This window comes from Cajanus cajan, chromosome 4 (genome assembly GCF_000230855.2).
Source record: "Cajanus cajan strain Asha chromosome 4, NIPB_CcT2T_4, whole genome shotgun sequence".
NCBI lineage: Eukaryota > Viridiplantae > Streptophyta > Magnoliopsida > Fabales > Fabaceae > Cajanus > Cajanus cajan.
The window spans coordinates 55,609,208-55,738,431 of NC_138520.1; the positions used below are offsets into that span (position 1 = coordinate 55,609,208).

General features: G+C 34.1%; 5 protein-coding genes across 15 annotated transcripts; 2 read left to right on the forward strand and 3 right to left on the reverse strand.

Annotated features, from left to right (window-relative positions):
- Positions 1-29,038: 29,038 nt before the first annotated feature.
- LOC114916141 (callose synthase 3) lies at positions 29,039-32,368 on the reverse strand. Of its 2 annotated transcripts, XR_014433151.1 has the most exons (5): positions 31,847-32,367; positions 31,662-31,762; positions 31,277-31,401; positions 31,107-31,200; positions 29,041-30,956 (listed from the first exon to the last, which is right to left on the reverse strand). XR_014433151.1 is itself a non-coding variant. In XM_083072618.1 (4 exons), exons 1-4 carry the CDS (start codon positions 32,004-32,006, stop codon positions 31,185-31,187), a joined length of 402 nt encoding a protein of 133 aa, XP_082928744.1. In that variant the 5' UTR covers positions 32,007-32,368; the 3' UTR covers positions 29,039-31,184. The 2 variants fall into 2 exon arrangements, 1 of the variants encoding a protein (XP_082928744.1); XM_083072618.1 differs by having other exon boundaries at positions 29,039-31,200; positions 31,847-32,368.
- A 26,513-nt stretch (positions 32,369-58,881) lies between these two features.
- LOC109802034 (chromatin modification-related protein EAF1 B) lies at positions 58,882-74,918 on the forward strand. Of its 5 annotated transcripts, XM_083072621.1 has the most exons (25): positions 58,883-59,356; positions 59,893-59,982; positions 60,080-60,128; positions 61,338-61,526; positions 61,631-61,685; positions 61,778-61,875; positions 62,020-63,412; positions 63,509-63,628; positions 63,780-64,046; positions 64,747-64,944; positions 65,821-65,901; positions 66,062-66,119; positions 66,218-66,726; positions 66,852-66,905; positions 67,163-67,220; positions 67,319-67,512; positions 67,616-67,669; positions 67,779-67,859; positions 68,757-68,894; positions 69,012-69,128; positions 69,952-70,052; positions 70,274-70,486; positions 70,585-70,969; positions 71,257-73,055; positions 74,513-74,918. In XM_083072621.1, exons 4-24 carry the CDS (start codon positions 61,384-61,386, stop codon positions 72,970-72,972), a joined length of 6,033 nt encoding a protein of 2,010 aa, XP_082928747.1. In that variant the 5' UTR covers positions 58,883-59,356; positions 59,893-59,982; positions 60,080-60,128; positions 61,338-61,383; the 3' UTR covers positions 72,973-73,055; positions 74,513-74,918. The 5 variants fall into 5 exon arrangements, with proteins under 5 accessions (XP_082928749.1, XP_082928747.1, XP_082928746.1 ...); XM_083072623.1 differs by lacking the exon at positions 59,893-59,982 and having other exon boundaries at positions 58,882-59,356; positions 71,314-73,055; XM_083072620.1 differs by lacking the exon at positions 59,893-59,982 and having other exon boundaries at positions 60,080-60,144.
- Positions 74,919-85,244: 10,326 nt separating this feature from the next.
- On the reverse strand, positions 85,245-87,719 carry LOC145957377 (uncharacterized). The gene has a single exon (XM_083073622.1). It carries the CDS (start codon positions 87,717-87,719, stop codon positions 85,245-85,247), a length of 2,475 nt encoding a protein of 824 aa, XP_082929748.1.
- Positions 87,720-87,977: 258 nt separating this feature from the next.
- On the reverse strand, positions 87,978-90,017 carry LOC145957378 (uncharacterized). Its single transcript, XM_083073623.1, has 2 exons — positions 89,487-90,017; positions 87,978-89,342 (listed from the first exon to the last, which is right to left on the reverse strand). Exons 1-2 carry the CDS (start codon positions 90,015-90,017, stop codon positions 87,978-87,980), a joined length of 1,896 nt encoding a protein of 631 aa, XP_082929749.1.
- Positions 90,018-91,734: 1,717 nt separating this feature from the next.
- On the forward strand, positions 91,735-99,890 carry LOC109802030 (Sec14p-like phosphatidylinositol transfer family protein). Of its 6 annotated transcripts, none has more exons than XM_020363223.3 (16): positions 91,735-92,156; positions 92,806-92,941; positions 93,061-93,361; positions 93,905-94,004; positions 94,242-94,508; positions 94,599-94,676; positions 95,300-95,401; positions 95,498-95,547; positions 95,647-95,746; positions 95,846-95,908; positions 96,046-96,138; positions 97,600-97,684; positions 98,204-98,586; positions 98,665-98,739; positions 99,314-99,494; positions 99,587-99,890. In XM_020363223.3, exons 2-15 carry the CDS (start codon positions 92,935-92,937, stop codon positions 99,365-99,367), a joined length of 1,758 nt encoding a protein of 585 aa, XP_020218812.1. In that variant the 5' UTR covers positions 91,735-92,156; positions 92,806-92,934; the 3' UTR covers positions 99,368-99,494; positions 99,587-99,890. The 6 variants fall into 6 exon arrangements, with proteins under 6 accessions (XP_020218812.1, XP_020218811.1, XP_020218810.1 ...); XM_020363222.3 differs by having other exon boundaries at positions 92,889-92,941; positions 95,846-95,935; XM_020363221.3 differs by having other exon boundaries at positions 91,736-92,156; positions 95,846-95,935.
- The last annotated feature ends 29,334 nt before the right edge of the window (positions 99,891-129,224 follow it).

A 129,224-nucleotide genomic window follows, 5' to 3' on the forward strand; every position in this document is an offset into this window, starting at 1 on the left:
AAATTAGGAGTAAAATGAGTCCAATATGTAAATTTTAGCCTAGGACCACCTTTGGCTAAATTGCTAGGAGCACTCTCTAGCTTACTAAGGACACTCTCTATTTTGCTATTGCCACTCCTACTAGAAAACTAAAAAGGAATGTATTTCTAGGTTAGGTTAAATGGAGTCAAAGTGTCCAAGTAACCTACCCTAGAATCCATGTACAAAAGCTACTAGAAAAGAAAACAAAGTGCCTTACAAATACAAAGGCAAAAATGCACCTATACAAGTATCTACTATATACAATGTACAAGAAATCAAACTATACAATGTATTTACAATAGAGACTATGAGACTAACAAGAGGAATCATACTCAATACTCATATTGAGCATAGGTCTAAGAAGCACCTCCTCTCTAGAAGCCTCCTCTAGCCTCCTAACCATGGACCTAGTTAAAGGCCCAATGATCTTCAAGTGTGAGCATCCTTGGATCACCCTTCACCCTTCTTGGTCTTACCTCTTCCAAAGGGATCCTTGGGGATTAGATTTCCATCAACTTGTCATATTTTCTTTTCATTTCCAAACATGGTTATAAAAGCAACATTCTCATCCATAAAAGATTTTTGAATCTCAACAAATATTATAGCTAATTGATGAAAAATTATGTGGAAGGTCACATGCACAAATGTTGAGAAAAAAAATATTTGTCTAACAAAATATTTTCTAAAGTTTAAGAAAAACCCTTGTGTTATTCTAATGTTTTGTAGTAGGGGTCCCACAACCCCAAAATAATCCAAATAGCCTATGTCCTTAAACTTAAGTTGTTTAAAGGAATATTCAATTTTTTCTGTAGCTTCTAACATTATTTGAGTTGAATTTCACCTCGTAGGAACATCAAGACACATTAGCTTATTAGACACAACTCTTGCTAATTAAATGCACTCCTTAAACTTGGCTAACCTTTGCGGTGAAGATCTCACAAACTTCATTGCATTATGAATGCTAGAAATGAAATCATTTAACTCTTTCAAATCTTCATTTACCCCAAGATTTAGAACGTGTGCACAACATCTCACATAAAAAAATTCTCCATCAAGAACTAACTCATCCAAGCTTTTAAATATATTTTTAAAGTATGTGACATCCACATCATTTAATGTTGCATTATCAAGTGTGGTTGTACTTAATTTTCTTAAATGTCATTCCCTCAACGACTCTTCAATTTGTCTACCTATAATCTCTCTTTTATGAGTTGGCACTACAGAGAAACTAATGATTCATTTCTAATAGTTCTAATCATTATCTATAAAATGAGATGTGAGGGTCGAATAATTTAGATTTTGAATTGAGGTCCAACAATCAGTAGTTAACGCAACCCTGCTACTATTTGATTTAAAGAATGCCTTCAACTTTTTATTCTTATCTAGATAAAGGTGGAAACAATCTTGTGCTACAATATGTCTTGAAATAACACTAAATTGTGGTTGCAACTATCTACATTAATTTTTAAACCATTCTCCTTCAACTACTTTGAATGGTTGTTCATCTAAGATTACAAAGGTAGATAAGGCCTTTCTACAAGCTTTTACATTGAACCTATGACTAGCTGACCCAAAATTAGAATTTTCCCCACTCCTACTAGGTCCAAAAGTAAGCACCGCTTGAGTGGGATCATTGGTAAGAGACCTAATGTATTTTGGACAATAATTATTTATATGGTTAAGGCTATTTGGTAGGCTATTTTACCAATCCTCTTTAGGATTTGGTAAAAACCAATGAACAAAGGAGTAAGCTTGTGGAACTTCTATGCTCTACCAACATTGGTTTAAGGGGTTACTTTTAGGAATACACGATCTCCTTCTTTAAACTCAAGATCTTTCCTTCTCTTATTATGGTAACTCTTGTACCTACTTTGGATTGCCTTCATCATATCTTGGATTAATCTCACTTTACTCTTGTTTATTGGACTACTTACAATCCTAACATAGAGCTCTCCCTAAGCTTTACCCAACACAAGGGCGTCTTACAACTTCTACTATAAAGAGATTCATAAAATGTCATCTCAATGCTAAAATGGTAGTTATTGTTATATTTGAACTCTATCAAAGGTAGGAAACTATCCAAACTACCCTTATGTTCTAAGACACGTGCTCTAAGTAATTCCTCTAAGAATTGAATTGGTAGTCTGAACTTAACCAAGCTTTCTCCTTAAAGCCTTGTGTAAACTCTCCCAAAACCTAGAGGTGAATCTAATGTCTCTATCAAAACTATACCAGATAAAAGCCCATGCAACTTCACTATCTCACTTATGTACAACTTGGTAAGTCTCTCAAGGGGATACCTAATGTTGATTGGTATCAAAAGAGTATACTTAGTTAGTATATTCATTATCACCCAAATATAATCTAGGTTCTTTGCAATTATAGATAACCCAACCATAAAGTCTATGAATATATTATATCACTTCAACACAAGTATATTTAAGGGTTGCAACTTTCCTAAAAACTTTTGGTGTTTTACTTTAGACTTTTGGCAAACTAAACATACTCCTCTACCTCCCTCTTCATCTTAGGTCACCAAAGCATTCTCTTAAGGTCTTGATACATCTTAGTGGCTACTAGGTGGATACTAAGGTTACTCTTATGTCTTTTTCTATGATTATCTTCTTAAGTTCATGGACACTAGTAACTTGCAATGTATGGTATTTCTCTTAAATTGTGGATTATGTACTTTTTTTTTATGATATCCAAAGGTCACCAAAGCATTCTCTTAAGGTCTTGATACATCTTAATGGCTCCTAGGTGGATACTAAGGTTACTCTTATGTCTTTTTCTAAGATTATCTTATTAAGTTCATGGACAATAGTAATTTGCAATGTATGGTATTTCTCTTAAATTGTGGATTGTGTACTTTATTATTTTTTTTATGATGTCCAAAGGTGGAGAAAAGATTAATCTATGAGGCTACTTATGAACTTTTTATGAGAAAGGGAATTGAAGATTTCGTGTATCAAATTAAGACAAATTTTGTATTGAACACTCTTTCCAATGAATAAATTTTATCTTTTTTGTGTGTGGTCTGTATCATATGTTTCTTTTATTGCAAAAACACATTCTTTAATTTTTTAAAGATAAAACATGATGTTTGATTTCTAAGGTACTAGATATTTCTTATTTCAACAACTCATGTTTGTTATCATTAAAAATCATTGTGCTTTTGTTCCCATTTCAATTTTCAAGGAAATATTGGGTTTTTTGGCCACAATAAATAAAAATAAAATAAAAATTATTGAAATAAATTAAAGACCTATTTACCAAAATAAATTATTTTGGACACGTAGAATAGAGAAAAATAAGAAAACATTAATGTATATGACATTTTACGCATGAGAGAGTGAGAATAGAAAAACATCATAGTCATTGAGTTTTTGTTCTAAGAGATTAAAAAAGCAAAAATGTCTAAATAAAAATAAAATAAGGAACACTATGATGAAAATGGCTAGAAAACGTCATGATATGTAACGTTTTTTGTGCATGCAAAGTTGTAATTGAACACGTCATAGTGCATGACATTTTTTGTGCAAGCATAGGTTTCTAGGTTTTTGACATTTTCGTGCACACTAAAAACGTCATTCTTTGTGACGTTTTGTAATGGGCATTAGGGCATGCTTTAGTCAGTCTTGTAATGTTTGTTGAGTCACTTTAGGGCATTAGGGAGTATCTATGCTATAGTCAGGATCGTGAGCATCTTGCATAGCATATTTTGCTTTAGTATAATGCTTTATTCACGAGGTAAGCATCTTGTAGAGCATGCTTGAGATCAAAAGCGTGAACATTTTGGTACGTTTTGTGAATGTGCATGCTTGAGTTCAGGAACGTGAGCATGTTGGTATGTTTTTTGAATGTAGTATTATGGCTCCCGTGAAGTTATTTATAGCACATTTTATATTTATAGGCGTATAGGCGTTTCATTTTTCGTTTCATTTTTCATATGTGTATCTCAATGCTATATTATTATTGCATTGCTTCATATCTCCATCTCATCTCTTAATATTTTTGTTATTATTTTCATGTATTGTAAAGCTACTTTCATTTTGAAGATGTCTTTCATTTGTTTACTCTATTATAATAATAGTAGAATTAACAATGATCAATGTTACATTTTTACAGGTGACACGAAAATAATTCGTGTAAATCATGGATTGGATTTTGAATCTTTAAAGAAAAAAATTCATGCCAAGTTGAAATTATATCATAACCAAATAGTTTCTTGCATCACATGTAGATATTTGCATTCCATGAATCCCATTTTTTATCTAGCTGGAGAAATTGCAGATGATGAAGATGTTGCGTGCATGCTTGATAGTTTTGAACGACAAGGTTATATGACTATGGTAGAATTATATATAGATATCGATATTGTTGACACGTTTTCTTTTTCTTTACAAGAATTACCTACAACAGAAGAAGTGCATCAACCCCCAGTTTTAATACATTTAAATGTAATAAGTAGTCAACATTAGTTTGAGTAAAGAATTTCTCCACCAAGAAATAATCCTGATTCAAACATTAATTTTGCAACAAACTTAAGTGACAATGATGATATCAATGTTGAACAAGATGATGAAATTGCAAATGACACCTCATCAAACGAAGGTAACATTGAAGTTGACCCTCCCAGAATGAATGAAGCAGGTAATTACAAATTGTTTTCTACCACCATTTTAATTTAGTAATATTTATTATTGATATTGTCCGTCTTGTCACTGTGTAAGTTTATCACAACCCCCATTTTGGAGTAATACTCCACATTATAGTTACATCGATTGGTCTCATCTAGATCAAGAGATATGGTACGGTGGGTTAGATGTTCCCAATTCTTGGCATGTTGGGGATGAGTTATATGTTGGACTATGTTTTCATACCAAAGCTGATGTCTAAATGATTGTTAAACACTACTCTATGAATGCTCACCAGACATTTTTTGTTGTTGAGTCTAGATTGAAGATTTTGTCTATACGATGCGTTAATAGTAATGAAGGTTGCCCTGGGAAACTAAGGGTTATGTCCATTAAGTACTGTGGCAGAAAATATGCACAAATGTTTTGATGATGCCAAAGTGATTATAAAACATTGAAGAAGAATCAAGGTTGAGCTAAAGCAAGTTGATGCAAGAACAAGATCTCAAGTGTTACATAGATAAGTCTTATCAACTTAGCTAAGAATGTAAAATAATTTTTTTTAGAATTGCAAGTATGCTTGGCCTTAAGAATAAGTTTTCAAAAATCTCAAATTAATCTCTTTAAATTTAAACAAGTTTTAAATCTTTTGAAAGTAAGTAAAAATGTTTTCAAAAGACTTAACAAAAGCTTTAAAGAATAGTTCAAATCATTTCTTAAAAGAGATTTGTGAAAGAAATTATTGAAAAGAAGTTTTCTACATAAAAGTTTTTGAAACAATAAAAAAAAATATGTTCTGGTAATCCATTACCAGACCTTGTAATCCATTACCAGAACAGGAAACTTCAAAGGTCAAATTCTGAATACAAAATGTGTTATGGTAATCGATTACCAGAACTTGTAATCGATTACCAGATGATAAAATTTCAAAATTTGAATTTAAATTATACAACGTTTCAAACATTTTTAACTTAAATCGTTGTACTTGATTACCAAGTATTGTAATCGATTACCAGAGCCTATTTTCTAAAAAATTATAAAAAGTTACAACTCTTCATGAAAAGACATAACCTAAGAAACAATTGTCTATAAATACCTATAATTTTTCAGAGAAAGGTGACGAACTCTATTGTGAAAATCATTTACAAAATCTACTTGGCCTGAGTTATTTGCAAAATTTCTAAAGATTTCTTTAAGATCATAAAAGTGTAATATCCACTCTTCAAGAGAGTCATTCTGTAAAACTCAATAGATCATTAGATCTGTAAAGGAGAAAGGGTTTTTCTCCTTGTTGGTGTTTCAATACTAGAAAGATTGTATTCTAAGTCGGTTATTTTGCCATATCTACATCGGTTTTAAAACCGACTTAGATAAGGCCGACGTAGATGAATGAACATATCTAAGTCGGTTACGTAAAAACCGACTTAGATGTATTTATATATCTAAGTCGGTTTTAAAAACTGACTTAGATGTATTTATACATTTAAGTCGATTTTCAAAAAACTGTCTTAGATGTGCACATACATCTAAGTCGGTTTTTATCAAAATTGACTTAGATGTATATATGCACATCTAAGACGGTTTTTATTCATAATCGACTTAGATGTTCATATATACATCTAAGTCAGTTTTTACGTAGAACCGTTGTAGATTATATTTTTTTTAAACAGGTTAATTTTTAAAATAAAACTGATTCAATTATAAATAACCTGCAAAAACTGATTCAATTATTCAATGTAAGAGAAACCAACAGAGACCAATTTGGGATCGTTATCATTATAGAAATGACTCAATTACATCATTATATAATATATATAATACTAAAGAAACAATATACTTGGAAACCAAGAGAGACTAATATTTTTTGACACTGATCATATTTGTTGTGGAAATTTTTTCAAAACATATTTCGTTAAATTTTATTTTAATATTTATATAAGAAATAAGATTAGCTAATTTTATTATCGTGTGAGTAGTTTTTTAAAATTATATTTTTTATTTTATTTTTATTTTTTTTAAGTTGATCTAATTGAAAATGAGACTTGGTGATCTAATTAAAGTTTATCAGTTGGTGATCTAAGCTCTGAACCAATTCTTTTCTTCTTTGGAAATTGTACCTGCATATAAATTTTGTATGATATTTTTAATTTTTTTATAATAGAAACTAATTTCACTCATAATAATGTAAAGGTTGTTAATTTTAAGAATTTTTATCGATAATTAATAGATTGTTTCTATATCATGAGTTATAACAAAAATTATAAATGAATCTTTTTCAACCTTTAAAATGCAACATAATCCGTATAGTTTAACTCTGGCTACTTCCATAAAATTCATTACATTTTAATTGCAAAAAATCTTAAATATAAATATCAATCAATACCAACAGTGTAGATAGGGAGAATAAAATATAGATTCATCGGACACAATGACACCATAATTACCTTAGAGAAGCAAGATAAATGAAACTTGCAAAATTTAAGACTTAAAAATTACGGCAATATATACTAACCACATAACCATCATCAAGTCTAAAAAGGTAACTGCTTCCAATTCCCATTTTCTCATATTTCCGTTCACGTATATCAGATATCTGCGAGAGCAAAATCGTATCAGTTAATTGATCTAATATAAAAATGATTGTACTCAAAATACACCCTGGCATGGTAGTGACCAATTAAGATTCAAGATCAATTGTTTAAAATAATGCAAAATATATTTTTAAATAATAAAACTCCAAAATTAGAAATAAATTATTTCCTCGTCTTCAATGCACAATAGTTTTTATGTTTCTCCAAGCTCTTGTCTCTCTAATTTTTCAAAACCTAACTAGAAAAATCAAGCTATTATTTTGTTTTCTTTCCTTTATAGCAGGAATGCTTATCCTCTTTTAGATGGTGTGAAACTAGTTACAAGGTATTACGTAAAAGGTGATTTCCAACCACAACCTTAAAATCAAGCTACCCAACTTTATTTTAATGTTCTGGAGTATATTTTGCACTCTACAACAAAATGTTAATCATATTATAGTGCACTGCATTTAAAGCAATAAGAGAATCTCGTCTGGAGATATAATATCATTCTTAAATCAAAAAGTAAGTTACTGAGCCCATGATTAGCTTCACAAGCACATTGGACAATTTGGAGTTAAAACTTAAAAAGTAGTTCAAATGATACTATTTAAGATATGGTGGCAATTGTTCCTATTTAAACATTCTTTTCTATATAACCAAATTCACAAGGAATCTAATTGAGGCAACAATCATTCATTGGTTTAAGTTAAGAATTTTTAAAGTTTTTGTATTAACTTATTCTAAGTGTAAAATAGTTTAAAATTAATTAAAACCAAACAAGAACTAGATGCCTACTTTTTTTAACATAATGATTATAGATACAGATGCCTACTTTTTGTTGTTATTGGACATATTAAATGCAAAGACCCCATTTGTTTCTCCTTATGATCTTCTGTACTTATAAATAAGAATATATATGTACGTGTGCTCATTCAAGAACTAAGTTAAAAAATTACTGTATCAATTCTTCATTGTAGTTTGATTTCATTAAAGAAACAACTTTTATAGGATTAGTTTCATAGCTATTCTGAGTCAAAATGGATCCTTGTTATCCCTTATCTCTTGTTATCCCTTATCTAAAAATTGATCTTGCTTTGTTAACTAAGATCTTAGATATAAGTTTGTACACAATGTTGCATAAACTGGTCGATTGGAAATCACGTAAGCCAAACTGATAGTCTCTTGTTGGGATCAACACTAAGAGAGTACTAACAAGTAACAACTCTCACATCAAAGTTTCTAGTAGCAAACACGTCTCCTACAAATTTCCATACATTATTCCCAGCTTATTCCAAAATATCATAAAGAAAAAAGGGTTGGAACTCGTCAAGGCCCAGAGCAGAATATGACTTCATGTCCACAAGTGTTTGAAAACCCTCTTCTTTCGAAACAAGCTTAACTAATTTACCTTGGTTTTGTGAGCTAACACACATTCAAGTTCCAGTCTGAAAAAGTTGTACTTATTATTTCTTTTGAACAAAATACATCCTTGAAGAAATTAAGAGCTTCCACTCTTAGCTTTTCTGCATCAATCCCCTGAAGGAAGCCAAAGCTTATGAATCTTATTTCATTTTCATTTGATGATCGTTTGATCATGGAAGAAGGTTGTATTTTGGTTCCCCTACTGAGCCCATTTCTCCCTAAATTTTTCGAACCAGAGATATTCTTCCAAGAATAAAATCAACTCTTTCAATAAGTCTTCTAAAAGTGCACATAAGCAAGTTGAGTCAATCCTTTTGATCAATCGTTGAATCCCTTTAAGAAGAGACTCAAGGTCCTCCTTCTTTTTGAAAATATTCCCAAACACCTCCTTATTAAACGTGATAGAATCATTGCTGATAGTGCCTTCAACACATCACCCTCCTTGTGTCATGCCTACAAAACAACCTGGGCATAATCTCCATATGTGTACACCGGAATCATAATTATTTCTCCTTTTATCTAGGCATAAAATGATGACATCTTATCAAGAAGGGATTACGATCAGTGTGCCTTCTAATCAAGGTTTCCATAAATGCCTCATGAAAAGTTAGTCGCTAATCATTGTCCCAAACACCTCTACCAAGCCTCTTAAAGGTTAACATAAAAAAAATATCATCTGCCACATGAAAGAACCATTAAATGCTTCCAAGTCCATTACAGGGAAGTATTTAAACAATCTACAAAACTGGAAGCATGGAGATATAAGAACACTCCACCTCGTTGCTCTGACAACAAGAAAATGTCATTAAAATGTTCCACCAACATCCAAGAACTGTTAACACATCTTTGAAAATCCTCCAAGTAACACCACCAGACTCTCCGAATAGAAAGATTAGGATTAGCATTAACCGCCAAACATAACCACTCATTCCTCCCATGGACTAAAGACCTTCATACTCCACCTTGAACCAGTTGCGTAACTAGAAATGTCCCACCATTGGCTGATTCAAATTAATCTCAACACACATGTGCAATTCTCTTGCAAGACGCGTCAATAAGAAAATCGTGATTTCTAATCATCAATTTATGCAACATTGAGTTTTTACAATTATCCTTTGTCAAACAGGAAAAATTAAAAGTAAAATATGGTTATTGGCATACTTCTTGGCTACTGCAGCTATTCTTGTACCAGCTCCACTAATAGAGTTCAGATACTACACTATACCATTCTATTTTCTGGTGCTTCATTGTAACAATAGGGATGATCATAGTTGGATTCTCACAGGCACACTATATATTGGTGTCAATATGTTTACAATGATGGTGTTTCTAATTTGAATCTCAACACAAGGAAAGGGAGTTCCGAGGTGTTGGAGGATTCAATTCTTGTAAGGTTTACAAGAGTAGTGGAAATCTCAAGTGGGAGACTTGAGGACTGGATGTAGGCAGGATTGGCCGAACCAGTATAAAATCAAGTTTGCAATTCTTCTTTCCCTACACTTTTAATTTCTTATTATTAATTGTAATTGTGTAGTTTGCATCATCATTCATTCTATACTTATAAATTTATCTAAGGAATTAAATTTGATAAGAAAGTAATAGGAAAAGTTTTTTATTAGAGGAAATTTAGAAAACTTAATTCACCCCCTCCCCTCTTAAGTTAATTGAGGCTAAGTGACTAACAAGTGGTATCAAGAGCAGGTTTCTTGTAAAAGGCTTAAAAGCTTCAAGAATTGAAATGGCCTCATCAAATTTTTTATTTCCCGAAGGAAACTCTATTAATAGACCTCTTATATTCAATGGTGAAGGATATCATTATTGGAAATCTAGGATGAAAATTTTTATAGAAGCCATAGACTTAAACATATGGGATGCTATTGAAAATGGTCCTTTCATTCCTATTATTGTAGAAGGTCATGAAATAAAATATTTACCCAAAGATAAATGGAGTGATGATGATAGAAGAAAAGTTCAATACAATTTGAAAGCCAAAAATATAATTACTTCTGCTTTAGGAATTAATGAATATTTTAGAATTTCAAATTGTAAAACTGTTAAAGAAATGTGGGATACACTTGAAGTAACACATGAAGGCACTAATGATGTGAAAAGATCTAGGATAAACACTCTCACTCATGAATATGAATTATTTAGAATGAATCAAAATGAAAGCATACAAGACATGCAAAAGAGATTTACACATATAATTAATCATCTTGCATCTCTAGGAAAAGTGTTTCCTAATGAAGATCTTATTAACAAATTTTTGAGATGTTTCAGTAGGGAATGGCAACCGAAAGTGACTGCAATTGCTGAATCAAAAGATCTAACAACCATGTCTCTTGCATCTCTATTTGGAAAACTTCAAGAGCATGAAATGGAATTGATGAGACTAAGTCAAAATGAAAATAGTGATAAAAAGAAGAAAAGTATAGCACTTAAAGCATCTTCATCCTCTCATGAAGAAAATGAAAAAGATGACAACATTGAGGAAGATGATGATGATGATGAGGATTTCAATCTCTTTGTAAAAAGATTCCAGAAATTCCTAAAGAATAGAGGAAATAGAAGAAAATTCAATTTCAACATAAAGAAGAAAGTAGAAGAATCTTCTTCAACCCCAAGATGCTATGAATGTAATCAACCGGGACATTTGAGATTAGAATGTCCGATCCTTAAAAGAAAAATGGAAAAATCCAACAAGAAAAGCTTCAAAGAAATGAAAGGGAAGAAACCTTATATCACTTGGGAAGAAAATGACATGGATTCTACAAGTGACTCTGAAAATGAAGTTGTGAATTTGGGACTTATGACCAAAGATTACGAAAGCGAAGAAGATGTAACATCTTCTAACAATGATATCTCAATTTCATTTGATGAACTTCAAGATTCATTCAATGATTTATATAAAGAATCCTTTAAACTTGCCAAATTAGTATCATCTTATAAGAAAACAATTTCAAACTTGGAAAAAGAGATTTCAAAATTAAATGATGAATTAGATAATCTTAAAACCGAAATTAAGATAATAAATTCTAAAGATGAAAATCAAAAGACTAAAAATAAGTTAGAAACAAATAAAATAAATCATCCATGTTCAACATGCAATAGATTTAAAGAGGAAATTAGTAGCCTAAGAAGCACTCTTGCAAAATTTACTAGTGGAACAAATAATTTAGATATAATATTAGGAAAACAAAAATGTGTATTTGATAAGGAAGGATTAGGATATAATCCTCAAAAACAACAAAAGAAATACAAAAATTTCTTCATACCCTCACAAGTTACTAGTTTTCCATTCACTACATGTTTTCATTGTGGTAAGAAAGGTCATAATTCATCAACATGTTATATTAGAAAGAATTTTAGCAATTTCAAGAATATGGTTTGGATTCCTAAAGGTTCTTCTGTTATTACTAACATTAAGGACCCAAAGAAAACTTGGGTACCAAAATCAATTTATTCTTTGTCTTGAAGGATTCCAAAAACCAAACTTGGTACATTGATAATGAATGTTCCAAGCACATGATAGGAGATACTTTAAAATTCATTGACATTACTCCTAAGAAAAGTAGACATGTAACCTATGGAGACAACAACAAAGAAAAATACTTGACATTGAAAAAATAGGTACAAATTTCTCAACGTCCATAGAAAATGTCTTATTGATGTTCTTAAACATAGTTTATCAAGTGAGTCAATTATGTGATAAAAGTTTCTCTGTATCTTTTGATTCACAAAAATGTCTTATTGAACATAAAAATTATGAACATGTTAAAATAATAGGATTTAGAGTAAACAATATATACAAGATAAAAATTAGAGAAAAATGAGTTACTCAATGACTTGAGTGAAGATGATGAATCATGGTTATGAAATAAAAGAATTTCTCACATAAACATGGAACACTTAAATACATTAATCTCAAAAGATTTAGAAATAGGATTACCAAAAATTAAATTTGAGAAAAATAAACTTTGTGATGCATGACAATAGAGGAATCAATTCATGTTATATTTGATGAAACTAACCTTGTTTCTCCAAGAAAAAATATTATTTATGATATTGTAGAAAGCTTTGAAGACACTCATATTCATGAACAAACTCAAAAGGACAAAGAAGATGAAGGAATGGAGGATTCTATAATTCAAGAGAATCAAACAAACATGATTCCTCAAAGAGAGTTGAGAATCTCAAGAAATCATCTTCTTGAAAATATCATTGGAGACATATCAAAAGAGGTAACTACTAGATACTCTCTCAAAGAAGCATGCAATAATTTGGTTTTGTTTCTAAAATAGAATTTAAAAATCATTGATGAAGCCTTAAATGATGAACCTTGGATAAATGCTATGCAAGAAGAGTTAAATAAATTTGAGAGAAATCAAGTATGGAAACTAGTCCCTAGACCATATAATCATCCAATTATTGGAACCAAATGGGTATTTAGAAATAAATTAAATGAACATGGTATAATTATAAGAAACAAAGCTAGACTAGTTGCTAAAGGATATAATCAAGAAGAAGGCATAGATTGTGAAGAAACATATGCACTTGTAGCAAGACTAGAAACCATTAAAATGTTAATAGCCTATGCATCTATAATGAATTTCAAACTATATTAAATGGATGTCAAAAGTGCATTTCTAAATGATGTTATTCAAGAAGAAGTATATGTTAAACAACCTTCTAGATTTAAAAAAACTCATAATTTCCAAACCATGTCTTGAAGTTGAAAAAGGTTGATACAACATTAATTTATCAAAAGAAAAATGAATGATATTCTTATAGTACAAATTTATGTTGATTTATTTTTAGAGCTACTAATGATCACTTGTGCAAAGAGTTTTCTAATGATATGCAAAGTAAATTTGAAATGTCCATGATGGGCGAGTTAATTTTTTCCTTGGACTACAAATAAGGCAAACCAAAATTGAATTTTTTTTAAAATCAAAAGCAAAAATAGTATGAATTTACACAAAAGGTTTGGAATGGAAAATTTTTGGCTTGCTCTTTACCTTTGGATTATTTTGTTATTCTATTCTTTTTGATGTTGTCAAAGGGGGAGAGAAAGGATAAGGATAAAAAAAAAGGAAAAAGACCACATTTATCTTAATACTCTACTTGGCTTTTTGATGTTGCCAAAGAGGGAGAGATAAGACCGCAAAGGAAAAGAAAATGTTTATTTTTTTTCTGACATTACTTTGGGCTAACTTTGACTAAAATATTTTGGCAAAAATATTCTTGATGCCCAACTTGACACTTATGTTTTAAAATATAAATATTGATCTCTACAATCTTTTTCAAAACATAAGTACAACTCCTTTTATAAAATAAAAGTAACATCAATCAATGCTTTACTAAGGGGGAGTTTAAGGGGGAGTGATCGGAATATACTATTTTATTTTCCTTCCCTTTACAGTAAATTGTCATCATCAAAAAGGGGGAGAATGTGGAAGAAAATATGCACAAATGTTTTGATGATGCCAAAGTGATTATAAAACATTGAAGAAGAATCAAGGTTGAGCTAAAACAAGTTGATGCAAGAACAAGATCTCAAATGTTACATAGATAAGTCTTATCAACTTAGCTAAGAATGTAAAAAAAAAATTTAGAATTACAAGTATGCTTGGCCTTGAGAATAAGTTTTCAAAAATCTCAAATTAATCTCTTTAAATTTAAACAAGTTTTAAATCTTTTGAAAGTAAGTAAAAATGTTTTCAAAAGACTTAACAAAAGCTTTAAAGAATAGTTCAAATCATTTCTTAAAAGAGATTTGTGAAAGAAAATATTGAAAAGAATTTTTCTACATAAAAGTTTTTGAAACAATAAAAAAATTATGTTCTGGTAATCCATTACCAGACCTTGTAATCCATTACCAGAACAGGAAACTTCAAAGGTCAAATTCTGAATACAAAATGTGTTATGGTAATCGATTACCAGAACTTGTAATCGATTACCAGATGATAAAATTTCAAAATTTGAATTTAAATTATACAACGTTTCAAACATTTTTAACTTAAACCGTTGTAATCGATTACCAAGTATTGCAATCGATTACCAAGTATTGCAATCGATTACCAGAGCCTATTTTCTAAAAAATTATAAAAAGTTACAACTCTTCATGAAAAGACATAACCTAAGAAAATAGTCTATAAATACCTATAATTTTTCAGAGAAAAGTGACGAACTCTATTGTGAAAATCATTTACAAAATCTACTTGGCCTAAGTTATTTGCAAAATTTCTAAAGAGTTCTTTAAGATCATAAAAGTGTAATATCCACTCTTCAAGAGAGTCATTCTGTAAAACTCAATAGATCATTGGATCTGTAAAGGAGAAAGGGTTTTTCTCCTTGTTGGTGTTTGAATCTCAACACAAGGAAAGGGAGTTCCGAGGTGTTGGAGGATTCAATTGTTGTAAGGTTTACAAGAGTAGTAGAAATCTCAAGTGGGAGACTTGAGGACTGGATGTAGGCAGGATTGGCCGAACCAGCATAAAATCAAGTTTGCAATTCTTTCCCAACACTTTTAATTTCTTATTATTAATTGTAATTGTGTAGTTTGCATCATAATTAATTCTATACTTATAAATTTATCTAAGGAATTAAATTTGATAAGAAAGTAATTGGAAAAAAAAATTATTAGAGGAAATTTAGAAAACTTAATTCACCCCCACCTCTTAAGTTAATTGAGGCTAAGTGACTAACAAGTACAATAACAAGTGAGTGATAAAGAAATGAGGTGGTCGACACACATGCATGAATGCAATGTTGTCTCAAGATCACAACAAATTAGACTCTGAATTCATTTATTTTTGCATATTAGGTAACTTTTTTTATACATACTCTTCAAATATTATAAAATAAAGGTAATTTTCGTAATAATTATTAAATGTATGCTTAATATTTCATTTTAGGAATGGTGAAGGAAGATGCTTTCGTGTCAATTTCGTTTGTTCAAGAAAGAATAAGTAGACAATTTAATTATAAGGCTTCGTATAGAAAGGTGTGGAAAGCCAAACAAAAAGTCATTTCAAGAGTTTTTGGTGATTGGGAAGATTCATACGACCTTTTGCCAAGGTGGTTGGATAGGTTAGAATATTGTCCTTGGTCTACTTATATGCTTGAGACAACAGATTGTGTCCAATAATGTCGTTGACGCACATTTTTACAAGTTTCATCGTGTGTTTTGGACATTCAAACCTATTTGTGATGCATTCAACTACACAAAGCCCATCATACAAATTGATGGAACATTTTTATATGGAAAATATCGTGGCACTCTACTAATCGTTACAACACAAGATGACAATGCTCGTGTTTTGCCAATTGCTTTTACTGTAGTTGATGGTGAAACATTTAGTGATTGGTCATGGTTCCTGTCAAACATTCATTGATACGTAACTACAAAGCAAGGCATTTGTTTAATATCATATCGACAACAAGCATCAAATCAGCTGTGGTAAATCAAAATAATGGTTGGCAACCACCTTATGGCTATCATGTCTATTATATTCGTCACATTGCAAGCAATTTCAACCATTGGTTTAAAAATGTCAAACTCAAAGAAGAGCTGATTCGCATAGGTATAATATTATTTCCTTCTTATCTTGTATGTTTTTCGTACTACATAATATATTAGTTTATTACATAATGTTGATGTTTGTGGTCAAATTTAGACAGATTACACAACTTGCAAACATAAGTTTGTTAGGAGGCTTGAACAATTTCGTGAGATAAGTTCAGAAATTCGTTGGTGGATTGATGGGATTTCGCTAGAAAAATGGAGTCTCGCTCATAATGACGAAGGTCGTAGATACAGTCACATGACTATAAACTTATCTGAGGCTAGGAACAAGATCTTAAAGGGTGCCCGTAACTTACCAATAACAACTCTTGTAAAGTGTACATATGTAAGGTTAGTTGAGTATTTGGTGCAAAGGTTAGGTCAAGCAAACGCAGAACTTGCAATTGGTCAACGATATTGTCGAAATTTAATAGATGTTATGCATAACAACCAATAAGAGGCAGCATCTCATTTTGTTCGAAGATATGAGTATGAAGCCACCAGATTTGAAGTGGAATAAGTTTTCAACCCAGTTACACAAAGAGGTGGTCATAATTGGATAGTAAATTTTATTGAACGAAAATGTGAGTGTAGTGCTTTCCAAACTTACAGATATCTATGTTCACATGTCATTGTCGCTTGTGCTTATGTTCGTGTAGATCCGTTAAACTATGTTGATGTTGCCTATTCAAATGCACATATCAAATAGGCATATTCTGGCTAATGGTACCCACTTGGAAGTGATAACAATATTCGTCCTAGCAACGAACCTTGCATTGTCCCTGACCAAAGTATGTTGCGTGCTAAAGACCGTCCAAAATCAACCCGTATAAGAAATGAAATGGATTAGACAGAGTTACAATAAAGACAACATTGTGGACATTGTAGAGTTGAAGGTCATAATAGAACAAATTGTTCACAACTAGCATCAAATTTCATTGATGAACTGAATCATTAATGTAATATTTAGTCATGTGTGTATCATTTAAGTATTTTACTAATGAGATTCATTACTAATTTTAAGAAGCATATGACCATGTCAGTAAAAATAATGTATTTATCCTTCGCAAATTATAGCTCATTACATAATTAAAAGTACTGAAAATAACAAAAATACAACAGATACAAATGAATCATCTCCTAGGCCTCCATCGTGAATTTGTCGAATCATGAAGTGATAAAATACATTGACCATCATGATGCCTAGCTCCCCTATTTGCGTTCTTTCATATAGGGTCCTCCTCTTCTACTTCTTCTGTAGTGTGTGTTGATTGCTCACCTGCAAAGCCTTGGTTTAGGTCAGACCGTAAACCACACTACCCAAAAGCAGGTTGTCCAAAAGAAGCACCTCCAAAAGTAGTCTTGCCTAAAGAAGTACCTTACATATGATCTCCACCATATCTAAATGGATAATAAGGTGCTGACAGAGTCATCATGTTCCCCATATAAGCATTTGGAGTGTATGTTGGTGGAGAAGGAACATATGTATCACATGAAGATGAGACATGAGCAGCAAAAGTAGGACTTTCTCTACTAGTATCACCTGAAGTGTACACATACTAACTATAACCCCCATATAATGTCATTGGATAAGTATAATAACTACATGTAGGGGAGTCATGTGATGTCACAGATATATCTATAGGCTCGTGATCTACACGCCTGCATTGTCGTCCAAGGCCATGACCCTCTCATCAGCCCACACCAATATCTTCCACAATAATTATTTCAGTTTTGCCTTGTGATGGTGGTGGAGCACCTGTAGAGGGATATTGTAGTTTGTGAAATTCACCATATACCTCTAAGCAGTTAGCAAGATTATCAGTCAATTCTTCCATTGAAAAATAACTTCTAGGTTGTGTTTTGGCCTTATGATACATTTCCTTCATAGTGTCCTCATAAATAAACATTTTGTTAATTTTACATGTTCAACTTAATATAAAGTACAAACATAAACAATCAGACCAATTAATTATAAAACAATTATTGTTATATATTGACTTACCACATAACCTTGTTTTACAGTAAAGCATCCAATCCAACGTCTGGTGTGTCTTTTATACCATACCATGTACTCTGAACTACTACTTAAACGTGTAGTAGTACAAGCCATTTGTGTCCAAACACGGTCTAACCTTGTTTCCCAATCGTGCACAAAGGCAACATGCTAAACTCGCCAATTAATATCATCTTTTCTATGTAAAGTTAAATCGTGCAAATTATCAGGCTGACGTGAAGGACGAGGAATGTATTGTATCATGCCAAACTGGTGCATCACACGATCAACATGGTGATACTCAATAATATGAAAGTCTAGCAATGGCACCACCGCCCTCCAAATATTTGTGTTTTCTACACAATATGGTGGTAGAGAATTAAAATATTGAAGGTATGGTTGTCAAACAAACTACACACAAAAAACACAAAAAGTCATAACTTAATACTAATTTGAAGATATGCACTTAAAATTTTTAATCAGCAAAAACTCTCAATGTACATATTTATCCCTCATTTTATCTAATGCATCGCGAATTTGAACAAGAGTTCTTTGTGTCACCTATAAGGCATTATTCCACCTAAAAATATGAAAATTTAACAAATTCATTAAAAATACTTATCTAATGTTAAATCTAATATCTAATAAGGCAATTTAATTTAAGATATTACATTGCACTTAAAGGAACTCCAAAAATATTTTGTTGTGTCGTTAGGGGTGCAAAATACGACATTCTATACCATGCCCATAACTGCAATAAAACGCATGCCCCACTAATTTTTTTATTGACATAATTAGTGGCAACGCACATCTCTTTATATAAACGAGCAAGCAAGGCTGATCCCCAACTAAGTTGGCCACATTAGTCTAAATCTATCAACATGACCAAATATCGCATCGGTATTAAAGTTGAAGACTTGTCAAATAAAAGCATACCCCAACCAACTGCAAAATATAAGCTCGGGCATAACGTTCCATTTGTTGCACGTTGTGCACATGCATGGAAACATCAAAAAAAATGTTGATTAACCCAACTCATCTTCAGCCTTTCACCTTTAATTGCAGTTGGTGGTGGTGTAATTCCAAACAAATCTTTAACAAGTGTGACTCATTTATATGTCGAACACCCAGTAATTGGATCTCTATATACCTTTAGACCAAACAAAACTGAAACATCTTCAAATGTAATTGTACACTCTCCAAATGTCATGCGAAAAGTGTGTGTTTCTAGTCTCCATCGCTCAACTAATATTGAAATTAACAGGTGGTCAATAGGAAATTATGAAATTTCAGCCACTCCCAGCATCCCTGCTCGTGCAAGACAGGGTCTAACTTCATTAGGAATTGACCCATTTCGATGGTCGTTTTTGGTAGCTCTTCTAATAGGAAGAACTCTATCAGCCTCACCAGTTTATATGTGTTCCGAGACGTGAATTGATTGCATAGTCGGCAAAGAATCATTAATGGGTCTCGGATTAACTATTTGACGAGACATTATAAAATTATACAAAATCAAGAAGTGCACACATAAAATTGAAATAATAAATATTTAAGCCCCTAAATAACGAATAATGAATTAAACCCTAAACAAAATAATCTTATACTACTATATCAAAATTATATAATTAAAACCATAGCAACAAAATTTTTTAAACTTCAATTTAATAAACAAAAACACTAATTTCATATAAATTAAATTTTATAACACTTAGCAAAATTATTTTCTACATAAAAATAAATTATTTCTCAATATAAACATCAAAAAATAAAAAGCATGCTACATCAAAAGTATTCACCATTATATTTCTAAACACTTAAAATATGTAAACTCCAACAAATTTTTATCATCAACAAATTTTCCACATATATAAATTTTAAACCTATACATGTACATAAAATTAACTAAGTATTATTATTTCAAAACTTTACGAAGAAAACATACCTTTTACAATAATCTCTTTCTCCTTCTCTACAACAAATCAAAAATTATTAACATCATAAATAAATTTTTTATTTAAATAATTCTAAAACCTAAAACTATACAAAAAAAAATTTACAAATATTACTATTAACGTCATTAACAAGGATGGACAGGCAACCTTATTTAATTTCGTCTAGCATGAACGAAACAATAAAACACTTAATAGTTAAACCTAACATTGTTGCTTCCAAATAAATTTTATTTTTTTGTAAAACAAAAAATACAAAAATAGACACAACGAATAAGTGTTGCAGAAGCAAGTTTATTTAAAAATTACCTTCGATCTTCTTCACTCACTTCTTCATTTTCTCCTTTAGATTTTCTTTCTTTTTCCACTTCCCTCCTTTCACTTCTCTTTTTTTCACCTTCACTCACGCACTCACTCACTGATTCACTCCCCAAATTTATAGACACTCACACTACATTGGGAAGATAAGAGACCTTCACGGGACCCTGTTAGGGAGCATGTCGGAGGAGACGTGACCATCACGGGCTTTGCTAGACGAGATTGGAGAATCACGGACCTGAACAAAGTAAAGCATCAACTACAGTGACGCATTTCGTGGCTTAAAAACATCAATATTCACGACGTTTTCATAGAAAGCTTAAGGTTTAAAAATGTCTACCTCTGACTGTTAGAAAAGAATGGCTCAATCCAAGAGGGGGGTGAATTGGATTCTATGATACTTTAAAAATTTTCAGAGTTCTTAGGATCTTTATTTCAATTCAAACTTTTCTATAATGAATTTTCAAAGAAGTTGCTTAGAAACTTGTTAATGAAAATGAGTCATATATGTTTTCTTGATTAATCTTTAATAAACTTCAAAGTCAAGAACAATCAATGTGCAACACTTTGACTCAGTTTAAAGCAATGTTGTCATACAAACATGTTAATCAAGATTATTCTCTTTTAACACACAACCAAGATATTACTCAAAGTAAAAGATAAGGGTAAGAGAAGATTCCACAAGCCTTTTATCCTGGTTCAACCACTCCACATGTGACCTACATCCAGTCCTCAATCATAACCTGATCAAGATTTGTTCCACTATCTTATTGAAGAAGGTTTACAAGCATACCACACATGCATATACTCCTACATTCAAGATAACAACTTTCTTGACCCCAAGAAAGCACCTTTTGTAGAAACTCACAACAAGAATTCCTTACCACTTGAGACACCTACTCAAGATTTACAATTATTCACAAAGAATTAAAGGAACGAATTCACCTGGAAGCTGAACAAATCAGATAGTGAATTCAGAAGAAAATCTTAATCTTTCTCTTTCAAGAATGTGATGATGATGATGATCTTTTCTCAAAGCATTTCAAAAACGTTTTACTTCTTGGTTTCACAAAGAAAACACTCCAAGAAGGTCACAAAGACTTCACAATAACGTTTTTCTCTTTTTGATTCTTAGTTCTATCTTGTTCTGAAGTTTCAAAATGTGAAAACTATTTATAACATTTTCAGAACCAGATAATCGATTATTTTAAAGGATAATCGATTATTTTGTTCTTCATGATTTCTAGAAATCAACCAAGAACAGATTAATCGATTATTTTGCAGGATAATCTAGAGCTGTCAAAATGGGTAACCTAGCCCGGCCCACCACGGGTTGAGCCTTTGGTGGGCCAACCCAACCCAGCTCATTTATTGGTGAGCTAAAAAAAGTTGAGCCCGGCCCAGCCCACCACGGGTTGGTGGGCTAAACGGGTTGGCTCACCTAATTTGAAAAAATGTAATCAAAGTTGATGCCATAATTCAATGAAATCAAATTCAATTTCTACATTTACAAACACATAAACACTGAACGAAACATAATTCAAAAAATAAAAATAAAAATAGATAATAAATAACTGAAGATAAGCTTTCATCAAGAGTTGGAGCTATCATGAATAAATAACGAATTGAAATAATAATTAGTATTCTAGGAATGTCAAAAACAGTCTACAACATGTTTGGCGTAGGAAAAAAAAGTAATAAAAACATAATCTGAGAGTTCGCAAACAAGCGTGGTGTAAATTGAAATTGAAAAGCGTGAGATGAGACAATAAGTGATGGAAAGCAAAAGAGCATAGCAGAAAAATGTACCGACAGAAGTACTGGAGCCTCCAACAAGAGAAAGAGCAAGCGCCTCCTAGGCTCTTGGCTAGCGGTGCGAACTGATGAGGGTGGGTGTGTGAGAATGAGAACTGTTTAGGGGGGAAAAGCAACTTAAGAAACCCTAACTTTATTTGGCCCAATAGCATAAAGTTTTTATTTTATTTTACGGGCTGGTGGGTCAGCCCGGCTCACCACGAGTTTAACCCGGGTGAGCCGGGTTTAAAATTGGCCCACACTGAAACTTTTAATTTTTTTTAGCCCAACCTGGCTCGAACCCGTGGTGGGCCGGGTTGGCTCACTAGGCTGAGCCCATTTTGATAGCTCTAGGATAATCGATTATTCCAGAGAGTAATTCCTGGGATAATCGATTATTTCACAAATAATCGATTATTACAGCAAGGCATCCTTTTTACCTGTTGTTGGAATAATCGATTATATTTAATGATAATCGATTATTTCGAGTTAGTTTTCAAAAAATCTATTTTATGTCTCAAAATAACTTTTCAAGTTTCTAACTCATCATCGTACTCACTCTTAGTCAGATTAGATAAAGATTAACCTATCCACAAAGCGCACACATGCAAAATAAGCTCAACAAAACAATACAACTTATGAGCTACTCCTATTACACATCATAATAGCCATATTTTCTTCTTGACTTTGTTTTTGACTTGTTAATGTCCTTGGTCAGCTTTAATTCTCAGAATCCATACTTTGTTATCATCAAAACCTTCATTCTCCAAGTTTGAGCTGATTCACCACTCCATGAATCTCAACAATCTCCCCCTTTTTGATGATGACAAACCATACAAGCCATTTTGTTTTGCAAACAAATATTTTCACATTTTAAATCCTACAAAACAAACTCAAAGACCTTTCTCCCCCTTTGGACATCATCAAAAACAAACCAATATATATTTGTCTAGATTACACATGTATGAACTTAAGCAACATAGGCATTGTTCCAATCAATTAATACCAAAATTTGTTACCAGGGAATTTTTCATATTCATCAAGTTATCTTTAATCACAATATCTCAACCATATGATTCAGCAGCAATCATCAACACATATGCAATACATTTCAATGTTCAAAACAGAATATAGCATTATCAAACATACCAGTAAACACCAACATATAGGCAACAACACTATCACATATCAATGTTCAAAAACAGAACATAGCACTATCAAACATCCAAGTCAAAATTATCAAATCATTCCAAACACAATATAACCACATTATAACTCATATTGCATCAGAATTTAAATTGTTCAACAAAATAAACCAACATAGTTGTTCAGAAATTAAACCAATTACAACCCAATTGAAAAACAGAAATTTAAACTAAACTCCTAAAATCAAAACAGAACACTAAAGCTCTAAAATAACTCCGAGTCTTCCGGCATCCCAAGCTAAGCCTTAATTCGGTTAATATCATGATCAAGGTTATCAAACTGATCATGAATACCCGAATAAATTGACTCGTGCCTCCTAGACATCTCCATTACCGCATCAAGCTTGTTAATCATAATTTGCTCAAATGGAGAGAATGCTTTAGGCTTCGATTCTTGTTCCCGTTCAGGTTTAACTTCTACTTGTGGTGGCTGGTCTTCATCATGAGATGGAACGCCATCTTCATCAGTTGCAGGTTCAAGAGTCGGAGGGACATCTCCCTTGAATACCCATTTGTCTTCCTGTTTTAGCATCCCCATATGATGCAAGGAAGATTTTTCAATCTTATTCGAGGCATGGAGAATTATCTTTTTCTCCCCTTTCAGATCCACACCTGCTTTTTCAAAAATTCTAGACAATAACAAAACATATGGTATTGGACCATCCTCCTTCCTCCTAGCCTTCCACATACAGTCATTCACCACAGACACCCAATCTATCTTAATCTTTTTCTTGATTACATGCATCAGCAAAATGTCATCCCTTGATATTTGAGCATGATTATGCAACCGGGGCTTAATCATCCAGGCTATAATAAAGGAAATTAATCTTGAATTTTTCTTCATACCTCCGGCCAGAAATTTTGTGTAGTTGGTGGTCTCTGGGTTCCTTTGACAGACTCTAAAAGTTGTTAGCTCCTCAAAATCTCCAAAGTTAAAGGGTTGGGGCTTTGTACTCCCATCTCTACTCAGCCGAGCAGCTTCCTTCAAAGTTGGACCATCAAGCTTTATGAGATTGCCCTTCACCATAGATTGCATTATCCCTTCATTGCTTGAGGCAAAGCATAAGAACAACCTTATAAGCTCGGGGTAATAGGGTCCTTCTAGCTCCAAGAACTTCCCAAGTACCTGGTGTTCCAAGAGAGGAGGAAAGCTAAACCCCTCATTCTTGAACCATTCCAGCTTCAAGGTCTTAGGAGGGATGATTCTTCTACCCGCATACCATTCAAAATAATACTCTTGGGTCTTCTCATCAACAAACCATTTGGAGATGAGTTGCTCTGAGGGTAGAGGACATTTGCTCCCCCTGACTTTTAGCTTCTTTGGCTTTTTGGAAGATGAAGCCATTGTTAGGTTAAAGATGGTTTCTTTGGTGGAGATGAAGAAGATGAAGAAAATGAGTGTGTTAGGGTTTGAGAGTTGAGAGAATGTGGGTGTTTCAAAAATAAGAGGGTTTGGAAGTTATAGAAGCCCTAACACCGGATTGGGGTAGAGGAGAGGTTTCATTTATGAAGAGTAGTGGGAAGTTGGAGGTTGGCGCGAATAAAACCATTCAAAAATCGTTTGGAAAACCGAGGGTCGCGCAAATAATCGATTATCTATACAAATAATCGATTATTTGTATTAGTAAAATCCTTTGAAAAACCCTTTCTGCACTAAATAATCGATTATTTTTTGAATAATCGATTATTCCAGAGGGTTATTTCCTCTAACTTGCCCAAATAATCGATTATTCCACAAACTCTTTGTATTCTTGCTTCCTAGATAATCGATTATTGCCCAAATAATCGATTATTCCAGAGACTTCTCGAATTCCTCTTCTCCTAGATAATCGATTATTACCCAATTAATCGATTATTATCTTAGGCTCACTTACAATAATCGATTAAATTTTACAATAATTGATTATTCCAGAGAAGTTTTGCTTCACTTATTTCTAACTTTTTAAACCATTCTTAATCTAATTCAACTCTTAAACATTTCTATTTTATGCATCATACATCAATGTTTTACACATACACCAACCAATTTTCAATCAAACAATCAATCCCAAGTACACATTCACAATCAATTCAAACAAGACTCATTGATTATTCCTATTTCAATTCTCAATTGATTAAATCTTTCTCTTAGTAGAGGTTTTGTAAATATGTCAGCTAATTGTTTGCTAGTTTCAACAAACTTTACAACACAATCATTTTTCTGAACATGATCTCTTAAAAAGTGGTGCCTTATCTCTATATGTTTTGTCCTAGAGTGCAAAATTGGATTTTTGGTTAAATTTATTGCACTTGTATTATCACATCTCAAAGGAATTTTATTCAACTCAGTTCCATAATCTCTTAGTTGTTGTTTCATCTAGAGAATTTGAGCATAACAACTCCCGGCAGCTATGTATTCAACCTTAGTTGTACTTAAAGCAACACAAGCTTGCTTTTTACTATGCCGTGAGACTAGTGCACTTCCAAGTAGGTGACAAGTACCACTTCTGCTTTTTCTATCAAGTCTACACCCAGCATAGTCTGAATCCGAGTAGCCTATCAGACTTAGTGAGACCTTTTGGATACCACAAACCTACATTAGTTGTTCCTTTAAGATATTTTAGAATTCTCTTTACCGATTTCATGTGAAATTCTTTTGGATTTGCCTGAAATCTTGCACACAAGCACACAATAAACATTATATCAGGCCTACTAGCTGTCAAATATAAAAGTGATCCAATGATACGTCTATATTTTGAGTTGTCAACAACTATCCCTTTCTCATCCAAGTCAAGGTTGCATGTGTTTGATATTGGTGTTGCAGCCTCCTTACACCCTTCCATACCAAACTTCTTCAATAGTTCATTGCAATACTTGCTTTGAGTTATAAAGATTCCATCGCTCATTTGTTTGATTTGCAATCCCAAGAAGAATGTAAGCTCTCCCATCATTAACATTTCAAATTCACCTTGCATGGTCTTAGCAAATTCTTTACATAGAGAGACATTAGTAGATCCAAAAACAATGTCATCCACATAGATTTGAACATACATTGTATCATTTTTAAACTTCTTCACAAACAATTGTCGCCACCCGCCGAAACGGACCTTGGCAATCGCGACGATGGTCATGACTCGTTTTAAGGTTTTGGAAAGTGGTGGATTGCTAGAACGACTTATTCTCAAACTGAGACCTTGTCGAGCTAACAATTTTATTAAATGATTCACCAATCCATGTTAATCCCAAGCGGGACCCTCCATGGATTAGTGGTTTTCGTAAAAAGAAGGGTTCTTGGAGTCGCCACCAATGTTTTACTCAAAACATTGGAAAAAGGGATAAGGCAATTGATTTTATAAATCAACTTTGGCCATTACAACCAGAGTTGGGTAAGGGAGTCGGTTACGTGCAGGGAAGGTGTTAGCACCCCCACAATGCCCCATTAGGGTTCCCTATGACGGATTATTTATTAAATAATAGCGTAAAATTACTAAATTACCCCTATTTATTGTAAACGATTACAAACGAGATATCTACATTATGAAAACTTTAAACATGTAATGCAGCAATCAGAAAGCAATAAAGGAAAGCGATAAAAGAAAGGATTTGGAAAGGAAACCTTTGAAGCGTGCTTTTATATATATCAATGAAATCTAGGAGGCTTTTTGGCGCTCCCTCTCTCTACAAGCTCGCTCGTTCCTTCCTCCAAAATAATTTTTTACTATCGACTAGTTCGAATCTCCAACCTAAATGCTCGGAATTACAGAACTTCGTCGGATCGACTCCCAGAGAGATTTCTAGGGCAGAACACTGCTCAGAAACCCCAGAATACTCAAGGAGGGAGTCAAAACTGTGTGTAAAAGTCCCCAATGACGTCCAAATGACGTCCTATTTATAGGGATGAGACGCAGTACGGCCCCTGGGATCAATACGGCCCGTATTGAGTTTTTGTACTTCTATACGGCCGTATTGAATTCAGTACGGCCGTATTGAAATACAGAAACTTCAATACGGCCGTATTGGTTTCAGTACGGCCGTATTGTAGTACAAAATGTGCAGTACGGCCGTACTGAACTCCAAGGAGGCCGTATTGAGCTCCAAACCTCCCACTTTCTTATTTTTGGCTACTCTAAGACCTCTAAACCTACAGATAGTCATCCTATGGTCTTCTGGGAGTCCTTCTGGCTGACTTTCCTTTGATCTTTGAGAGTCTTCGAGTCTTATTTCCGACCCGGACAATTTTAGGGGTCTACAGCTGCCCCCCCTTTACTTAGTCAAACGGCCTTTTGGTGTACCGTTTGATAAGTAAAGGAGTTGACCCAATTGTCCGGGGAATAAGCCATCCTTCCGACTTGTAGTGTCTTCAGGTGGGAAAATTATTGAGTAGCCTCTCCAGGTTGAGTTTGCCCTCTCCAGGGTGAGTATTAGTCGTCGCCTCTCCAGGCTCATGCATACCTCCGTGTTCTTGACAACCTCGGGGTAGCTGAGTACCACCTCTCCAGGCTATACCAACGTGTTCTTGACAACCTCGTGGTAGTTGCATACCTCCGTGTTCTTGACAACCTCGGGGTAGCCGAGTACCGCCTCTCCAGGCTATACCAACGTGTTCTTGACAACCTCGTGGTAGTTGCATACCTCCGTGTTCTTGACAACCTCGGGGTAGCCGAGTACCGCCTCTCCAGGCTATACCAACGTGTTCTTGACAACCTCATGGTAGTTGCATACCTCCGTGTTCTTGACAACCTCGGGGTAGCCGAGTACCGCCTCTCCAGGCTATACCAACGTGTTCTTGACAACCTCGTGGTAGTTGCATACCTCCGTGTTCTTGACAACTTCGGGGTAGCCGAGTACCGCCTCTCACTACAAAAAAATCAAGTTTTAGCGACCACCAAAATCGGTCGCTATTTAGGTAAATTCAGTCGCTATTTCATTCAGCGACCGAAATAGCGACCGAAAAAATCCGTCGCTAAAACCCTAGTCGCTATTTCAAATAGCGACCGAAATTTTTTCCGTCGCAATTTAGCGACCGAAAAATCAGTCGCTAGCCAATAAAAATCCGTCGCTAACATTTTGGTCTCCTAACTTTTGGAGACCAATTTTGCGACCGAATTTTTTGGTAGCAATTTTCGTTGCTAGTTTTTGTATTTATTTAATAAAAAACATTTTATAAATCAGTCGCTAAATCGGTCGCTAAAAAACTGAAATAGCTACGGATAAAATCGGTCGCTATTTCAGTCGCTAAAAAATTGAAATAGGTACGGATAAAATCGGTCGCTATTTCGGTCGCTAAAAATTTGAAATAGCTACCAATTATTTTGGTCACTATTTCGGTCGCTAATAACTTGAATTAGCTACAAATAATTTCAGTCGCTATTTCGGTCGCTAAAATATACCAGTATTTTTAAAAAAAAATTATTATAAATTTATACCTGTTAACGAATATGAAATTAACAATATATTTATTACACAATTTATAATAATAAACTAGAACATACTAAAAGACAAAATCTTATCGAAGAAAATTTATATTATAGTGAAAACTAAATAAAATATAAGTATGTCAATATAGTATGCTAAAAACACAATAATATCATAAAACGTTTAAACTTGAACAAAGTAATAGTCAAATACAATAAAATATCCTGAAACAAGTAAAATAAAGAAGCTTAATTAAGGGCCTTCTGCTATGTCATCAAGAGCATCATCAACAGAATGGTCAGGATCCTGAAATTCAAGTATGAAAAGTGAATATAAAAGATCCAATGAAGAATATAAAAGCACATTTCAAATATACATTAAAATTTAAAATAATTAACTGAATAAAATAAGAACTGAATATGCATAGGAACTGAATAAAATAAAAAAAATAATCATTTTTTCTTAAGATCATAAATTTTTCCACAATTGAAGATCCAATTAGCTGAAAAGAATAAGAACAATTAATGTTTTGTATCTTTCTAATCTAATCACATGGTGTGTTAGTGGGGATGGGGGCACTGAACCTGATAATCATGGCAGGTCAGCGAAGCACAACATATTGTTTAGATATTTTAACATTTGTTTTCATGAAATTAATGGGAATAGACATTGACTTTAATTAGAATTTAAAGATGATAATGTAATGCTAGCTGCTCTAAAACCACAGAACTAGCTATTTGATTTTGTTTTTGCATGGAAACTGTTTGAATATGGAATGGTGACTAAATATTGTTATTTGTTACCGTGATGTAAATTTTGACAGAGAAAATCAACAAATCAAATCATGTAGCTTTGCAAGCAATGCTGTAAAAGAGATACCAAAACATGAACCACCTTAAAAATAAATAATATATTTAGTAAAAAAACTCTAAAAAATATTTCTAAATTGATTCTTATTATGAGTAAAATAGGAGAGAAAATTTTACATATGTTATTACTAATACCTAACTATTTTTTTAATCATTACTTTAGCTCTAAATTTCTTATCCTATACATCTTTTTATTTAAAAAATAAACAGTTATTTAATATTCACTAGTGTAACACAAGTATTTCATATTAAAAAAAAATTATTCAATATTATTATTTGATATGAAGTTTTAAACATATTTATGTTTGAATCTGATAAATTATAAACAGTAAAATTCCTTCTCAAAATATGACATGTAACTCAACTTCGTAATTAAGACTTGGAGTGGATGTTACTACTTAAGTTGGAATCGTTGTGACGTGATTCAAGTGGTTGTCTCTCTCTAAATACCTATGGGATTCCCTTTCTCTAAATATATGAATCTTCTCACACCCCTTAACTCAATTAAACCCTCCAAAACACACATTTTTCCTTATCCAGCGGGCTGGTGCTCCCATGTTGTTCCAACCAAATCACCAATACTATAAACAACAACATTAAAACCTACAAATTAAAGCACAACGCATGAAACCTCAAAACATGGCATCTCCACGCGACACCTCCAAAACCATAAAGCTGGTGCGTTACAACAGCAGAGGGAACACCACCAAGCCCCTAAACGCACCCTCCAACCTCATCCTCTTCCTCTTCCTAGATTAACACTATCTTATCAACAAAAGAAATTACAAGGCAGATTAACACTACAACTTGAAAACATTAAGTATAACAAGCTTCTCTTCCCTCCAAAGCCCAAAGTATACAAAGTGCATTTCTACAAGTTCAAAGAAGCATTCAAATTTATGTATTAAACTGGGCACAACAGACTGAATCAGCCTTCCAAGATTAAACTGTAAACAAGTTCAATTCAATTACTCATATTTTTGTTTAAAAAAACTTAAAATATGTATTAAAATAGAAAATTAACCTCACAGTTTCTGAATAAGTATTTTCATTAAAAGTAAAAAGGTCAGAATTACAATGGGTGGAACTAAATATCATGCCTCGGGGAATCTCATTATCGCCTGGTTAGCACTATCAGGATCAAGAGGAAGAATTTTGTAAGGGACTAAGATCTCTGTTTTCTCAGCAACTTTATCTTGGGTCTCCAAAATCTATAACAATGGCAATGGCAAATCAATCATGTGTGTAATGTAAAAGCATGTAAAACCTGGCAAGTTGTACAAATGTGCATAAACAATAAAGGTTCACATAGCAGGGGAACCCAATTGGAGGATGACGTCTTAGGAGCCATTGAAAATAACCTCACGATCAACTTCCATAGATTGTGTCATGTTAACAGCCTTCAAAACCTCAAAAAGAACATTAGCTGTTTGATATGCCTAGGTAAATTGTGCCCTGAAAGAAGAGACAAACTATTAGTCACACAATAGCTGGACAACATATCAAAAAGAAAATTATCTGGAGAATCTACCGGTCAGCTTTATCAGCAGCATTTTGTAAAGCTTGGATGTACTTTTTGTAGTAATTCTGATAAAAACTCTGCATCTCACGAGCATCACTTTTCTTTACCCTTCCCTTCAGAGTTGGATCATTTTCCTAACGACCATGGAACAAATTGACCCAAAAAAATCAGAGACATAGCATAAAATAATTTAAATTAACACACAGGACAGTCAAATTTCAATAGACAGCAAAGAACACACAACACAACTGAAGTGTACCACATGCATTTTTCAAATCATCAATGTATAAACTCGGTTTCATCAAAAGACATCACAGTAAGCTATATATGAACCAGATCGAGTGAAAAATGTATACGGCAGAAGCATAAAGAAATGAAGTAAGAGAATGGTTACTCTTTCAAGACGTTGAAGAAGAGCGGTTTTGAATTGGCGAACACCACGACCACTTGAATTGGGATCCAACCTATGCGCTTTCTCAAAGGCGTAAAAACGGCCTACAAGATCAACAAACATTGTCATAAGAAATTCGGATAACAAAAAAGGAAAGAAAGAAATAGAAAGAGAAGAAAGAAACATACAGAGATAAGCAACCCTGGGATGAATCTCGATGAGAGACGAAGGCACGACCTCACTGTCAATGAAAGACTCTCCCAAATTCCCCGCAGTCTGTGTCCGCATGATCCGCCTGAGCTGCGGCGCCTCCGAAGATGGTCCCGCGCCTCCCCTCGAGGAAGACATTCCGACGAGACTCTTTCTCTCTCTATCAAACTACTCGAACAAAAGAAGAAGAATGAAGATGAGAAAAAAAAAAAGCAGATGCACAAAGGAGAAGGGGCTGCAACGCGGGTAAGCATATGGGTCTCTGTGCTATTGCAGTGATGGAGATTCTTCAATATTCGCGAACCTCTCTGCATACCCGAACAGAGAGTTGTCTCTTTGCTAACCTGAACGAAGAACACCCCTTGCGAACACGAACGGACAACAACAAAAATGTAAATGAAGAACAATAGTAGAAACCCTAAGCACGAATGAAGAAAAGAGAAAGAGAGGGATTACCAGAAGACGAAAAAGAGAAAGAGAGGGAGAACTAGGGTTTAAGTTTTTTCATGATTTGGGTCGAAAACCCATGGCCCCCTTTGTACCCAAGCACTTATTCATTGTCTATAATTATGCTATACTACCCTAATCACTTTTATAAGATTTAAATACCTATTTAGTAATTTCATAAATTTTATTTTTCAATTTCAACAATTAAAAATCATTTATACATATTTTTTCTCTTTTAATCTCTGTCACCTATTTATTATAGGAACTAAAAGATAAATTTTATAATGATATAAAAATTAAAAAGAATTGAAAAATAATATGATTAAGTGTTAAAATGAAATATTTTTCACTATAAGAATTAAAAATAAAATTCATATATTTCAACCTTTATTCATAGAAAACGCTCCCCTAAAACTTTCTTAATCCTTTTTATAAGACTTTTTCCAAATTATTTGTGGCATTAATTACTTTTATAAGAATAACCTTAAGTAGAAATACCTTAATTAATTAGGTAGAGACAAAAAACAATGCAATATCAATAATTTTAATGATAATAACGAAAAAAGAGGAATTATATAGATTTTTTACTACTTAATTTTTGTTAACATTTTAAATTTTGACATGTTTATTAAAAAAAAATTCAAAGACTAAAACTAAATAAAAAATTTAGTCTAAAAACATAAATTAAAAAAAAATTAAGAACATTTTTTTAGTATATATTAAAATTAATTAAATATTTGTATTTAAGAAATTATTACAGATTTTAAATATATATTTTAAAGTTTTTATTTTATTAAATTAATTGAAAATAAATTATATTTTATCACTTTTTAATAAATAATGAAATTAAATAAATTAAATCTTATAATGATTATTTTTTTAATGATACTAAATTAAATATTCTAATTATTTTACAATAAATTAAAATGAAAAAATAATAAAATATTTTAACTGATATTTCAAATAAAACACATTAAAATATTATAATCAAAACAAATCCAGTTTAAATTAAAAGATTATAAAAATCATAACTAAAATTATAATAAATATTCTGATATTAAATATTTATATAAAAAAATTGCTACAGATTTTAGATTTTATTTATTATATTTTATAATCAAAACATATCTAATATTAAATCAAAAGATTATAAAAATTATAATTCAAATCATAATATATAATTTGATATTAAATTTATTATATATTAAAATTAATTAAATATTTTTAGATTTTAGATTTTATTTACTATGTTTTATAATCAAAAGAAATCCGATATTAAATCAAAAGATAATAAAAATTATAACTAAAATCTTAATAAATTTTCTAATATTAAATTTAGTATATATTAAAATTAATTAAATATTTGTATTTAAGAAATTATTACAGATTTTAAATGTATATTTTAAAGTTTTTATTTTATTAGATTAATTAAAAATAAATTATATTTTATCACTTTTTAATAAAGTGAGTGAATGATAATAAATTAATTAAAATTTTAAAATATATTTTAATTAAAAATATTTTTATATCAATACAGTAACTAAAAGTATTATAATAAATAATGAAATTAAATAAATTAAATCTTATAATGGTTATTTTTTTAATGATACTAAATTAAATATTCTAATTATTTTACAATAAATTAAAATAAAAAAATAATAAAATATTTTAACTGATATTTCAAATAAAACATATTAAAATATTATAATCAAAACAAATCCAGTATTAAATCAAAAGAATATAATTAAATATTTTTTTAAAACTTAATTAAATATTTTTATCAAAGAAACTGATACAGATTTTAGATTTTATTTATTATATTTTATAATTAAAAGAAATCTAATATTAAATTATAAGATAATAAAAATTATAAGCTTATGTATTAAATATATATATATATAATTACTTTCAGTAATTTATCAATGAATCAAACTGACGTAGCGGTTTCGTAGTTGGCCCATGGTTACCCACAGGACCTAGGATCGAAACCTGGCTGTGTAATTTTAGTCTATTCATAAAATTTAATAAAAAAATTTAGCGACCGATTTTAATTCGGTCGCAAATTTAATCGGTCGCTAAAAATTTCAAAAGTTTAGTATTAGCGACCGAATTTTTGATAATTTTTTCAAAATTGGTCGCTAATTCCGTCGCAAACTACGTTCCCATGAAACAAAATTAAACAGCGACTGATTTAGCGACCGATTTTATTGCTACCGATAAAATCCGTCGCTAATTCCGTCGCAAAACAGCGACTGATCAAATTCGGTCGCTAAATTCGTCGCTAAATTATTCAGTCACTAATTCGGTCGCAAAATAGCGACCGATAAATTTCGGTCGCTATTTTGTATTTTTCTTGTAGTGTCTCCAGGCTATACCAGCGTGTTCTTGACGACACTGGCAGTTGCATACCTCCGTGTTCTTGACAACCTCGGGGTAGCGTGAGTTTGCCCTCTCCAGGGATTTGTGATGATTTTGTCTCCACAATCCACGATGCTGCTTCGACGATTGTTTTTGATTTTTGTGCCACTGAGGGCTGGATAACGCAGGGATCCGTCTAGGGGATGTGCAGTTACTCATAGGTTCTTGTGTCCCAACTTTCCATTGCGTAGTTGGTGCCCATTGAGGAATTTCTGTTTCCTTGGGGTGTAGACACGAAGATGCTCTTTCTAATGTGAGCGATGCCTTATGATTGGCTGACGTCCTTTCGACGATGGTGGAGTATCCCGGTTATCCTTATTCGGGTGACTCTTTTTGGTTTTCTGATCTTGTTGCCTCTGTGTAGGCTGTTATCCGCTGGGGGATTCTATTATGATGATCTTGATTGGCCTCTTCTGTTAGGCGGATTATCTTGACGTTTGATGTTTGGCTGAGAGCCAGATTCCACTTGGGGAATGATTATTTGTCTTTTGTGATTTTTCTTGAAGGGGTGCCTCTGAGTAGGCGAGTGGGGATTTAAAGTTTATATATCCCAGAGCATTATTTAGAAAGCCTCTTCAGGCTTAGCTTCACTCATCGCTTGAGTTGGAAAGCTATCCTCCACTGAGGAGGTCATAGTCCTTTCGACTCGGATATTCTGTTTAGACGATCAAGCCCTCCTTGGGGAATCTTGCTGATCTTGGTTTGATAGCTTTCACTGGGGAATTTGGTCCGTGAGTGGAAGCTGAGATATCTCTGGGGAGTATTATTTCGGCGAGCCTCTCCAGGCTCAATTATTCTGAGAGAGTATTATTTCAGCAAGCCTCTCCAGGCTCAATTATTCTGAGAGAGTATTATTTCGGCAAGCCTCTCCAGGCTCAGTTATTTGATGCGATTGATTTTCTAAATCTTTTGCCTTTTTTGTCGTTTTTGGCTTTTTCTGTATTTTTGCCTTTTTTGTCATTTTTTTTGGCTTTTTCTGTATTTTTGCCTTTTTGTCGTTTTTTGGCCTTTTCTGTTGACTGTTGTCATACACAAGCAATTTTTCTATTTTTCTATTTTATGCAATTGCCTCATGATAAGGTCTTTGAATGTGCAACTAATGTGTGTGTGATGCACAAAAATGCAAGTTATTAATTTTGTTGATGTTTTTTAGAAAATGAATGGCTCTCCCTATCCTCTTCTTCTTTGGAGGAATTTCTGTCGTCGACGTGAGGGAATATTTTTGTGAGCCTTTTATGCAGGAGATTACGGATTTTATAGGAACCCCTCCAATTTTCTTTATTGACCGATTATTAAAGGAATTTCGTACAATTTTTATGAAATACCAATTTTAGAGGCATAATCACATGGTCAAGAGAGAAGAGAAATGAATAGATATTTTATTGATATTTACAAGTGTTTTTACAGAAAGATATACAGAAGGAAATTTCTGAAGAATGGCTGGCCAGGGTAAGCTATATACATTGGGCTTAACAATTATATCTGTAATTGTTGCTCTTTACGTTCCCCTAGTTGCTTCGGGTGAGATGCCTGAGCCAGGAGTGTAGCAAGACGCTTGCTTCTAGAAGATAATCACTTGAACCGCCTTTCGGTTTTCGATTCAAGTGATCGTTGCTTGCTTTGTTTTTGTATCTTATTCTTTTGCCCCTAATTTTTGCCTAGGACGTATCCTAGCGGGGATAAATTCACCTTTGTTTTGCCTAGTACCCTTGTACTGGCGGGCTTTTTATTTTGCCCCAACTTTTGCCTAGGACGCCCTTTTTGGGTTTTCATCCTAGCGGGCCTATGCAAGCAACGTCTTCAAGCATAGTACTTCTTTACCACGTCAGCGTTGACTGGGTATCGAAGTTCTTCTCCATCCATGTCTGTGAGGATCAATGCTCCTCCTGAGAAGGCTCGTTTTACCACGTATGGTCCTCCGTGATTTGGGGCACACTTTCCGATTTTGTCCTTTCGAGTTGGTAGCAATTTCTTCATTACCAACTCTCCCTCATGGTAGACTCGAGGGTGGACTTTCTTGTCAAAAGCCTTTTTGATCTTCCTCTGATAGGCTTGACCATGGCATATGGCGTTCAGCCGTTTCTCTTCAATAAGATTCAACTGGTCGTATCGGCTTTGAACCCACTCTGCCTCGGAGAGTTTTGCTTCCATGATTACCCTTAGAGAAGGTATTTCGACTTCGACGGGTAGAACTGCCTTCATCCCATAGACGAGAGAGAATGGAGTAGCTCCTGTAGACGTGCGTACTGAAGTCCTGTAACCATGAAGAGCGAAGGGTAGCATCTCGTGCCAGTCTTTGAATGAGACAACCATCTTTTGCACAATTTTCTTGATATTTTTGTTGGCTGCCTCGACTGCCCCATTCATCTTTGGCCGATATGGGGAAGAGCTGTGGTGTTGGATCTTGAATTTTTGGCACAGTTCTTCCACCATTTTATTATTCAGATTAGATCCATTTTCAGTGATGATTTATTTCTCCATGCTTCCACTAGATTATTCTAAAATCGTTTGGGACAAGAGAGAAAAGAAAGGAAAGATGTTTTTGTTCTGAAGTTTGTGTTTTAGAGGGGATTTATTTTTCGAAAATGGTTTTTGTAAGAATGGTTGGCCAAGGTAGGCTTATGTGTTTAGGCTTGTTTGATTAAACACTTATGAAGTTAATAAAATCTTGTTTATTGACGTTGTGATTTTGACAACTTGGATAGCTTCTCTTGAACCTTTCTTTTTGAATTCGGTTCATGGTACCATCATGGATTTCTTTTGTTTTTTGATTGTCCTTATTTTTGCCTAAAACACCCTTCTGTGGCGTTTTAGAGGACTTTTGTTTTTATTTTTGCAACCCTAATTTTTGCCTAGGTCACCCTTTCGTGGGATTCCTAGCGGGTCTTTTGCTCTTATTTTTGCGCAGCCCCCTTTTTGGGTTTCCTGCCGAGCTTCTTTTATTTTAAGGGATTTCTTTTTATCCATGATGGTACTTGTCGAGGCCAAGGGAAGGTGCTCCAAGTTGTCACACACACTTCCACATAAAAATGATGCGGGTTTATTGTTATTAAGATGATTTTAACCTCATTTATGCTTATTCAAACAGGGTTAAATAATGCGGCCTAGAAATTTATTGTAAGCGAGAAAAGAAGCAATAAGAAATGAATAAAGAATGATTTTATTATAATCATAATGGAAACATGTGCCCTATCGAGGCTCGGGGGTCGGGCTGTCCCCGAGGAGTAATCTCTAATAGTCATCAGGTCTATACATCCCTATCGGAAGGAAAAGAGCACTTGATGACGATGACCGGCCTTGACGCTTGTGAACCGGCCTTCCTAAAGATCTGGCTTAAAGAACGTCGAGAAGGATCTTTGTTCCTCTTCGTTCTTTGATCTTTATTAGGGTCATATCCTAACCCTTGTTTTCCCGGATTATCTTTGATAGTGGGTAGCTCGGGAATTCCTTGGGAATCCTTGCCAAGTCCTTGTCCCGGCAAGTATCCGTTCTTGGTGAGCATGTAGGCTACCTTCTTCATTTCTCGGGGAAACGTTTCAACATTGGCAATCTCCAATGCTTGGAAGGCAGTTTCTAAAGCTTCCTCCGCTGCATCCACGTAAGGTATGGTGGATGGCTTGCTGATGAGTATATCGTCTTCAGCTTGTACAGTCACCAGCTTGTCACCCACAATGAATTTGATTTTCTGGTGGAGCGTAGAAGGAACAGCTTTTGCATCATGAATCCAAGGTCGGCCGAGGAGACAGCTGTATGCGGGAGTAATGTCCATCACTTGAAATTCGACGTTGAAGATGGTGGGTCCAATTTGGATTGGGAGATTGACTTCTCCCACCACTTCTCTTTTAGAACCGTCGAAAGCTCGAACGATCATGTTGCTCGGGCGCATTTGGATTCCCTTGATTGCCACTTGATCGAGCGTTCTTTTTGGCATCACATTCAAGGAAGATCCATTATCCACCAAGACTTTAGCGATGTGATACTCCTTGCACTTTACAGAGATGTGCAAGGGCTTGTTATGGTTCGGTCCCTCAGCAGGGATTTCTTCATCGGTGAAAGTGAGGTGATCATTAGCCTTGATGTGACTAACAATCCCCTCAAACTTGTCTTGGGAGATAGTGTGCGACACATATGCCTCGTTCAAGACTTTCAACAGAGCTTGTCGATGCGGTTCGGAGCATAGGATCAACGACAACAGAGTAATCTTTGTTGGCGTCTTATGAAGTTGATCCACGATGGAGTACTCGCTCTGTCGGATATATTTTAACAGCTCATTAGTCTCCTCCTCGGATTCTTTATTTTCCTCGGTTTTTTCTTCTTTTTCTTTCCCTTTATTCTTGGGAGCTTTATCATGAAGATCTTCGGGAGTGTAGATCCTGCCACTCCTAGTCATGCCCCCAAGTCCAGCGATGTTAGAGATATCGCTGTCGGCAGAAGAATGGATGTCGTATATCCATGGCACAGCCTTATTCGATTCGTAGGGGAAAGGTCTTGGAGCAGTGATCCTTAACGGTGTTGGACCTTCCCCTTTGTTCGTCTTGATTACCAACAACGGAGTTGATGTGCGTTCGCTTGGCGCGGTTGTTGGCTTACACTTAATAACAAATGGCGTGCGATCCATTCTGAACATACGCATCGATTTAATCCTTTCTTTTTATGTTTATTAATGAATTACTAGGAGGGATGTATGAAATGCAAACCTAGATCCCTCCATGATCTTTGATAAGAATGCATGATATGAGATGATGGCGTTGAATATGCATGCATTGTGTTTATTCAACTAAGCATTATCATGTTTTCGGGATGCTCCTAAGATGATGCATGATATTGCTTGGTTTGGATAAATATATTTTTCTTTTTTTCTTTGAGTATTTTTTTTTGTATTATTATTATTATTTTTTGGTGAAAAAATGGAAACTACCTACATGAATGTGATGAAGGTAGATGTTAACACCATGTAATGGAAGATTCTTATTCCTATTTATTCTTATTTAAAAGGAACGTTGTATGTTTAAATAATGCAATGTATGCTCAAACAATGTCACATAAACAATGCACACACAATTCACTCATCCACGATCAGTCACGAGCGAATCACGAGGTAGGGGTATCCTGTAGAAAAGTGCATATTCAAGGAGGTTCTAACTGTTCTCACTGGTCTGAGGCCCCCAAGGTGCCCCCATTATAGGGACCCAATTCCTCTCGTCGTAAGTCGATGGAAAGTTCCAACGCACTATCGGACTTGAGTTCATGGTTATCACCTTGAGTGATGCTTTCAGACAACGGTCTACGGGCACCTATAGACCCATTCGACAACCGGCCGTACTAACATCCACTCCCTATGGCTTACCACTCATGCCCCCGGGTATAGAGGGAACTGTTGTGTGCAAAGGTTTGTGTGCAGTTTTTATTTCAAACAATTGCATAAATTTAAACATACAACAATTATTAAAGCCAAATAGATAAACATGTTATCATACAAGTGAGGGGTAATAAAGTAATTTTAAACTATTATTTTAAAAAGAATCCATCACTAAATGGGACTGACTCACGAGGCTTCCCCAGTGGAGTCGCCATCTGTCGCCACCCGCCGAAACGGACCTTGGCAATCGCGACGATGGTCATGACTCGTTTTAAGGTTTTGGAAAGTGGTGGATTGCTAGAACGACTTATTCTCAAACTGAGACCTTGTCGAGCTAACAATTTTATTAAATGATTCACCAATCCATGTTAATCCCAAGCGGGACCCTCCATGGATTAGTGGTTTTCGTAAAAAGAAGGGTTCTTGGAGTCGCCACCAATGTTTTACTCAAAACATTGGAAAAAGGGATAAGGCAATTGATTTTATAAATCAACTTTGGCCATTACAACCAGAGTTGGGTAAGGGAGTCGGTTACGTGCGGGGAAGGTGTTAGCACCCCCACAACGCCCCATTAGGGTTCCCTATGACGGATTATTTATTAAATAATAGCGTAAAATTACTAAATTACCCCTATTTATTGTAAACGATTACAAACAAGATATCTACATTATGAAAACTTTAAACATGTAATGCAGCAATCAGAAAGCAATAAAGGAAAGCGATAAAAGAAAGGATTTGGAAAGGAAACCTTTGAAGCGTGCTTTTATATATATCAATGAAATCTAGGAGGCTTTTTGGCGCTCCCTCTCTCTACAAGCCCGCTCGTTCCTTCCTCCAAAATAATTTTTTACTATCGACTAGTTCGAATCTCCAAGCTAAATGCTCGGAATTCCAGAACTTTGTCGGATCGACTCCCAGAGAGATTTCTAGGGCAGAACACTGCTCAAAAACCCCAGAATACTCAAGGAGGGAGTCAAAACTGTGTGTAAAAGTCCCTAATGACGTCCAAATGACGTCATATTTATAGGGATGAGGCGCAGTACGGCCCCTGGGATCAATACGGCCCGTATTGAGTTTTTGTACTTCAATACGGCCGTATTGAATTCAGTACGGCCGTATTCAAATACAGAAACTTCAATACGGCCGTATTGGTTTCAGTACGGTCGTATTGTAGTACAAAATGTGCAGTATGGCCGTACTGAACTCCAAGGAGGCCGTATTGAGCTCCAAACCTCCCACTTTCTTATTTTTGGCTACTCTAAGACCTCTAAACCTACAGATAGTCATCCTATGGTCTTCTGGGAGTCCTTCTGGCTGACTTTCCTTTGATCTTTGAGAGTCTTCGAGTCTTATTTCCGACCCGGACAATTTTAGGGGTCTACAACAATGTATTATCTACTTTCCCTCTTACATAGTCATTCTCAATAAAAAATTTGCTCAACCTATCATACCATGATCTTGGAGCTTGTTCCAAGCCATAAAGTGCCTTTTTAAGCTTGTACACATGATTAGGATACTTAAAATCAACAAAACCTGGTGGTTGCTCCACATACACTTCTTCTTGTATTAAACTATTAAGAAAAGAACTTTTCACATCCATTTGATAAAGCTTGAAATTCATTATAGAAGCATAAGCAAGAAGTAATCTAATGGCTTCTATCCTTGCTACAGGGGCAAAAGTCTCATTCAACATAGTCCTAGCTAATTCCTTAAGAGACCTATTTTTCCTTTCAACAACCCCATTTTGTTGAGGTGTCCTAGGTGTTGAAAAATTATGATTAATACCATGCTCCTCACAGAATTTTTGGAACAAAATATTACAAAATATTTTGGAATTCACCTCCATGGTCACTTCTATTTGAGGTGATGTTTGTGTTGTTTTCATTTTGAACAAGCTTGGCAAATTTCTTAAAAGCATGAAAAGCTTCATTTTTGTTTGCAAGAAACATAATCCATGTGAATCTTGAATAGTCATCTACAATAACTAACCCATAGTAGTTCCCACCTAGACTCATGGTTCTTGAAGGACCAAACAAATCCATGTGAATTAATTGTAAAGTTCTAGTAGTTGAAATCTAATTTTTGCTTTTAAAGCTAGCCTTCACTTGCTTCCCCTTTTGACAAGCATCACATAGTTTGTCCTTACCAAACTTGAGTTTAGGTAATCCTATCACTAACTCCTTTCTACTAAGTTTGTTTAAGTGATCCATGTGAATATGTGCAGCACTTCTATGCCAAAGCCAAATATTGTTTTCTCTGGTTATTAAACACTTGGTGTCAGAAATTGCTATTGAGTGCTCTAAATCTAGCATGTATATGTTGTCAATTCTTTTTCCAATGAATCTAATTTCTTTTGTCTTTTTATCACAGATCAAGCAACAAGTGTTATCAAATTCAATTTTAAAACCTTTATCACTAAGTTGACTTATACTAATCAAGTTATGTTTTAGCCCTTCAACAAGCAATACATTTTCAATCAATGTTAAGGAGGAGGAGTTACCAATGTTTCCATGACCAAGAATCCTCCCTTTGTTGTTGTCACCATAAGTAACAAACCCTTCATTCTTTAATTTCAGGCTTGAGAATTTTGAAGGATCTCCAGTCATATGCCTTGAGCAGCCACTATCAAGATACCATAATAAGCTTTTGGCTCTCAAGCATTCCTACAACAAAGATCAAAAAATTGATTTAGGTACCCATGTAAAGGGTCCTTGATGGTTAGTTCTCAGCCTTTGGCTCTGTTTAATCCAAACCATTTCTCTATTTGAAACTCCATACTTCCTAGAGTAGCAATTCCTTATTGTATGACCTTTCTTACAACAATAATAGCAAGTTGTTTGTCTAATGAAATTGCCTTTTTATTTTCTGAAAAATTGGTTTTTTCTTAAAAACTTTTTCCTTTGATTTTAATGGCATGTTCATGCTTTGATTAAAACCAAGTCCACTTTTATCAAAAGTATTTCTTTGTTTTCCCAAAATGATATTCAAATTTGCATTTCCATTTGTGAGCTTTGCAAGAGTAATTTTCAAATAAGCATTTTCCTTTTCCAAAGTCTTGCAATTTTCACAAACACCTTTTGAAAAGGGGAGGTTTCACAATGAGCTTCATTGAAGTTCAAAATCGTTTGAAGATTGTCATGCTCATTTTTCAAATCTTCAAGCTCTTGTTCAGCTTTAATTAAAGCATTTTCATATCATGACAGCTTATTTTTAAGCTTTGAATTTAAAGCATCTAATTTCACAGCCTCTTTGTGAATTTGAATGAAAGCTTCTTGAAGTTGATCATAATCCGGATTTGATTCAAGGTCAGAATCACTTACTATTATGTCTTGATCAGCTCCAGCCATCAAACATAAATTGTTCTCTTCAAATTCATATTCATCACTTGTTGTGCTTGAGTCATTGTCTTCCCAAGCAATGTAGGCTTTTTTTCCTTTGCCATTTTTCTTCACTTTCTTTTCCTCTTGTTGCTTCTTTAAGAGGTTTGGACATTCAGCTTTTATATGTCCTGGTTTCCCACACTCAAAACAATTGTAGGTGGATGTACTTGCTTCCTCTTTCTTATTTGCCTTCTTGTTGAACATGTAGGGGGAATTCTTTTTCTTTCTTAGGAATTTTCTGAACTTCTTTACCAACAAGTTGAAGTTCTCTGTTTCAGAATCTTTGGAGCTTGATTCTTCACACACTTCTTTGCCTTTGATTGATTTCAAGGCTCTTAGTGACACTCCCTTGCCCTTTTTGTTTTGCTGTTCATTTTCCTCAAATATATGCAGCTTTTGCTCATGTTCTCTCAGCTTTCCAAAGAGAGTAGCAAGGGTCAATGAAGTCAAGTCTTTTGATTCTTCTATGGCAGTAACCTGCTTGCCATGATCTGTCCAAGCATTGCAGCACTTTCAAATTTAATTCTTCTTCTTCAAATTTCCTGCCAATATCAACAAGGTGATTTATCAAGTGTGTAAACCTCTTTTGAAAATCAGAAATTGATTTACCATAGTTCATTCTCATCAATTCATATTCTCTTATGAGAGTATGCTTTCTAGATCTCTTTACATCACTTGTTCCTTCATGAGTGACTTGCAAAGTGTCCCACATTTCTTTAGCAGATTTGCATTGAGAAATTCTAAATAATTCATCAATAGACAATGCAGATGTAATGATGTTCTTTGCTCTATAGTCATATTGGGCTCTTTTTCTCTCATCATCACTCCACTCACTCCAATGTTTTTCTCTCTTCCCATCATCATCTTTGGTTATAGGGATATAGGGTCCATTTTCAATTCCATCCCACACAGCAATGTCAATTGCTTTAATGAAAATTCTCATCCTAATTTTCCAATAGACATAGTTTTCACCATTGAAAACAGGAAGTCTATGAATAGACACACCCTCACCATAAGGTAGGTTGCTATTGGCCATTTTTGAAATCTTGAATAACACTCAAGAACCTTACTCTAGATACCAATTTTTAGAAAAGAATGGCTCAATCCAAGAGGGGGGTGCATTGGATTCTATGACACTTTAAATTTTTTTAGAGTTCTTAGGATCTTTATTTCAATTCAAACTTTTCTAATATGAATTTTCAAAGAAGTTGCTTAAAAACTTGTTAATGAAAATGAGTCTTATATGCTTTCTTGATTAATCTTTAATAAACTTCAAAGTCAAGAACAATCAATATGCAACACTTTGACTCAGTTTAAAGCAATGTTGTGCATACAAACATGTTAATCAAGATTATTCTCTTTTAACACACAACCAATATATTACTCAAAGTAAAAGATAAGGGTAAGAGAAGATTGCACAAGTCTTTTATCCTGGTTTAGTCACTCCACATGTGACCTACATCTAGTCCTCAATCATAACCTGATTAAGATTTGTTCCACTATCTTAATGAAGAAGGTTTACAAGCATACCACACATGCATATACTCCTACATTCAAGATAACCACTTTCTTGACCCCAAGAAAACACCTCTTGTAGAAACCCACTACCAGAATTCCTTACCACTTGAGATACCTACTCAAGATTTATAATTATTCACAAAGAATTAAATGATCAAATTCACCTAGAAGCTGAACAAATCAGATAGTGAATTCAGAAGCAAATCATAATCTTTCTCTTTCAAGAATGTGATGATGATGATGATCTTTTCTCAAAGCATTTCAAAAACGTTTTACTTCTTGGTTTCACAAAGAAAACACTCTAAGAAGGTCACAAAGACTTCACAATAACGTTTTTCTCTTTTTGATGCTTAGTTTTATCTTGTTCTGAAGTTTCAAAATGTGAAAACTATTTATAACATTTTTAGAACCAGATAATCGATTATTTTAAAGGATAATCGATTATTTTGTTCTTCATGATTTCTAGAAATCAACCAAGAACAGATTAATCGATTATTTTGCAGGATAATAGATTATTCCAGAGAGTGATTTCTGGGATAATCGATTATTTCACAAATAATCGATTATTAAAGCAAGGCATCCTTTTTACCTGTTGTTGAAATAATCGATTATATTTAATGATAATCGATTATTTTTAGTTAGTTTTCAAAAACTTTGTTTTATGTCTCAAAATAACATTTCAAGTTTCTAACTCATCATAATACTCACTCTTAGTCAGATTAGATAAAGATTAACCTATGCACAAAGCGCACACATGCAAAATAAGCTCAACAAAACAATACAACTTATGAGCTACTCCTATTACACATCATAATAGCCATATTTTCTTCTTGACTTTGTTTTTGACTTGTTGATGTCCTTGGTCAGCTTTGATTCTCAAAATCCATACTTTGTTATCATCAAAATCTTCATTCTCCAAGTTTGAGCTGATTCACCACTCCATGAATCTCAACAATCTCCCCCTTTTTGATGATGACAAACCATACAAGCCATTTTGTTTTGCAAACCAATATTTTCACATTTTAAATCTTGCAAAACAAACTCAAAAACCTTTCTCCCCCTTTGGACATCATCAAAAACAAACCAATATATATTTGTCTAGATTACACATGTATGAACTTATGCACAAAACTCATTTGCTCATAATCAATGCCACAAGACTGACTTAATACCAAGCAACATAGGCGTTGTTCCAATCAATTAATACCAAAATTTGTTACCAGGGAATTTTTCATATTCATCAAGTTATCTTTAATCACAATATCTCAACCATATGATTCAACAGCAATCATCAACACATATGCAATACATTTCAATGTTCAAAACAGAATATAGCATTATCAAACATACCAGTAAACACCAACATATAGGCAACAACACTATCACATCAATGTTCAAAAACAGAACATAGCACTATCAAACATCCAAGTCAAAATTATCAAATCATTCCAAACACAATATAACCACATTAAAACGCATATTGCATCAGAATTTAAATTGTTCAACAAAATAAACCAACATAATAGTTCAGAAATTAAACCAATTACAACCCAATTGAAAAACAGAAATTTAAACTAAACTCCTAAAATCAAAACAGAACACTAAAGCTCTAAAATCACTCCGAGTCTTCCGGCATCCCAAGCTGAGCCTTAATTCGGTTAATCTCATGATCAAGGTTATCAAACTGATCAAGAATACCCGAATAAATTGACTTCTGCCTCCTAGACATCTCCATTACCGCATCAAGCTTGTTAATCATAATTTGCTCAAATAGAGAGAATGCTTTAGGCTCCGATTCTTGTTCCCATTCAGGTTCAACTTCTATTTGTGGTGGCTGGTCTTCATCATGAGATGGAACGCCATCTTCATCAGTTGTAGGTTCAAGAGTCGGAGGGACATCTCCCTTGAATACCCATTTGTCTTCCTATTTCAGCATCCCCATATGATGCAAGGAAGATTTTTCAATCTTATTCGAGGCATGGAGAATTAATTTTTTCTCCCCTTTCAGATCCACACCTGCTTTTTCAAAAATTCTAGACAATAACAAAGCATATGGTATTGGACCATCCTCCTTCCTCCTAGCCTTCCACATACAGTCATTCACCACAGACACCGAATCTATCTTAATCTTTTTCTTGATTACATGCATCAGCAAAATGTCATCCCTTGACATTTGAGCATGATTATGCAACCGGGGCTTAATCATCCAGGCTATATAATAAAGGAAATTAATCTTGAATTTTTCTTCATACCTCCGGCCAGAAATTTTGTGTAGTTGGTGGTCTCTGGGTTCCTTTGACAGTCTCTAAAAGTTGTCAGCTCCTCAAAATCTCCAAAGTTGAAGGGTTGGGGCTTTGTACTCCCATCTCTGCTCAGCCGAGCAACTTCCTTCAAAGTTGGACCATCAAGCTTAATGAGCTTGCCCTTCACCATAGATTGCGTTATCCCTTCATTGCTTGAGGCAAAGCATAAGAACAGCCTTATAAGCTCCGGGTAATAGGGTCCTTCTAGCTCCAAGAACTTCCCAAGTACCTGGTGTTCCAAGAGAGGAGGAAAGCTAAACCCCTCATTCTTGAACCATTCTAGCTTCAAGGTCTTAAGAGGGATGATTCTTCTACCCGCATAACATTCAAAATAATACTCTTGGGTCTTCTCATCAGCAAACCATTTGGAGATGAGTTGCTCTGAGGGTAGAGGACATTTGCTCCCCATGACTTTTAGCTTCTTTGGCCTTTTGGAAGATGAAGCCATTGTTAGGTTAAAGATGGTTTCTTTGGTGGAGATGAAGAAGATGAAGAAGATGAGTTTGTTAAGGTTTGAGAGTTGAGAGAATGTGGGTGTTTCAAAAATAAGAGGGTTTGGAAGTTATAGAAGCCCTAACACCGGATTGGGGTAGAGGAGAGGTTTCATTTATGAAGAATAGTGGGAAGTTGGAGGTTGGCGCGAATAACACCGTTCAAAAATCGTTTGGAAAACCAAGGGTCGCGCAAATAATCGATTATCTAAGATTATAAATTTGATGAAGTCATGTCTTACGATCATTGTAGAACGTAACACTAAAAAATAGTGATAATCAAAACTTCAAACAAAAAACAAACAATACTTTAAGGAAAAATTACACTAACTTCCTCTGAGATCTTTTTAACTTTTTAAATGATACATAACTCCTTTCTAGTTTTTAAGTAAATACTAATTTTCCTTATTTATTTATTTAAGTGACACATAACCTTTTATATAAGATAATACCATTTGTGTCTTGTTAAAAAAGAACAAATTATTAATGCAAGTGCTAACAATTGAATGAGATTGATCTCTTACTCAATTTTAACTTTCAAATTATATTTTAAATATCATGTGTATTGTGATTTAAAAAAACATATCAACTTTAAGAAATAGTTTCAAAGAATGGATTGAAAAATTATCATTTTCAAAATTGAAAAACAATGAAATTTTTTTATAAAAAAGACAACATTGTAGGTAATTTAAAAACAAAAAATAGTCACATATATGAATTAACTTTTTTTTCACAATTTTTTCTTACTTTAACTAATGACCTTATTTTAAGGGAGGTGAGTAAATTTTAAAAATTAGAGTGAATATGCGTGTCATTTAAATAGACTTTAGAAGAAGTTTTTTTTGCAATTTTTTTATACTTTAATTATTATAATTGTGTTAACACATTTTGAAAGAAAATACTCTAAACATCAAAAAAAATTTATTCAAGGTTATTTTAAGAAATATTTTGAAAGAAAATATTTATTTATTCATTTATTTCAATCAAATATTTTCTTCTTTAACTTTTTCTTAATGTTTTCACGTTTACCATTAATATATATATATATATATATATATATATATATATATATATATATATTCACTAAACCATGCTTTTGTCACCTTTTTTTTACCGCAAACTTTATTCTTGTATCTATTATTATTATTATTATTTTTAAATTTTTTATATTATTATTATTATTATTATTATTATTAAATAGACAATGTTTACCTTGAATAAGGATATAATCATGACCAGTAAAAATAAAGACATTATGTATCTTCGTAAAAAAATGATAATTTTTAAATGACAATTATCAGAGCCTAAATGACATTAGCAAAGTATTTCTCTCTTTTTGAAGGGGGTATAAGGTATAATTACATAGAAGAAAGTGAGTAAGGAAAGATTTACACAACATGAGCGACCTGCAAACAGATAACCCACGTCCTTCTATAACTCACTCTTCCCAAATCAACCTTACAATTCCAAAATCTTGTAAACAGACCCTATCAGATAAACTTGAAAACTTGATTGAGTATTCCCGTGTTCTGGAGGATGCTCAGATCGAAAGTGCTTTACCACCTCTGTTGAGTCCTTACAACGTCTTTAGACGCCATAAAATTTCTTTCACTTGGAATGTTCGAAAGCTGGTTTCAACTCCTCGACCTGGAGGAAAGGAGTTTATTCAAACCACTAAGATGGACCAGTGTGCCCTAAAAGCAACCTCTGCAGAACAATATGTGGATTTAGAAATAAATCCATCCTTGATAAAGCTCTGGCAAAGAGAAGGATATGTTGCTCTCCACTTTGGAGCAGTAAGGTTAGTCTTAACCTTACACGGCAGCAAGGGCCTTCCGGTTACTGCAAGAGTCTCTCTTATAGACTCTACCTTTCATCATTATGAGCATGCTGTCATTGGATCTGTCCTGACAACATTAAATGCTGGAAGTGTTGTTTTAACAATATTTCCAAACTTTAATGTCCAATTAAAGGACCCAACTCTCCTAGAAAGGTTCAAAGTGCAAGTACAGATCGTTGGAGCACCACAAGAAGAAGCAGCGTTGGCAGCCACTCTTCATCATCAACTAATTTTTAGGGTACAAGATCACTGTTATGATCTCCCTATAGAAGCACAGTTCAACGAAAATGCGTTGATGGTTATTGCCAACTCAGAAGACCAAGTACCCACCATTGTACAAATTCCAAAGCAGATTTCTTGAGGAGATCTGGAACTATTGATTCCCCGAGAATGGATCAGTAGTTATGAAAGTTACAGGGATAACCAAAACCCTGTAGTTGCTACCGAATACTCCTATCAAAGATTAAAAGATGGCTCTGTCAAAACCATCTTCAAGAAAAAGAACCCCATTGAGGCTTCAACGAGTGATGCTATTTTTAGCATAATGATGATATCTCTTGGAGAAAGGGAAACCACTGTTCCCATCTATGCTTTTAAGCCAGATGGAAGCTCCATTTATTCTGATAAAATAAATGGACACTTTATGTGGGATGTAGCACCAAAAATGTGTGACCCTGACTGTGATTGTTGGATGGATCGGGATGATGATTCAGAGGATAACTCAGACTCAGATGATTCTGACTTTGATAGAAGAGATAAATGCAAACCTCCGTCACAACAATGAAAGCCTCCTCCCAGAAGACAACCATGGGTGGCTTTCAGAACACCTCCAAAACCCTTGCCAATCTATGATCAAGTTCTAGAAATTCTCAGGAGAGAAAAAAGAAAGTCTTCTCCTCCACCTCCTGAAGAACCCTCACTGATCACATGGCCTCCTCTAGAAAGATGTAATCCAAGAAAAAACCATTACAATACAGTCCCTCCTGTACAAAGGACGAAGTTCTGCATGATGGCCTCTCACGAGGAATTTCCACCACTTGAAAGAAGAACCACTCCAACTACCAGAGTAGATGTCAAACCTTTTGTCACAAAGACAGAAGTAGCCACTGATGGCAGAATGAAAGCTCTTTCTCAAGCAGAGGAAGTGCTAAATTGGCAGACAGAAAATGTTGTAGCCCAAAATACATGGCTAACAGAGATAAATCAAAAGATCGAAAAAATGCACATATCTATGGATCGTGACATCAAACTTCTGTCTACCAAACTACAAACCTACCATCAAGAGCTGAAAGAAAAAATTGAACAACTGGAAAGGGAAATTGCAGGAGTCAGGGGAATCCATAAACTTAGTATGGAAGTTCTCAACAAACAAAGAAGCTTAGACAAAGCCAAAGAACAATATGAAGAGCTTGTTAGGCTTGTTGAGGAAAAGAAACATCCTACTATCTTGGAGGATGAACCATACTACATCAGACCTACAAAGATTTTCCCAAGAACCAGTTCAGTACTAGGCACAGGCATGTCTACTCCTTTGTTTCCACTAAAAAGGACACCAGTGATCACTAATCCCTTTGATTGGAGCAGAACAAAAAAAAGAAAGGAAAAATCTCCTGAAAAGAAACCTCCACCAGAACCATCGACAAAGAAAACTGAAGTAGAGACATCCTCCCCAGAATGTACAGAAGAAGTTCCTACTCAATCATTGATGGTAAACACAAAGAGAGATGATACAGATATAGAAGAAGAATCTGATAAAGACTTCTCTATGTCCGAATACACTTCTTTAGAAAACTCTTTAGAGTTAACAGAGACTACAGCTGAAACAGATTCTCAAGAATATGCCAGCCATGCTATTAGATCATTAATGGCAACAAAAGGGGATGGCTTACATAGCAAAGAAATTAATACTCCTGTCCCAACAGGCTCTCCACTGTTTTCTCTAGATCATATACCACCATCTCAATGGAGGAAGAAGTTCTTAGACTTCAAAGCATGGCTAGATGCAAAGATGGTTCATCCTGATACAGACCAATATAAGGTTATTGAGGAATTCTGTGCCAACATGACAGGTACATTGAAAGAATGGTACATGAGTTTGGGACGAGTAAATCAAGATAATCTTCACAGAACTTCCATTGACGAATTTCTTGGAGGACTCCAATATCACTTCCTTGGAGAATCAACTCTCCTTGATCAAATTATCCAAAGAGAATATTTTGAGATGAGATGTTGTTCTCTAGAAAAGAAGACCTTGATCGACACTATCAGAGAATGTCCCAAAGATTCTACCAGCTCAATGGTGTAATGCCCGATTCTGACGCCCAATTTATATAATAATAATTATATATTTCTTATATAATATTTTCGCAAATATATCATTAACAATATATTTTTTTATGGATAAAGATAAAGAAACAGAATATTTTGTGAATTTAATACATAACATATCGTTCTAAAGTATTTATAATAATGTATTATTATACACAATATTTCTTTCTTTCACTTCTATTACAAACTTTACATTGATAATAGAAATAAATTTACAATAACAATTATAATAGATTCATCAAATAGCCTCCACATTCCAATTTCTTCCAAGAAAGACAACAGCTATAATCACTGTAAAATGCTCTGGAATCCCAAGTAGATCCATCTATTTTATAATATATTTAATTTAAAAAACAAAGAAAAGAGAGGAGTAAGAACAATATCCAATAAATACAATAATTCAAAAGAATATAAAGAATTATTTATAATCAATATTAAATATATATATATATATATAATATATATATAATATATACAGATCATATATTAGATTTTCATGATACAATAAAATTTGAATTATACTTGTAGTGACTAGTTAGGATAAATGAGCATCATCATAATATCAACCAATAAAAAGATATTTCACCTTAACCAACAATAGGATATTTCACCTTCATTTCTTTACTCATTTAAATCCCCAAGGTCAAACCTCCAGCTACAAATAATTCAAACTTTATCTTCTATGGCCGTAGAACAATATTTATCTTCATAAATACGTGAAGAAATAATAATATGAGTCAAAGAGACTTTAACAAAACTATATCAAGTTGATTATAAATATATTTACAATAAATATATTTACGTAAAAAGAATATATTAATAGTACCAATAACATAAATAAAAATGACAATCATTATAAAATAATGAAACAATATAAAATATGAACACCTTAATAATTAATATGGACAAAAATAATCATAGGTTAAGCAAATAAATGAGGTTAGGGACACCCCACTAAATAAATATACATAAAAAATAACATAAATAAATAAAAATAGTAGTAGATAAAGTTTTAAAGAGATAAGGTTCTCCTCCCCCTTACCTGAATAAGCAGGAACTAAAACTTGAGCAGAACCTCCTCCTCTAGATTCCCTCTTTCTTTCCCTCTCTTTCTTTCTTTCTCTCTCTCTCTCTAAAATTTTCACCTTCTCCCTCAGTTATAATTTTTTCTTCACCCCCTGCCTCTTATTTATAGGCATTCTGGCATACCCGGAACGACCCGTACTGATTTCGGAATGGCCCGTTCCGGAACGTTCAAATATGCGTAAAATTCTCAACTGGAACGGCCCGTTCTAATATTGGAACGGCCCGTTTTCAAAAAGCAGAACGGCCCGTTCTGGAGTTCCAATTTACACTAATTGACCATTATCGGAACGGCCTGTTTCTAACATAGATTTTTAGGCATTTTTAAAATTCTGGAACGGCCCGTTTCCCTTTGGGAACGGCCCGTTCTGGAGAAATCAAAATGGGCCATTTTACAAATTTGGAACGGCCCGTTCCACTTTTTAGAACGGCCCGTTCTGAGCCCAGACTTATTATTTTATTATTTTAATTAAAAAAAAATATCTTTAATAAACCTATAAATATTTAAAATACATAAAATAAAAAGAACCTTTTTTTATTAATATTGTATAAAATTTGGGATGTTACAAATGGCATGAATGATGCCAGTCTGAAAAATACTTATGTTAGTTCTCTTCCAGAAGAGTTACAAGAAGAAATATGGAGAATATTGCAACAATCAAACAAAAATGTTCTCCTGATGACTATGGGAGAAATTTATCAGACTAGCATTGCTGCTTTAGACAAAATCTGCAATCAACAGAGAATGTTCAAAAAGATTATTGACGAACAACCTAAATACAAGCAAGTGTGCAAGAAGGGATACCTGCAAATCAAATGCAAAGACTCTATTTGCCATTGCAAAGATAGATCCAGCAAGAAAAAGAGGTTTAAATCTTTTAAGAAGAAGGGAAAGAAAAGTTTCAAGTTCTTCAAGAAAAAAACCCTTCAGAAGAAAAGGATCTAACAGCAAGTGTTTTATTTGTGGAAGAAAAGGACATTTCTCAAAAAATTGCCCTAACAAAAAGAAGGCCACAAAGCTGATAAGCACACTCAAACTGGAAGATGAAGATGTAGAATCTCTGTTCGATGAACAAGAAAGTCCAGATGAATTAACTGTCTTTGGCATCACACACTCAGAAGGAGAAAATGATAGCTCCTCAGAACACTCTGACTATACTGATGATGAGTGCAACCACTTTCCGATACTGAAAATAGAAGAGGTATGTTTTCAAAAGGAAAAGGAGATTTCATTATTACCAAATGTTGAAGCATTCATTTTGCCAACAAAGTATGATGTGCCTATCAAAGTTATTGCATTTATTGACACTGGTGCATCCAGAACAATGCTCAATCCTGCAATACTCCCATCAAATTTATGGACAACTCAAGTTCATAAATTTATAACTGCAGATGGAAAGAGTTATCAAACGGATCTAGTTACATCCTCAAAAATTGGAATTAAGCTTTTCCCAGATTGCACAATTTGGATGAAAGTAATTGGAGATAGCCTTCATGGAAAAGATATTCTCATTGGTAGGGATCTTTTAGTCCAGAGCACCAAGTTACAAATTCTTGCTCATGGATTAAAATATAAAAGGGAATTCAAGCCTTTCTGTAAGAATTCAAATATGTTCTCACTAGCAGAACTTCCTCCAGGATTTGAAGAAATTGGAGATCAGATCAGAAAACTATGTGCTGACAGTCATGATCTCTTCAAACATCCCCAACCTCTATGGACAAGAAAAGAATTCTTTGTCCAACTACCTTTCAAAATGAATGAAGATATCAATCCAACCAAGGCCAGTCATCCTGGAATGTCACCAAGTGAATATCAGGCAGCTAAAGAAGAATGCCAACAATTACTGGAACAAGGACTCATTGAGCCCACAAACTCAAGCTGGGCATGTACGACATTTTATGTGAATAAAAGAGCTGAACAAGCTAGAAACAAGAAGAGACTTGTCATTAACTATAGACCTCTGAATATGTTTCTAAGAGATGACAAATTTCCTCTTCCAAAGATATATTCACTTCATGCCTACATAAAGGATGCATACTACTTCTCAAAGTTCGATCTCAAATCTGGATTTTGGCAGATTGGCCTAGATCCTAAGGATCGACCAAAAACAGCTTTTTGCATCCCAAATGCTCATTACCAGTGGACAGTCCTTCCATTTGGCCTGAAAGTTGCTCCTTCATTATTTCAGAAGGCTATGGTTCGAATCTTTGAACCTATCTTGCATAGTGCTTTGATCTACATTGATGACATCCTACTTTTCTCTCCTAATGAAGACAGTCATAAAAAACTCCTACAACAGTTTCACCAAATCTGTAACCAGTATGGAGTCATGCTTTCATCAAAGAAATCTAAAATCGGAGTCAAAGAGGTTAATTTTCTTGGTATGCATTTTGCTTATGGCAAATACGTTCCTCAACCTCATATTGTAGAAAGACTCCCAGAATTTCCACAAAAAGGATATGACTGTCAAAGAGGTTCAACAGTTCTTGGGGATTATTAATTATGTTAGACATTTTATTCCCAAAATTGCTCCTCAAATTTCACAATTATCAAAGCTACTAAAAAAGAATCCCCCTCCATGGGGATCAGCCCAAACAGAGGCAGTAAAAGCTCTGAAGAAGATTGCTCAAAATCCTCCTCCACTAAAAATTCTTGGAGAAGGAAAAAGAATTTTGCAAACAGATACAAGTGATCATTATTGGGGTGCAATTCTGATTGAAGATGTCCAAGGACAACAGTTTTTCTGTGGATTTGCTAGTGGAAAGTTTAAAGAATCAGAACTTCATTATCACACCATCTTTAAAGAAACTCTAGCAGTCAAACATGGAATTCAAAAGTTTGATTTCCATCTCAGAGGACATCAGTTTGAAATTCAACTGGATAATTCTGTATTCCCACGAATGTTAGAATTCAAGAACAGGGTTCCTCCCAATGCACAAATACTCAGGCTAAAAGAATGGTTTTCTAGGTATGATTTTACAGTCAAACATATCAAAGGAAAAGACAATTTCATCCCAGACTACCTCTCTAGACCAAGAAAGCCTAACCAACATATAAGTATAATATCTTCTGATTATACTTATCCAATGATCCTGATGAATGAGCCATCACCCTCATCCTCTCAACCTAATCCTTGGAAAAACCAATTTCCTCCAGAAATCACACCAGACTTCCCTGTCTCTCCTGCAACATTGCAAAATTTTGCTAGACAACATATGTTCTCTTATCTAGCAGTCTCTTTACACAAACACCATATTCCACCCAAACCAAACTGGTTTAATCCAGACACACCCTTTTTAAACATCTTTGGCATTTTACTGGGAAAAACATTTCTTGAAGATGACATGTGGTATCTATGGAGCGTCTCTTTACTCCATCAATATCCATTAATCTTTCCTACCCAGGAAATGATTAATTTTCTGCAGAATACAGAAAATGAAGGTTCATTATTATGGGAATTTATGTCCTGGTATGAACCAATACAAAAATGGACTGAAGACCTTGAAGCTGAAAAAAGAAGGATTCGACAGCATCATGATCCTAGTCAATGAGATTTGGGGAAAATGGTTACCATTGCCATTATTCATGGTCCATATTTTAAACATCCAAAAACAAAATTATTATGGACACAAAACCAAGTTCAAATGTGGTCTACATATCTAAACCTTCAAATGTTCACTCAAGAAGATCAACCTCTTTTTTATCAGAGTGAATTGATCATTGAACTTCACAGGTTAAACGAAACTTTTGCTGAAGTCATTAACAGAAGTTCTACATGTGCCAACTTAAAGCCATTAGATATCATTTGCCCTCCTGAGCCAGATATAAATTATTACAGTATGGCTAAGCAAGTTTGTCCACCAGTCAATACGGCTCCAGCAGAACAACTCATTCTTGAAAGTGTTGATACACGTGGGCAAATCCTAATGCATGAAGATAATGCATATCATCTTGATAGTCCAACATTATCTCAAGCCTACAGCTCAACCTCTGATTCTGATTCCAGTAATTCAGACCCAAACTTGTCATCTAGTCATGAGCCTATCCTCAAGCACTAACTGATGGAAATTTCTGACCATCACGTGAAGGAATCTTATCCTGAAGATCAGCTATGTATCAATAAAATGTGACCTAACATCTTTTGTAAAATTACTGAGTCTGAGGGAATCTTATCCCTATAAGTACTAGTTTGTTGTTTGTGTCGGCAGATGTAACTTAACATCTTTAGCCAGTATGAGCTGTCATTGTACTAGTTTGTAAGTCAGTATGAGCTGTGTTATGAGTCATTGTACGAGTTTGTAATAGCGTCAGCCATTACGATAATAGTCTTAAATTTGCTTCATGAGGATTTCAAGTCTGGTAGCCCAACTCCTCTATATAAGCAAGGTTTGTGTAATATTGAGAGGCAAAGAACCGCAACCATAAATAAAACTTCTGTTTTATATTATCATGAGTTTCTAAACACTTCTCTTTTTCCTGAAAACTCTATTCTTGTAATTATGTCTTAGATTTCCTTCCGTGAGAGAATACTTTGCTCTACTATTAAATATAGAGTATGCTCTGCACTTGCCATGAAAATGGAACCTGTGCATCAGAAATATATTTAATCAATGATCCCTTTGAACGGTCCTTATTGTTATTAGTGTTAAACTTAGAGTTCTTGTTATTAATATAGCTATAATTAAGAAAGTAACAGGACCTGAGAAAGTACGCTAAGGGTGCGAAAAAGCTCGGTCGTGAAATCTTAATTATAATTATATCTAATAATAAGAATTTTATATTGATACTAATGACATATAAGGCTCCCGTAATATTTTTTATTTTTATTTTATTAAGTTATTAAGGGTAAAATAGATATAAAAATATGAATACTATATAAAAATGAATAAAAAGTTCAAAAAACAAGATGAAAATGATATTAATAAAAGTGCTTATAGATGAACTAATATATATATATATATATATATATATATATATATATATAAACTAGTATGATATAATCAACATATATTTTAGAAGCTTTGACATACATAATAATTGAATAAATTCTTAAGTTATTTATTCTTAAATTTTAATTATTTGGTATTTTTTTATTTTCATTGAACATAATAAACTAAATAAATGCTTAATTATTTATAATGCTTAATTATTTATAATTTTGTGATGATATTAGATAAAAAATAACAAAAGCTCACAAAAAAATATCATTGTTTTACATCGAAATAGAAGAAAAGGTAATTGTAAATCTTTATAAATATAAAAGAAGATAAATTTTTTTAAATAATTATCTTGATCTCTATATTTAATATATTATTATATTTTTTTATTATTAAAAAAATAATATTGTTATTAAATATAAGATTTAAACTACAAATCTTGAAATTTAAAGATAAATTGTAATATCAATTAAATTAATATATATTTTTTATTATTTAATTTAATTTTGATTTTATTTTTAATAAAATCATGAAGTACCTAGATTCAACTAGTTGCTATAAGTAATGTAATAAAAAATGATTAAAAGTAGTTTGAATTCCCTTAAAATATACAAATAATGTAATTTTTTTTATATCATCATTTAATTACATATGACTATATATAATAAATATATTAATTTTATAATAAAATTCTTAAAAAAATCATATTAATGATTCTTTTTGTTTAGTTAGATGAATCCTCTAATATTATTTATATCTATTTTTTAAATAAAAAAGAAAAAAAAATGTAAGAAATTAATGTAATTTTGGCGTATATATCGTCGTCTTCGTTGCAATAAAAGCAAATCAAATCGAAAACATTTCTCCTAATGAACAAGATGGGAAACAAATTAGAAAATTAAGACAAATTATAGATTCATTAAAACTCATTTTCACTAGATTGAATCATCCATCCATCCATCCATCGATCGATCGAATAAGAAGAAGAAAAAGAGTGCAATAATAAAAGCCCAAAATGGACGTCCAATTTCTCACAAGCCCTCTCCTCTGTGCGTCGTCGTCTTCATGCCCCAAAGCCCACATCGCCACTCTACCAGAGGTCGCATAGTCCCTCTTTTCTCTCTCTCTCTCTCTCTCACCAAAACCACCCTTTTCATTCTTCAAATTCTAGAGAGAGAAAGCGCAACCCCAATTGCTCCACCCACACACACACTCAAGGAACCAACCCTTCTTCCATGCCTCGCATTCGTTGCCGCACATGTTAGGTTTTAGGGCAAATTCGCTATCGTTCCAAGGGACCCCCTTTTCCAAAACCCTAGGAGAGAGGAATTTCGACTCCGGACGCCTTTGAATTGTGCCCTAGGTTACCATTTGCGCGTTCAGGTGCTTTTTCTGCCCTTAATTGTTGTTTTATTGGCATTCCCTGGAAACCCTAGAGTTTTGCGAATTGGGGAAATTGCGTGGAAATGGGTGCGGTTAGGGTTTTGAATGTTTGGGGGGGAATTGTGCTGCGTTGTTTCTTGTTGCGGCCGGGGTGTGCATTGTGTTGAAATGGAATGAGTGGCTTTGAGTTTGTGCATGGAGTTTGTGTCTGTTAATGGGGTGCTGCATTGTTTGGTGTGTTACTAAATGTGGGAGTTTTTGTCTTGAACACTAACCGGGAAGCAAAATAGAATGGTGGTATTTAAGTGGGGAGCTAGTAATTTGAAGTGTAAACATGTGGTTGCTGATGGTAGTTTGAAAATTTGAAGGGAATCATTGGCGGCAACCTTTTCATGCATGTAATGGTTGCCAAATATAATTGTTGATAACTTTACTATTAACTATCACGTTTTTTAAGCTTGTTGCTATTAGTTTAGTTGGCATCTTTCTAAATTGATGTGGGTGTGCTGTTAATGTGCCACTTCTGTCTGGTCAAGGACTACTTCGTGTACAAACATTTTAAACTTGGAGAGGGGGCAGGGGTGGCGTTCGCTTTCAACTTGGACATTTGGCTTTTCCTCTTAACTGTTGAGTTGTATTCATGTTTTGTATCTTTTAAACAGTTTATATAATCTGGTGACTTATGGAAGGATAACCATGATTTCTAATTTCATTATGTTGCAGAAATTTACTAGCATGTATCTCAAAGAGTTTTGGGGGATTTGATTATAAGGTGAAGCTTTTGCTTGGTAAATGGTTTAGAACTATTTTTTTAAAATTGTATTACATCTTTTGAAAGTAATATTTACCTGTGACTTATGTGGAATGATTATCACTTATCAGTTTTCCACTCAGTAGAAGCTGACATCCTTTGCAATGCTGAAGATGTCTGAATCTCAATTGTAATTGAAATAAAAAAAATCCATTTGATTGATAATGTACATGGGGAATTATTATACAGGACCTAAAACTTTTAGCTCATGCTAGCTGTTCATTACAATAACAAATGGTTTTATATTTAATGATAGATTCCCTATCATTTGATGAATGTGCTTGATTGATACCAAATTTATATATGCATGTATGTGTGTATATATATATATTTTATATTTACACATATATATAATATTATATATATAATTGTATAATTATATAATATAATATATAATAATAAGTAACGCTCGAAAGATTTTAAATGGTAATGCAGTGCATGTTACTTATCTATGAAATGTTCATCATATCATTTTCCACTTGCACTTTTTGTTCTTGTTTAGGTATATATTATTAATTATTTAATAAATAAAACAAGGAAAGTACTGAGTTTGAGTGAGAGGTTATTTATATATTACCTGGAAATATAAGCATGATTCCTGATATATACAATTTCATAACCTACCTATGTTTCCTACACTTGTTTCCTTTTTATATTTAATCAGTATGTACCATTGCAACCCATGTTTGCAAGGATGGAATGTAGACATCCTGGATTGAGAAGGTTAACTGTTTTTAGAAAACTGTATATGATCTCAACCATCCAAATTAATTTATAATCAGAATTAATCTAAAACTTAATTGGAAAAGAGAACTTGATCGTCTAAATACAAACTGCATGACAGGCAATATTTGGAATTTAGGAGATCCGAATTCTGGACATCCTGGTTTAACAGGCTTGCATAGAACTGAGTCACATTTTCAATTTCAGGGAACATTTTTGCTTCAGTGAAGTGAATCAAGTTTTGCTGAAAAGTAGTTCACCTATTTCAACTTATTATTTTGAACTAAATTTCTACGAACACATAAAGTTACTATCTGTGCATTAAATATTATGTAGTTCTTATTTTTTCTATTGTTTGCTCAGTTAGGAAGTTTCTATGCCTTAATAGTTTGCTTTGTACCTGGATTAACATCCTAACTTGCCCTCATTTCTTTACAAAATTAGCAGATTCTTTATTAAATGGAAAGTTACACTCTTAGATATTAAGAGTGGGATGCATGGATGTAATTCAGGATCTGCTCTCCTTGTAAATGCTGAGGTTGATTCCATGGGAGGTGTTGTTGATGGCGGAGGTGGTATAGGTTTGAAAACCTCTCCGCGCCGAGCAGCAATTGAGAAGGCTCAAAAAGAGCTCAGGTGAAGGGACAACTGTTTGTGCACTTCCATTATTTGTTTGATCACGTTTTTTGAGTACCAATGTAATTTTTTATATGAAGAATAACTCACGCATGTTGATACAGACTGGAGTATGATGTTCGTGAAGAAAGAAGAAGGGAACTAGAATTTCTTGAAAAAGTATGAAAGTATTGTTCTTTTACAATCTTCTATTAAATAATTTTTCAATGTAAATAAATGATGACCAGCTCAGCTGTGCTTTTTAATTGCAGGGAGGGAATCCTCTGGACTTTAAGTTAGGGAATGCTGCTTCTGTTAGTGTTCAGTCTACTTCACTCACTGATCAGCATCAAGAGCAGTTTGTGACCAGGTTAGATATTATTTTTCTTTTTTTTATTCCTTTGTTTTATCACCAGTATAGTATGTGTTACTTGTTTATGAATATCTACTGTGTATTAATTTTTTTAATGCCCTATCACTTCTTTCACTTGTCTTCTTTTCTAATATGATTCAGTGAAGCAAAAGGTAGTTTTGTATTGACTGCCTCCCCTCATGGTGACTCTGTCGACAGTAGTGCTAGACCAGGGGTCCCTTCTCTTAGTGAACCAAATACTGCTGATAACCTCTTGCTTTTTGATGGTGAGAATGAGCTGCCTGAAGGTGAAAAGAGGTCTCTACATTCAAATAAAAGGAATAATATTGCTCCTTCAGAACAGTCTTCTCGAATTGGTGGGAGTCAAAATGCAAAGGAGACAGAAGATTCTGCTATTTTCCGGCCATATGCTCGAAGGAATAGGTCCAAGTCAAATCATGGCCCTCGTGGGGCTTCAAGGGATGGGAAGGGAATAATATCTGATACAAACAAACAAAAGGACCACAATGTGCCTTCTGTTTCTAAGCCAAAGCCTACAAGTTTAAATGGTGAGATGCTCTCTAAAGATCCAACATCTAATAATAACCCACTGGATAATGAATTGGTTGTTGTCGAAGCTCGTCAAACAGCTAGTGGCAGTGCTAGTGTTCCCAAAGACAAATTGGATGTTACCACGAATAGAAACTTCAAAGAAGATCTACGAATTATGCCTTCTCAAGATGATGCTATACAGACTCCAGTTGTCTTGGTTTCTGGGGAAGCTAAATCAGTTGGAGAAATGGACCTAGGAGCTTCAGGTGATCTTGAGCCTCCACCATGTGCTGCTACTACACAACCTGGGAATGAATCTTGTTCTGGTCAGCCAAATGGGTTTGGCAACATAAAAGTAGACAGGAGAGGTGTACCAATTGGAGACCAAAATTGCAGTGCTGCATTAGGCATCAAGAATTTTGATTCAGAGTCCTCCTGCCCACAAACTAGTTTAGCTAGAGATGTAAATAATAACAGTAATGATAATAATATGTGTAGTAATGCAAAGAATATTGATGAAAATGGAAATACTATGGAACAAACATCGGAATTTGAGAAGTTGAATTTAACTAGCTGTGGGGTTGTAAAGGAAAGGAATAAGACCAATACTGGTGCTACTACTAACAATGAACATCATGCTGGTTACAAAAGCCATCCTGGTGGTGGTAATATGATCAAAAGTGAGGAAGACATCCATATTGATAGTTCTTGCATGCAAAACAAGGCAGAAGATTCTTCCAATGTTAAAGGACTGCATCATAGTGAAAGTTCCATATCAAATGCTGATAGAGAGGGAAGTGTTGTCTTGATGGATCATCCCAATCGTATCAGGGAAGACAGCTGTGAAAGACGTAAAGATGTGTCAATTTCAACAACTCAAACTGCTCTGGTTGAAAAGGTTACTACTACCACCTCTAACTGTCAACCGAGTTCTACACACAGCTTGAAGTTAGCAGACAAGGCTCATGAAGATTCTATTTTAGAAGAGGCAAAAATTATAGAGGTTTAAATTTTTGTTTCTATTAATTCTATTGATTATTGTTCTTGTAAAATTTGTGGGGTTGTCAGTAAACTATAAACATCTGACATGTTAACACAGGTCAAGCGGAAGAGGATTGCAGAGTTATCTGTTTGCACATTTCCCTCACAGATCCGCAGAAAGTCTCACTGGGGATTTGTCCTGGAGGAAATGGCATGGTTGGCAAATGATTTTGCTCAGGTTTTGTTTTCTAGACCTACTTGTGATTCTATGTTCTATTATTATTCTAAGGACTTGAAGCATACTATCCCTTATTATATTTAATTGATATTTGAATTTTAATACATCTTTTCTGATACATATTTTTTATCCCACCAAAATGTTTTTGTAGGAGCGTCTTTGGAAGATATCTGCTGCTGCACAATTGTCGCATCAGGCATCTTGTACTTCTCGGTTAAGATTTGAAAAACAAAACAAACATCTTGGGGTGAAAACTTTGTCTCACAACATGGCAAAGGCTGTCATGCAGTTTTGGCATTCAATTGAGCTCCTTCTTGACAATGATGTTCCTGATCATAAGTGCATTGATGGTTCAGTTGAATCTGGGAACATTGATTCAAATGTAGCTACTGGGGATAAGAGGAGCAATTCTGAGATGGTGCTTGTTATATTACTTTGTCCTTTTATTATTCTATTCTTAATTATGAAACAAAATATTCAATTGTTAACATTGTATTTTGCTTTTAGAAATGTACTTTGTGATCACATAAGCTTGAAAGAGCTACCTTTATGTCATGCTTTGTGAATCCTGAATCTAGTGCTTGCTTATAAAAATGTTATAGATGGTATGCTTGTGTTCTGGTTTACGTTGATTTGTTTTATGTATCATCTATTGTGTTCCAGATGGACTTTTTCATGCTTGATCTGAATAGGTATTCCTATTATTTGTCCAAAGACTGAAAAACTAAATTATACAATGCCATTTTTCCTCTTATTATTTACATAGCTGAATATTTTAATCTTATTTGAAAATGTAGTTTAAGAATTGTTCATTATACCTACTTTTTGGTATATTGGTTTTTATTGTTGTATTTCTTGCTTTTCAGTTTGGTCATTGTTGTCATCCTTGCTGATGCATGTTTGTTTGCGTTGGCTCTTTGCTTTTTATAATATTTAGATGCATGAGTGATTCATTACTATTGCATGATTTGAATGTTCATGTTATGATTATGATCTGGGTGTTTTGAGATGCTTCTAAGTTTTCTCCATTTTTCTGCAGTTTTAGCTTTCTATGCTAATTGTTTTACATAATCTTAGCTATTTTTTACTGATGCTTGAAAGTTGGTGGTTTTGGTCAGGAATTGGAAACAATCAAATACTTGGATGGGCAAAATCAGACAAAACATGTGGCACATAAGGTGCATACATATGCATTGAGATTTTTAAAGGATAATAGATCATGTGGAATTTCAAGTCAAGCAGAAGCACCAACAACACCAGATAAAATATGTGACTCGGGTATTGCTGATATGTCATGGGATGATCGTCTTACAGAAGTATGGACCAAGTTACCTTATCCTCATTTGATTAGCTTAATAGTTTTGTACATTAGTGACTTGTCTCTTGTTTGTTTTCACTGTTAGACAACTCAAAATCTTGTTTTTCAAATGTGGCTGTTTCAATATGATTTAACAGATAGTTTTGTGGTTTATTTTTTCTTTTTGCTATAATAAGCATTTTTTTTACCAGATATGTCTTTTACATGCTGTATATTGCCATGCGTTGCACTGTAAAATTCAATCAAATATAACCAGTAACATAAAATATGTTAAATTATATATTTCTAAATTTACTAGTGAAGATATTATTATAAAAGAAATCCAATGTAACATAAGATAAGAAAATATTTATAATTAGAAAGTTATTTATCTACTAGCTGAAAAAAGGCACTTTTCCCCTGCATTAAAAGAAGAGAAAGTAATAAATTTTTTCTTGTATTAGTTTGTGTTAATGAATAGTTTTTTATTTTTATTTTTTATTTTTTTATTTTTTATTTTTTTTATTTTTTTATAGTCATGTGAGGTTATCTGAGTGTATGTGTAGTTATTAAGAGTAATATAGGTAAGAAAAATATGGAGACCAAATGGGATTATCCTCTTTATCTTGGTATATTTATTTATATTAGTATATTTATTTTAGTATAGAAGTATAGTCTATTTCTTATAAATTTAAGATAAAATGAGTATTAGTTATTATTACACCATCCATAATTTTTTCTTTTAGAATTATTGATTACTTTGGAGTGAATTTTTCATAATGATTAAACATGGAATATAGATGATTTTGTGGCTTACTTTTACTATTAGTTTGTCACAATAAGCAAATTGTTTTAGCATAGTCACGTCTTTTACATGTTGTATCATAATTTCCAGGAAAGCCTTTTCTATACAGTACCTCCTACCGCTATGGAAGCATACAGAAAGTCTATTGAATCTCATTTTCTACAGTTTGAGGTAGATATCTGCTTGAATTTTACTACCTTAAATTCTTGGATGGTTTAATGCTTTATGACTGCCACTGAAGTTTTATTAGTTTGAAGATATTTTCGGGTCAGCCTTGTTCTTTTATGTCTTAAGTCTTATTTCTACTTTTGATGATACTATTTCCCCCCAGAAAACTGGAAGTAGCATTCAAGAGGAAGTTGAAACATCTATATATGATGCTGCAGCAGGTACTATTGGGAATATTTAGATTATTTGATTTATATGTGCATTGTCAATCAGTCTGGAATCAATCACAATTTCTTTTCCTTTGTAAATTTATATGTAGAGTTTGGACATGAAGAGATTGCATATGATGAGGATGAAGGAGAAACTAGCACTTATTATATGCATGGTGTCTATGAGGGTAGCAGATCATCAAAATCATTACAGAAGAAACACAAAAACAAGATAAAGTCTTGCACTCATAAGTCCAGTGAAATTGGAATTGATTTGCCTTATGGACACTATTCAACTGCAGCTCAGCCATCTGTGCTATTCGGAAAAAGGCCTGCTAGTTTAAATGTAGGAACAATACCAACCAAACGTGTGCGTACAGCTTCCAGGCAGAGAGTTGTGAGTCCTTTTGCTGGGGTCTCTGGGACAGTACATGCTCAAGCTAAGACAGATGCTTCAAGCGGAGATACCAATTCCTTTCAGGATGACCAGAGTACTTTACATGGATCACAGATCCACAAAAGTGTGGAGGTGGAGTCAATTGGAGATTTTGAAAAGCAATTACCTTATGACTGTGGAGAAACATCAGTTAAAACAAAGAAGAAGAAGCCCAAGAATCTGGTAATCAAAATTTGTTTTCAAGTAACCAAGTCTGCAGACTTTGAGACTTGTTTTTTTTTGTAATATTTTTAAATAATATGTATTTGACTATTTGTGCTGTGGTTGCTTAACAATTATGTGTACAGGGTCCAGCATATGATCAGGGATGGCAACTGGATTCTGTTGTTCTGAATGAACAGGTAATTCTTTTTAAATAAAATATGCTTGTCACATGATATTAATCTTTCTACTTGGTCATGGTGAAACTGAGCTTTAGTTTCTGCTTGTGTAATTTGGCATAAATATGATGTATTTAGAAACATGTTATTACATTAATGTGAAGTACTTTCATAGCATCCATTATGTTTGGTGTAGCAGTTGCTCAATTATATGCCATTCGTAGTTGTTCACAACTACAATGCTTTTCTCATGGTATTTTAATGTATTTACAATGCAGAGGGATCATTCCAAGAAGAGATTGGATAGTCATCACTTTGAACCTAATGGAAGTAGTGGTAACCACCTTATCTGATAAAATATTTAGATTTTTTTTTTCTGTTTGTCGGTATTAATTTTTGTCATGGTTGATGTATTAAACTGTCTTGTTTTGAAGGTTTGTATGGGCATAGTGCGAAGAAGCTAAAGACGACAAAGCAATCCCTTGATACTTTTGACAATGTTGCTCCAATGACCAATTCTATTCCCTCACCTGCTGCTTCGCAAATGAGTAACATGTCCAATCCTAGTAAATTCATTAGAATCATTAGTAGTGGACGAGATAGGGGTAGGAAAGCCAAAGCACTTAAGGTAATTTTGTTGGGAACTCAGATGGTTGTGTGGTGGCAAAATGCCTGTTATCACCCAACTGATATATTTATTTGCTTTTTTTTTTATTTGTTGATTCTTATAGGTTTCTGCGGGACAGCCAGGTTCTGGAAGTCCATGGTCACTATTTGAAGATCAGGTTGTTTGTTGTTCATTAGCTACTTTGGCTTAACTCTTATGTCCTCTTTTGGAATAAATATTTCAACTTCATGACATGCATAAATTGGTTTTCTTATCCAATGTTGCAGGCTCTTGTTGTCCTGGTCCATGATATGGGTCCAAACTGGGAGCTTGTTAGTGATGCTATCAACAGTACTATACAATTTAAGGTAATGATATGCGGATAAATATGTGGCATATTACTGTTGAGGTATGAAATATCTTTCTTGGAGTGGGAAACTTCAATTACCAGAACTATTTTAGCCTTTGAAAATTAATTGGCACGCACGAGTCACACATAATAACAAGGAGAGTGAACCCAGGCAATAAAAGAAAAATGTGGGGGCAAACTGAACCCTAAAACATGTCCAAAGGTTGTTAGAGCATCTCCAATGGGGGTTGCTTATAAGCAACCCCCATTGCAGATGCTCTTAGACAAGTTCTACCTGTGGCTGGGAAAGATGTCAGAAAAGTTCTGACAGTCCCAGATTTTGTTGGTCACTGGAGAACTTCTAACAGTGACTCAAGAAGTTCTGATACCATGCGTAGAGAGAAACAGAGATTTTATTTTCCCTATTTGCTAAGTCATTGCACCACTCAGCTGAGTGATCTATTTAATAGCTACCACTATTTTCAAGAGACTAGTTAAATTATCACCACTCAGCTAAACACAATAATTAAGCTACTTAGAAGAGTAATAGTCATTAAATGCTCCTATTTCTAACAATGTGGATGGGGAGATTGTTTAAACAGAATCCCGGGTGTGAAAAACAATATAGAAGGTTGAACAGCAGGGATTTTGATGCAGGACTCCCCAATTTTAACATCATTGAAGAGGTTGAACTTGAACATAAAGGAAAATGAGACAACAGTTACAGTAGGAGGGTAGGTGTAGATTCATATAGATTTGTTAGCACTGGAAAACAGAGCAGTAGTTGTGAAAAGGGAAACCCTGGGAAGGAGAATTCTCTCCTTTTTCTGTTTTTCAGTCAGTCAATCTTCACAGAACTATTCTTTCTTGTCTCCTTTATTTCTCAGATATTTTATGGATCTGTAAATATTTGCAGTGTATCTTTCGGAAGCCAAAAGAATGCAAGGAGCGTCACAAGATTTTAATGGATAGAAGTGCTGGGGATGGTGCAGATAGTGCTGAAGACTCAGGGTCTTCTCAGTCTTATCCGTCTACACTACCTGGAATTCCAAAGGCATAAATACTTTAATTATTTCATGTTTTGTATTTTTCCTTCACACACACATGTGTATCCTCATTGCTGTCAAAATTTTCATTTTTTATTGGTTATAAAATTTTGTATCTTTAGCAGGGCAGTGCCAGGCAGTTGTTTCAACGTTTGCAAGGACCAATGGAGGAGGATACTCTGAAGTCTCATTTTGACAAAATCATCAAGATTGGGCAGAAGCAACGTTACCACAGGAATCAGGTTTTAATCAAAAGCGTTTATATTAGGTGGATTCTAATATGCAATTGCAATGACATTTAAAAGTGATATTTATTATTTTCAACTGCTTTTATGAACTTAATTGATAAATGGTTGAATTTTAGTTAGTCAACTTCAATCAAGCGAAGCTTGCAATTGTATGAATATAACTTTAAGATGTTTGCATTACAACAAATATTCTTTACAAAAACTATTGGAATGCCACTTTAATTGCAGTAAACCGTAGCCCGCATTAGTTTCAGCCTCAAGGGTTGTGTTTATTTCCACAACCACTTCAAGTATAGATATGACTTAAATAGAGCTTATAAAAGCTTGGACAGTTTTCATTTTACAAGTTGGTTTTGTATGATTGAGTTAGACCTTAGTTTCAAATTGTAAGAACTAATTTTATGATTTTATAAATCTATACTTGCATCAGTTTAAACTTTTAATAATTTGTTTTTTATATTTTTGGTTTAATGCTATCTTCACATTTGACTATTCAAATATTTCCTTCCACCTTTTCCTGCTTTGTTATTTTAAGGAACCTAGAACAGAAAATAGAGAAAAGGAAAGAAAGATTATATTTTTTGATTAATTGTGAAAACAACACAACTTTTTATTTCCTGTTGGGACTCTGTTGATTTTGTATGGTAATATCACTGATATGGGACATATGCTGCTGGTTGGTGTAGTTATTTCTAGAGGATATGTATATATGAGCAGGGGTGGTTATAAGAATAAGAAATTCAAAATATACTATATTGTCCCTTTTTTTTCTTTAGTTTCTATGAAACTAATTTGAAATTATTTTGTTTCAATGTAGAATGATAACCAGGATATGAAACAATTGGTACCTGTCCATAGTTCACACGTGAATGCCCTTAACCAAGTCTGCCCAAACAACTTGAATGGAGGTTTTTTGACGTAAGTTTGATTTAATTTGATTTGATTTTTGTGTGTGGTGGTGGGGGTGAGGGGGTAACATTGAAGTTTCAAAGTTATGAATATTATATCATATTTGCATTACTGTCTATGTTCAGTTGGCCAGAATTAGGCTTTTCTTGTAATTTTCACTTTCTGTCTGTACATTATTATGTTGCACACAACCACACAAGTATTTTAATCATGTTTGAGTTCTGGTGAAGGCCACTCGATCTTTGTGATACAAATCAAGCAAGCCCAGATGTCCTACCCCTTGGGTATCAAGTCTCGCATGCTGGTGGTTTACCATTATCAAATCATAGTTCAGCATCATCGGTGCTTCCATCAGCTGGGCTAAATTCACCAAGTCCAACATCTTCTGGTATTAGTCTTAGTAATAACTTATCATCATCTGGTCCATTGGCAGCCTCTGTCAGGTTAGCACATTATATTACTGGAGATTCTTGAGGTGTAATTATTGAATATACATAACAATATCAGTTATTCAATGCATGGGGACTGCATCTGTTTTCAGGGACAGTAGATACGGAGTTTCACGGACTCCACCTTTATCAGTTGATGAACAGCAGAGAATACAACAATATAATCAGATGATATCTAGCAGAAACATGCAGCAATCTACCATGTCTGTTCCTGGATCTCTTTCAGGAAGTGATCGTGGTGGTGTGCGAATGTTGCCTGGTGGAAATGGTATGGGCATGATGGGTGGTATTAACAGGAGCATTACAATGTCTAGACCAGGGTTTCAAGGAATGCCTTCATCATCTATGCTTAGTTCTGGGGGCATGCTTTCTTCTAGTATGGTGGGGATGCCAAGCCCTGTAAATATGCACTCTGGAGTTGGTGCTGGACAAGGCAATTCAATGCTGAGACCTAGGGAGACTGTGCATATGATGAGGGTGAGAAGTGTTCTTTTCTTCTCTTTGGATTTAATTAGTTCTATCGTAACAATTAACATTGTGGAGTTAAAATTTCTGCTTGTGGCTGTGAAACTTAATATTCATCAAACTCAGCATCCAAGATTTTACAATGTTTCCATTTCCAATAGCTTCTCTTGGATTTGGTTGGGCAATAAGTTTATAGCAAGTTAGTTCTATTTTGATTGATTTTTCCTCTTTGCGTATGTTAACATTTATGGTGATCCTATTTTATTTTGACATATGATTTTTCTTCCCATTTTCTTTAGCCTGGCCATAATCAAGAACACCAAAGACAGATGATGGTTCCGGAACTTCCAATGCAGGTTACACAAGGGAACAGCCAAGGCATTCCTGCCTTTAGTGGGATGAGTTCTTCCTTTAATAATCAGACAACTCCACCATCTGTTCAATCATACCCAGGACATTCCCAGCAGCCACATCAACTATCTCAGCAACAGTCCCATCTCAGTAATCCCCATCCTCTTCAAGGTCCGAATCATGCTGCTGCTAATTCACAACAGGCCTATGCAATCCGATTTGCAAAGGAACGTCAACTGCAACACCAACAACAACGGTATCTGCAGCACCAACAACAACAACAGCAGCTTGCTGCATCGAATGCTTTGATTCCGCATGCTCAGGCACAGTCTCAACTTCCTATATCATCACCTCTGCAAAATAGTTCCCAGGCACAACCTCAAAATTCATCGCAGCAAGTATCTCTTTCCCCTGTAACATCGACATCCCCTTTGACTCCCATGTCTTCTCAGCACCAACAGCAGAAACATCACCTACAACATGGTTTCAGCCGGAATCCTAGTGCTAGTGCATTGACTAATCAAGCCACAAAACAACGGCAACGACAGCCACAGCAGCGGCAGTTTCCACAACCTGGTAGGCAGCATCCTAATCAGCCACAACATGCACAGTCTCAACAGCAGACAAAAGTTCTGAAAGGACTAGGGAGAGGAAACATGTTGATCCATCAGAATAACTCTGTGGATCCTTCTCATCTAAATGGATTATCTGTACCTCCAGGAAGCCAAACTGTTGAGAAAGGGGACCAAATCATGCCCCCCATGATGCAAAGTCAAAACATACATCCTGGATCTGGTAATCCAAATCAGTCATCCAAGCCGTTGGTTTCTGCCCGTTCTTCAAATCATTCACAGTTGCAGCAAAAGCTACATTCTGGTCCAACAAACACTTCATTGAAACAACTTCAGTCAGTGGCATCTCCTTCTGATAATAGAATTCAAGGACATGTTTTGTCAGTTACTTCAGGCCATATAGCTTCAACTCCACAGCCAGCTGTTGCTTCTAACCATCATCAACTGCCATTACAATCTCAGCCACATTGTAAGCAAAGTAATCAAGCTCAACCAAGTGTTCAGAGAATGTTGCAACCAAATTGTCAGGTGCATTCTGAGTCGTCAAGCATGTCTCAATCTGATTCAACTAACATTGATCAACATCCTGCAAACAGTGCTTCACAAGTTGGTTCAAACACTGTAACATCTCCAGGTTGTATGGATGCAGCAAGTGTAACTGTTGTTCCTCCTACTGTATCTTCTCAGTGGCAGACATCAGAATCACCATTTGATTCCAGTGTGTCCAATCCAGTTACTCAAGCGAGCTTTCTTGGGAGTACACCCGTTGGAAATTCTGCTGGAAATGAGCCATCAACTATTAGTCAAGGGATGGGCCCACAACAATTATCAACTAGCTTACCTTCTCATGCACATAATTCTGGGGGACAGTGGCAGCAACAACAACCGCCCCTTAAACAAACTTCATCACAACCTATTCTATCTCAAAAGTCATATGAACCTCCAGAAGAACATAAGCAGCAGCAACAGGAGCAGGAACAGCTTTCTCCCAAAGGTCTAGCATTGCAACGCCAAGCTCAGCAACAAGTGCAACATATGCAACCAGGGCAGAGCAGTTTGCTTATCTGTCCTCCTAATTCAAAAGTGGAATGATGACTTCTAATGGATGGAGCAGCGGAGTGTGCTCGGCTCTGTCAGAATTGGAATCTGTATGCCCTTTTATCACCATTGTACAGGTATTTTTATTTTCTATTGCCTTGTGTCAGGAAAATTTAGTCACTATTGAAGTACATATTTTATTTAATCTTTTTCACGGAGGGAAGAGGTAAAATTGTGTGAGCTGGTCAATAGAGGTATATGAAATCATTTATAGTTTGAAATTTATTTTTGTTTGGTGGGGGAACTTATGATTTCTCTCCTGTTTTGTTAACCTGCTATTTGTTTTAGATTAGAAACCTTTCTGGCCACTGACCATGTTCTGTTAACACTTCAGAGCTTACATATGTCTGTTTTTTTGTTTTGTTTGGTTCTGTTCTTTCTTCTTTCTTCACAATGAACAGTTCTCGTTTTCGTAATTTTTATCTAATGTGTTCTGTCCACCCCCCTGAATAATTTCACCATCAACTTTATGTTGACTTTATTCTTACATTCTTATTGCTCCTGGATTGATGGTTTGAGTGTAAACTGTGACTTATTTATCCTGAATGTCTTTATTTATTTATTTATTTTGAGTACTTGTATGCAAGGTATAAATTATTTAGTTTGTGCTATAATATTAAAATAAAAGCCATGAGGCATCCCCATTTTTGCTATCCTGCTATTGCCATTTTAGGGCACCCCCTTTGTTCTACCACCCGAGATTGATAACTATGATGGTGGTATGTATGTAAATGACCATGGTATTTTTTATATGCATATTTTTCTTATTGGAATGATAAAACTAAAGTAATTTTGATACTTAATTTGAGCTATATTAGAGGTATAAACCTCTGTTGCCAGGATGCAACCCAAGAAAATAAGAAAAAGAACTTGAGAACCCCTTTCCTGAACTTCTTCCCGGCCTAGCCAATATTGATACCAATTTCCTTGTACCCCCTCTTCGGTTACAGTGCCCATTATATAATCCTTCTCTCTCCCATTGACACCGATCTATTTTGTTATTTTTGCACGCAATCTTCAACCACATTTACATGTTCGACTCCTCCCTACTTCTGCCTTTACGGGCATAATTTCACTTCCCTTCCACTATCATTTTGTTCCTCTCAAATGACCACTGGATTTTTTAGTTGCAAATAGTTTCTTTGGACTAACATAAAGGGATGTGATGGTTGTTTTCTCCTATTGAAAATCCGCTGATGAATTTTATTCTTTTGTATAATACGTGTTGGATGCAAATTGGATGTAGCCTTTGGTTTTTCTTTTCTTGTATGTGTATCAAATTCTTTCCAGGCAAATGAAATGAAAAAAAGACTTCAATTTTGTTATGGCATGTGGCGATTGTTTTTTCCTAGAGAAAATCCACTGATGAAATTTATTCTTTTTTAATACGTATTGCTCAAGATCCAAGGTTACTATTAATTGTGCATCAGTTATATGCTATCTGGCCTTTGATTTTTCTTTTCTGGTGTAGTTGTCTATTTTTTTTTTTTCTGGCAGAATGAAAGGCTTAGTTTTTGTTATGATTTTTGTGCAGATTAAGCGGTCATACATGAGGCTTTGGGATATATGGAGATAGATATCCATTGTTTTCTCTAGGTCCTGTTTAAAGATTAGGAAAAATTGTATTGGTAGGCATCATTGCTTACTTTATTCTTGTTTCAAAGGTCTTGTATATTACCACTGTTTTTTAGAGGGTTTTATCCCATTTTCTCTGTAAAGAGACGAATATAGAGGTATGTGTACAGGGTCGTCTCTTCTTTCCTTGTAAACCCCCTCCCCCCTACTTTCCCTCTTTTTTTGTCTTGTTCTGCCTGCCCTTGTGCAGAGGAACACTTTGTTTTTGTTCTGCTAGATTAGTGAATGTATTATTAGTCTGTTAGATAACTGGGATAGGAATCATTTTTATGAGCAAAAGCCAATTCAAAGTTTTGTGAATACAAGATTTCTGATGTATGCATCTGCCATTGGTGTCTGCAAATATTTTGATATTACTAGTTTGTAACCATTTAAGTCTCTTAAATGGTACATGTCAGAGGTTATCTTATTGTTTGTGTATCAAGAAACACTACACTTCTTTAGTGAAAAAACAGGTAACTACTTGGAGCCATTATGAGGGCTGGAGATGTGAAATCATTATGGGTTATTTGTTTAGTCCTTTCAGAAGGAGCCAGTAGACTGCAACTTTTTCGAGTTTATTTTTCGGGTCTCAGTGGAGCTGATGCTTTGTATTTCTTTATTCTTGGGGGGTTGGGTTGTGTTCAGCCCTGATGAAAAACTTCATTTTATTTTTGGCTAAAAATCTATTTTGGTCCCTTATAATAATTATTTGTTTCAATTTAGTCTCACTTTTATTTTTGATCTCAATTTAGTCCCTAATAAATTAATTGGTTGCAATGTTAGACTTCCGTCCAAATTATTTAAATAGAGTTAACTGTTGGCCACGTGGATGTCCCGTAGATGCATAGGTGGATGTTAAATTTCATTAATGCAACTGGAACCAGAACGGCCGGTTCTGAAATTGGAACGGCCCGTTCTGGTTGCACATGTTGTGTGTTAATTTTGTATTTAGAACGGGTTGTTCTATATGCAAAATTAACACACCACGACTGTAGCAGAACGGGCCGTTCTGGATTCAGAACGGGCCGTTCCAAAATGTCAATCACATACGTACGTTCAACAAAATGTCGCAATGTGATTCAAAAATTGAAAATAAAAATTCCTAACATATCATAAATTCAAAGACAGAAATATGGTTCAGAGACTGAAAAAAAAAATTTATAACATAACATAATATATACTAAAAAAGTTCAAAGAAATTATTGAGAAGGGAAATCATCTGGATAACGCTGAAGGTGTCAATAATACATCTTATTTACCATATAACATTGGATGACTGATAGGATATCAGCATTATCTACCTGTACATGTGGTTGTGTGGTGAAATGTTGGTCTTGTGTATCCTCTTCCTTTACTTCAGGTTGTACTTCTTCAAGAACATGTTGTTAGGGTACATCAGTCAATGAATTCAAGGGAAAATATCATGTCGTTTCATCCTGGACTATATAGTGTTAATTTGGTAGTAAGTGGTTCACTCCAGTTTGACCAACAATGAAATAAAACTTGCTACCATTAGTAATACACTGCATTGTCCTTAATAATATATTGTTAGTCTAATTATTTAGCAATTGAAGTTATCAATCCCCATTGACAATATTATCAAATCAAGTGTTTGAAATGTTTTGTACCTTGGGTCTTTTTCCTTGCATAATTCACAACCGTGAACTATAATCATCGACCGTTTGTGTTTGACATTCTGGAACCAGAACGGCCCGTTTTGAAATCAGAACGGGCCGTTCTGGTTTCAGAATGGGTTGTTCTGGTTCTAGATGCATTAGTGAAATTTGGCATCCACCTATATATCTACGTAGCATTCACGTGACATCCATGTGGTCAACGGTTAACTCTGTTTAAATAATTTGGACGAAAGTTTGACATTGCAACCAATTAATTTATTAGGGACTAAATTGAGACAAAATAAAAGTGGGACTAAATTGAAATAAATAATTATTATAAGGGACCAAAATAGGTTTTTAATTTTTATTTTTTATAGCACAAGATGATATTGTACAGTGGCCTATTTTCTTTTAGTGTGGTTATGCAAGAACAGAATGGTGTTGTGGATGGTTAGGCTTGTTAGAAATTTCAGCCTTATACAGAATTTATATTCGAAGTTTAACTTGGTATGATTCATCAATTTTTATTTTATTTTTTCTTATGGGCTAAAAGTTATTGAAATTTAGTTTCTTTTAGCTATTTCTAGTATTTTACTCTTAATATAAGAAATGATAAATTTGTTCAACCTAATTTTTAATATAATCAATTTCATATAAGGTTTGAGTAATTTTAATTTTATAATCGTTTAGTAATAACAACAGTTACAAGTACCTTTAATATTTTAAAGGCAACGTATGAATTTGAATTTTTAAGTATAATTTTTTTTAGTGATGTATTAATTATGTTGGTATTATCTTTACTTTGAATTAAATTAATATTTTCTATATTATAATATTTACTAGAATTTAAAATATTTTTCAAGATTAGTATAATAATTTTAATTAATCTTCTAATTTGTAACTATTTTTAAATAAATAATAAGTTTATTGGTATTTTAGCCTGTGTAATGCAGAGATTAAATATTTATTATATATTACCAAAAATTAAATAAATTATACATAGAAGTAAATAAAAATATTTGAATATATAAATTATGTTTAAAATTTATATAAATAGATATTTTTAAAATTATAAATTATATTTTAAAATTATGATAAATAATTTATATTGTAGAATAATATTTTTATTTATTGATAATTTATTTTACAAGTATTAAAATTTAATTTATAAGTAATTATATTAAATAAAAATTTAATTAGATAAAAAGTTAAAAAATTCTAAAAAATTTAATGAAGAAATTTTTTTTAAAAAGTTTTCATGCAATATAAAAATTTATATTTAATATATAAAGATTGATTTTTAAATGACTTAAAATAACATTTTAGATTACATAATTTTGCTAATGGAACTAATATAAAAGAATATAATTATTTATGATAATAGTTATTGCATTATTTAAATTCACAAGATACAATTTTTTAAAGAGTATGAAAAGAGTTTTTAAACCTTGGATAATTTAGTATATAAAATAATCACTCTGTTGTACAAGAGTATAACTTCCTTAGTAAGTGAAACAGCATCATATTATCTTATTAACACAAGTCAAAAGATCTACAAAGAAAACCTAATAAACACATCATGTATGAATTAAACTAAAAGCATCTGAATACGTATAAGTGAGTTTGACTTAAAAAAAGGTCCCTTGTGAATCACCCCCAACTTGTAAGCTTTTGAAAGACACTGATCCCTAATGTTGGACTCGTAAAGGACAATTCCTAATCTTTTCCATCAAGCCAATTTTGATTCCCCAGAAATTTAAATATTTCTGCTTTTACAATGTCCAAGCATATCCTTGCCAACATCTAGATTCGTGAGAGAAGGCGTAAGATCCGAAGAACTAACAGAACGAAATAGTCAAAAGCCAAACGCAAAAAACACAACATTAGTCAAATTAAAATATCCATTTTTTATTTTATTTTCTTTTGTTTTTGATAATTAAGTATGGTAAGAGGGACCCAGTAAAGGGTTGATCTCACGTGGAGGTCACCCACTTAATGTCCATTTTTGCACCCTTTTACGTAAAGAGGCACCTTTAACTCATCACCGTCGTGCCTCCACGTGGCCCACAACCACTGGTCGGTGACGTTGTGGAATAGCGAATCATCAACTCCCATTCCCTGTTTTATATCAGCATGTAAAATGAATTAAAAAAAAAAAAGGAAAAAGAAAAAGAATGCACTCTAATTTTCGACCACATGGGATTCATAGGTGGCTGTGAATAAAATGGTCTTATTGATCCAAAGAATTTTTAAGGAAAATAATTTGAAAATTGAAATTTATTTGTATTCTATTTCTAAAAAATATTTTAAGAAATGTGAACCGAGACAACACAATACTAGCCTTTTCGCTAGTATAAATAATGTTTATTGACCAATGCTATTTTTTTTCTTATACCTTTTTTAAGGCTATTTTTCTTCTATTGTTAGAGTTTATTTATTTAATGGATTAAAAATTCTTCTTAAATATAACTTTTAAAATAATTATTTTAAAATCAATAATCACACCTATACTATCAGTAAAGACGAAATGTCTTTATTTATTTTTATTTTTTATATACATTTACGTTAATCATTTTGCCTCTTAACTTTCATACTATATTTTATTTTATTTTAATTCTTTATTTGTTTGTAATTTTATTTTCCTAACTTAAAATATCCTTGAAATAACTATTAAAAATTGTCCACTCTCTAATTATTAATCACTCAGACATTTTAACTTTAATTATTATTATTATTATTATTTATTTTTTTATATAAAATAAAAATAAGTACAAAGTGTCTTTTTTGCTAGTCATAATAATGTATTTTCAAATACCTTTTCTTAATCGCTAATTGTTAATAATAAATAAACATAATTATATATAACCATGAATGTGATTAATAAGATAAAGTTAATATTATTAAATATACTAAAACTATATGACACTATTAATTATTCATTAAGTAAAATTAGTATCCGGCTAATTTGTTCAGTGTTCAAATTCTAACTTTGAGTATGGAAGAGATTATATTTGAAGGAGAATATTTGTCATATGCACACTTATGTTCCCCAACTAGATTAGACACTTTTTTAGAAAAAAAAAATATTTCATTTCATTATCATAGTTAAAAAAAATGAATTAACAACTATTAGACATTTGAATGTTCTTGAAATATTATTATTATTAATTACAACACTAATCATATATAGTTATGTTTGCTTACTTTTAACCATTTGTGAGAAAAAAATTACATATTAATGAAGGTGTGATAATCAATAACTAAATAATAATATTAATGACCTATGAGACAAAGTTAACAACTATTAAACACTCCAATAATCTCATGACATTAATGATCACTTGTTAATAATTGTATATAACTAAAATATGTTTTTAGTCCTTATAAAATGAATGAGTTTTAATTTTGATATATATATATATATATATATATATATATTAATTTTTCATCTTTAAAATTTTGAAAAGACTATTTTTTTTGTTCTTATGTAATAATGAGCACATTTTGATTTTAGTTCATATAAAAACCTTTATATATATATATGTTCCCCTCTAAATTAAACATAAAATTACTATTTTTCAATCTAAAAATCATTTAAAACTTGATAATTAACATTAATTTTTGTTTTGTTTTAAAGTTTCATGCTAATATGATACTACTCATACAAGTATAACTTGAAATGACAACTTAATTAAGCACATAAATAATTAATGAATGTTTAATGCCGGACATGACTACTTAACTAAACACAAACCGTTAATGAATGTTATATACCAGTAAAAATTAAAAAAAAAAATAATGATTTCATATGTTAGAGAGATAAAATATAACTTAAAAAAAAGGATTAAAAAACGGCATTTTATTCTCTATATGTTATAGAGATAAAATTTAATGAATGTCAGATAAAAACATATATTTTTTTAATCTATGTAAATGAGGTATTAAATGATTTGGATTAATATAAAATTTTGTAAATATAATTTAATTTTTTTTTTCAATTTATTGATAAGTTTTTTTAGAAAACAACATTCAATTTAAAAATTATTAAATAACGTAATAGTTAATAAAAATAATACTAGTATAACTTGGGGTATCTTTTTCATATATACTAAAGGAAAAGAGGCACAATATATACCACTATTATTTAAAAGTAAAAAAGAAGAAAATATAAAGAGAAATAATGATATTGTTGGTTAATTTAAGATTTACCAAAAGAGAGAAAAAAAAGTGTAAAAGCTAAATATAAAAAGGTTTAATACATTATTTGGTTACATTTTTTTTTGAAAATTTTCTATTAAATCCCTAAACTAAAAAAGTATAATTAGTTCTCATATTTTTATAATTAAGTTCTTAAAATTAGAAGTTTGTTTATAATATATGAAGTTTTACATAATATTATGTTAATTCTCTTACTTAGACAATCATATTAGATTATTATTCCATATCATTATGCATATGTATAAAGTTTTAATCCATACCTATTAAAATAGTAGACATAGTTGTGTAGGTCATAAAGAACATTTTATAAAAAATTTTCAGATTCTAAACGAATTTTATTGTACAAGGACTGTTCCTGCGTAGAAACACTCCTCTTGTTGTTCTTCCTTCTTAGTCTTCTAAGTCTTCGGTGCCGACCGAATACTGTCTCCACGGGGTGGGGAGGGTACCTGCAAAGGCACTCCAACGATCAAGTAAGTATTCGGTATGGAGCAATAAATGCCTTTTTGTTGAATAGTAACGTACCTCATTTATGTCACATCACCTGTGTATTTATAGTGACATGTGTGGGCCCGGTGGGCCTTCATTCTTGGGAGATGGGTAATATGTAATTATCCTTCATCATTCTTAATTAAGGGTAGCAACTATTGTATAACAAGTAATTATTGTCAAACCTGCACTCTTTGTTGGAGTTCTCGGCCAGGCGTGTGGCCGAAAAGGTGTTCGGCCTGCCTTGAGGCCGAGGGGGTGTTCGGCCTGGGTTAGTGCCGAGAAGGTGCATTTTAACGCCAAACGGATATTTGTCTTGTCCTTGATGGTGGAGGTACCGGCCTATCCCAAGGCCGAGGGGGTGTTCGGCCTGGGTTAGTGCCGAGGGGGTGTTCGGCCTGCCTTGAGGCCGAGGAGATGTTCGGCCTGTCTCGAAGCCGAAGGGGTAATGTCCTGTTTTGGTGGATATCTTGGCCTACGACCTGGCTGAGGAGGTGAGGTGTCTACTAGACTGCCCCCCCAAGCCCAAGGAGGAAGGACGAAGGGGTTTGTAGGGTTTTGGTAATTTCTAGGGTTTCCGTACTCGCCTCGGGAGTCGCGACGCTTGGGTGAAAGGGACCGTTGCATGCGCAGCCGCCCTAGGGTTTCGAGCCCTTAGCTGGCGTCGCTTCATTTGAAAGGGCATTAATTAGTGACTTTTGGGTATCCGGGGGAATTGCCTATATATATGGGGGTAGGGCAAGGTCTTGGGTGTGCCATTTATTTTGAAATCCTCTGCCCCGACGCCCTCATCGTCTTGTCTCTCGAGTACCTCACTGAAAAGGTAGATTTTAGCTTCTTTTTAATGGAAACCGAGCCGATTGATTTGTCATCAGGGTCGTCCTCGAACTCTAGGGTATTATCCGTCGACGTTGAGGCCGAAATGTTGGCTTTCAATGCCGAGGTTGAGGCAGGGAGTTCCCCTCAACTGGGGTTTAGCAATAATAGTGGGGAGTCAGATAGTTCATCCGGTTCGGACATTCCGGATGCGGAGATGAGTCGTGAGGACTGTAGGCAAAAGTTCCCCCCTTGTGAAGTTCCTGGCTATGAATGGGTGGACGGCGAAGTGGCCACCTACTTTTCTCGTTTTCATGCGAGGAGTGCCGTGGAGCACCTTGTCGGAGTGTGCACCTTGGATCGGTGGGAAGATGTGGAGCCATATCCGGTCAAGTTACGCCGGTGCCGGGCCGAAGTCCCTGGGGAGTTAGACCTTGTATTCCTTGCGAAGCAAGAGGGTCAGGTTGATTACTTTTATATGTATGAGTGTCTTTTCCGGGAACTTGGGGTGTCGCTCCCTTTGGATGATTTTCAAATGGGAGTACTTAGGGTTTTGAACGTTGCGCCGACCTAGTTGCATCCGAATGGGTGGGCCTACATGCAATCATTTTGGGTGCTCTGTAGATATCATTACGTAGAGCCTAGCGTAGGTTTATTCTTGTACTATTTCTGTACTCGTCCTTCAAATAAATTTGTGAAATGGCTGTCTCTTATTCGGCATGCCGACCGGCCACTCATGAGGCCGTATACCTCCTCTTTTAAGGGATTTAAGTCGGGGTTTGTAAAAGTGATGATAGACCCGGTTGCTGGCCTGAACTATTTCTTTGACGCCGAGCGAAATCCATTTTTTCCTTTGTATTGGACTATGCAGCCTCGGAAATATGACGAGTTTCCGTTGGAGATGTTGACCGAGGCCGAGGTGTCGGCCACAAACGTTTTGAATGGATTACCCCAGGGGATCCCGGCCCGGTTTCTGGTGCTGTTGCTGAAGTCGCCTCGGCCTCGGTTCGAATTGGAGGGTATGTAATGATTGTCTTATTCGTTTGGTCTTGTTAAGTTGATTTGTGACTTTTATGCGTTTGCAGGTTGGATGGCTCAACAAGGTGCCGGCGTTTCGTATCGGCAACTCATGAGGAATCGTGCCCCCGCCGGTTCCTCCGCCGAAGACCATAGGAATGTGACAATTGATCAACGGCCAGTCACCGTGGCCGCGCCGCCTCCGCCTCCTCATGTTATTGCCCTTCCGGATCCGCATGGGAGGAAGAAAAGGGACAAGGGAAAAAGAAAAGCCGACCCTTCTACTGGGGGGTCCAATCGGCCAAAGCAGCGACGGGTGGAGACCCCTTCAACTGACCTGGCCATCCCGTCGGCCATAGTGGCCAAGGATTTTCTATCCGAGGAAGTGCAGCCAGCTCGGATGATGTCGTCGGACTTGTTATCGGACCAAGGCCACCGAATGCTTGATTCGACAACCCCGTCGGCCCAATGGGCAATGGCGTGTGAGTTGCAAGTCCGGGCGACGGCTATACTTCGGAAGTTGGCCTTAGAGCCTATGGCCGACGTGCATTTGTTGAAGAAAAATTTGGATGAGACTAAGTCGGCCCTTAATCAGTCCATTGAGGCACATGAGGTAACTTCTGCTGAAAAGTTATCGTTGGAGGCCGAGGTGGCCCGATTGAAGGAAACCTGTTCGGAGATGGAGGGTCGAGCGCTTGCGGCAGAGGAGGCCGAGCGGCTGAGGATCCGCGAGTTAGAAAAGGTGACGGCTCGGGAACAACAAGCTAAGGTCGAAGCCGAGGCGGCCATGGCATCTTTTCGGGCCGAGGTGGAGGGTAAGATTGTTAAGGAGCACGAGGAGGGGTTTTGGCATTGTGCTCAGCAGGCAACCCACTTCGGCACTTTTCCTCCAGATTTCTCCTTCGCACTCAGCAAGTACTTTTTTCAAGGGGTGTACATGGACTACGCCGAGGCCGACCCAAATGTTGAGCCCGATCAAGCTGCTCCTCCTCGGTTAGCAGCTCCTGAAGACCCCGGCACCACCTTCAACGACGATGAGGAGACCGAGCAGACCGGCAACGCCGACTGAGGGATGCGTCAATCCTTTTGTTTTTTGAGTATACATCTGTTTTGTGGATGATGTTTAGATATAGGGATACTTATTTTGATTATTATAGGCCATTTGAGCCGTAGAACAATTGTACCCTTCGGGTCGTTAGTGCCGCTTTTGAATTCAAAGCCCTTAACGAATTTTCTGTCTCTTATTCAGATTTTTCTTGCTATGTGACTATGTACTGGACTTCGTTCTTTTGCATGACTGAAATGAGTTATTACCTTTGGCCGAACGATGTTTGTTTGGAAAAGAAGTTTAATACCCACCTTTAGACTAAGCTTTGATGCTTGGTCGGGCGAGTGTACGGGAAGGGAATGGTTTAACCATCCTTGGCCGAACGACGTAGTTCGGGAGGGAAGTAAGTTTTCATCCTTGGCCGAACGAGGTAGTTTGGGAAGGGGTTGTTTTTTCATCCTTGGCCGAGCGAGGTTGCTCGGGAGGGATTTATTTTTTCATCCTTGGCCGAGCGAGGTTGCTCGGGAGGGATTTGTTTTTTCATCCTTGGCCGAGCGAGGTTGCTCGGGAGGGATTTGTTTTTTCATCCTTGGCCGAGCGAGGTTGCTCGGGAGGGATTTGTTTTTTCATCCTTGGCCGAGCGAGGTTGCTCGGGGGGATTTGTTTTTTCATCCTTGACCGAGCGAGAGTGCTCGGGAGGGACTTCGTTACTAAACTTGCAATTAAACTAGGCCAATAAGTGATCCAAAAGAGCTTGTTTCATTGATATGGTGCCTCATTAAAAACCTTTCCCAGAAAAACCTCATATATTTTGAGAGGATAAAACCTGAGAAAGGAAAAGAGTACACCGAAACAGTTGCATGACTTCAGCTAACTATAATAGTGCTTTAAATGGGTGACGTTCCATGTCCGGGGGACAGTCTTTCCACTGAGTTCTTCAAGTTTGTAAGCCCCATTGTTAAGGTTGTGCCTTATTCGGAAAGGGCCGTCCCAATTGGGTGCTAGTTTCCCTTGGGCCCTGTCTCTTCTGGCTTCTCATGCTACCTGCCACACGAGGTCTCTAGGTTGGAATTCTCGTGGCCTGATTTTGGTTCTATGCTTTCGGGAGACGAGTGCTCTACAAACTTCCATGTTAACGAACGCCCGATCGCGTGCCTCTTCAATCAGGTCGAGCTCCACATTCAATGCTTCTGTGTTAGCCTCCTCGGTGAATTGTTGTCGTCTGAGGGAGGGTTCTCCAATCTCGACTGGAATCATGGCGTCGGTTCCGTAGGTTAGTCGGAAAGGAGTTTCTCTGGTTGAGCTTTGTGGTGTGCACCTATAGGCCCACAGGATTTCATGCAAGTGGTTAGGCCATTCCCCTTTAGCTTGTCCAAGGCGTCGTTTTAACTCCTTTAGAATGACCTTGTTGGCCGCCTCGGCCTGGCCGTTGGATTGGGGATGCTCTACAGACGTAACATGATGCTTGATATGGAGCCCCTCCAAGAATTCGTTGAAGCGACGATCTGTGAATTGCAAGCCATTATCCGTGATAGGGCATAAGGCACGCCGAAGCGGGTGACGACGTTCTTCCAAAAGAATTTTTGAACATTGCTGGCTGATATAATGGCAATTGCCTCTGCCTCTATCCATTTGGTAAAATGATCGACCGCCACTATGAGAAACTTGACCTGCCCCTTGGCTAATGGAAAGGGTCCCAAGATGTCCATGCCCCAAACTAAGAAGGGCCAGGGGGCAGTGATGAAGTGTAACTCTTCGGCAGGCAGGTTCGTCAGCGGCCCATGCAGTTGGCATGGCTTGCATTGTTGGGTGAACTTCATACAGTCAGTTGTGATGGTTGGCCAGTAGTAGCCGGCACGGATTACTTTAGCAGCTAGGGTTCGTCCTCCTGAGTGCGTCCCACATACTCCTTCATGGATTTCCCGGATGACGTAATGTGCCTGTTCAGATGTTAGGCATTTCAACAATGGTGATGATATGCCTCGCTTGTATAATTCTCCGGCAATTAACGTGTATCGAGCGGCTACGACCCTCAGTTTTTTGGCTTCGAGAGGGTCGCTGGGCAATTCTCCGGTCGACAGGTAACGCTTTATCTTGGTCATCCAATCATGTTCTTCTTGTTGTATGTGCAAGCATTCGGTTATCCCCACGCTCGGCGTTTGTAACTCTTGCTGTATGATGCTGCACAAGTGGCTGTTTTTCTTAGTGCTTGCCAGCTTGGCCAACTGGTCAGCTCTTGCGTTGAGTTCCCGGGGAATGTGTTCGACATGGACCTCTTCAAAGTCATCCCTGAGCTTCTGAAAAGCATGGAAATATAACTGCAGCGTTGGTTCTTTTGTTTGGAAAGTGCCGTTGACTTGGCCCGCTACTATTTGTGAGTCGCTCCAGCATTTGACTCTAGTAACGCCCAAGTCCTTTGCCAACCTTAAACCTGCGAGAAGGGCCTCATACTCGGCTTGGTTGTTAGATGCTTTGAAATCGAAACACAACGATAATTCTACTAGTATTTTGCCGGGACCTTCGAGTATGATGCCTGCTCTACTACCCTGTTGATTTGTCGACCCGTCAACATGCAGGGTCCAAGTGAGGGGTTTCGGAACTGCTTGCGGAGTGAATTCGTTAATGAAATCAGCCATACTTTGTGCCTTAACGGGGCCTCTTGGTTCAAAGTGGATGTCAAACTGGGATAGCTCTACTGACCATGCGACCATCCTACCGGCCAACTCCGGCCTCCGTAATACTTTCACAATCGGGCAATCAGTTCTGATGATGATCCGATGGCTCTGAAAGTAGTGCCGAAGACGCCTTGCTGTGTGCACGAGAGCCAATACTGTCTTTTCCAGATGTTGGTATCGAGTCTCGGCATCTTGCAACACTCGGCTGATAAAATAGACGGGAACTTGTTCGGATTGTTCTTGCACTAGGGCGGTGCTGATATCCTTGTCTGATACTGAAATGTATATGATCATATCCAATCGAGAATCGGGCTTGGCGAGCAACGGTGGTGCTGCGAGTGTTGCCTTGAAGTTTTGGAAGGACGCTTCACATTCATCCGTCCACTGGAATTTTCTGGCCTTCTTTAGTAGAGTCATTATGGGTCTCAATTTTTCGGCCATACACGGAAGAAAACGGGCTAACGATGCTATGCGCCCTACCAGTCGGTGTACCTCCTTTACGTTGCGAGGGCTTCTCATATTGATGATAGCCTGGCACTTGTCGGGGTTGGCTTCTATGCCTCTCTCTGATAGCATGAAACCTAGGAATTTTTCGCCAGTGACTCCGAAGGTGCACTTTGCCGGGTTTAGTCGCATGTGGTGCCGTCTCACTTCCTCGAAAATGGCTACAAGGTCTTGCAAATGATTGTACGCGGAGGCCGACTTGATTACCATGTCATCGACATATACCTCCATACACGTTCCAATCTGGCGCTGGAAAATCTTATCCATGAGTCTTTGATAAGTCGCCCCCGCATTTCTCAGTCCGAACGGCATCACCTTGTAGCAGAAATTGGCTGAATCTGTGATGAATGCAGTTTTTGCCTCATCCGGGGGGTACATGGGTATCTGATTATACCCAGAATAAGCGTCCAGAAAACTTAGCCTTTGCTGCCCTGCAGCCCCATCGACCAAAGTATCGATGTGGGGAAGAGGGTAGGCATCTTTGGGGCATGCTTTGTTAAGATCTGTGTAATCTGTGCACATCCGCCATTTTCCATTTGACTTCTTCACCATCACCACATTGGCCAACCAAGTGGAGTATTTGACTTCCCTTATGAAGCCTGCTTTGAACAGCTTAGCGGTTTCTTCCTTTACTGCGTCGGCCCTTTCTCCACCCATTTTCCTTTTCTTCTGGGCAACAGGTTTAGCATCTCGGCATACTGAAAGGTGATGACAATGGAAAATCGGGTCGATCCCCGGCATGTCAGCGGCCGTCCAAGCAAATAGCTCGGAATACCTTCGTAGGATCTGCTTGATGTCTTTGGCTTCTGTTTCGGATAGTTGAGAACTCAGAAACGTAACCTGCTCTTCTGTCCCCCCGAGCCGAAAAGGAATCGTTGTTTCAATCGGTTCAACCCTGCCTTCGTCTGTTATTCTAGGGTCCAACTCCAAATCATCAACTAGGGTGCGTTGGCTAGTGTCTCCGATGACATTAACGTCTCGGGTAGATCTCGACGTCGGTTAAACTCTCAAACTGGCAAAGTAGCATTCTCGTGCCGTCTTCTGATCCGCGTGGAGGGTGAAAATCGTTCCCTCCTCCGAGGGGAACTTCATGGCTAAGTGAGGTGTGGAAACGATGGCTCGAAGTTTATTCAAAGATGGCCGGCCTAATAAGATGTTGTAAGAAGTGTTGGTGTGTACAACCACATATCGAATTTTGATTCTTCGCCTATGCTGGTCGTCGCCAAAGTAGGTGTACAGATCGATTGTTCCCTTGGTGTCCACCCGCTCTCCGGAAAATCCGACCAAGGGTTCATCGTAGGGTGTTAACTCTTGTTCGGGAATGCCGAGCTGTTCGAAAGTCTTCCAATATAAGATATCTGCCGAGCTTCCTTGATCGACAAGCGTCTTCTTTACCACGCAGTTGTTGATCTCAACACTGATGACCATTGGGTCATCCTGTACCGGGTCTACTCCTTTGAAGTCTCGATCGGTAAATGTGATAGGAGGCATATGAATGGTTGCCCTCCCTACGACATTTACTGACTTGATTGCTCTTAAGTGCCTCCTACGGGCTGAGGATGTGCTTCCCCCTCCCGCAAATCCTCTGGCGATTGTATTTATCACCCTCCGGGGTTGGTTTCGTCCAGGTTGTTGGTCGTTTCTTTCAGGAGTTCTACTTCTCTCCCTTGATCGATGCCTGGGGGGTGCCCTTTCACGGTTTCCTCTCCTTTCCTGAGAATTGTCATATCTCCTCCTTCCTGACGGTTGAGTGAAGTCCTGGAGATGGCCAGACTTGACAAGATCCTCAATGCGGTCTCGGAGAGCGGTGCATTCCTCGGTGGTGTGCCCTCTGTTCCTGTGGAACTGACATGCCTTGGTTTTATCTGCGCGGGGCGGAGTCATAGCTCGACGGGGAACCGCTAGTATTTCAGTGGTTAACGCCTGCTCCAACACCTTGGTCCTACTGGCATTGAGCGGTGTATACTGCGTGTATCGGGGCCCCCTGTTGGCTCTTTCCCTGTCGGGCAGGTCCCTTGGACGAGGCTTTGGGTTGTGTTCTTTTTTGGCTTCTTTCTTTCCTGGGAAGGGGTCGGACCGGTTCTGGTTCCGGAACTCGGCCAATTCTTCCATTTGCATGTACTTTGTGGCTCTTTGTCGAAGCTCGTCCAAGTTTCCAGGCGACTTCTTGCATAAACTGTTCACGAAAGGGCCTGGCCGCAGCGCTGTGGTGAGATGGTGCATGGCCACTGCGGGGTCTAGATTTCGAATGGGCAAGGTCATCCTCCCAAACCTTTCCATAAATGCCCTGAGAGGCTCCTTCTTCTCTTGGCGGATATTAACCAGCGCGATTGAGGTGAGTTGGTGCGGACGGCTGGTGGCGAACTGTATCGCGAAACGGGATGACAAAGTGGTGAATGAATCGATCGATCCTGGCGGGAGCCTTGTGAACTAGTTAAGCGCCGGTCCTTTCAGTGAGGTAGGGAAGACCTTGCACATAACGACATCGTCGTCCGTATACAGACCGACCTGGGTAACGAACGCGTCGACATGTTCTTCAGGGTCAGCGGTTCCATCATATTTCTCCAAGGTCAAGTTCTTCCAATTGTCTGGTAATCGTGCTCCGGCAATGTCTGGGGCAAAAGGAGACCTTCCCTGTCGTCGCTGCTGATCGAGAGAAGTGGTTGTCGCTCCTGCTGCGGGCTTAGGGCCTGTAGGCTCCTTGTACCATCCGGACGACTCTCCTTGATCCCGTGTTGATTGAGTGTTAAGGATATCGTGGGACGGGCGCCATGATCGATTGTCGCTTCTGAGCTCAGCGTTCTCTTTCCTCAAAACTGATAATTCATGGGCATCTTTCTCTCGAAGTCTTCTAAGTTCCATCATTTCGGCCTTTAGTTGCTCTATTGCCGACGATGGGTTGGGCTGTTGGGACCGCACCACGTATGACTCCTCCATTCCATCCTCGTTTTGGTTAGTCTGTCGCCCCGGGTTGTCTCTGGGCATCCCGTAGGGGCACTCGGCTGCGGCGTTATCTTGCTGACTCCTCGTTAACACCATCTTGCTTCGGGGTCGAGAACCGTTTTGGTTTCGGCCCCACGGTGGGCGCCAAAATGTTCTTGCGTAGAAACACTCCTCTTGTTGTTCTTCCTTCTTAGTCTTCTAAGTCTTCGGTGCCGACCGAATACTGTCTCCACGGGGTGGGGAGGGTACCTGCAAAGGCACTCCAACGATCAAGTAAGTATTCGGTATAGAGCAATAAATGCCTTTTTGTTGAATAGTAACGTACCTCATTTATGTCACATCACCTGTGTATTTATAATGACATGTGTGGGCCCGGTGGGCCTTCATTCTTGGGAGATGGGTAATATGTAATTATCCTTCATCATTCTTAATTAAGGGTAGCAACTATTGTATAACAAGTAATTATTGTCAAACCTGCACTCTTTGTTGGAGTTCTCGGCCAGGCGTGTGGCCGAAAGGGTGTTCGGCCTGCCTTGAGGCCGAGGGGGTGTTCGGCCTGGGTTAGTGCCGAGAAGGTGCATTTTAACGCCAAACGGATATTTGTCCTGTCCTTGATGGTGGAGGTACCGACCTATCCCAAGGCCGAGGGGGTGTTCGACCTGGGTTAGTGCCGAGGGGGTGTTCGGCCTGCCTTGAGGCCGAGGAGATGTTCGGCCTGCCTTGAGGCCGAAGAGGCGTTCGGCCTGTCCCGAAGCCGAAGGGGTAATGTCCTGTTTTGGTGGATATCTTGGCCTACGACCTGGCCGAGGAGGTGAGGTGTCTACTAGTACAAGGACTAAATTAAAAAAAAATATAAAAATAAAAAACTTAATTATATTTTTTTAGTTATGGGCTTAATTAAAAATTCTTAAAACATTTAAAGACCAAATGATATATTATACCTAAAAATTATTAATAATAGAGAAATAGAGGCTTATAAAAGTAGTATAAGGACAAAATAATATAAAACAATTGTATATACAATAATACTGTATCATATTTATAGATAAATTCGCATATAAAAGGTTAATAATTGGAGGATGGTCAGTTGTTAAGTAATTGTAATTAAATGATAGTTTTTGAACAGTTTTAAAAAGTAAAAAAAAAATTATTAGATAATCGAAAAATTCAAAAGAACTACAAGAAGTGGTGATTGAACAGTTGGAAAAAGTCCAGGTACGTTTAAGAAAAGTTGATCGATTTTGAGTGAATAATTATTCCGAGATCGAACGGGAAAATTAAATTAAGTTAATTTAATTTATACAACTTTAGAACAATTAAAAAAATAAAAAAAAAACTATTTATTTTGAACAATAAAAAGTGATTAATCACGTACATTAAAAAAAAAAATTACAACCTCCTTTATTGTTAATATAAATATAAATATAAATATAGAAGAAAAGTGTTATCAACATTCAACACCCTCTAATACTATACCCAACACTCTCTTTCCATGAGCTAAAATTTATGAAAAAGTTATAAATTTTTAAAAATTTTATGACTTCGTATTTAACCAACGACTCTCTCAATTAATCTAATGACAGGAACCACACTAGCATCAGTAATTTTCAATGAATACTATATGAATATTAGAGTGATACGTCAAAGTGTATAAAAATAAAAAAATCACGTTGAACATTGCAAAATTTTCCTAATTTAATTAATTAATTAATTAATTCATTGAGGTTGGAGTTGAGTTGAGCACGTTGTGACATATGGAAATTGCTAGAAAAGAAGCTACATATGCGCTGGGAGTGTAAAGAACAAAGATTGTGGGCTTCTTTTTTATTTATTATTGTTCCCACGCTCACAGCGTAGAAATAGAATCAGCCGCAGACAATCGCAGCTCCTCCGTCTCCGTTAAAAGACGGCGAGAATTCCAGGAAGAAAGAAGGCAAACAGCCGCCGTTAGCGCGTAGTAGCAGAAGCGGCCGTTGCACGCCACTGCTACGCTTTTGATAACGACGTGCCTCTCTCTTTGTTCCCTCGTTTGTTCCTACGTTCTCTTCTCTCTCTATATGTTTGGTTCCGTACGGATTTCGCTGCTCCGAGGAAGAGGATTTCGATCTCACGTAGAAAGCGATACCCCTTTTGCTCTTTTTCCCCTCCCTCTCTCCCTCTCCCTCCGCTATATTCTTCATTTTTCGTCCTTGCTTAAGCCACGTCGTTTCGTTTCGATTCGATTCCGGGATTCGGGTACGTTGGTGCTTCAATGCAATGTCGTTCTTTTGCTCCTCTAGGATCGAAAATCCGCGTCCGTGGATGGCTTTCTTTGATTGATTCATTGATCTCCGATTGCGCCTTTTTTTTTTTTTTTATTGCGTGGTTTTTTGATCCGTCTCGGTTGGGGTGGTGTTTCGATTTGAATTTTTGTGTTTTTTGATTTTTTTTATTGGAGTCTCGCGAAATTGTGTTTGTTGTTGTTAAATGTGGGTCCTTTTCGTGCTTGATGAGGGGAGCTTGTGGGGAGTGTAATGTTGTTTTTTTTTGTCTTGTTTGTTGATTGATCTGCGGTTTGGGTTTTTGTTCGTTTGGGGAAGTGATTCAGCTGAGTAATTGGGTTGTTTTGTGGATTTCTTCTAGTGTGTGCATTGACTGATGAAATTTCTAGATTCCCTACAGTTTGCAGTTGTGGTTCTTTATTTTACTTATTGTTGTTCCTTGATGCTGGGGCCGTCTCAGTAATGGGGTAATCCAATGTTAGTCTTTTTGTTCGGAGGGAAAAAGGGTTAAGTTTGTTGTTTGTTTGTGTTTTTTTTTGTTCCCTAATTTAATCCCGTTGAGTGGTTTTATTAATTGTGTTATACGTAAAATCTTATAAATGTTGTATTTTTTTTTTTTTCAGTGTATGCCTTAGGTGGGGAGTATTCTATATCCTGGGTTGCATTTGTTGTAATTAAAGGTAGTTCTTGTTTTCCTTTGGCGCAGAGGCAACCTAGGTGCATATTGCTGGCGTCTTGAATAGGAATATAGAATGCCAGGTATAAAACCCAAGTCCTGTATGGCACTGAGATGCTGATTTTGTCAATATACCTTTGTTTTTCTTGTTGTGTTTTGGAAATGTAGTTTTGAGTTTCATTATTGATGTCTGTGGCTTTAGGAGAAGAGGTATTAGCTCAAGAAGATGAGAGGGGTAGAGGTATGGAGCCCGAAACCTCTGAGGATGAGTGGCGGAAGTCTCGAGCTAGATCTCTTAGGAGAAAAGCAATGACTGCTTCAACCAGACTCACTTATAGTCTCAGGAAGCGTAATACACGTGTAGCTGATTGTGAATTTGATTCAATTTTCATAGAAGATGTCCGTGATGCTAACGAGGAAAAAGCTGTGAATTCATTTCGTCAGGTGCTACTTACCAGAGATCTACTTCCAGATTCCCATGATGATTATCATACAATGCTGAGGTAAATGAATGTGACTAACAAGTTTCTTTAATGTTGAGTGTTCTGTTTCTCTTTTAATTTCTCAGTTTTATCGATTTATAGGTGTCAAATGAATTGAATATTTTGCTCTATGTTGTTCATATCCTGTTGAATGTTGATTCATCTATCATAGGTGCAGTTTCTATCTTACCTTACTTTGAGGAACAGTAATTTGTGCAAAGTTGCACTGGAAGCACGTTGTCTGGAGTTACATTTTGTAGCTTCTTCCTCAATAATTTACTTGATTTTGCTTTCAATTTGAAGTATTCTTCATCTTTTAAAGAGAGATCCAGATGTTCGATTATTATTAATGTTCAGAGACTCAGTAAATCCACTATTATAGTTAGTAGATTGTTTATCCACTTTGCCATTCTTTAATGTTTGAAACCTTTTCTTCCAGCAACTTCTGGTGAAAACTAAAACATCGTAAGTATTTTTCTAGACAAATTTTTGTTCAAAAGAAATTTGTTTAGACGTTCAGTATATTAAATATTAAAGGTGGCTGCTGACTTTTTCATGCTGCAGGTTTCTGAAGGCCAGAAAGTTCGACATTGATAAAACTGTTCAGATGTGGGAAGATATGCTCCATTGGAGGAAGGAGTATGGAGTAGATTCTATTTTACAGGTAAAGTTTGTTAGTTGGTTGTTTTCCTTTTACTTTTTAAAGAAGCCGTTGTATACTAATTGGTGCACAGAGATTGAAGAATTTTCAACTAACAGCCATCCATAGTATGTAATTCTAGTGAGGAGAAATCCTGCATGTACCCCCTTTTTGAAGATTGTCCTAACATTATTTGTTTGATCAATAATTACTTCAATCTTTCCAATTTACTTTGCTGATTGAACAGTGTTAAATATGTAGGATTTCGTATATAAGGAGTATGAAGAGGTTCAGCGTTATTATCCTCATGGTTACCATGGTGTGGACAAAGATGGCCGACCAGTTTATATTGAAAGACTTGGCAAAGTTGAACCCAGCAAATTGATGAATGTGACAACAGTAGATCAATTTTTAAGATATCATGTTCAGGGATTTGAGAAAATGTTTAAAGAGAAATTCCCAGCATGTTCTATTGCAGCAAAGAGGCATATAGATAAAACAACAACAATACTTGATGTCCATGGCGTGGTAAATTCTATGCTTACAACAACATATCTGAATAGCTAAAATAACATTATGCAGAAGTCAAAACTTTATATTACTTGGTATATTTTGCAGAATTGGGTGAGCTTTAGTAAAGTTGCTCATGATCTCGTTATGCGCATGCAAAAAATTGATGGTGATAACTACCCTGAGGTAATTAAATGTTATAGCAACTTGGATTTAACTTGATGAAAAATTCAGTCTGTGGGCTACATTTTTTTTCTTCTTTGTTTTATTTTTTTTGCTTTGGTGATCTTTAAATTGACAATATCAGCTTAAGAATTCAATTCTGAGATATTTTATGGAAAATTCTGAAAGCTAGAAAGAAAAATAAACAAGCTTATGTTTGTTTGTAATGAATCTATTAAATTTAGTATTAAGTAGGTCTTTGTGCTTGGATGTTTTTGCATGTTCTTTTCCTCCAAAGTTCTGCTTTTTTTTTTTTTTTTTTTAATTTATTTTTAATTTATTTGTTTTTTTTTTATCTCCATTGTACCATTCATATTGTCATGCATGTCTTCACATGGGTGCATGCAACATGTACATGAACTCAAGTACATATAGGATTTAGGAATGGAACCTGAATTAGGGATACAAACTGCAATTGTGCTTAATGAGCCCACAATGCCCATCCCTAACATACTGCCTGGTGTATACTAATGCAGTAATACTTGAAACATGCCATGCTCTGTAACTTTACTGCAATAAGTAAGTTGTGTAGGTAATTTGGGCATATAGTCATTGTTCACTTCTGAATTTTCTCATTTTCTTTTCAGACATTAAACCAGATGTTCATTGTTAATGCTGGTAGTGGGTTCAAGCTACTATGGAATACTGCAAGAGGGTTTCTTGATCCGAAGACCACAGCCAAAATACATGTATATATATATATATATATCTATCTATTTTTCTTTATATATTTTCAGTTTAGAAAGGAACAAGCATAGTATAAATGATTCATGCTGAATCTACAGGTTTTAGGCAACAAGTTTCAGAGCAGATTGTTAGAGATTATAGACTCGAGGTTTGTGTTTATGTTTGTACTGTGCTAGTTAATTAAGTGCTTCTATGTCTGTAATAATGCATATCATGTGAACATTCCTTATTGTGTCTATTTTAACAGCCAACTTCCGGATTTCCTCGGTGGCAGTTGTTCATGCCCAAATGATGGAGGGTGTCTTAGATCTAACAAGGGACCTTGGAATGATCCCAACATTTTGAAAGTATGGCATTATTAGGATTATGGTTCCCACATTTGTATGAAATCTAGTTAAGAGTTATGGCTCAATTGTACAGCTAATACACCCTTGTTCTATTTACAGCTATTACATTCTAGAGAAGCAATGAAACTAACAAAGTTCGGAAGTTCTTCTGTTGCTAATGAGGTAGATGTGCAGTCGTATGCCAGCAAGGTTACACTTAAATTTAGTGCCAGTGCAGTATTTGTTGTACAATTCACAAGTCTCATTGATACTCTTTTTGCATGATTTAAAGCTTTACACGTGATTGTTTCTTGATATAGGTTACAAGCACAGAAATATCTGAAACTGTATCAGATTCAGCAGCAAGATTGAGTCCTTCAGCCTTCATACAATCTGTTCCTTCTAGTGAAAATGTGAGCTGACTTTCTATTTCCTTTTTTGTTTTGTTTATATCTTATATGTTTCATATGTTTGGGTTTCAAATCCTTAGTAGTTTCCTTATCTCCCAAACAAGAAGCTTTACTGAGTACGGATACTGACTACTACTCATTTTACAAATACTTTTTTCGGAAGTATTTTTCTCATCTCATATGCTACGGAAAGGAAGTGAAACAAAATTATGAATGATTTATGTTGTGACATAGAGTTGACAATAATTTGGGCTCTCCAGCTTGATACTAATACTATCTAATCCTATTGATTGGAGCCATAACCGATTCAATGCGAATATTTTCTTATACTATTGAGAGTCTCTGGTATCTTTAGTGAATTTGTGCTAATTAACTTTTTGATGTACACTACAAGTTTTATTTCATCTTTGCATAAACTTAAGCAAATAGGATCACGGTCAAACCAAGTGTCTTTATTATCCTGCCGTCTTTTTACACATTAGCAGATTTTTGACCAAATGTCCCTTCTAAAGGTGTGAATTCTCATTTAAATAATAAACTGTAACAGGCCCATATTTAATCACAGCAATCCTTGATTTGCAGCTATAAAAAACTGTACAATTAATGAAATAATACAAAAATAAATTAGGAACATTGAGGAGTGGTTATAACGCTGTTTTATATATTAAGAATGCTGATAATTAGGAGAACTAATAATCAGATTGATTCTATTAACACATGTGTGCCTTCCTTGAACAACTTTTGTAGGTGGGAATTATGCATTAGAGACTCAATTAATTTTGGTGTAACACTAATTACTTATAATTAACCAATTATTTATTTACATGGTTTTAACTATGGTGTGTTTGGGAAAGCTGTAAAAATCAAATTATTTCAACAATCAATTACATGTATAATTGATTATTGTTATAATTGATTATAATTATAATGAATTTTTGTTTTGATAATTTTGATGAAAAACGATTTAGAAATATATACTTTAATACAACAGAAAATCAGTTTTAAGGTAGTAAATTAGCTTAAAAGGAAAAAAAAAGCTGTTGAGAAATAATCATAAGTTTCAAATTTTCTACATTATAAAACAGTTTATTTTTCAGAAAGAAGCTGTTTAGAAATTTAGGTTGTTGTCCCAAACATACAACTTATTTTACAAACAATTTTTTTCTAAAAAATAACAGCTGAAATTTGGGATTATAAGCCATCCTAAACATGCTCCAAGCTTCCAGAAATAAGTTGAAAAGAGTTTATTTTGATAAGTTTGTGAAGCTTATTTTAATAAAACTTATAAGAACTCAGAAGGTCACAAGTCACTTCCATCAACCTAATTTGGCTCTTCAAAATGGCCCCTTTAAGATAAATTTTAGCTTCTGTATATCTTTGTGTGGATATAGTACTTTATTTTCAACATTTTGTCTAAACTATAGGTTATCTGCAATTTATATATGACATGGAACCAAATTTCAGAGAACGATGAGAGACTCTACACCTATTGGCAACTTACATGAGCCAGTGAATGCTGCCAGAGAAGTCGGGGAGGTTAATTCAACAAGTATGTTATTCCTTATCACGTTTTTCTTCCTTCTAATTAGGGCCTGATCTGTGTTTCATTCTTTTGTAGAATTTATTAGTGGATAATTGATTTTGTGGCTTATAAATGATGATATTAAAACTTACAACATAGCCTGTGAACAGCCTTGGTTTAGATGCCTGATTTGCACCATGAGAAAATGAAAGGATAAATATGTAGTTTAAATTTATTATGCAATATATTTCACTTGGTCCAGGCTTAACTAAGTCACGTCACGCAATGAGATGCTGGGATGGGATGGAAGTTTCTAGGGCATACTGTTACGAGGAACAGGATGGATATTTGTTGCTTTGTTTTTCTGTGTCAGACTTTGATTGAAATTTTAGTATATATGTATAGTTTAATATTATTCGTTGTTGAAAGGTGTATCTCAGTTTTATATTACTTGTTTGAGCCATTTGAGTCCCTAATTTTGTTTCCTTTTTTAGTTCGGAGAAATTCTTATCCCGCACTAATTGTAAAATGTGATGCATCTGATAGGTGATTCAAGCAACAATTATATGAGAAGACTAGCAGAGAAGCCAATTCCCTACATCACAAGTATTTTCGCTCAAACGACAGTCAAATTGTTAACTTGTATTTATGTAGTATTTGCAGCATTGGGGAAACTTTTTGTCGTTCGCTCTGTAGACAACCAACGAAGAAGCCAAGAGAAAACCCAATCAGCACAATCCAATTCCCAGGAACAATTATTTACTCCGGCAATAAAAGAGCCACTTTGGCAGAGGTTGCAGAATTTAGAGGCAGTGGTAACTGAGATGGCCAATAAACCTAAAACAATTCCTCCTGAAAAAGAGGATATTCTTCAAGAGTCATTGAGTCGTATAAAATCTATAGAATATGATTTGCAAAAAACAAAGAAGGTAATTCCAGTCTCCCACCATAATAGTATTTAGAGAATTTACATTATTGTGTTGATTGAGTTCATTGCTTCATGTTAGGCCCTGCTAGCAACTGCTTCAAAGCAAGTTGAGCTTGCTGAGTCATTGGAAAGCTTAAAGCAGAGTAAATTTGATGTAAGTTGCTATTTTCCTCCACTTTCAGTTTGAGAACTTAATATATAAATTTAATGGCCTGTCTTATAACGCTGCTTGATCTGATGAGTGCACAACTCTCTGCTCATCTGATGCAGAACATAGAATTTAACTTGGAATATTTTCTAACATTTTTTTAATCAGCGAGTGATAAAATCTTTTGCCAAAGAGTTGTTTTTTAGAGTACATACCCACTATGACTCCCTTTTATAACACCCTGTCCTCTTGGTAACAATTACAGAGGTCGTTAAATCACATAATTGGGTTTTTAAAGTATATTAGGACACAAATGCTTATTTGAACCAGAAACTCTTCCAAGTGGATTACTACTGAAAGGATCCAAAAGTAAAGCTACATTGGCCATCACCATCATATTCTTTTTGATTTTACTTTAAATTGGCTCAATTTGAGTTGTCGACATACCTTTGTATTGTTTTACCTTTTAATGTATTATTCTCATAAGATAAAGTTATGAATGGGTTTTGTTGATAATTTTTTCGTACTAGTACTTCAGTTGAATGTTTGTATACAGATGATAACTTTTCCTAAAATACAGGGGACACAGTCATGTTGGCCTAAAAATAGTAAAAGTTGTACCCAAGGAAGATGAATATCCCTTTTTTTCAGCATCAGTTTGCAGAGATTGCTTGTCCGTTGTTTTCGATACTAAATGCTGAATTACTACCAGATCTAAACTTCTGTTGGCTTATATAAAGGAATTACTCTCATTTTCATAGGTGACTTTCCATTACTTTATATAAGCTAATTTTATGCTCTGACTCCATGAAAGAAAAATTAGTATCTCGTGTAATATCCATTTCTTTTTCAGGTTTGAGGACTGGGCTATGGGAGTAGATAGCCCTAATGTATAGAAGGCAACAACAATTTTTTATGAGGATTCTGGACTCCGAATTGTTCCCTTTCAATATATAACCGAGTGTGTTAACCACATTTATTTTCTTATTGGCTTTTCTGTACAAAGGACATAGATACGAAGTATGCTATTCAAATTCAGATGTATTTTAATACCAGTTGCAAATATGCACAAAAGAAACATTTTCTGTAATATGTAACAAGTAGCAAGCGCGTTACAGTAAATTTTGGATTTTACTAAATGTGCTTTTCCCCTGAAATTCTTAGTTTTGGATATATATATATTTTCGTTTTATCACTCTAGAGATTATAGTTCGTGGACTTTATGATATGAAAATATCAACATCCATGTTATTAAGCCACAGTATCTTTCCGTTTGCTAGTATATCTTCCATTCTCGAACAATGCTTTCGAAACTGGTAGAATCAACCGAAGAATCAAGTGTGGTGAGTGGTTTGTGGATCTTAGTTGATCCAAATAATTTAATACATGTTTGAAATAAATAAGATAAATTTTATAATTCCATATAATAATCAAAAATACTGAAATTGACCGAATTGCGCATTTGTAAAGAAATACAAGGTTTAGTAATGTATCTCGAGAATATTGTTTTTAATTGTGAGCCTTTAATGTCAATTAAGGTCGTTAATTACTTAAAATATTAATTTTTTTAAAATGTTTTTTTCTTGGTTGGAATTGTTGAGATATAAACAATTTTTCTCTTCGTTCGTTAGAACAAAAAGAGAAAATATAATTTATAAAACACATGTGTTTTATTGGTTGAAAAACTTTTTGGGTCGTTTTGGGTGATGACTTATAGTAAAATCATGAGAAACTTAAGTTCAAAGTGAATAATATCTCATTATTGTAGTGTGTGCAAATATTATGATAAAAATAACAAGATATAATCATTCTCTTAAACAAGCTAAAAAATAGTCCCTAACAGGAATTATTACAAGGATGATAATAAAGGTTTATAAGTAAATGTTCTAACTGTCTAATTACTTGGTAATTTTAGTGGTTTTAAATTTTTTAATTAAAATAATAAATATTTCTTCATTATATAATTTAATTTTCATTTTGATTTCTTTAATCTAAAGTTACTAATTATTAAGATATCTTGTTATGACATCATATTTATTTTTGGTTGTGGGTTTTGTGGTTTGGTAAAGACACAATGATAAGATAGACTTTACAATGCCTAAAAGAAGGAAATGAAGTGGATTAATAAGATAATATTAGAATATTATAATTTATAATTTTAATTTCCTAAATACTAGATAATGACACTTATAGGGTCATCCTTGTAGTTATTGGGTTATAAATATGTATTCCCTTAGCCTTTGGATGTATGAATGAAAATATTTTAATCTTTATCTTCTTGTAGCTCTTTAATGGTAGATTTTAGTATAGGAGTAGTTATAATGTTTTAGCTTCCTAACAGCGATGCTTTTACTATGCCTACTCCTAACCATACCATCATTTGTACTACCCTCTACACATTCCTTCTCCTTCATTGTGATGACTTAATCTTACTCAATCACCTCCCTTCAACATGTATTGTTATCATCCTAGCCATTTACATTCTCACATCACGCAACCCCCCATGTCTCGCTGCCTTCCTCCATGGTCATTAGTTGTTTCCCCTCCAACCATTACAATTTCTCACACCAAATCTCAACCATCAACAATTCAACCTCCATTGCCATTGGTACAGACACCATTCCATGTACCCACTCACACTGTCCAATACCCCCAACCCCACCATCTTTTTTTTTTTTTTTTTTTTTTTTTTTTTTTTTTTTTTAATGCTTACCATAGTCTCCTACTCCCATCACAAGCCAAATATTGCCTTTCATGTGCAAAACCCCCCAATTTTCCAACCCAAATCTTCACAAATTCTTACAACCCTATATGCCAATGGTTTTCCTCTTCTGAATGAGTTTTCTGCACAACCTTACTTCAATAGATAGATGAACCAACTACTAGTCCACCTTACCATGTTTTTGATATATCCCCCTTTCATTTGCAACATTGGTGTTATTATTCTACTCCACAAACCATTACATGTTATTGCTATCAACTAAGTGTGCATAACATCTAGTTGTTCTAAAATAGCTTGGAGATGGTTCTCCATGGGAGGTAGAGTAAGCTAATGAAAGCACCAACGGGCACAAATATCTATTCTATTGTAAAATAACCTAAAGCCATTAGAATTAAGAAAAAGATAAAAACTACAATAGAAAGACTATTCAAAATTTTCATTGATACTTCTATTGGCTAAGGAGATACAAATTTGTAACCTAATAGCCACTAAGGATGACATTGCAAGTATCATCATCCTATTTTAGGGTATTAAAATAAAATAACATTAAAAGATAAATGCAATAATAATTTAACTCTTTCCAATAAAATATCTTAACCATTTGATTTTTCTTCTTTTGGGCCTCTTTAGGCCCATTTTATTATTTCCACTAGGTTGAAAGAGAACTTTGTCCTCAAGGTTCTGGGCAAAATAGTGAGACTCATGAGTGTTAATTTTGGATGGTTGAGATTTATTTGCAAAGGTAATGAATGGATGGTAGGATGGAGGCAAGGAAAAAGGTGCAAGGGCTAGCTGGTTGGATGAGAGGAGTAAAACTAATAGTTGGTGGATAGGAAGTGACGTACAAAGAGAGAGAAAAATAGGTGGTTGAATTTGTTTTCAAAGGTTTTAACAAAGTGTATGAAGTGGTGCAAATAATTTTGGGAAAGATAAAAGTAGTGGGTTTTCTTGGGAAAAATAAAAATAGTGGGGTTTGGAGGGAATGTAGGGATATTGTTAGGGTGATCACCCATCATGATCCCTTTCGCCACCTACAACTCCATCATCTTCTCCTCTTAAGTCATTTCCATTAATGGATTCTATTTTGCAAGTTGTGGTGCGATTGTTATGGAAGGCACGAGTGACTTTTGGGATGTGATTGTGGGTGGTGACAAGAGGAGTTTGTTGTCTTTGGTATGATAATGCATCAAAGGAAAAAAATGGTAGAAAGGAGAAATCAATGGTGTGGGTGGCTATGAAAAAAAAAAGGCTTGCAGAGGTGATTAAATGAGGAATAAGTTGTCCAGTTTAAATGTGAAAAAAATTAAAAGAAGCATGGATTGGGTTTAAGATAGGTAGTTGTGAAAGATGAGGAAAGTAAAATTGGGGAACCTAAGAAACACATGGATGATGGAGGCTAGAAGTGACGGTAGAGACCTGGTTGGTGAGAAAGGCATGGATGGACTGTATGGTGTGTAATAGGTGAAAGTGGTAGATATCCTTCCACAACAGTTGATTTTTCAACTGAGTGTGCATAACATCTAGTTTTTCTAAAATAGCTTGAAGGCATTCCTTCGTGGGAGATAAAGTAAGCTAATGAAAATACCAATTGATAGGGTGCAAATATCTATAGTACTACAAAATAATCTATAGTTACTATTAGAGCTAAGAAGATAAAAATTACAATAGAAAGACTATTTAGATTTTTCATTAATACCTTTATGGATCAAGGAGATACAAATTTATAACCTAATAACTACTCAATTGGGTTGGGATTTTTCCTAGCAATTCATCAGCCCATCACAATCCTTCATGACAAATATAGTGTGTATCACTCCATACTATTGTCATAATCACTTTTTAAAGGTTGACATTCTAGCTTAGAGGGTTCAACAAAATTGGCTTAAGCCATTTGAAATTTACTTAAGTCTTTTTTTTTGGAAAATAAGGGTTCAATAAAATTGACGTAAGCCATTTGAAATTGCTTAAGCCATATTCTATTAGAGGGTTGCAAAAATATTGGTTTAATCCATTTGAAATTCGCTTAAGCCTTTTTTTTTTTTTCTAGCAGAGAGGGTTTCAATGAAAATTTGCTTAAACCATTTCAAAGTAGCTTAAGCCATTTTCTAGTAGAGAAAGTTTCAACAAAATTGGTTTAAGCCATTTCAAATTCGCTTAAGCCTTTTATTGTCGATTTGTAAATTTGAATTTATACTATAATAGTGGCTTTGCTGCTCTATTAAGATCTTTTGCCTCTTTTCTTTACACAACTTAGATGTCCAACTATCACAAAATACCATCAACTTGTAACCGTTCACAACATTACATACAACTTAACCCAAGGATTATCAATGGGGATTTCCACCCAAATTTTTCCAACTCAATTACACCTTAATTTAACATTAAATTTCACACATTAATGAACACAATAACACCAACATCTATCTTTCACCACAACAACTTATACCAACTTCAATTCATCAACCACACAGCCATATCATACATTCAAACACAATCTAACACACAAAATCACTTCACAACTCATCAAAGGGTGAATTTTAACTATTTTTCTCAAACTTAATCTCACCACCCACCATGAACCCCACAACAACAACTCCAAATAATCAATTCTCCCCAAATCAACAATAAATAATCACATGCATCTCAACATAACATTTCTCATAGCCTAGTTCAAGGTTTATCAACATGAAACTCAACAATTCATCACATTATCTATTCAATACATTTGAATTCCAAAACACAACATTTCTCCAATTCAACAATTGTCCAAAAATTAACAAACACATCAAAATTCAACCATATATAAGAAAATCACCCAATCCCATTTTCCCTCAAATTCAACAACCAATCTTTAATTCAACTAAATGTAAACCATTTCCAAAATCAAAGACTCAAATTTGTTGAAGGTTGAGTTTCTTTTATCTTGGAGACATCCTCTAACTAGTAAGATGGAAGGAGAAAAGGAGACCTAATTCAATCAAACACCTTAACATGTCTCGACTTCCCAATGGTGAACCCCACTCTATGAATCATCTCTGCTACCTCGACAACTTGACCCTATGGTGTGGAATGGGAAGAAGAGACATGCAAGGGAAAAGAAAAACCTTCCATTGCTCTAGGTTCCATCTTCTTTCTCTAAAATGGAAAGGTGAAGTGAATCTATAAAAGTGGGAAAGGAGAAGATAAGTGTGGTCATTGAGGGGAAGGAATGTGGAGAAGAGGAAAAAACTTCTAATTTTAGGTTCTCCCTCCATTTGTTTGTGTTGCACTCATCTCTCTTCCCTTTTCTTTTTCTTTAATTTCTTCTTTTCACTAATCTAACTGAAAAATGTAAAACTCTTCTAACACCCTCACTTCATAAAACTCTCAAAAAATATAATTAATTTACTCACAACACAACCACAAATATTTAACTACCTCATAAAATATAAACAAACACAAATATATTAAACATGCAATATAATAAAACCATGGTGCTACATTATTTACTGAAGTGAGATTGTTTTTAAACTTATTTCTATGTTGGGACAAGAAATGTAGAAAAACACATGCCAAATTGCATTTTCCATGCCAAATAGACATTTTTTTAACATAAAATATGACGTATGTCTTCCACATGTATGCCCTATGAAAGATGCAGTGCCTTGCTACATCTTCCACGTGGAGTAAATGTTGAAGATAAGTGTTGTCCATTTAAAAAGATAGAACACATTCCCACGTCTTCCTTTTTTTCTTCTTCTAACCTTGACACAATAACACATTGCATTTTCTTTTTTCAGGTTGACACAATAAACACACTATGTTTTCCAGATATCCTTTTAGAAAATCAAAGAGAAAAGCATTACAAATAATGAAAAATGAAAAGGAGAAAACCACTAAATCTTCAAATAATTACTCTTTCATAATATCCTTTAATCAAGATCACTCTAAATCATAGAAGTCAACAATTTGAACAACCACTTTTATTATCTAATACTTATAGACATCACTTCACATGTTATTCCAATATTTGCACTTAGGCTTTTGTACCACCGTGTTACATTAGATACACTTAGATATTAGACACACATTTTCACATATTTATTTGTTATTATAAAAATGAGGCTATTTTTTATTTTGTGATTATTAAAAAGGTATTATTATTATTATTATTATTATTATTATTATTATTATTATTATTATTATTATTATTATTATTATTATTACGAGGAAATAATATGTAAAGAACCATTTTATTCATAAATATATACATCAATTGTTACAAATTAAATACAGGGAACATACATGTTAACTATCCTAACCCATACATTAAATATCCTAGTCAGGGTAATGTATAAATCCACCCTAACCTAGAGACAAGTATAAATAAAACTAGCCTTTAAGCTTTGTATCTCTCTATCAATCTTTACAAACTTTGATATCCATAATAGTGAAGGAGCTTGATCAATGAGTTTGTTTATTATGTTCAAGTTTCCATTCAGTTTATACACACTCAAAAGAAGTAGAGGAATGACCATACTAGTCTCAACTAAGATACATATTGAATGTAGGGTGTGCTATCAACAATCACATCATGACAAAACCTTATGGGGCCTAAGATTTTCCTAATAGTACTATCTTGATGCTGATTCTATATGGATCCATAATTTATCCCTTTTAGAATTGTTTGAGAGTACTAAAATAACAAATAAACACACAGAAAAAAAGGGAGGGTGATTGCATGTGTGAAGTTTTAAAGATTTTTTTTTGCAAGAAATGAATATAATTTTGTAAATATGTTTTCATCCAATAGAAGTGTCAAAAAATGGAAAGTAAAAGAATATTTATATTTTTATATTGGTTCACTCAACTTGAGTTACGTCTAGTTACCTTCAAATTTGAAGGGTTCCATTAACTTAGAAACTTTTACCCAACAAGTATTCTTGTTACCATTCTTGGCTTATAGTCACAACCAATTGTTGTAGTATTCTTTCCCTAGTCCTTTTAGGCTTAGAAGGTAGGTAAGTGTTTGTTGTTACATGATAACTTTTACAAAGAAGATGTGTAAGTTGAGTACACTTAGAGAAAGTAGCTTTTGGAGGCATGTATATTTTATACTTAGGCTTTCCTCAATGCTCGTTCACTGGATGAATATTACAAGATAGAGAATTTCTTATCAGCGTTTGGGATAACCAAAGAAAATATGTATTCACAATATTCACAATGTTGTTGTTGTTGTTCTTCTTTTTCTTCTTTTTCTCCTCCTCCTCCTCCTCCTCCTCCTCTTATCTCTCGTATTTATAGGTTTCAAGAAGATATCTGTTTTGGTGAAAGACTTGTAAAATAGTCCTTCTAACTTGTAATAAATGCTTTTTTAATATGGTTGTTATTTGTGGTTTAGGGCTTCTTAAATGCTTTGGCATTGACAAGGGAATGATTTAAAGTAGCCTTGATTATACACATTACTTTTGGTGCTAACAATTCCTTTTGTACCTGACTTTCTTTTTCTACACGTTATGCTAGGATTGCTTTACTATACTATTCTGTGCATGTACACAAAATAGGAAACAAAGCATATACACATTTATAACAATCACATGTTATCATCATAAGACTTATCAATGGATTTTTGAACATTTTTATGATTGTTTTAAGGTGCGTAGACATTCAAACAAATGTTGGACTTACAAAAACTTAAAGACATAGACATTGGTCTTAACATGTTACACTTGTTCAAATTTATGCATTTGTAAAAGATAGTTTGTTACAATATATTTTTTTTCCTTCAATTCTTCTTTATGTTGGACGCATGATTCCTATAATGACTTGGAGAATTTTGTTAGTCGTCTATCAAAGTCATCATTTTGTTATGATCAAAATTGGAGTATTAGATGTATACTTTGTCTTTGGTTCAACAAGTACATACACCTTTCAAATGGTACAACTCTCATCCCTCATTGATGACTCATAAAATTTGTTATTTTAGGATGCTTTCTGTCCTACACATAGGTGTACTGTAGCACCAATCACGGAATGTTGAACACTTGTTGAGGTTATCAAGCTTGGTGTTTCATCTTGGTCTAAGGAGTTACTCTAATGCAACCTTTTTTAATTTATATGCAAGCAACCTCGACCCCTTCCTTCCTTAACTTATTGAGATGTGACTTTTCATGAAAAATATCATATGAAAACATACATTCTTACATGTAGTACTCAAACAAAGTACGAACTCATATCATAGGGTATTTCAAGGTATATATAGATTCCTTTAGTTTCAGGTTCTCTGAGTATCATCACCTTTCTAAGGTCTCTCTACCTTACATGAAAATGTTATTTCTAGTCTTAACAGCTTTGAGCACTAGCAATATTCTATGGTTTCTACATATCTTTGTAGAAAATATCTCGTCTTATTTTTGAGTACCAATACAGTTCTAATACCTTTGCCTCACTCACTACAAAAAAATGTGTGATTTGTGGCGGTTACTTTAGTACTTTCTGGCGGTTAAAAACCGCCACAAATTGCATTACCGGCGTCATTCCTAACCGCCGGATCCACGGTCGCCAAAAACCGTTCCCGGCGGATATCTTGTAAACGCTGGTTTTGAGCGCCAAAAAATTCAATCTTTTTGTGGCGATTTCAAACCGCCACAAAATGCATTTTTGTTTGACTTGTTTGACATGTTGTGGCGGTTTTAAACCGCCAGAAATTTCACCTAGATTTTTCTTGATTTAGCATTTCTGGCGGTGTTAAACCGCCACAAAATTGCATTTTTTTTAAGTTTTCCCACATTTTCTGTCAAACCACATAACATAATAATTTATAATTAAATAATTTTTTTATTCACTTATAGTTAAATATTACTTTTTTAAAATAAAAAACATCATTAAAACAATGCATGAAAAAGAAGGAATTGAAGATTAATAATTTATAGTATATAAATTTACTCACCACTAATGCATCATAGTGGAGACCATCGTAAATCAACATCACTCTTTCAGAATAGTTACTTCCCTGTCAACAGTATTCACTCAAAATGAGAATAGAAAAGTTCAGTCATAAGAAAAGTATTCAAACCTGGTGAAAATCAGCAAGACCAGCAGCCAAAACAACTCCTAATGCTTTTGAGTTTCAGGGGGTCGCTTAAAAAAACACTTCATAACTGCAGTAAGAAGGTGTAAGCGAACTTGCATCATGAGACAGCAGTTGTTCAAAATACAATAAAGTAAACATAAATAAAAATTAATATCCTATTCATTGCAATACTAACAATAGATACCATTAAATAATCTATGATAAAACAATGGTTTCATGATTAACGAGCAACCACCAGGAGTGGTTATCAATGACGTATGCATTTCTTTATTCATTACAATGATAGAATTATGACAATTAAATTAGGACCACATTGAAATCCAAACCCAACAATGATTCCATGGAAGACATTGGTACTCTTGGTATGTCAGGAGAGGGATGCAAAGGCTGATCAATGCCTCCTTTGTTCTCCATGAAAATATGAAGATAGTAGTTAATGTTTTGTATTATATTGTTACTTCCAATGCAGGGAGGAGTTATTGAAGCAGAGGGGAGGGGGAATTCTCAAGTGTCAAAAGAATAAGAGAATAATGTTTGTGAATATGCCTTTGCTATAAAATCAACAGGACACAAAAAGATTATTAATGACTCATGAATATATCACCTTCAAAGCTTTTTTTTAGTTTTGAATAAATTGATTCATTGAATTTTGTCCTATTATAAAGTGTTTGATAGTGATTTTCACCACAATAATGCAAATATTGATTTTCATTGCAATAACAGACCAACACATGGATCATTCCCTTACATGCATTTCATATTAAAGTGATTGAACTCTCAGCCCTTATCACTATTCTAGCTGGATCTCACCATGTATATAGTATTTTCATGTCAAAAACAAATATACTGTGAGATTTGACTTATCATAAGCAAGATAATTAAATTTACATATTCTCTTTAACTATCCTGTTTGATTATGAAACCACCATAATTAGCTTTGTATTTTATATAAGCATGTCATATGTGAAAAGAAACTGATAAGGATAGGCAAATCAGAAGAAACAAGAACAATTAGGCTAGTTATAATTTGCATTCAAATAATAATAATTCCTTCCCATTAAGAACTATTTGAATTTGTATTTTTCCTTAAACTGTATTCTGACTCTACTTATTATATATATGCATTTCTAAAATAATCTAAAATTCTATATAATACAATTCACAGAGTATAACCATATTTTTTTCCCTCTTCTTCCACAATCAAAATTTCAATTCTTCTAATAAGACAAATCAAAGAAAGTTTAACATATCAGTTTGTAGAAAATTCTTAGAAAACATGATTTTCTACAAAATGTTTATTATATAATTTTTTCTCAAATTTATTTTTCATGGGAGTTGAGAATATAATATCTTTTAGATGGAAAAAAGTTTTATTGTGGTAAAGATATCACATTAATTTGTTTCTGTAATATAGTATAAATATTTGATACACAATTAATATTTATAAATATTTTGAACAATGAAAGAAAATGCTATAATCTATAATAAGTCAATACCCTGTCAAGATCAATGTGTGTGAGAGCCACATGGTCATTACATGCTATACAATTTCCTAGAGCAGATAATCTTTCTTCTATACGTTGAACAACAACTTGATCAGGTAAACTATTTCTCAAATGTTGAAGCTCTTCAGCAATAGCAACAGTAAAAGAGATCAAGCAACACAAGTCCATAAGTCAGTAAAATATCACAACTGGTGCTGAGTTCTATATCATCAATAAAGATGACACAATAGATATACCATAAAAGAGGAACATAATACTACTTAATAATCCTAGACAGTATATACCATAAAGATCATTTTCGTACTAAAAGAGACAAATAAACTGATCAAAGCACAACTAAAGAATGAAAATAAATAAAATTGGAAGGGCTAAACCCAGGTTGTCAGAGATCCAGATTCCCAAATGCTTGCAGGAAGCCAAACAAAAGTTCAGAATCAAAGTAGAGGACTAGGGGGTACCCTGTTTATAATTTGGTGATTAAACTGATATATTTATGCACAAGCCACAAAAATGGTTATACCGTCATACATAGAAATTTTCGTAATCATATCAGTGCTAACAGCACTCAACATCATTGTTCAAATTCCAAGAAACATTCAAAGAGTTCCTTAGAGTGAATCACGAATGAATACCTTCAAATTATCTGCCAATTAAAATTTGTTTTCATACTGTTGTGGAGAAGGAGACAAATTAGAAATTAGAAATACAACACAACATTGTTACCTCTCTCTTGAATGGAGGATACCTTCCAAGACCAGGCGCTGCATTTGCAGAAGCAGAAACAAGATTCACAAGCACGCGATGTACCTAATGCACACAGAACACTTCATTTGGATCCCAAATTCCAATAAAATCATCAATTGCCTTAACAAAACCAAAGTTTTCACCACAAAATACCTGTAGATGCATTTGAACGCCAGATTAATGTGATTTTCGTGCGAATCGAAGTAATAATCGCAACTTTGGACTCCAAATCCGTCCAAGCTCGAACGCTCCGACTTCCTCAAATCGAAACCGTTGAGTCCACCTCTCTTCATCGATGAGTCTATGTAATGGTGGACACACACACAAATTGAAGAAGATGTTTGAGCTAAGAAAGAATTCGACACTCCGACTCGTGAAAGAAGATGAAGAAGAAGTTTGAGACTCACGAAGTCTTTGCTAGGTTTTGACAATTATTTTGAATTAAAGTTCTAAGCTCTTTTAAATTTTTTATTCTTTTAATAAAAAAAATAGAAAATATTTTAATTAAATTGACTACTGATAATTGGTCTTAAAAATTATGGCAGTTTTTAGCCGCCGAAATATTTAATTATTTGTAAAATTATAACATTTTTTGACGGTTTATTAAAACCGCCAAAAAATAACCGCCAACAATCCCCAGTTTTTTTTGTAGTGACTAGACAAAGATTCATTCTCAATACAACATCTCATTTCATGTCAACATACTCACATCATAATTAATTGAACAATTGAGCCATAATATACCATTCGCCACATCATGTTATCAATTCAATACTGAAATGGTAGATACAATATGTATACATATGTGCCAAGACATCACACCATGGTCCATAACTCAATTCCACATCACATACACAATATAGATAAGTCCACACAATACAATGGTTCACATACCTCTCAAATAATTCACCACGAATCCACATCTAGATCATCAATTTTTACCATATAATATATCAATAACATTTATAAATTAATATAAAACCTGATTGAATCACTAATTTAATAGAATCTTAACTCAAATAGTAAAATCCCCAATTTTTCCAAAACTTAACTCACAAGCACTTTTCTACAATTTCGTTCTCTGTCCCAGATCATCATTTTTACAAATTAATTACATATTCCTAATCCTCAATACATGCAAAATCTAATGAAATCATCAATTCCTCAAACAGAAATAATTATAAAATTACCCATAATCCTACGGGCTTCCTCCTCTACCCAATTCTCTCATGTAACTTTGCATACAAATAATTCCCTTTTCTCCCGTACCTTGATAAACAATAGTTGAAACTAAGGAAGGATCTGGTTGGTATCCTCCTCTGGGTTTCTCTCGGTCTTCAGAGAGTGTAGAAGGAAAAGAAGTCAGAAGTGAAAAGTGTGCTTTTGGGAGAGCTAGAGCGTGCTATTTATAGGCATCAGGAGTGGCTGGAACGACCCATTTCAAATCCGAAATGGCATGTTCTGGACTCATTCGTCATGTGTAAAATTCTACATCCAGAACGACCCGTTCTAAAACCAGAACGATCCGTTCTAAAACCATAACGACCCGTTCTAAAACTAGAATGACTCGTTCTTGTGTTGCATTTTAACCCATAACGGCCATGTTTGGAACGACCCGTTCTTAAACCAGAACGACTCGTTCCCAACTAGGGTTACAAGCCTTTTTGGTTATTTGGAATGCCCTGTTCCAGTTGGGAATGGCCCGTTCCCATCTAGGGTTTATAAACCTTTTTAGTAGTTTGGAATGGCACGTTCCAGTTTGGGAACGACTTGTTCTAGGCTACTAAATCACCCTTATTGGACTTTGAGCTTTCGTACAACCTGTGAAAATTGAGCTATTACAATATTAATTAGCCTTGTCTAAACTTTATTAAGTATCGAATCATATTAGACAGGAAATAGTAATCATGTATTTATTTTAAAATTTAATTTAATTGATTAGTTGGATTAAAATTCTTTATTGGGCCAACTATATGTTTTATTAACACATTCCAACTGCCATAATTTATGATTAAATTTAATTTTATTAAATTATTAAACATATATAACAAATACATTGAAGTTTAGATCAAAATAAATATACCTTTTAAAAAAATTACATACCAACAACATATGAGGAACACTAAGCTATCGAATTTTTCTATTTTTGGATATTTTTACTTCTAAATGCTTTTAACAAATCACAACTCAAGCATAAAAATATACATAATATCATCCAATGGTTTTCTACATATTTTTAACAAAATAAAAAATATTTTCTTATAAAATATTTATGGTAGATCCTCAAGACACATATAAACATTGCTATTTTTTTTTTAATTTTCTAAAAATCTTCCTTATTCATCCCAATAATTTGAAAATAAAGGAAAAAAAGTTCTATAAAATCATTGGAGGATGTTGCATATATTATTATTAATCTTGGACTATGAAAATGCGTGGACTATGTGATGGTTACTAATGTAGAGTTTAAGTCGAGATTTAGTGGGGTTGAAAGTTTAGACATAAGTTCTTAACATTGAAACATTAATTGTAAATCTTGCAATACCATAGAAATAGAAAAGAAAAAGTTATGACACTGACATTAAGCTATGCTAGGGCCACATAGATCTCACGGGGTTTAAATTAGGAGAGCCAAATAGGGGTCCATGAGAAAACGACTTGGAAAAAAAATAATAGTTTGAAAATGGAGTGTTAGGTTTAATTAATAGCAAACAACTGACAACTTGGAAAAAATAATAGTTCTGGAATGGAGTGCTAGGTTTAATTAATAATTAATAGCAAACAACTGACAAAATAATTATCTGGATTCTGCTGTTTTAAAAAAATAATGAACCTTGTTGAAAGATTATAAAACTATTTCCTAAAAATCCATGGTTTTAAAATTTGTACTTGTTGTGGCTGTCCCTAAGAAACAATATTTTAGAATAATGTTTTTGGGTAACCATGGCATAGGTATGTACGAAACATTCACCACTGGAAGAGGTGACACTGACAACCGATCTCTATCGAGGACTGTGCACACAACACAACAATGGGAGCCAATGAGTGATCTTAACCCGACTTAAGAGATGTGGGACATCAAGACAAGTTCACATCTTTAGTGGATGAGTTTGAACCCGACTTAAGTGATACATGAAAACAACACAAGTTCACGCCTTAAGTCGACGACCTATAATTATTTCTTCTTTCTTAGGATCTACAATGACCAACAATGTATACATTATTTGAAATACATCATTGGCCTATTTATTGGCCAAAACTCCATTATTTTATCACGTTAAAGAATTTAACTCCTTTATATGTTATAGATTCTACTTAACTATATTTTTTTTTAATTAATCAATTATGGATTTTATTCAAGTTTATACAAAATTGTATTTTCTCTCTCTCTCTATATATATATAAATTAATTAACACAATCGTAAATTATGAGTGTTTGATATTTTGGATTTTTTTATAAAAAAAGTTATGGTTGTTTAATTAGTAGCATTTACTTTGTTACAAATTACCCAAGTTGGATACAAAACAATTTAGTGCCAACCTTGTCTTCCTATCCAAAATTTCACTAAACTTATTTCTCTTTTTGAGTTCTTAAAACCAAATCTAAATATCATTTGTGTTAAAATGGATTCCCCCCTTTTTTACGTGCTTAAATTTCTCTTTATATTAGTTTCTACTGAATTAACTTCCAAAATTCATAAATTTCTTCATTTATTTGAAATTGTACTTTGTGGGATAAGTTTTAAGGAAAAAGGGGGAATATTATACCTCGTAACATGTGTTATGCAAGTTAGTGATAGCTTATGTTACAAAGTGACATACTTTGGCCAAAGTTTTTTCCATCCTTAATAGCTGAACAAAAATTGGCTTTTACAGAATTGCGATGATGATATTTTTATAAAATAAACCATTAAGTAAAAAAAAAAAATCATCTTATTATGTAATCATCTTATTCACCAACATTCATTATCCGATGCGATTATCTTATTTTGTAAACACAAATCTTATACTATAATTCACCACTCAACACCTTATTCAATTTATTACTCTCCTCTTGATCACTATTAATCTTATTTAAACTTTTCATCCCTATCTTCCTTTTTCATAACTACTTTTTATTCGCTATCTCAGTCTTTGGAAGGTGAGGCGGCATTTCTTCCCTATTGCTTGATTCATGAGATGCTAAACTTGAAACCTGCAGGGAAAATAATTAGGGTAAGCAAAATATCAACAGTTGTTCATACCACAATTTTCTTTCTATGTTATTTTAATGAAAAACACAAACATACACTCACACATGCACAAACACATAGAGCTATATGCTAAAAACGTTAAAATATATGTACTTGGTTATCTACAAAAGCAACTTCAGTACTCGTCTTTGGTTTCTTCCTTCCATCTTTGAGAGGAAAATCACCATGTAGCAAAAAGTTCATTACTTCTTTTTGTGATCGTAGCTTTTGCTGGGAAGGTAAGTGGCGATAGAACTACATAGATAATGGTAAATGTTAGTAGTCAATTTATGCTAATATATTGCAATTTTATTGAAGATGTATATTATTTTCATTTAGAGTAAGTCACTGCAAAAAAAGTTGAATTAGTTTTTTTTTGTCAAAATAATATGAATCTATATTTTGTTTCTTATCTAATATTACAGTAAAATATGTCATAATATAGTCTTACACAATCTTGATATATTCTCTCAGTCTTTGTTTCATCTTTGCAACGTTCTGTTTTTTCCAACAACCAATTCTGTAATCTTTTTTCCACTGAAAATTTTGGAACATGGTTTCCTCTGCTTGTTCCTTCCTTAAATCTATTTAATAGTACCTGTTGCAAATTGCCAAGAAATATCCTTGATTAATAACAAATTTATTATATCTTAAACTATATATATATATATATATATATATATATATATATCACTATTGTCCTTCATGGAACAAGAAAACAAACACAACAATGAAGTAAAAATAATTAATAGGTAATGCAGTAATTAAAAGTTAATTAGCTACCTTCTCCAAGTCAATATTTTCTTCCAAACAGAATGTCGGAGGTTGAAAAGAAAAATGTACTTCAAAGAGAATCTTACTTGTTTTCTTTCTTCCCTTTTTGCGTTGAGACTGCATGTGACCAAGACCATCATACAAGTCACCATTTAAGTAAAGCCTTATATAGTTTTAGGGCAAGAAAAAAAAAAGAGAAACCCTCCTACTAAAATTTGATCATAATGGTTGATGTACCAAATTTTTAAAATACAAAAGTCTTATTTGAAATTTGAAAATAATAAACTTTACTTTACTAAGTGTTTCATGAAAGTTATCATTCATTGTTGCCAATGTCTCAGGCACAGGGACTGCAAACTCTACTAATGCTTGCTCATTGGGTAGAAGATCTTGTACGGCTCTCCTTTTGGCTTCCTGTTCCCAAGTATAAATTATAAAATACTTAAGAAATTTACTAGGAAGGTAAAATTGAAGGACTTTGCAAGTATCAAGTGAGGAATTTTGGTTATTTTGTGAAACAATAAAACAATGATATAGAGTATGGATGATACTTGGTAGGAAAATTAGATTCACTTACCTTTAGTTGTTCTAAAAATGCATTTTCAAGTCGTTTAAGGATAACCGGATCCTTGACAACATTTATTGGTTGTGCCATTACCACCTCATTAAGTCGTTGCTCATTGGAAGCCATTTTTTTGTTGATCAAGTGAAAACTATTTGTTCTAACACAAGGAAGAGAGAATAAGTTCTAACAACGTTATAACAAATGTGGTTCTCGATGAGATGTCAAGTACGGGATTATTCTCATATACATAAACAAGAAAAAGAAGTTTCTTAACAAGACATGTACTATAATGTGAGATGTGGCTGGTACTTATTCTATCAATACTCCAATTTTAGTTAAGACCATTTGCACATGATATCAAAGATGAGTAATGTAAAAAGTATAAGAGAGCCAAAATACATTAATTAGTATATTACATTACATCTTGTCTCCAAAATACAAAATACTAAAATGGGGTCTTATACATGTGAGTTAATTATCCCCTTATACAAAAATTCACGTGCAACTAGTATCATATCGAAAGCCTAAGAGGAAGTTAAACTCATGAAAGATTTCCAACTCATTGCTTTAGATTTTCTTAATTGAAAATAAAATAAAAATAAATAAAAGAAAGGGTGAGATATCTCTGTGAATCCATAAAATAAGATATAGAAGATATTAATTGAGATTAGTAAATCATTCATCATTATGCATTAATATTAAATTGTTAGGCTTGTCAAATACTCCTTTTCAGATAAGATACAAGGAATAACAAGGGTCAAAATTTATGAAATAGAAGATTATATATAAGTTATGAATCCATTGTATAAAGGTGACAAAGAGTCAACCATGCACAAACTATCCATTCAACTAAATGCAAGTAATTAACTAGATAATCCAATAGCTAAAAATCCATATTAAATCCTTTATGAGACCCTTTAAATTTTTCCAAAACATACTTTTAAAATATTTCATCTCTACTTTTTCAATTTAAAAATAATATCAATGAAAATTTGGATGAACACACGCAAGAAAATTTTCAACAATATTAATAGTAATTAGCAAAAACAATGAAAAAAAATGTCAAATGCCCTTAAAAAATTAGTTATTTAATTGGAGGTAGCTAACCTACACACAAATCCACTAAAATTAGTCGCATCTAAAAACTCAAAGCCAATCTTTTAATTTAGGAAAAAAATTGCATTACAGGAAAAATTTTCTGAATAGTAATTGGCAAAGTAACTAATGAATGGCCAAATAACCTTCAAAATTTTTCAAAAACCTCAATCAATATTGGACCTAAGTCAAGTTCTAACCCAAAAAATTGAGCTTCATACCGCATAGAATCACTAAAATTAACGTCAATAATTAGGCAAGACGCGTCATCATAGGAGTAAATAATCAACATTTGTTGTATCCATTTGAGAAATCAATAGAAATCCTCCCAAAGCTCTAGTGGCTTTTGGAATTCCTAGACCCAAAACCCACATGCTATTCCTCCTAAAGTGAGAAATCACCTCGTTGATGCCAAGAATGGAGGGTTACAAAACAAAGCCCTAAGATCTTGCCTCTTCCTTTCTCTTGTGAGCTCACTACTTCTCCTTTCTTGATGGTTGATGTGAGAGTGTTTTCCTTGTTGGTCGATATGAGAGTGTTTTGCTTCGTTTTAAATTTTTAATAAGAGTGTAGTTGTGTGGTGATGTGTTGTAAATGTGAAAGGTGTGACAATGATATTATTTTTAGATTTTCAATCACATGGTATTAAATTGGAGACATTAATTATTATTTATTATTTAGTACGCATTTATGGTTTAGCATTAATATGATATTTTATATATTTATTTCTTTTCATTAATATATCTATAAATTTTATTGAAGTTGGACTTTCAATTTTGGTTACAAAAATAATCCTAGAATTTGACTATAGTAGTAATTAATAGGGGAATAAATTATGTATTTATCCTAATATAATTATAAATATATTTATGAAATAAGTCTATGTGTTAATAGTGTGTTTGGTAGGGAAGAAAGAAATAAGTGAGAAAAAGAGTGGAGAAAAATAAAAAGGAGAGAAATAGGTGTGTGAAAATAAGTGAGCAATATAGTGAAAATTTGGTTGTTTGATTTAAGAGAAATAGAATAAAAATTGAGTAGAAAGAAGTAAAAAGCTAAAAATTTAATTATTAATTATTTTTTTAATTATCACGATTTGGTGTCACTAATATTTAATTAAATTTACATTTTTTTAATTGGTTAACCGAATAATTATGGAAGTTTAAAATCCCCAATATAAAGTTATTGAGCAGCATAATACTTAATAAAAGTTACATTGGTATAATTATAACCCCCAATATTATATATATATATATATATATATATATATATATATATATATATATATATATATATATATATATATATATATATATATATATATATATATATATATATATATATACAGGGACGGATGTACGTTTGGAATAGTGGGCACTTGCCCCACTACTATTTGACATATACATAATTTTTTATCTAAAAAAATAATATATTTTAAAAAATAAAAATTATATTCTAATAAAATAAAAATATAGATTCAGAAAAAATGTTTATTTATTTTATATTTGTCAAATTTTTGAAAGAAATTATTTCTCATGTAATAAAATTTTTTTCTTAATAATGAATTAATTTTTTAAAAAAGTTTAATTATAATATATATATGTATATATATATATATATGTCTTAATATTCACATATATAATGTAATATATTAAAATAATTTTTTTTTTGATAAAATAAAATTTTTACCATGCATGTTTATCTTTTGTGTTTTTTATTTATTGTATACGTTGATTGAAAAAATCAAAATAGTAAAATTGTATATATTGATTAAAAAAATCAAAATAAGAAAAATCAGAAGATTTATGTTCAATTTAGAATTGTTATTATAAGATATATTTTAAAATAAATTATCAGCTAAAAATATATATTAGATATTAAAAACATATTTATATCATAAATAAATTAAACTGGATTTTTATAAAATTTAACATATTTATTTTTATATTTTTAATAGTGTTAAAAAGATGGACATTTAAAATAAAATTTATAAAATTTAACATTGTAAATTATTTAATAATATGTGATGTGATAACTCAAAAATTAAGTTATAAAATGATAATTATACTTATTTATATACTCTAACACATCTTACATACAAGATAAATTCATAAGTTTGTTGAAAGATAAATTTATATTCTAGTCACGATTTTGAAATTATATAAAGAAAAAAAATCGTGTACCTCATGTTAAAGAAAGTATATATAAAATTGTTAATAAAATATAAGTTCATTAAGATAATATACATAATACTTCAAAAAAAAAACTTTTAAATTCTAATAAAAAAAAAATGCTGAAAATTTTGCGACGGTTTATGACTAACTGTCGCAATGTTAAATTTGCGACGGTTTATGATTAACTGTCGCAATGTTAAACTTGCGACGGTTTATCGTAAACCGTCGCAATATTAAACAAATTTTGCGAGTTTATGATAAACCGTCACAATGTTAAACAAATTTTGCGACGGTTTACAATAAACCATCGCAATGTTGAACAATTTTGCGACGATTTGAAAAACTGTCGTATGAAGGGTCGCAATATCAAAGCGACGACGGTTTCTAGATAACCGTCACAATTTGTCCGTCGCAATTTATCATTTTTCTTGTAGTGTTTATACCAACTACAATTTCTAATTGTGAATAATGTAACATCCATACACCCAAATACATTTGACTCAACTCAACGTTAATTGATTTTATTTATTTTATTCATTAAAGAAAGTGAATTTATTTTTGTGTGGATAGTATGTTACAAAATGACAACCGAAAGATCACACTAAAACTTAGTCATAGCCTTTTTTATTAATTACAAAGACTTTGATACATCAACTATTACATCATGAAATAGAAATTTTGAGAGAAAGAATTTTGTACATTATAAATATATAGGATTCCCCATGCAATAAAATACCCCTACTGAATCCTATAGAATAGTTTTATAAACTTCTTAGCATGAAGCAAACTCGAACTCCACTTGTAACAAATCCTATGGTCTTCTACCTTGGTCTTGAGACGTATTATGGTGTGGGAAACCTCTAATGTTGAGATGGGAGGCTGTATAAACAATACACACTAGAAGGGGATATTGAATAGTGTGTATCAAAAACTCACATGCATATATGATTGAGAAGAAAAGAGAAGAAAAAAAAAACTTAGAAGATGAAGGGTTGAAAAAGAGTAAGATGAAACACATGAATTTTTATACTGGTTTGTTTCAACTACTGAGACTACATAACTCTTAATCTAACCATATTGAGTTCTACTATTTTTTAAACAATATACAAGTATTATTTTCAACAAATCATTTTTGGTTCAATCCTAATTAGTCTTTGACTTGTCTCTGTAAGCAACTATTCAAATATTCTTTGAATAACAAGTCTTTCCAAGCTTAGCACCAAATATTTTTTCTCAAACAAGTCTCTCTAGACTCAAACCTTACAACAAAGGTTATAGAAAATTATGAGATTGTTTTTTCTCTTCTAGACATGTTGCAAAATTTGTGAAATAGAAGGCAAAATAAGTTATGAATCCATTATTGTATAAGGTGGGAAAGATTCAACCACACGCTATCCATTCAACTAAATGCAAGTAACTTGATAATTTTCAAAACACACTTTTAAAATCCTTGATAAACCAATAACTAAATTAATTAAAGTTCATTTTTAAATCCTTCATAGCACCCTTTATAATTTTCAAAATACACTTTTAAAATATTTCATCTCTATTTTTTCAATTTCAAAATAATATCACTCAAAATTTGAATGAGTGCATGCAACAAAATTTTTAACAATATCAATTGTAATTAGCGAAAACAATGAAAAAAATGTGAAATGACCTTAAAAAATTTAAGCATTTAATTAGAGGTAGCTAACCTACACATAAATTAGTCACATCTAAAAAGTTAAAGCCAATCTTTGAGAAAATCAATTTGCACTGTAGGATAATGTTTTAGAATAATAATTGATAAGGTAATGAACAAATGACCAAATAACCTATGAAAATTTTCTAAAACCTCAATCTATTTTGGACCTTAGCCAAGTGTTAACCCAAAAAATTTATGATAACTTCATACCACATTTATTCACTAAAATTAATATCAATCAAGCAAGACGTGTCATCATAGGAGTAATAATCAATATTTGCAGTATCCATTTGAGAAATCAATAGAAATCCTCCCAAAGCTCTAGTGGCTTTTGGAATTTCTAGACCCAAAACCCACATGCAGTTCATCCCAAATAGAGAAATCACCTTGTTGATGGTAAGAATGGAGGGTTATAAAACAAAGTCTGGGGATCTTGCCTCTTCCTTTCTCTTTTTGACAAATGATTTTTTTTTTTCAAATGCCGTTAAAAAATTTACTTAATTAGAGGTAGCTAACCTACACAAAATATCCTTAAAATCGAGATATATTTCACTACAATTTTATTGACTACAATTTTTAATTGTAAATAGTGTAATATCCTTAAAATCGAGATAGATTTGACTACAATTTTATTGACTACAATTTTTAATTGTAAATAGTGTAATATTCTTAAAATCGAGATATATTTGACTCAATCCAACATTAATTGATTTTATTTATTTTATCTATAAAGCTAGTGTGTGTGTTTGTTTTAGATAGCATGTTTCAAAATGACAAATAATAAAAATATAACTTGGTCGTAGTTTTTATATTAATTGCAAAAAACTGAAAATCAACAATTACATCCTGAAATAGAAGTTCAGTGAAAAAAAATAGTGCATTATACATATATAGGATTTCCCATTCAATAAAATATCCCTACTAAATCATACAAAATAGTTTTCTAAACTTCTCGGCGTCAAGCAAGCTCCAACTCCACCTGTAACAATCCGAATTCCACCTTACAAAATATGTCTTCATTTCTTTTTGCAAGTATTTTAATTATTTTACGAGAATTAATTTTTTTTTCTAGTTTATTAAACTCAATTAGAAAAATTAAGATTATATTAAATTAATTTATTTGAATTAAGAAGGGGAAATTTCACGGAAGCACAATTTTTGCCGTTTTTTCTTTTTGGTAAAATGAGGAATTATTTAAGTACATCCCTTTAGATAAATTAAATAAGATGTTGTAAAGATGAACTATTAAATTTAGTTAGACTTTGTAATATGATTATAGGAGTAACAAAAATAAATTTTAGGGGTTCCTATAGGAAAATTTGGCTGGTCACAAAAGTGATTAGCAAGAAAAGAGAACAAAAAAATAAAACCTAATATTGGGTGCAATATCCTAATTTTTAAAATAAAAATATAATAAATTTGCTTAAATAATATTTACAATATTAGTTTAATTTATTTATTTAATTGAACTTATAATATAAGTAAATGACAATTTCAATAATTAATTAAATTAGAGATTGAATATGGTCTTGTGAGAAGTCTTTGGATTTGGACTCTTAAGCCCATCCTAGAGTCTTATTAGTAAAAGAGAGAGGAAGGACTATAGGTCATAAAGCATCAAATTTCTGAAATCCTAAAAGTGCTTGTAGAGGAAATCCAATAGGAGAATCCCGCATGTAATAGCCTTGGAACTATAGAAATCGTGTTTGTGCCTTGGAGATCACAGGTAAGGGGGAAGTGAAAATGTCACAACTTGTTGGAATGTATGAGGGGTATTGATAGTGAGGTGAATCCTAAACCTTTGTAGGATTTATAATTGTTGTGTGAGATGAGATAATTGCTAATATGAAATTGTTGAAATTTGCTAATGAATGATGATGTTTTTCGAGGTTGATGATATTGGATTGTATGATGTTATGCGTTTGAATATTTAGGGGATAGGATTTGTATGAATTGGAGATTTTTGTATGTGTAATTTGAGTAATTATGAATTTATTGGTGATGCTTAAGTGTTTTATGAGTGAATTGAATGTGTATCATTGATTGATTGTTTTAGGGAGTTATGAGTTTACTTGAAAGCGTTAGGGAACCCTAAGTAATGATCTGTGAAGTTCAAAGTTGGCAATTATATATGTTGGGCATGTATTTAATGCTATGGATGCAAAAAGTGTAGTTCTCCGTGTTGGGTATAGGAAGTGCCACACTAGGCGTAAGAGCCATAGAGAGATGTCTCACTAGGTGCCATTTGACGTTGATTATTGGAAAATCCAATGCTAAGCATGGTTAGGCGTGAAAGCACGCACCAAAGGAATCATTGGTCCTTATTCACTGGATGTGAGGAGTGCCTCATTAAGAGAAGTGTTGTTAGCAATGTAGTAGTAAACCTTAAGGGAACTAATTTAGAGAATGATTAGATGAGTAAATAAGAGAAGAATCAAGGGAGAGAGAGAGAATTAATTATAATTAAGAAAGATAAGGCATTATAATAATGTAAAAATATGAGTATAAGAGGTTTTCATAATTAATTAATTTAAGAGAGGAAAAAAGTAAGTGAGGGATTACAATTGAGAATTAAATAGGTAAAGAATGATAAAATTGATGAACAAATAAGATTTAAAGAGATGTAAATGAGAATTACGAGATGTTGTTGATGAGATGTATGTATTGATTGACATAAGATCCTTATGTGAAATGTTTGAGGCATTCAACATAATCATGAAAAGATGAGGATGCTAATATAAGGAAATATAGCCAGGGTTAGATAATTAAAGAAGTCTAAACACACAAGCTTGTCAATATGATTCAAATGGCTCTATGCATTATTGGTTGTGTTTGATGTAGTTTTTTTTTTTGAAAGAACATGCATACATGAATACTTTCTTTGGAAACAGATGTGTATCTATGCATTAGGATCTTTATGATCTTTTACCTTGGCCTCGGGGTGTTATGGTGGGGAACTTCAAAAGTTGAGATGGGAGGCAACCATGACAAATTGTGATACCCATAATGGATCCTAATAGAATTCCTTCTAATGAGAGTGAATAGTAGATACACTTGCCTTTGATGTGATAACCATGATTTGTGTTCGTGTGCTCTTAGACTACTTTGCCTTCAAGTGCCTTAGGGTGATGTTAAGATTGGTACAATATAGAATTAAAAACACAAGTTTGCATGAATCGTTGAGGAGAGAATGCGTGTGATTTTGAGTTTGATGTGTTGAATGATGTATTATGAATATTGAGAATTGAATGGCAAGTAAACAGTATGCTTTATGGTAGTGGTGTGTTAGTATGTTATTCATATGTCTTATATATGCTTATGCATGTATGAAATATATTCTCACTTCTCGTATCTTTATTGTTGTTATTGTTCTTCTTTTTTAGGTTCATGTAAAAGTTGATCGAGTAGATGAGATCAAGCATGTAGGAGACAAAACTAGAGGTTTTAGTTTTATTTTATGGGTTCTTGCTCTAATTATCGTGACATCGAGGCTAGTGAATATTTTATATGTTTTATTTATATATTTTCCTGGAAACCATGTTTTTTAGACTTGGAGCTTGCCTTAATATGTTTCATTTTTTTTAAGGATTTGTGAAGGCTAGTTTTTTGGCCCAACTATGATATCCAGATTGGATCTTGATAAAATACCTTCTATTGAGAGAGAATAACAATACAAGTGTCTATTATGTGGTAGTTGTGTGTTGTGATCATGGGCTCCTAAATTGCTTTGACTTCAAGCGCTTGGGGCGATGTCGAGATTGGTACAACATGCATTTATAATTAAGATCTTGAGTGTATATGAGTTATTGAGGATTGAATGTGGAGGATGTAACAACCCAATTTTCACTGGGCCAAGAGCCCAATTAAGGTGGTTTAGTAGGCCGGAACGGGCCGTTCCAAATTACTCAATAGACCTACTTTTGGTAGCCCAGAACGGGCCGTTCTAGATTTGTAACGGGCCGTTCCAAATCATTAAATTTAACTATGATTGTTAGTTGTGAACGGGCCGTTCCGAATTTCAGAAATGGCCTTTGAACCTTATTGAGAATGAGCCATTCTGGTTTCAGAACAGGCCGTTCCAAAATATGACCGTTGTGAGTATTAAATGGACCCCAGAACGGGCCGTTCTGGTTTGAGAACGGGCCGTTCTGGATGTGATTTTTACTCATGTTTTAAGGGTCCAGAATGGGCCGTTCTGGATTTGAAACAGGCCGTTCCAGAGACATCTGATCCTATAAATAGAGCACTCTGACACTCCCAAAAGCACACTTTTCACTTTTCTCTTCTTTTCTTCCTTGCTCTCTTCTTTCCTTCTACACTCTTTGAAGATCGAGAGGCACTCAGAGGAGGAGACCAAGGAGATCTCTGTTTCAGCTACTGTTTACCCAGGTACGGGAGAAAATGGGATTATTTATATGTAGAGTTACATGAGGGAATTAGGTAGAGGAAGAATCCCTTAGGATTATAAGTAATTTTATAATTATTTCTGTTTGGAGAATTATTGATCTTATGTGATTCTGTATATATTTAGGACTACGAATATATGATTTATTTGAAAAAATGATGCTCTGGGAGAGAGAACGAAATTATAGAAAAGTGCCTGTAAGCTAGGTTTTGGAAAAATTGGAATATTTATGTTTGAGAAATTGATGATCCCATTAGATTCTGTATGTGTTGAGGATTAGAAATACATATTTAATTTGTAAGAATGATGATCTGAGAGGGAGAACGAAACTGTAGAAAAGTGCCTGTGAGTTAGGTTTTGGAATAATTGAGAATTTTATCGTTTATGTTAAGATTATATTAAATTACTAATTCCATCGTTTATTATATTAATTTATGAATGTTATTGCTCTATTACTTGATAAAAACTGATGACTTAGATGTGAATTGCTTGAGATGTATGAAAACCATTATTTTGGACTTATCTGATGTGTGTATGGAATTGAGCTATGAGATGAGATGTTGTATGGATGTGATTATAATTGTGATTGTGGTGCCTCACATCAATGACCAGGGATGGCATGGCCCTTGGGTAAGTGATGCTACATGGAGGGCGTGACCCTGGCATGGTGTGGGATGAGTAAGACAATTAACACGTATCACTTATGTCAAATATGGCAGCCCTGACATAGGGTTAATTGCAAGAGATTGTGTGGATTGTGATGTGATTGTGGTTCCTCACATCAATGACTAGGGATGGCACGACCCCTGGGTAAATGATGCTACAGGGAGGGCGTGACCCTGGCATGGTGTGGGACGAGTGAGGCAATTAACCCGTATCACTTATGTTAGTTGTGGCGTGGCCTTGACATAGTGTTAATTGTAAGATTTGTGTGGATTGTGATGGATTGATGTAATTGAGATGTGAAGATGTTGAATGATTGATAAATTATGATATATATAGATGCTTGTGAATATTTCATTAATGAATAATGATGAGATTATGTTGTGTTTTTCCTTATGTGCTTTACATATAGATGTTTTCTTTTCTCACCGTACAATTTGTGGATGTTTTAGGTGAGGAAGATCTGGCTTTGAGTGGCATCTAGAATGCCAACAATTGATTTATGGGTATGCTCTGATATTGTGACATCGGGGCAGAGGATTTCTAGGACATGAATTATATTTGTATATAGAGTTGAACCTATTATTTTGAAAACAATTTGTAAACTCTTAAATTTTACCTTCCAAGTTTTATTCCTAGTTATTTTGGATATTAAAGAAAGAACAGTTATGAAGTTTTATGTGAAACCTTTTACCAACTTCAAAAGTTTATTTTTCTTAATGTAATTACATTATTTCGATGTATGTGTTGGGGTAGTAAGGGTGTCACAGAGGATTTTGAGTTTGATGTGTTGAATGAAGTATTATGAATATTAAGAAATGAAGGCCTAGTATTGATGAGTTGTGGTGGTGTAGTTTTTTAGTATGCTATCTATATGTCTTTTATGTGCTTATATACTTGTGTGAGATATATTCTCACTCATATCTTTGTTGTTTTTGTTGTTGTTGGTGGTGTTTTTATTTTTCCTATTTAGGTTGAACACCATGTAGGAGTTAACCAAGTAAATGAGAACAAGCACAAGGGAGACAAAGCTTCACTACTACAGGACAAACATTCCATGGCAGGTGTTTTGGACATTCTATGTCGGTTCAATATGTGACAAAGATCCAGGTAACATAGAATGTATGCACATTCTATGATAGATCAACACGCGACATAGAAAGTTCACATTCTATGTTAGTTTCTATGTGACATGGTCAACACCTATCATAGTAAGAGGTACGAAATATGAGGATTTAATATATTGACATACATTCTATGACGATAGTGGTGTTACCCATCATAGAATGTGCACATTTTATGATGGGTGTGCAGTTAATCGTTATAGAATGTTCACATTTTATGATGGGTGTACCGTCATAAAATGTGCACATTCTATGAAAAATAATGCCACACCCACCATAAAATGATTTTTTTAATATGTTTCTTGTTTTATGATAATATATATATTATCTATCATTTAAATTGAAAGAATGTATAAATTATCTTTCATATCAGTCATTCTTAAATTTAATAATAATTGTTATTAATTAATAACAATGTACATCAATAAAACTAAAACAATGTACACAAATATATATGTACCAAAAGGATAAAGCTAAAACATAAATATGTAGCCATTATACATAAATAAAACTAAAATAATGTACAAAAACGTAAATCAATCATGAATAGCCTAAAAAAAAAGAAGATACCCATCTGGTGCATATCTTCAATGTTGTCATGGGAAAATGGATATGGATTTTTGAATACCTACACAATTAATTAATTCAAAATAGAGATAAATTAAACATTAGTCAATAATTACATTGTTGTATAATCATTTAAAGTAATAAATTTGAATTAAAATTTATTACCCCTCTCTAAGATTCCTTAATATTATTAGTTGTAACATCCCGAATTTTTCTACTAATACTACGAATAATTATTATTTATTTTTGTATTTATGAAGATTATTTCCTTATAATTATTTTGATTAATTAAATGGGTTTGATTGAATTTTTAAAGGTTTTTATTAATAATCATTTATGAAAATTATTTTATATAATATTATTAATTATGATATTTTGTTATAATTATTATTCGAAGAAAATCATGTTTTAAATTGTATGGATATTTTATTTTAATTTGATATATATATATATATATATATATACACATATATTATTAATTTATTTATTAGTTACTAATTCTGGATTTTCATAGCCCCGGAACGGGTCGTTCCACTTTGGGAACGGGCCGTTCCAACTCAAGCATTCATGAGTAAAATTTCAACCCAGAACGGGTCGTTCCACTTTGGGAATGGGCCGTTCCGGATGTGATTTAAAAGAATGAAGTATTGACTCAGAACGGGCCGTTCCGAAAACCTCAAAATGGGTCGTTCTGGTTTTGGAACGGACCGTTCTTGGAGAGGCTTTTGTACGTGTTCTACGAGCTCAGAACGGGCTGTTCCGGATTCGGAACAGGCCATTCTGGCCGCGGCCTGATGCCTATAAATAGAGCGTTTTGTACTCTCTAAAACTCATTTTTTTCATTTTCTAATCTTTTTCCTCCTTTCTCTCTGAAGACGAAGGGGAGCCTAGAGGGGGCGACTAACAAGATTCGGCTCCTACTTATCGAGGTAAGGGGGAGTGAGAAATCTTGCTCTGAGTGTGGGAATATATGTTGGGTAGTGGGATTGGCCCCCAATCCTGTGTTTGCTGTATTTTTTGTATGCTCATCTATGAGGGATTTCTCCCAATTGTATATGTTTTCCTTATTATTTTTCTTATATGCAATTAGTTGTATGATTTGAGATCTCTATGGGTTCCTATAGGAAACCCTATGAGAAACAGGAAAATATGAATATTTTCTGTT

Excerpts from the sequence above, each read along its gene's own strand:
- LOC114916141 (XM_083072618.1), bottom strand. The coding sequence starts at position 32,006 with ATGTCTTCCTCGAGGGGAGGCGCGGGACCATCTTCGGAGGCGCCGCAG. Across the intron at positions 31,763-31,846 it reads TCCCAGGGTTGCTTATCTCT|GCCGTTTTTACGCCTTTGAG; the intron begins GTATGTTTCTTT and ends TTGATCTTGTAG. Across the intron at positions 31,402-31,661 it reads TTCTTCAACGTCTTGAAAGA|GAAAATGATCCAACTCTGAA; the intron begins GTAACCATTCTC and ends CATGGTCGTTAG.
- LOC109802034 (XM_083072621.1), top strand. The coding sequence starts at position 61,384 with ATGCATGGATGTAATTCAGGATCTGCTCTCCTTGTAAATGCTGAGGTT. Across the intron at positions 64,047-64,746 it reads AGAGGAGCAATTCTGAGATG|GAATTGGAAACAATCAAATA; the intron begins GTGCTTGTTATA and ends GGTTTTGGTCAG. Across the intron at positions 70,970-71,256 it reads AGACTGTGCATATGATGAGG|CCTGGCCATAATCAAGAACA; the intron begins GTGAGAAGTGTT and ends CATTTTCTTTAG.
- LOC145957377 (XM_083073622.1), bottom strand. The coding sequence starts at position 87,719 with ATGCCGGGGATCGACCCGATTTTCCATTGTCATCACCTTTCAGTATGC.
- LOC145957378 (XM_083073623.1), bottom strand. The coding sequence starts at position 90,017 with ATGGTGTTAACGAGGAGTCAGCAAGATAACGCCGCAGCCGAGTGCCCC. Across the intron at positions 89,343-89,486 it reads TCGACGCGTTCGTTACCCAG|TTCGCCACCAGCCGTCCGCA; the intron begins GTCGGTCTGTAT and ends TTCGCGATACAG.
- LOC109802030 (XM_020363222.3), top strand. Across the intron at positions 94,677-95,299 it reads ATGGTGATAACTACCCTGAG|ACATTAAACCAGATGTTCAT; the intron begins GTAATTAAATGT and ends TTTTCTTTTCAG. Across the intron at positions 95,747-95,845 it reads ATGATCCCAACATTTTGAAA|CTATTACATTCTAGAGAAGC; the intron begins GTATGGCATTAT and ends TTCTATTTACAG.